Below are 109,072 nucleotides of genomic sequence, written 5' to 3'. Positions count from 1 at the left end.
TTTAGTTACCTTTCAGATGAAGATTTGACACAATGGATAATATAACAAGCTTTTAAAATACAACGCAGTGGTTTCCAACCTTTTCATCTTACAAAAAGCAGTGTGTAGTCGGCTCACATTTCAGATGTCTATGAGTTGTTAACAGCTCCACCAAATAGTGATTTTTCCCTCTAAACTGCTCACGTGGTTTCATTTCAATAAATCAGTTCAAATGATTAAATATTTCAGCAAAAATCAAAGATTAGAGGAAAAGTAAAAAAAAACTGAAAACACATTTGTGTATCATAACTTTGTTTTTTCTTCTTTCCTCTGCCATTAATCATCTCACCAGCCCTCACATTTATCTGCTGACCCTTTGGAGGGGCTCCACCCCTAGGTTGGGAACCACTGGACTTAACTCACTAACTGTATATAAAGTAGTGTAAACTAGCTCCACCTTCAGCAGCTACAACAGTAACATGCTGCTCTAACACTGATGCTTCACTATTAATAATCTAATGATGTCATATATAATAATATATCAGTCAGAGGGACCAAAACACTACTTTTACTGTAATACTGCATACTACATCACTCATAATACTGCAGTACTTTTACTGTAATACTGCATACTACATCACTCATAATACTTATGTACTTTTACTGTAATACTTTAACTGCATCAAGCTCATAATACTTATGTACTTCTACTGTAATACTTAGAGTAAAGGATCTTAATATTTCTTCCATCACAGCTGGAGGCTTCCAGATGAAAGAAAAGTATGTTTATGTTGGTTTTTCCATGAATGCATCACCCATCTTTATTTCTATATCCTAGATATTTTACACACTATCTACTGGATGTACCCATCTACCTTTTCTTCTCTATTTTATTAGTCATATACATATACAAAACATCTCTCACATTTCTTTCACAGTTTCAAGATGAAAAGTTTTATTTAACAATATGACACAAAAATCTTGAATCATTTCAGATATAAAACAATACGGACACACTGCAATGATTATTTCCCCTATTTCTGACATCATGGTTTAAAATAAAAAAAAAGGTCAAGGCGTCTGTATGAAATTTGTTTGCATTTCAGATTTTCATCACAACATACATTTGATTGAATGATCATATCTACACAAAAAAACTTCTCAAACAAGAAAACACATTTTAGTCAGTGTACAACAATATAAACGGAGCAAATGATCTGATGTAAAATTAATTCATAAATGAATATTATGTCCTTTGAAATGACACAATACTATACAATTCATTTTCACACGTATTCATTATCAAGTCAGTCTGAACCATATGGAGACTATTTAATTATGTTTAATCTATGTATTCTTTTTAAAAGTACATAAATGTCATTTACCATAGAATTCTATAACACAATATTTACATGTTTCTGAAAAATAAAAATGTAGATTCGTATTATAAAAAGAAATGTGGAAAAAAAAGCATAGACAATTTAAATAAGTCTCAGTACAGATTAAAAAAAAACAAAACAAAAAAAAAACAGGGCATGCATTGACATCCTTCAGATTCCCATAAGAATTAAATTAAAAAATATATTTAAATAAAAGTAGTGATAAGATGCCTAAAATAAAAACATTAGTACAGATGTAAGAACAACATTTTCTTTTTCTTTTTGAATGTAGTATTTTATTTTGTATCTCAGGCTTGTGTTAGAAAACGGTCAGTCACCGGTTTTTGTAAACGTTACATCTCGTTAAGACAGGAGAAAATGTTTTGACAATTTCAAAGATGGGTTTGAATTTTCTCAGTATTTGTCATTTCTAACCTGTAACAAAAAGCGGTGTTGTGTCCATCAGGCAGAACAAAACTAGTGGCACTTCTCAGTGATTCTTGATTTCAAGTGACCTATTTTTTTGCCACATTTCTTTCCAAAATTATCAAAATACTCCGACAAAACCAGTCCAGGAGTTTTCTTGTGTGGTTGGAAAGCTGCTCAGCGTGCGTGGCGAACACAGGTTCTTCTCCTAAAAGTCTTGCTCTTATAAATACTGAGGTAAAGAGGAGAATACTGAGTTGTTGGGACAAAGGTCCTGGCTTTTCTGAGTGGTTTTCCTCAGCTCAAGGCCTCAGGTTGGCTTCTGCCTGTAGTCTGTGATGGCCTTCCATAGTTTACACAGGATTCCACCTCTGAGCAGGACAGAAACAGAAGAAGACTGTTAGAGTGTAATAAACAATATAAACAATGCCTGTATGTAACCTTTTAGGCCTTTGACTCTGTTGAACATACACATACAACATCATAATAGTATAAAAATACAAGAAAATTACAAAAAGCATGACATGCCTCCTTTAAAAAACATTGTCCGTCTTTTGGATTTGACAATAACTGATAGTATTTGTCAATTGATGGGTGAAGCCAGATTTTTACAACATACAATCAACATATTACCTCAGCCTATTGGTCCACATTATATTCTGGCATTGGTACAGATACTGGCAGGAAACCTGCTCTCTCTGCACTTGACATAATTATTCAAACTTTTAAGGTAGTTGACTTTCATGGTCTTTGATTTTTCGCAACCTCCACCAGGCACTAAAAAGAAAAAATCAAAGACCCTATTTTGAATTTAAAATGGTAACCTGGATCTTGGTGTAATCTTTTAGAAGCATAAAAAATGTAACTCATGCTGGCAGATATAAAATCAATGACAATCCTGATTCATGTCATTTCATGCCATCCACCTGAATGTTCCTATTAACACTAACTACAGGATTTTTATAGGAAATGAATCAATCAGATATTAAGTCTTGCTACCACAAGGGGTCACTGTACTGCAAAGCTACCAAACACAACTTTAAAGTAAGAACAGGAAAATATATCAGTGCAAATGACCATTATGCAACAGCTTCACTTCCATGTTTCAGTATTCAATGTGTTTTTCACATCAGAGTGTCAGCAAGTATTTTATATATAATACAGAAATGAAAGTGTTACGTTGTCATGTGTCATGTTAAAAAGACAGACAAAACGTGGTGTACTACCTCAGGTTTAAACTCTTTAGATCGTCTCTTGTTACATCATGGAGGATGTCGTTCAGTGTATACTCCTCTCTGAGTATCTAAAAAAACAGAAGAAATGAAATAAGTAGTTAGAGCAAATAATATTTCATTTATAAAATGAAATGAAATCCTTCTTATTATTCACTAAGTATGTGGAAGACAACAGTCTCAGACACAAGCTCTAATACCTCGAACATATGCTCTGTATAAGTGGTTCTCATTGTGTTTAATTATGGATAATTAGCAATTAAACACAAGCTCCTGCACCAGAAGGGAACAGCAGAGACCCACCCTTTCTATGGAGTCCTGGTCAGCACCGTGAAGACTCAGCCAGCTGCTCAGCTCCGGGTCTTCGTGTACCTCTGGAGGTTGACTCGTCTGTCCCTCCAGGCTGCTCGATGACACGGGGGTGTCTGCTGTAAAAGATAGTGAACAGACTCCTTCATTAAACAGGAACACCAGTGTGCTGCATCACCAAAGCAACCAACATTAGAAAACCATGTTAGTGTTCATAAATCACTGGTCAGAAAATAATACCCAAAACATGTCATGGTTATTCATATGTATGATAATGATTGGTCTTAATTTGAGTCTTTAAGTTTAAATAAATAATAAAAACTGTGTTTACACAGCCACAAAAAAAAAGAATACATGTCAAAAAGGTTGAATTTGCAGCTGCCTCCCTTAAGTAAGGTTATATTCATAAATGTACATTCAAACATGTATTAATATACGTAACCTATCTATGAATGTCATAATTTTGTCCAAATAATACTTATTTCATAGTTATATCATGCAAATTAAGGTAGTGTCCATAAACTTTGCAACAGAGCTGGACCAGTACATCCATTGGTACCGGTGTATATTGGAAAACATGCAATAAGAATTTCAAAAGTGCAGCAACAAAATATTATAGGCTATTTACGGCATTATAAAAATGCATGTGTAAATATTTAAGGATATATATATTTATATATATTTATTAATGTGTATAATTCACAATAATTTAATTTCCAGTGATGATTACTGTTATATTACTTTAAATATCCTGCTGCATGCATAGTTTAATCATAATTCTAATCTAAATGTGGAAGATTCTTGCCAATAGTGCTTATTTAAAATCAGGTTTTTATTATTCTATTAAATCCACTAATCCATTCTCTCGGGTTACAACACTAAGGGCCACAGCTGGTGACGCCAATACCAACCTTTAAACTGGCAAAACAAAAGTTTATCATTTAAAAAAAGCCACTATCAACAAATCAGTGAGTCAGGATGCATATGATGGTGTTTGCATGTAATCTCAGATCAGATGAGTGATATAGTTTTAGAATGAATGTTGTTTTCATGCACTCTTTACAAAACGTGCTTCATGTCACAGTTTAATTTGAATAAATGACTCAGTGAGCCAGACGCAATCTTTTCTCTGCACTGATAACGATGTGTAACATGCAATTTGATGTATTTATTACATAACCGCCCCCTGGATGGAAAGTGGAGTGTACTCATTGAGCCACAGCTGGATGGAAAACACAGACACACCGTAGTATTATTGTACTGAGTATCAGTTGTGGTTGTAGTAGCAATAGCAGCAGTAGTAGCGGCAGTAAATGAGGTAAATTAGACGAATGTACGGACCTGCGGGCTCAGATCGCAGCCTCAGTAGTCTGATCTCCTGGGCTCTCTCCTCCAGCACTTGTTGGAGGATGGCCTGGTACTCTTTCTCCTTCTCCAGCAGCTGTTCCAGCAGCCTGGAGTCAAACAAGTAGGAGGATTTATTTATAACTGAATCATGAATAGTGACTAATAATACATAAAAGCTCTTTTCCGGATTAGCGCTTGATGTGATCACAGTGGATGTTCATGTTCTACCTAGTGGTCTCCAGCTTCATCCTGCCCAGCTCCATGCTTATAGAGCGCTGTGCATTGTGGGACTCGTGTGACATGGTGGAGCTGAGGGTGCTGACTCCCGACGTGGCCACCGTGTCGTCTTGAGCGGCGACGGGAGGCGCCCCGCTCTGGTGGGTGGAGTTTCTCTCTGGCTCCCCATCATCGTCGACGTCCTCCTGGTCGGCCGCGTCACTTTCTGAGGCCAGGCTGAAGTGAGGCCTCAGCTCTGAGAACAGACACAAGTCATCAACTCAGTGACATCCAAAATAAACATTTTTTATTAAATTGCCTTAAATTTGGGTTTTTAATAACTGGGACCTAGAAACGTGCAGGGAAGGATGTTCAATAATAAACATGTCTCCTCATATTTACACCAATACAAATGTATTTGCTATCAGCTAATTAACAAAACACTGACACTGACAACAATATAGATAATGTATTGACTGTTTATTCATTTACAGAACAAAGTATGAAAACTTTCACTAATTCCACTTTTTCAAATGAATGTGAAGGTTTGCTGCTTTTCTCTGTTTTATATGATTGTAAATGAAATTTTAGTTTGCACTTTTAGTCGGAAAAGAAATTTGAAGACATTTTGGCTTCTGGGAACTGATGTGCTTTTTTAAAAACTAATACAGACATTTAATTTTATAGACTTAATCATCAAATTAATTAAAAGTGCAGTGTCCAAGTGTGAAGGAAACCCCATGGCGGCCCCAAAAAAAGCGAAAGGCCCTCCTTTAGAGCCAATGTTTGGTTTGTCCATTCTGGGCTACTCTAGAAACATTGTGGCCTCAGTGGAATAGGACCTGCTCTTTATGTAGATATAAAAACAGGTCATTCTAAGTTCATTAAAACACAATGATTCTTATTTTCAGGTGATTATACACTAATTAAAACATACTTATTTATTCATTTTTGCCAAGTTTGTTCTGCTAGATACTGCTAAATTCTATACACTGCACCTTTAATTAGTGCTGGTCTTCCATATTGTTTAAACTTCAGGCAATATGAGTTACTTCAGATATCATAAAATTATAAGGAAGTACATTTTGCATATGAAAGCTTCTTTACTGATAAAGATGCGAAAAATACTATTATGAGCAGAAAGCTTTGCTGTTAGTCTTTATTGACAGGCTTTTATTAACTTTAATTAAGATACAAGCGAGCTGCCTTAAATGAAATGAGCAAGCAAAAGGTTTTGGCTGAAATCTCAGTCATTTGGTGGTGAATGAGATGAACAGTGGTGGTTTCATTTCAAATATATTCATCAAGTGATCAAACTCCTTGAATATTCATTGAATCTTCTGTGAAAACAAATTGACACTCAGCTGCACATCAGTTGAGCTGTGGAGCTTCATCTAGTTCTCCCTTTCCACCCTACAGTAATTCTCATATCCTCAACATAGTTATTCTTAATATGAATATGAAATGATGTATAATTTCAGCATCTTGGTTAACATTACCCAGCTTCCAAAAAAACCTGTGATGACCCAGTCTTCCAGGTCTGACTCTGACTCCCTGCACCTGTATTTATCAGTCAGTCAGTGATGCCCTGAGGGACCTATGATAACGTATTTAGGAGATGCCCTGCTGGAGAAACTGATGATATTACCTGGCACCAGGATTGTGATAGCGGTCTGCACAGCTTTGCGGATGATGTTGTCCAGGGCGAACATCCAGTGAGGCTTGATGTTGTGGTTTCGCAGCACTTTGTTTACCTGGAGATATAAAGATTTTTGATTGTCAGAAGCATGCATTTACTGTATTGTTCATGCTGAATACATGTCAAACTTTTAGCATATTTTTTCATCTATGTTTGGTTTACAAAACTTTTTATTCTTAAAACTTGAGTTACACTGTTTATACTCCCCTTCTACTCTGAATTATATTATATTTTATTGTTATTTTTTCATCACAGCTGCAATTAGAGAGAGATTTCCCTTTGGATGAAAATCATTTTAAGATTTTAAGATATTTCAGTCTCAATTATCGTGTATGTGTTTTTCCCTCCTCATCTGTAATGTTGCCCTGACGACCAACAGGAGGCATCAGAGCTTCATCTCCCTGCACGGTTACGCAACTCCCTTTACAAATATGAAAACAACCACTTGCTCTGGTGCTATTACATCTACATAACTGCATTTCTGAGGGGCATTTCCCCCCCCCCCCCAATAGAATGAAGTGCAATTACTCCTGACAGATACTCCTTTTTATCACCCAGCTTAAAGGCTAGTGTTTCACAGTTATCTGTCTGATCTTTGTACTGGAGGGGTAGCAGGTCTGCAGGTTGTGTAAAATGACAACAATTATGGTGAAGTGTTCAGAGGCTCCGGGTTTATTCAGAGGCTACGAGCACCTCTGCCTGCAAATAGGGGGATAATAGAAAGTAAATCACATGTTGCAGGCGCAGTAGAGTAGAAAAGGAGCAGCCTGTGAGGACAATTGCAGCAACAGATAAACCTCGATGTAACAGTTTGGATTGTTTGTGGTCTTGGGTTGTCATATTTCTAATAGTTTGATCAATAATTCATAACCTTAATGCCATTGATTGTGAGTTAAATGTATCTGTAGATTTGTCATAATACATTATTTTAGTGTATTTGTTTGTGTTTGATACTTACAGCATCTTGGAAGCCGAACAGAAGGACCTGCAGCTGACTGATGGCGGTGCTGTCGAAGTCCAGCTCCAGCTTGAGTTGGGACAGCGTGTTGGAGATGATCTTCCTGTCAGCCATGCGAACAAAGTCGGCCAAACTGACCACCAGAGTGGAGATATGCTGACGCTTCAGCTTCATTTCCTCCGAACCCTGGAAGGTGGAGGATGAGGGGGAAGAGGAGAAGCTGAGGTCGGTATGGCGGTTTCACATTTGAAAGTGCAGAAGTGTATATTACGTTTATTTGTGTGATTGCATCCATCCATCATTACCAACCTGTGTGAGGGCCTCCATCAGGTTGGTCACCACCTTGTCCCGGTCCTCGGTCAGGATGTGGTGCAGGGTGGCTCGCCTCTCGCTGTCCTTCCGCAGCATGAAGAAGCCTGAATCCTTCTCATCGGGAGACGGAGGAGCGCTGTGGTCCTCGAAGTTTTCCACTGGAATGCTGAAAATGAGATCAAATCAAAGATGTAGTTCAAGTTCAGTCAGCTGACACTAAGCTTTTTCATTATTCAAATGCATACACATTTGACAACAAATTTCCGTAAGAAGAAAATAAATACAAAGGTAAAAATATATGGCAGTGTTTCATTTTCAGTGCTTGCACCAGCTGTAAAAATGTTTTATCTTTGCTTTGGCATCACTGATTTGTGAAGTGCAACGTGCTTTAAAACTTTCAGCCTGTAGAGGGCAGTGCAATGACTTTCCACCTTATCCAGTTCAGTGCTGCTTCCATTGTTTGCATGCCTATTCTACATACATAAACAGAAATAAATATAGTTACAGTCTGTGTGTGTGTGTGTGTGTGTGTGTGTGTGTGTATACTATAACTAATTTGATTGAAATTTGACCAAAATATAAAGTTAAATCTTAAATCTTCTCCTCAAAATCAAGGTACATCAACATACCAGAACTTGTTTATGACAGCATAATGCAAAAATTACATTAATTTCATTGCTCTGTCAAAAAACGTAATTAAAATGTTTAACTTGAGCAATTCTAAAATATTACATAAAATGACATGTATCCAGTGTTTCCTCTGAAATGTTGCCTCTCAATCAGCATTGATACCATTGTCGAGCATCGTCTAGAGACATTATTTGCATTAGAATCAATTCAGCTACCACGGCTTAGCCTTTATCAATACTACAACCATTAGCTAACCAACATGACTGTATCATCTCAATCCAAGGTGAAGCAGAATGACTTATTTAATAAAACAACTGCTATGATGCCATCCACAGCAACAACAAATAAAAGTGTCTAACCTGAGGAAGAGGGACCTGGGCCCCTTGACATCCCTCTCGCTGTAGCACTTGACGCTGGGCTTGAAGATGAAGGGGTTGGTGTTGAGGTCGTTGTCAGGGGAGACGGAGCCGTACTCACTGCTGCTGCTTGTGTCCTCCACCACCACCGGCACCGGCAGGGAGATACTGCGGAGGTACTCTGACAGACACGATGAACAGAAGAGAAAGCAAAACTTTTTTAAAAAAAAAGAAAAGAAAAAGGAGCTTTTAGTATAATTCAGACATGAATAAACTTCCTTATTCCTTTACATTCCTTCCTTTTCTCTGAAAATAATGAGGATCTGCTTTTTTCATTATTACAATAAAGCTTACAAGAGTGTCTAGAAATAACAGAGGTTGAAAGGAGTGAAAGTGCTGAATGGAAAATGTGTTTCCTTTTCATAACAGACAAAAAGGAAACCTCAAACATTGATTTCACATCCTCAAACTGATGCTGGAGAAAATAAGGAGAGCACTATCTGATCTATCTGGCAGCAAATTACAGCCACTGTGTATAAATTATGAAACAGGGCTTATAAAGACATCCAAACGGTTGGATGGAAGTCATGTTGTGCCAATGTCTATTTTGAGTTCTTGGAAAGGGCAGAGTCGTGGGAGACAGGTGGCCGTTGGTAGAAAGAGAAAAAAAACATAACAAAACCCTGTAGCCTAGATACTCTTCAGCAAAGCAGGCAGATGTTTCATGGAACTGACATCAAGTTCATGAAAAAAGTCCCCCTAGTGGTAAATATGTTGTAAAAGAAAGCAAAGTAACTCACCTGACCCTGGAGACAGAGCTGGAGGGGGGCGGAAAAACATAAAATATGTGTTAGCAGTTAACAGAACATGATTTCTATGTAAGACAGATAGAATAACATTTCCAAGTAGGCAGTGAGACACAAGCCAAGCTTTCCCCCTTAATCTTTTGCCCTGGTGCCAGCACTTGAGATAACATCGCTACAGTTGGTCAGAAACACTCAGCACACAAAAACTGAAACTACTCTGAAATCAGAGACAGTGGATATTAAAGGTGTGATCGTAGAAGGAGAAGAAAGCAGCTATGACACAGCTGTAATACGTAGAGATATTTTTAGGATTTAAGTGATATTATCAGCTATCTAACTCACTTTTGTTCACCTCAGTTTCATTGTGACACATTGATGAAGGCGGCGTGCTTTCTGTCTTCTGTTCCCTCGAGGAAGAGTTTGACATTTGGGGAAATATGCTGAGCATTTGTTTTCTTGCAGAGAGTTAGATGAGAAGACTGATACCGCTCTCGGTCATGTGAGTGGTATCGATCTTCTCGTCTAACTCATAAATGAAAGAAGTTTCCCAGAATGTCAAACTGTTCTTTTAACTTATATTTCCTGATGTTTGTTCCTGATTGTTACACTGTTTCTAGATCAGTTTAAATTGGATTTAGTTCCGTCGTATATCGAAGCCAAGTAAGCCTACAGCAACCACTTCATGCAAGCCAATGATGAAAAAAATCTCCTCAACTATTAACACCAACCTGCTGAACCACACTGGGCTGAACTCACCTGGGAAGGTACTCTTACTCTTCCTCTTGCGGCTGGTGACGGTGAGGAACTCGTCTGTGAGCAGGTCGAAGGCCGTGGCTCGGTGGTCCGGGTCTGGCTCGAAGCAGCGCAGGATGAAAGCCTTGGCTTCTGGCGACATGGAGTCAGGGATCTCTGGGTGGATTTTAAACATGCCCACCTGCAGAAATAAAGACAAAGATTTGGTTCAGACAGGAGCAGAAGAAAAAGGTTAATGGGGCTTCAGCAATCTGATTTAGTCATATCAAGTTGATATCTTGAACTATTTTACAGCCTTTTCACGAGCAAGGAAAACACTACCAATCAGATAGGTTTGACAGATTTATTGAACAAGATTAACGAATGAATGAATGAATGAATGATGTGTTCTTAATGCGGTGTGGGGAGGCCGGATGAGGGATCCGCCGCAGCACCCGGGCAGCGACGAACCCCCAAAAACCTCCATCTATTTGAGACGTGCTTGTGCGGATCTTAGGTCATTGAGGTCTGAGCGGATGTAGCGGTGATATGTTAACAAGGCCCAACGACCCATGATTTGAATAAAGTGTTCGGGTACGCCATTGCGGGAAGCTGAAGTAGCAGCGCCGATCCTAAAGGAGTGCCCGGAGTAGTGAGTAGGAGATAAACCGGATAATGAGAGTAATTGACGTAAGTGATGGTGAAACCAGGACCGAGTGGTGATTTGACCGGATTCGGAGAGGAAGAGGGGTTGAGATAGTGGCGTGCCATAGGATTTTCGGTAGAGGAGATAGTTGGTGAGGATAACGAATGGATCTAAGGGAGACTGGTTTTTAAAGTAGAAAACTGGTGTAGGATGGCCGAATTGATTGGTTTTGGTTTTCTTCAGGTGGAATACTATGGTGTCGTCCGAGAATAGTGATAAGTCTGAGATACAAGCATGGCGGCAAGGGTCGAAGTGCGTCGATGACGCGGTGAATTCTGAGCATCTAAGGAAGCCGAAAAAAGCTAGTATGAACATAGCATCGAGGGTCAGGGCGATGTGAGGAGAGTGGTATCCGGAGAGAATTGTGTGGATGCAAGTATACAGTAAGTCAGCGGTCAGAGGAAGCCGACTAGGAGGTTTGGCTGGTTCTTGGCGGAGGAGACCAGAGAGAAGTGACTTTACTTGAGGATGGTTTAAGGCGGGGCTGGGATGACCTGTGATTAGTTTGGTTAAGAAACCAATGCCGCTGAGGTAGGATTTGATAGTTGGCGTTCTTACATTTGTCACTGAATGCGCGTAAGTGATGTAACAGATGACGGCGGTGAGATCGAATGAGGGGAAAGTTATATTATGTCGGTCTTGGAAGTGATGGAAATTGTTCCATGCTGTCCAGTAGGAGGAGAGAGTAGAGGGTGATAAGCTATTAATGATGTAATTTTGGGATTTGATGATCAGGGGTACTAATGATGGATTCACAGATTGAAAGTCAATGCTGAATAAGGAGGAACTGGAGTCGGCAGCGGTTCGGCGTGCGGAGCCAAGTTTCTGAACTTCTGGAACATGAAACGAGAGAGAGAGTCAGCAATGGTATTATTGTGACCAGGGACATGAGCGGCGCGGAGAATATATTGGTTGGTGACGGAGTGCCAGGTGAGGCGGCGCATGAATGGCATAATGGAAGGGGAGTTGGAGCGACCTTTTTTGATGATGTCAACTACTGCAAGATTATCAGTGTGTATGAGAATGGAGTGACTAGACCATTCCTGCCCCCATAGGACCGTTGCGGCTACTATGGGGTAGATTTCGAGTTCTGGGGGCCATTCTGGTGCGAACCATCTCCCGTTGTAGAAACCCCCAAAACCGGCAGAGGGAGTGGCATCAGTGTAGAGCTGGATGCCGAGGGAGTTGGTCAAGTGGTCATCGTAAAAGAAGGAGATACCATTCCAGTTAGAGAGGAGGTGGAGCCATAAACGAAGCTCGGCAAGACATGATTGGTTCAGGGAGAAAAAAGACAGAAGCGATGGGACTGAAGATGCAATGGACAGCAGGTGAGAAATGAATGACCGCCCTTTGGGGATGATGCGCAGGGCGAAGTTAAAGTGGCCGAGAAGGGAGAGGAGTTGACGTTTGGAGCAATATGGGGCCAAGAGGAAATTGGAGATGAGGAGACAGATGCGGTTGAGCTTTTCAATAGGGAGAGACGCCTAGAACAAGTTAGTATCGAGGGTGATTCCCAAGAACTCGAGTGAAGAGGATATTGGTGGGAACAGGTGATGGACGAGAGACGAGTGAGGCGGGGGGACACGCAGCAGGATTGGCTCTGAGTAAGGTGAATCTGGCTGCCGAGTGGTGAGAAGGATGTGTGGATGGTAGCGCAGAATGGGCTGGCAACCCGGTGCCGGTGACGGTGGTTGATGGGAGTTGCTGCCGGTGGATCAGGTCCGCGTGGGAGGCCGGCATCCCGGTGCCATCAGCTCCTGCAGAGGCAGCTTGCAACTGTTGGAATGAAAAGAGAGCAGGGGGTGCAGGCATCCCGGTGCTGTACGCCCCGTGAGACAGTAAATATTGAGGGTGAATAGAGGGATCATCTAAGGTAATAGGCATCCCGGTGCCACACGATGCTGCTGCACTGGCATGCTGAGGTTGAACTGGATAGGGTGCAGGGTGTACTGGCAGCCCGATGCCAGCAGCCGCTGCAGAAGCAAGGAGGTAGGCTGGGTGTGAAGAGACTACGGGGATTCCTGGCATCCCGGTGTCAGGTTCCCTCTCCCCGGCTGATTGTGTTGGAGCACTCTTTCTTCTCCGGCATGCCGTCTGAGTAGTGGAAGATTGGACCTGCGAATAAATTACCTCTCTAGGCGGGGATCCGATGTCACGTCGAGCGGCGGCGAGCGTGGTGACGTCACCCGGAAGTACGCCGGTGTTGGAGCAGCTGCGGGAGCAGCAAGCGGCCATGAGGCTATCAAAAAGTTTGGCTTTATTGTCGGTGCGGTGGAAGTGGATTCCCCTCTCCCTAAGTACCTTGTGGGGGGTCGCCACGGTCCAGTCCGAGATCTTGGAAGGAAGCTGGCTGGTAGGGGACCTTGGTGGAGCATGGTGGCGGGTCGAGCGGCTGCGGGTAGAAACGCCGGCGTCGGATCGAAGTTGGCGGGCTGGAATTATCCTCGCAGGGGAAGGAGTTGGATAACTGCGGGTACCTCGTGATGAAACCCTCGACATGCCGCGTCCTCTTTTGGCTGGTGGAGGAGGTGTACCGGGAGAGGTGGAGGAATCGTCAGATGAGCTGTAGTCCCGTAAATTGAGGAGAGAAGACCCTGAAGTACTGGGGACATGGCGGCTTCTTCGGACAGTTGAAGACCTTGGCTTTGGGTGTGTGGTGACCCGTCGAAGATGTCATCGTCGGAGGGAGAAAGGGAGATGAAATCCATGGCTGGTACAGGTGAGTCGCTGGTTGAGTAATTTGTTGCTGGTTGAAACTTGAATACGAGAGCGAAAATAAAACTTGAATACTAGAGCGAAAGCAAACTCGAATACGAGAGCGAAGAGGGAGCAGAGGGTTAGGTCTGTTTATATCGGAGCAGCAAGGGGTGTAATTGGTGTGTTTTCCCGCTCCTGAAACTGCGCTTATCAAGCTATATGATTTAGCATCAAATTACCTGTTTGTGTTTCCCTGTTGAGCTGTGGTGGAAGTATAGTAACACAAAGAAGACTCTGGCACTAAAAAGACTGTAACGTTGAAACAGAAGACTTTATTTGACTCATTTGGACAGCTGAAGCTTCATATTAACTTCAGGTATACTTTAGAATACATTTTTCCCCATCACCCACATTGTAAGTCCATTATAAAGGGATCTTCTAATGATCAGAATGTACAAGAGGAATGATTATAGCAAGAAAAACAATGTTCATTTAAGCTTTTGCCTGCTGTTTTAAGACCGACCTGAAAAATCGTAAACCTTTCTCTTTCCCTGCCCTTTAAGTGTACAGTGAGTGTTTACACAGTGAAGTTTGGCTGTGTGACACACGTGTATCGGGCCTGGCTGTAGCTTCGGGCGGCAGTTGAGAGCAATAACGATCAAAGTTCAACCTCGAGACTTTCATGACAATAAGAACTCTAGAAATTCCTGCCGTTGCTGTTGAGGAATGTTGATTTAAGATTAGCAGAGCGATGCCCCTCCCTGGAGACATTCCTTAGGGATGAGTGAAGAGTATCTAAAGACTGTTATACTATTCTGGAGAACATAGCATGAGATGGCCTTTAAAGATGAAAACCATATAATTACCTGCATGAGAGATCATCCCAGTTTCTGTTTGTCTGTGTGTGTTGTTTACTTGAAAGTTCAGCACATACAGTAAACCTCCCTGTTTAAAAGCCCCTTCATTAAATTACATTGTATGGAAAAAATTCCATGATTCAGCACTTTGACAGGAGTGTTATAATGCTTTCCAGACAACCCTTAAAGATCTTTTGTGTGCTTAATGGGCTACACATGGCTAAGAGCAATATTTCATAGGTGTGCAGCACTTTATGCTCCCATCCAAAACCAATACACACAGTCAAGTGAGATTTCAAACAAAGACGTATGCACATAGAAAGTGGAAGATAAAAGCGTGAGGGGTTCCACTCAATGAACTCCACACGCTTGTTTGTGTTCAAACAAATGTACGTGCACAGACAATATTTGGAGTGTCTACTGAGGATGATCACGTTACAGCTCGCAGTGTTTCTTTATGTTAAGGGCATAAATATGTGTCTTACCTCTACTGCAAATACCTGATATGTATGTTTTGATATACTTTTTTTTCACTTCCTTTGTGCTATCAAATATACTAAAATGAACTAAGGCGGTGACTAATTCAAAGGTTTTCTGTTTATATAAAGGGGAAGTGATAAGGACAGAGGCCAGACTCCCTAATTATTTCATTTGATGGAGATTTCTAATGAATTTAAAAAAGGAAAGTAAAAACTTACATAGACAGCATCAGACATTAAATGAACTTAAGATGCTTAATTTGAAAGGTTTAGGCAGGTAAAAGAAGTTCAAAATATAGTAAAATTGCTACTATTGTTAACATCTATTAGCATATTTTTCATTGTCAGTCCAACAATGGGTCAGTTTGAGGGCTGATAAAAGCTAAACCTCCGAATAATCATGTCTGATGCTATCATCATGGAGATCTGATGGAGAAGCAACTGTGCACAAATAATATCTATAATCAAGAAAAAAAGAGATCTGAAATACATTGAGCTGATGTTGGTGTAGGTCATGATAACAAGATAAGAGTGTCATGAGTCAGTGTTTCTGTCTTGTCTTACGTGTTGCCATTAGTAAGTTGATTAGAGTCTTATTTCACCTGCACTTACTGTCTTTTGATATGTGTTCAACTGTCTTTGGTCACATGAGATGTGGTTGAACGCTCTGGAAAAAGCTAGAGTTGAGATTTTTGTTCCAAAAAATTTGCAAGCCCTCCAACTACTCAGCAAGGTAATTTAGTAATTGGATGTTAATAGAAATATATATATTAATTCTAATATTAGTATTTTATTAGTTATATACAGTTGGATCAGACCATTATTAGGGGTCTACAGTGGGGGAAAAAATGACATAATGTATTATATCAGTTAAAAATAAAAGAATAAGTATAAAACAGGAAGACATTTGGCATAACTTCCAGTTTATCATATGTGTATCCTGTTTAAGAGAGCATTTAATAGCATATATAGTAGTTGGACTTGGAAAGCCCTACGGTTTATCTGATGTATGACTGTCAGTAAGTACTTCCTGACTGTATGTCAACAGCTGATAAAGCTTGCTTGGTAACTAACTGTACAAATGTTTCTTAGAAATCTAAAAAGGAGAAGCATTTAGTTTGCCCTCAACCTCTTGGCAGAACAAGTTACAACTTAATTCAGTTTCAGTGCACTTGATTATTGCTTCTCTGCAAAACAAGATCAACAAAATCTTCTGGCCTTTAGAGCACATGCACACACACACACACACACACACACACACACACACACACACACACACACACACACACACACACACACACACACACACACACACACACACACACACACACACATTACCCAGTGGGATGATGGGATCTCTCACCTTGAACATGGCAGCCTGTGGTTCTCCCAGTTCATAGAAAGGTGGTTTCCCAGTCGCCATCTCTATGATGGTGCAGCCCAGAGACCAGATGTCAGCTGGCTTGCCGTAGCCCCGTGGACCTTTGTCTATAATCTCAGGAGCCATGTACTGTAGTGTGCCTGAAAAAAAACCCATAACACAACAATAGAGTAAAATGCATGTAGATACTGTATGTAGGCAGAGAGCTAGATAGTCAGATAACAGCTAGTGTAGAAGTCACTTCAGTGTCAAGATCACAAAGTTAACAAACAGGTGAAATATTCTAACTGGTTATAATTTATAGTACATGCAGAAGGTGGCAAATCTTCACTTTCAGGGAGTCTAAATATTTGCTTCAGATACTGGCAGAGTTATCAGATATACTACAATCTGGATATGTCACTTTATTGTTTTTGTTATTGTTTTATGGTTTTAGATCAGATTATAGGTTTTCATTTTTATATGATTTTGATATAATTTCATCCTAATCTTGATGACACTTGTTGAAAAACAGATTTATCCTCTACTGATCAAATAAGATGGCTAATTAAATAAGTTTTATGAATGAATGAATTCATAAATGAGTAACTTATTGACTGTGACTGTCTGAAAATGGGCAGGGAAAGCAAACTCCAACTTATCTTTATTACATGCCGTCTACATGTGTCACACTTTCCCTCAGCTTCGGGCAATTAAAGGCCGACTGTTGCTTTAACTAATCCATGTATAATCCTATAGATGAAATACGCATTATAGATCATCTCTCTTATTTGGGACAAGGCTTTGCAGCTGTGTCAATAAAAAAAATAATAACTTAACTGCACTTTAATATGTTTTTAAAGTCACAAATAATGTTGATATATATATTCTTGATTAATTGATTAGTCATATGGTTTATAAAATGCCAGAAAATGGTAAAACATGTCCTGAAATGTCTTATTTTGTCCTGAACCACAGTCCACAACCCAAAAAAATATTCAGATTACTATCATAGAAGACTAAGGAAACCTGTAAATATTCACATTTGAGAAGCTGGAATAAATTGTTTTCTTTAAAGAATTACTCAAGATGATGAATCAATTAACAAAAAAATAGCTGATTAATTGACTTGTTGCAGCTCTACAGTTTGTAAAGGTAAAAGTGGCAGCAACAGCATGAGAAAGAACCTCATCTAAATACCCAAACTAGCTTGCTTTAAGCCTAATTATAGGTTACCTCTGTCCTGAGGTGATGACACACTTTTTTGCAAACAACCAATGAGGTTACAAAAGCTTTGACGGGGCTTATGGACTTAGTAACATTTTCAGATCGTCACTTCACTGAAAGAACTCTTTTGTTCTAATAATAGCCTGCTGCGTATTTGCTGCTTTTAGAAGCTTGTGAATTGAGCTAAATACGGGCGGCCACACATTTATAGCAGACCTGGGCTATAAAAAGGAGCAGCCCGGTTTCCTGAAAGGGCCTCCGCCATTGAGGGTAAGTCCCTGTCTGCTCCAATTGGCTGCCAGATCGTCTAATTCAAGAGGTCAAACTGAGCTGTGGTTGAGGACATCACACGGGCACGAATCCGCCTGATGTGACCACAGACCTCTGCCAGACCCGGTGTCTCTGAATAGCAACAGTCAGCTGTTCTCAGTGATATAGAGCTGAGACTTGAATGACCGCTCTGAAATGGTGACCTCACTTGCTTAGCTTCTTGTTCTTTCATTTTAAAAATAAAAAGCATGTTTTGTGGGTTTTCAGGATCTTAACACACATCTCAGACATTATTTGAGGGGGGGGTTTGCGCAAACACTGAGGTGGGACTCAATCGGCCGAGCGCGTACCTGTGAAAGTCTCGGTGCAGGGGTTGATCCCGGCCAACCTCTTAGACGTGCCGAAATCTGATATCTTCAGGACGCCGCTGTAGGTGTTGATGAGAACGTTGTCGCCCTGTGGATTGAAAAGGTATCCGTGAGAACAAGCTACACTCATTCCCCACGCTAAAATTCCAAGGCCATGATGGCGCTGAGATAATGTGATGTGCTTATGACAAACAGCAGGTTACGACACACGGCGTGGGAGGAAGGCGCCCTCCACGCCAAAACAGGGTTTTTAACATTTCTGAGCCGCTAATGATGCTTATATGACGGCGTTGTTAAATCAGGTGGAAGGTGGAGAGGTTTGCTGTGGACACACGACTAAGACGCTGATGACCGTAATGATGCTCTGTGATGGGAGTCTTATCACTGTCGCAGCTGAGATAACAGCAAAAGCCTTTTATTCAAGAAAAAAGGGGATGTTAGGATTATCGTTGTAGCCAAACAGCTGTAAAGAAAACGCTGAAATGTTGGGAGCAGCTGGGACGAACCAAAACAAATTTACTGTGCACGCAGAGTCACAAGGAAGCAGATTCAAGTCAAACGTTCAATCATTTCAGCTCTTGTTTCCAAAGAATCTGAAAAATGTTGCAGACTCGTGATTCTGTGCATGACTTTGTTTGTCGTTTTTATGCATGCGACCTCATCGGTATCTTTGAGAGCATGTTTCTCGTTCATTGTTGCACTTCCTTGTATATTATTTAATCTTCTGCACATATTTCCTGTTGCTTGTACGCATCAGGTTCACATTTTTTCAAGTTTGGCTAAAAACAAGAGTCAGGAGCTCAAATGACCACTGGAGCATGTTTTTCTCGCTGTAATCATTCCTCCTTTTCATACTGACCTTTAGAAAATCCCTTCATAATGCACTTATAATGTAAGAGATGGAGGACAACATCCACAGCTCTCCTCCTGTGCAAAAGTGTATTTAAAAGTTAATTTGAAGCTATGGTGGAGCTACAGGGAAACACAAAGAGGGATTTGATGCTAAAAAGATGGTAAATGTGTCAGATATCCACTCTTTATGACTAACTCAGACTACTGAAGCCTCAAATAAGCTCACATAAGCCTAAAATGACTGTGTGGACACACTGTGGATTTTGGCCTCCATCACTTCCATTGAAAGAACATTTGAAGGAGATCTTTTAATAGTCAGTATGAACAGGAGGAATGATTACCGCGAGGTAAACCTCTGTCACTGTTCATATTGGCAAATGTGCTATAAATACAACTCCCTCATAAACCTCTAATAGCTGTCATAGTGGAAGTGCAATCTTTTCCTCTTTAGATTCACCGTCAGTTGTCAGTCACACAGTGGGGTCACTTATGGTCATCTTTTTCTCCTGGATTTCCTCTTAATGTAGCTTGAGTTTCTGTAAGCAGTGCACTCTTACTTCTCTTTTCCCCTCATAGTAGCTCTCACTGTTCATGTGCACTACTCATTTCCTCCAATGTTAAATATATTATCTCCTGAGGAACACAGATTTTTTTCCTTAGCCGAATCAAGGATTATTAAAAGAAGCCTCTAACGTTTTGAAAATGAGCCTCTAAAAAGCTAATGATGGCAAGAAGATGAAAAAGAGAATATGAACTGTGCAGTAATGTTTAGTGACCTTGATGTCTCGGTGTGCTATCTGATTGTCGTGCAGGTATTTGAGTCCCTCTAGGATCTGCCGTGTGTAGAAGCCGATGGTGGGCTCGTTGTTTTTCAGGGGTCCCCACTTGGACCTCAGCAGTGCAGACAGACTCCCTGGACATAACGGGACAAAGTACAACAATCAATACACTCAGTCTGACCTGAGATTAGCAGCACAGTTCTGAGAGCAATTCAGAGTCAGTACGCACTCTTCTTCTACCTCACTGCTGCTGTATGAATTCATGTATGTCTGGAGTGGTTTTATGGCCTGTGTGGGAACTATAAACAGCCAAAACTGTTCAGCTGGCATAAAACTTTTGTAGGCTAACTTTTTATTATTCTTGTAAAAGCTGTGTGAGACATCAGCATCTACAGTATGTTACAGTATCCAGAATTCAGATGTGTTCATTTTACTACACAAAATCTTCACTAAAACTGAGCTATAGCATGCTTTTAAATTGATATATATAGAAAAACACCCCAAAAAGAACTCATAAAAAGTACTTGATGGGCTCAAGTGATAAAATATATCTCACCTCCAGGCACCTGCTCCATGAAGATCTTGATGAAGCCGTTCTCGCTGATGGAGCCAAGGTACTGGACGATGTTCTTGTGCTTCAGGTGTTTGTGGAGGGCGATCTCCTCGTGTAGGGGCTGAGAATACCTGCAATAGATAAAAACACAATGCATGAAAAACGCTGTTATAGTCTGTAGCAGATGGGAAGAGGTGACAATGGGTTAGGGTTAGGTTTGGGGTTGGGGTTAGGGTTAGGGTCACATAACAGCGACGGATATGAATCACTGAAGAACTTTATCATCTTTACACGGTTCTCCCTCTTTGTGAGTTTTTGGAGGATTGGATTTAAAGTTTCCTGTTAAGTTTGTTAAAATGATTCATTTGTAAAAGATAAAAGATCACAATTGTATTTGAACATGTGCAAAACTAATTGTAGATTTAGATTCTTGATTTAACATTTGGAGGAAACACTTGCAGAGAAATACACTAATAAATAAGCATGGATTTAGTAGTCTAGCAACTATAAAATCACATAGAATATTAAATTAAAACTGCACTAACATTCAAACAAAAATCTACATTATGGCTACAACTAATGATTATTTTTTATCAGTTCATCTACCCATTATATTCTTGATATATCGCCTTATTGTTTGGTTTACACGTCAGCAAAAGACAAGTCCCCAAGTCCAAGGTAACGTTGTAATAGTCTTATTTTGTGTGACCGACTGTCCAAAACCTAAAAATATTCAGTTGATTAGTCACAAGACATCAGTAGAAAATTAAACTAAATAAATAAATTATCTTAAACTACAATAACCTAAGAAATGACTGAAGGAACTGTAACTGAGCCGTTTTTATGGCGACATGGATGTAAACAGGCCATACCAGACTGTGTGACAAATACCTGAAGAGCAAAACCCTAAAAACAAAAGACAAAAACCACCAAAACAATGAAACTGAATCTTGATATCTGACCAGAACAACAGGAACCTTTGTACAGTGAAAGCGTGCCTGCCAGCGATTCAGCTCCCTGAATGAATCACTCTCTCTCTCTCTCTCTCTCTCTCTCTCTCTCTCTCTCTATCTATCTCTCTCTCTCTCTCTGTCTGTCTTGAGATTTCAATCCACTTCTGAATTATTTCCCCAAATTCTCAGAGCTCTCTGTGGCCCGAGCACTCTGCTGACTTGCTGATGTGATTAGTGGAACAAAGTACGCCAGTGGAATCATCTCGTCTGTGAGAGTCTTTGCAGTTTGAGATGAGTAAGTGGAACTATTGCAGAGACTGGTGGGAATAAGAGACGGGGGGGGGGGGGGGGGGGGGGGAGAGAGAGAGAGAGAGAGAGAGAGAGTCTGCCTTCACGGCTTTCCGCTAAGCAGTCACTCGAGTGGATACCAGCCCACTGAAAGCCCAGAAAGCACCGGGGACACTGCTGATCTGTGTGTTTCACGCTCTCAGTCGGACAGCAAAGCCGCATTTTTCTTAATGATGATCAACAACAGCGCTGAACAGGAAGAGGCATTAACAAGCTAAGACACCAGCTAACATTCAGGATGTAATCTAATCATAACAGTGTCATATCTGTCCTGAGAGTGGTTGATCTACTTCTGAGCATGAATTAGAGAATGTGTGTTATGCCAAATTACATTAGGAAATATTTCCCGTGCGAATACGACATTTGGGTATGATGGTGGCAGAATAGGAATAGACAGTGAGTCACATAGCATTAGGATTCATTCACAGACAGTTTCGTGAAATCTGATCGGTCGTGTTCAAGAAAGTTTTTCAGGGATCAGCAGCCAAATTCCAATACTGCAGGTCGAAGCACCGAACCCTCACGGACGTCATCAATCTAACGTCACCACTGATGTCATTGTAAGTGTTTCAGGGTGTAAGAGGAGTAAGACAACACTTAATGTTACCTAGACAGCTGATATTTAAAGGATATGGCTGCTGATTTTCCACATTTGTCTTATTGTCAACAAATCTCATGTGAAGAGCCACACCAACAATAAACTTACAAAGTCAATAAACTTAATTTCTTCAAGAACTTCTGTACAAACTCAAGAGGTTGTGATATGTAGCACAACAAGCTAACGAAAGCTCTCTGACCAAACTACTGTGACCAAACTCATTGTGTCACAGTAGTTTGTTTAGAAATGGCTTCAAAGGACTAATAACAGAAAGTACATTTCCAGTCTCTGAAGAGTAGTTCTGTGTAAGGCTAATGCCACTGAGCATGTACGGGAACTCGGTTTTGGTCAAAGAGCTTTCGTTAGCTTGTTGTGCTACATATCACAACCTTGACTTTGTACAGAAGTTCTTTGAGAAATGAACAATAGACTGAAAACATGACTTTCTAAACAAACTACCGTGCCTACACTCATTGTGGTGAAGGAACATGTCCCCCAGTGGAACAGTGTGGCTCACTGATGTGTTTTTATATTGTTTCTGGGCAACAATGGAGGTCTACGGCACAGAGGAGTAAGATATACCAGAGTTCATTGTTGGTTTGTTGCTGCACTAGATTTGTTGACAATAAGAAAAATATAGAAAATCCCCAGCTAATCCTTTAATACTGTTTAAATAAACTGTTTGCTTCCTGTTTATACGTTTATAACAGTTTTCTTGAAAAAAAAATCTACATATTCGGCTCTAAGACAAACAAGTACACTGTACATAGTGCTGGTTAACAACATATATGTTTATGATTAAAAGATGCCATTTTTTGTCTTCAATGTTCCCTTTTTTCATTTTCCATTGCCATTCAACACCACAACAATATGTCTTGTGGGTTTTTGTTTCTTTAGGAAAGTCTGCAGAAAGTGTGCATGAAGGGCAGAAAAAAAAGCTGAATTCAGTGTTTAGACTGGGACAAGAGCCAGTATTATAATCTGTGAGTGCATAGTGGTGGTTTGGAACAGGCCCACTGTGTTGATTGAGGGGAAATTCTAACTTGCAGATGGTGCAAAACAAAGGTTTGCAAGGTCATTAAATCTATTAAAATCTATCAGAATATCCACACCAGATTTTACGGTTGTCACAACAGTGGTAACAGCAGTGTGAAACCTCCACAGAGAAAACCTGTGTCCTCATCTCACCTGCTGTCTCTCTCAGGTATCTCTTTGATGGCCAGGCGGACCTGGTTGCTGAGGTCTCGGCCCGCGTACACCACCCCGAATGTGCCTTTTCCCAGAACCACCCTCTCTCCGTGCTCGTCGTACTCATAGTCGTACTGTGGAGACAAAAACAGTAAAATACAGGGATGCTTATAAAAGGTATGATTGTGAATGATCCAGTGTTCGTCGGGATATTTCAGCCTCTGCTGCTTCGATTTTTGGAGTTTTTTAACAGTCTATTTGATCATGAAGTTATCTGAGTTGTTGCATTCTGATTGAGCTAAAATATTGTTTTGGTCTTATTATATTACTGAAATTTAGCTGCAGTAAATATACATTTCTCAACCTGAATAAATCTGCACATTTTCAATTAGGTATAGTGTCTACATAAAAGGAAGCGTGACATTTTTGTTTCTTCGCTTACACCTTCAAACATTTCAGAATAACCTTAAAGATTATAGCAATGTACTTATCTTGCATATTTGTGTAAGACAAACCTAACAAATCAGAACTTTTTTTCCTGCCAGACAATCATTAATCTCATTCCTCTTGTTAATTAACTTCAGTGGATGGTCCATTGTTTGTTGCCAGATTACTTTAAACCCGTCACATCGATTCCTCTTGGAAGGAGAGACCTAATTAATTAACTTTTCTGTCTGAAACAAGTGATTAGTGTTTACAGGAAACAGTCTGAGGTCTTAGGACAGATTATGTTGTAAAGAGGATATTTGAGGACTGGAGACAAACTGACCGTGTTAATTCAAAGCATGCGTTTGGACAAAACAGGCTTATTAAAGCAGCTCTGAGGGAGAACCTGTTAGACATTTGATCCGTGCCACGCTGCTGAGTCAGAGAGGGTGCGGCAGGATTACGGGCAATTAGCTTTTCTTTTCCTGTGGCTCTGCTGGAGAGACAGGTGAATGCAGCAGCAGGTGTCTGTACTGTACTGTGAAAGCATTACAAAGCACACAACAAGAAAATCCAGGTCCTATCTCAGCGGGTTGCTGTCTATTTCTGTGTGTTTGCAGTTATTGTAATGCAAATTGTGATGAACTGGATTAGAAAAAAAAGATGGGAAAACGGATCAAAGACGAGTTTATATGAGACATTCTGCAAAAATGTGAATAAAATGCTACGCCATATTACATATAGCATTATGAACCATATTGCATTTCTCCTTTAGTCGTTTAATGGAAGCATGAAAAATAGTTAGCTGACAGTTGTCTGTTAAGAGATGGGCTTTTTTTCTTTCTGTCAGCACTTCAACTCCTTTTGATTGAAACCTCTAAATCGCATCATATTTCCTGTGACATTTCAAACACAGGATGTAACAATACAAAGTGCAGAGACAAATAAATAGTAAATAGTTTCTTTGCACGCACGCCTTGCAGAGGAGTTAGGAAAAGTTATGTATTGAGCCAACTCTTAGCTAGAGGGAAATCCAGTTGAGAAGGTGTTGATAGATGCAGATAATGTCAATATTTCCATGTTAAATGATTTAAAAACAATCACCTGTACATTAAGGGAATCTGGTATTACTTATACATGTATATGTGGCTTTTACCACATCTTAAAAGGCTTTATTAAATAAAATATATGGACATAAAAGAAGTGGAAGATGTCTAGGTTGTTGTTGTGGTTATTGTTGGTTAAAATGGTTGAAGTTCTGACTAAACTTTAACATAGAATTTTAGAACTCTTGAATATGTAAATATAACTAAAGTTTACAAGTCTAAAAAAGCTTTCTGGCTCAATCAGGGTGTAAGAATCCAGTCTCCAGCCCAGCCGACTCACCTCTAAGGCTTCAGTGTCACAGTCTCCCTCCTCTGGACCTTTCCAGGCCTCCTCTGTTATGCTGCTGACCAGATCACAGAATCTAGAGAGAAGAGAAGCTCGGTCAGTCCAAAATACACGGCTCATACAGTGAATCCACACAGCTGCGTCAGAGCGCTCAGAAGAGACATTTGGAATCAAACAATCAGCTTTGAGTGTGTTTGACTGTGTGTTCAGATCCATACTGGGTGAACAACACCAGACTCATGAGCTTAATATAATTCCACAACTTTATGATAGGGCTGTAAGTCCTACCCTGTTCAGACAACATGGGAGGAAACACCCTAAAATTACAGCACTGAAATCTCATAGTTTTATCTTGATTTAAAATGCAGGTTGCTGGAAGAGAAGCAATACAACCAAAAAAGTGCCACAGTTGTTGAAACTGTCAAATATTTACAGGCTGCTCTGTATTTCTTTCAACTACAAGTAGGCGTTCTACCCTCTATTTAGTTTCCTGCCTCTCCTTCACAAACATGTGTTCACTTTGAATTCATGTAGCTGGGTATAGGTAGGTAAATGGTCTTTTCATAATATGTGAATGTCCTCATAAATCAAATCATATTTAATGTAAAAATCTGTCTTTTAATGTACAAATAAACAAAATAAATAAGTTTAAACTTGACACTGACAATATTTAAAAAAGCACCACGCCTATTGTTTTGCATGTTAAGGTAATTTACAGCTAAAAAATACATTACTACTTTATGTTTCACATCACAGCTAACTATTTTGTGAAACTACATTTAACAATTTTGGATGCACTTTGTCTATTGTGCAAAGGTTCCTTTTATTATTTTTTCATTTCCAATGTATTAGCACAGTTCTGAAACTTGAGTGGTGTTATAATCACATAAAAATCACCAAAACATCTAAAACTGTACAGCCTGCAGTTATAAATGGTCAGCAAATATGTCAATTATTGATGGGTTGCAGTTAAGGGGCTAAAACTTCCAAACACAATGCTATGATATTTTAATGGTAATGATATAGAGCCCTTAGGATTACAGTATAAATACCTGCGTGTGTGTAAAATCTCTCTCTAAAATACTCATGGCTCGAGTATTAGCCAGAGTGAATCACTTAGAGCCATTTAAAGCAGAGAATTTGACCATGTAGCACCTCAACTATGAACTGCTCTGCTCTCACACTTACAGTCTGCTGATTCTGTGGATTCTTTTAAAAAGAGCCATTCCTGGTTAGAGAGGCGTTTGGGTCAGCAGTATGCACCGAGCCCGAGTCAGCATTTTACATTGTGCTTTTTCATTGTGTATTGTGTGTTTTAGTTTTGCACTTTTTAAATAGTCTACTATGATTTCTTTCTTTTGTGTATGCTTTATGCCTTGTAAAGCACTACTGTCTTGACATGCACTATACAAATACAATTGACTTAGTACATATTGTGACTGGGTGTCGGTATTTGGCTGGTGATCTTAGCCAGAAGGGGTTACAGTATGTTCACATGCACAACTCCCACACATAAACAAACATATAATGACCTTTACCGCTCTCTCCGCATACAAGCTGTGAATTAGCACATCGCCCCATCATGCTGTCACACACGGCACGCCTGCAGGTGCTCCACAATACACATGTGCCAATCACGCATATGCACGAGCCATATCGGACTGGTTCTCTTCCTCTTCCTCTTTTTTTTGTCTTTTTCTTCCTCCCTTCTTTTATTCTCACCACTCCCTCCCATCCCACCGTTACTCCTTTCTCTCTGTGTGATAAGGCGAGCAGCATCATGACAACAGCAGGCATGACTCACTGACTCTCACACTCCAGATAATAAGTGCTTGGGAGCCTCCGGTGTGAGACTCTCACAAGTCTGAACACTCAGTGCTTCTTTGAGCAGCCAGAGAGGAACACGGTGGTGTCGAAATTAAGCAAGGTGTGTTTGTGGTGACGGAGAGGTGCGAAATTTCCCACCTGAGTACTGAGCTAACACGAGCGCCCGCAGTAGGGAGGGGTGCAACTACAGACAGACAACAGTTTAAAGTCTTTGCGGGTTGAATTAAAGGCTTTGTGGTCACAATAATGATCAAACTGTTCCAAGGACAGGTTTCAAGGAATAAAACTGGGGCTGCAACTAACGATCATTTTTTATTATAGATAAACTGTTGATTGTTCTCTCAACTGATCATTAATCGTTAGTCATTTGGTCTAGAAAATGTCAGAAAGCAGTCAACAACCTAAATATCTTGGAACCTGTCATAGAGGACTGAAGAAACCAGGAAATATTTACATTTCTTAAAAAATGACAAATATTCAAATTTGAAAATAGTTTGTGATTAATTGACAAAAAATTTAAATCAATTGTAATCTAAAGCAATTTTATTTCATAAGCCTTTACTTATCTTTCATCAGTTGTAAGTCATTACTAAAAAAAATAAATCATGTTTTGAAGTTAGCTTCTTTCTAATTGGTAATAAAGCAGTTACACATGTTTGGTAATCTATTAATAAATGGTTAAAAACTTTTAAATACATTTTGATTTTCACAACCTGTCACCAAAAAGATCTTATTAATGGCTTACAACTGATCTATAATGCTTTAGTAGATGATTGTTAACCATTAATAAAGTGGTATTGTATTTAACTCAGTAACACAACTGGAGGTCTTAATTTACTTTCCCATTTATGTGACCGAGTAAAAACAACAATTTCCTTAAATCTAATAAAACTTTAGAACAAGAGCTAATTTGTAGGTAATGTTTGTAAAAGTCCTGTACATAACCATTTTTGCTAGTAATGTAATGTAATGTAATGTGTTTGATAACACAATTAGCAAAGTAGCTGTTTTAGCCTTGCTAGCCACTTTTTTGGGTTTTACTTAAATATCTCAACGTATATTGGATGTACTACCATGAATTTTGGTACACACATTATTGGTTCAGGGTGAATCTACATCACATTGGTGATCCTCTGAATTTTCATCTAGCCATCTTTAATACTTTTATTTATGACAACCTGCAATAATGTCATAGTTGATAAAATTGTGAAATGGTGACAATTTGACTCTGATTTTAAGTTCATTTTAGATGACTGGCTCATAAAACCCAATAACATTAATTTCAGAGTAATGGAGGAAAAAGTCATTAAGTAATTGTTGTGACATTAAGAGAAGATTTATGGTGAGTATTAGTCAACTAACTGTAAAAAAAGCACTCAACAAGCTTAATGATGTCAAACCAACAGTGAGAGATGGAGAACAGACCTTTTACAGTGCATCTCTGTACAGAAGTAGATCTGGAAGTCCTCTGCATTGTGAAGGACGTACAGGAATGCACTTCGCTCGTCAAACTTGGAGATGCTGAGGAGAGACGGGCCACGGTTAGACGCACGACAGCAATCCCATGAGAGCAAATGTGACGCACAGAATGAATGAAGCCTTTCACTGGACTCATAAGATCAACCATCACATCTCTGGTTTGAAATGAAAGACTGCTTGTCACTACATGTGCCTCACCACTCCATCAAAACATAATCCCCAGCAGATCTGCCAAATGCAATATATACATTGTGTAGTACGAGCTGCAGTAGCAATGTTCAGAATAACAGAAAACGTGGAATTTGAAAAAGATGTGAAGCTTCAATTCAACCATTGAATGCGAACTTTCATGTGCCGGGATGCTCGTCCAGTTCTTGACCGGTGTGCCAAGGCCGGAGCCTCGGCCGAACCAGACAAGCGAGCAACCCGTATGTGTGGTCGTATTGTTGCTCGCAGCGCTGCTATTGTGTCCCGCTGTCTGTCTGCAGGCTGAGTGGGCACACAGAATGAGTCGTTCCCTAGCAACATGTGAGCGCAGCCCTCCACTTCTCCGAGCTGACACTGAATTCCTCTGAGGGCCGTGGAAGAGGAGGCTCAGAGCAAGACATCATAGAAGCTGTCTGTGGTATTAATGGAGCACTCTGGCACAGTTAGGAGCTAAGAGATTTGGAATGGTAGTAACATGCACGTCGAAAATCTGCCTGTGCTGCGATGTTACTTACATCTGTGCATTGTAGCCTATGCATTGAATAAAAGGCTTTTTGCAGTGGGTTTGTGCACGCCTGGATACACCTGCACACACAATGCAATACATCCTTTACATTTACAGTTAGCAGTACATCCACGTATCTCTTTTTGTTTTCCATGTGTTACATATTGTATTTATTATTTCTGGCATATTTTTATATCTTGTAGAACAAATTCTGAAATCTGAAAATCACATTCTTGCCCACTGTTTTTTGCTTATCACTTATTAACTTATTTGGATTTTTTTTTTCTTTTAAATTCAAATATACTTTTAGATAAAATGCTCATTAAATTGCACACTTGCATGCAATTCATTCACTTGCCAAGCACTTCATTAGGAACACCTGTGCAATCTAATGCAATCCAATACAACAGCTCTGCTATAAATTATACTTTTATGAAGCTTTTTGTTGACATTGTCAGTAAGGTGATAATTCTTTATGTTTATTATAGAGGGCATAGTGGATGGTGATGTTGAACTAAAGTGCATAATATTTTGTCCAACCATTAACCCACATACATGAAGGGGGGCCAAAATATTAGGGAATGCAAATGCATCCCGAAAGAGGCTGAAAAGTTGAGCATCATCTGTTCAAATAAATTCAGAGTTATGTGTGTTCTGCTTTTCCACTTGTTATGAATACTAATACTAAATCAATGAAAATGACATCATTTTATGTAATCTTATAATCTTAATCATTGATACTAGTCTTATAGACTGGTGGAAAACTTGCAAACATGACTTTTTTTTACTGTTTTTTTTTTTAATACTATTGTTTTTTTATTGCTTTTGTTCTTTCTTCTTTTTAATTGATACTCGTTCTATTTTTACTATCCACTTTGCTGTTGCAATAATGTAAATTTCCCCATCATGGGACTAATAAGGAATATCTAATTTCATCTTCTTTCTGTCTTGATGGCAGAAATGATTGAGCACATTTGTTAAGTTAACTGTAACTTTTACAGTTTTTTTGTTTGTTTGTCCCCCAGTCCACCGACTCCGCTATTAAATTTAAACCAATCACCCTCTGGAGGTGTGAGGTCACTGTCACATCACTCAGCTGTAATATGAGGGCGTCAAGTAAAAGACAGCTGCCACTGACCTGACACCTCGTACAGACGTGGCACTGAAGTTCCACTCATGGATCCCCTTGTTCTGCAGGACAGATCACAACAAATAACATCATTACAGCTTGTGGGAGATGATACATCAATGTGTCCCCTGTGGGATAAAACATGTTGACTGATAGCAGCATTAAAACATTGGTAACATTATCCAAACTATGCTTATTGATTTTACAGTAATAAAAAGTCATTAGTGGTTTTTAATTTTATTAGCTACAGGAAATGAAAGAACTAGGAGCTGATATAGCAGGTTCACTTGTATCAGTCTCTGGCCAGCAAACCACAGCTCTTTATATCCTGTGTAGGTAAGCAATAATGTACAAAAGCATGAGCAAATAATCAATAATGCAGAGGCACAGAATTCATGAAAGGATCTAACTAAAGATCACATCAACAATTTTACAACTTCTTCTTTTAGCGATCGCAGTGAGCATGTTGGGTCTAACCATTTACCGAACATAAAGCATCAGTATTGTTGCTATGGTAACATGCAGCCATTAAAAGCTGAGTGCTGATTCAGAACCGTATGTAACCTCTAAAAACTATATTTGAGGTGCATCAGTACATGATTTTAAAAGATACCTGCCAGACAATCGAAAAAAAAGCATTTTTTTGTCGCTGTGGTGAAATTATTCACTGCCATTAATGGTCTCCCAACATCCACCAAATCTATGCTTTTCATTCATTAATATCAGATTTTATTAATATTTTGCAAATATCTTACACTCAAAGAGTTGTATGCTAAAATGCTATCATAGAGGCAGCATTCACTTTATGCACAGTTCATAAAAGTGTGAGATTGAAGCATTAATCCAATCATTTTCTGTACTTGGAACACATACAGGTTTTTAATGTGTATATTGTATATTATATTGTATATTATGTTCTCTAACTGCATCAGACACCCACCTTGTCATCAGAGGCGACGTGCCAGATAGACACTGTGTTGTCATCCACGTCTTTGTTTATGGACAAATATGAAGGCTGGTACACTTTAGTGGGCTCCAATATCAGCACCTTGGGAAGGAGATGTGTTATAATTTGCTTCAACTTCGGTTTAGCCAGTTTTTAGTTTGCTGAGCATGCATGATGTTTTTCCTGCAATGCCCACATTTTGTGTTGAGCCTGTTAACTTAGGTTAACTTACAGGGAATCGCACTGAGGAGACGTCCTTTTTCGTTGCCTCCACCAGAAAGTCCATCCAGAAGTCCACAAGCTCCTGTTTGGGTGCTGGCTGCTCCATGCCGGGCTTCTTGAAGTGCTGGTAGATCAGGATGGTCTCCACCAGAGAGCGCAGATACCTGAAGTCAAACAAATAGACAAAGATATAAAAAAACAACCATTTACCCATTGCGAAGAACCCAAATCTTTATTTCACTAAATGGCTGAGTGACAAGGCAGATAATGACCTGTGCAGTTGTGTATCATATTGTTTTAAACATGTGAGCATAGATCATGAAAGATGAGAAAAAACAAGTAATACCCTAAGATGGTGTTTCCATGCCGGGTTAACATTTGTCTTTGTGGCATTAATGGAAACTTAAAAAGTTTTGACAGGACTAACACAAATAAAGAACAGCATGGTCTCATGCATTGCAAATACGAACTGCAGATAGTTTACTGTACGCCTCCACATGCTGCACATCTGAAGCAGGCTCATAAAATCTTGTGGAATGAATATAAACTCTGCAACTATGTCTTGCAGGCAATTAAGACTTTGTCCTTCCACCATGAAATGATTATGTGAGAATGGCACGGATTAGAAGATCTTTTTTTTTTACGTTTAAACTGGTTTAAACTGGTCCGACAACCTTTGCCATCACAAATATATAAGTGAAAGTTTTGGTTTTGTTAGGAATGGTTTGGGGCAAAAATATGGTAGAAATTTTGCAACATTCAGCAAGTTTCTAGTTGTGTCCTGTTGAGGAAAAGCATTTTTCTTTCACTTTCCATTGTAACCCATTTTTAAACACCGGTAAATCCATTCAATCTGTGTAAAGAGAGAGGTGCTGTTCAAATGAGCAAAAAGGAGCTGCTTGTGATATTTTCTGTTCTCCAAGCGAAATACACCAAATGCTTGCACAATGGCCACAGATGGCCACTGTGGTTTCAAGGGAAAGCAGAGCACACTTCAGAGCTCGTTGACGCAGGCGCAGTTGGAGATGGATGTGGTCTAAATGTGGGTTGTTGTTTTTTTTTTTCGGCATGATAATCCGAGAACAGTTTATCCGTGTTCTCACCAGATGGGGGCTTTGAGTTTGAAGAGTTTCTCCGAGGCCTGGATGACCCTGGTGTTGTCGCAGGCCAAGATGCTCGCGCCCAGGAAGAAGCCCACATCCCAGTAGCTCTGCAGCTTGTCCAGGCTGCCTTTTTTACCCAGCAGGCTGCTCAGCTTCACCCCTGGAACAAACAACGAGACCGACGGTGAGGTATTTCACACAACAGGAGGACGATTTTTTGTCTTGTCATGATTCTCTTTGGGTTATTGCCAGAAGGATTTTATGCAGACGACATTGCGTTCTTTGAGTCTACGCCGATATACCACAACACATAAACCGTAATTTAGTTACAGCTATATTCTTTAAGACATGCAAGGTAATGGTGATAATGTTCTTGGCCGCTGCTGCTACACATTCTCCTGCAGGCACCACCAGCCCTTTTTGAGAGGCAGGTGGGAGTCGTGGGGATAAGCGTGGTGGTGAGAAAGGTCTAGAGGGACCGAAGGTGGGGCTAATTTAGGGAACTGCAAGTAGATTCCGAGAACTGCCTGCTCTGTTTCCCACATTCCTAAGCTCCTCTGAGCCTCGGATTTCAGGGCAAAAGCAGACGATTGGGAACAAAAAGCTTAACTGCATGCTTGGTTATGAAAAAGGAGGAAATAAACAGATTTATTCTTTATTAAACCTCCATTTTTTTGGTCACTTTTGGGGCAGCACATCAAATTGTAAACACTGACGTAATATCACTATGAAATTGATATAGTGAACATTTGCCTATTTACACATCCTGCACACATGCAGCAACAATAGCATTCATTTGTAGCTACGTTTCCTGTAACCTGATATAAAGTAAGACCAATATTGACTCTGCTTTTAGCTCTGTTTTTAGTCCCCACCAACACAAACATCTGTCTCTTTAGCTAAATGCGCCACTGTGTTCACTAGCTAGCAGTTACCCTTGTCTGTCTGCTGTGTGGTGCTGTTTGGAAGCTGCCAGCTTTAATGATAAAAGGTGAGGGCGATCCGAAATGGTGTACGAGTGACTCTTCTGGAATTACACATCACTCTTTTATTGTTGATGGGTTTCAAGTCATTAAATACAAGCTTCCTTTCTGTAATGTGGTCCAATTTGTGACCTAGATGGATATGACTGATCATGAAGGACGGAGCTGAGTCACTGGTTAGTCACCAGGTGCCACAGACTCAAATGAAAAGCAGCATATTCAGGTCAAAGTAACAGGCCTGTCACGATAGCTACTTTTGTTGGACGATATATTGTCTCAGAAATAATTGCGATAAACGATATTATTGTTATTTGGAGATAATTTCATATCACTGATATAATGATAATATAATAGCATAATAATGTAGGGGGATGGGGGTGGGACAGTGCATAGTGAGGAATGGAGACAACTACTTGCTTAGCCAATGTGACATGAATAGCCTCTTAGCTGCTAATGGTGTGGCAATATTGAGGTTAAAAATGATCAGGGTCACGCCCATATATCATACGATAAGTCGACATATAGACATGGTGATGTTGATAATGACTTTATTGTACGATAAGTCGATAATGTAGTTATTGTGACAGTCTAGCATCCACCAACTCACCAACTTTGCGAAGCTCGAAAGACGTGTCAAACTGGTGTCCGGCTGCCAGGAGAAGAACGGCGTAGTTGATACCGGAGTGTAGTGTTGGCTCTGACTCAAACCCCTTTTTAAACCTGAGAGGAGAATAAAAAAAGACTAATAAACACTTTTCATGCAAGAAATGCGTCACTGTTACTCCAAATCCCCCAGCATCTTCGAGAAAACCGATGGATTCATGGGTCTCCCCTGGCTTCCTGAGATACGACGAGTTAGGGAAAAAAAACAATTACAGCCATATTGAGTTGGGGCCACGGAACGGCAAACTGCAACCGTGAGCACCCTCACAAAACAAGAAATGTTATTTATTTAATGAGTAATCTGTTCTGCTGAGGGAAGGAGTGTGAATATTATTAGGAACCTCCTGCCAAGTTTAGACATGGAACTGAAAATAACAGCCAGATGGAGCTTGATTATTGAAGGAGCATATTCAATCAACATGGGTGAGATCTTAAAAAGCAATTTCCACAGGACGGCGATTAACAGCCTCGTGTTATTATTATTATTGCTCTGTCATTTGGTCGACTTCCGCCAGCTACTGGTAGACTTTACATGCTCACATGACAGTCATACGGAGATGGAGAAGAGTTAAAACTTCCTCAGTCTGCCTTCAGAATTGCCTCAATTGCTTAATTTTTCAAGACCTGGACTCCACGAGGTGCTAGGAGCCCCACACATGCTTCTCACTCCATGCTGACTCATTAGCATCACGGAGCTCCTGCAGGTTTCTCAGCAGCTCTCTCAAAGTTTAGATCTGGACTGAACTCAAGCTTGCTGTCTAGTAAGTCATTCTGTTGGAAACATGCTGAGACAATGATTGATGTAATTATCCTGTGAGCAGTTTCCTAAAACAGAAAAAAGGCCAGACTGCAATAAATGCAGAATCAGAGATATCTTTTAAATCACTTGTCGAAACACTGTATACTGTATACGGATGCGACCCGATGTCCAATTGGTGTAATCAGTGTTTTTTAAAAGAAAAATCAGATTATATATAGCAAAAATAAATGTGACGCTATGTTCTGTAGCACATTTTACGTAACTTGTCAAAACATATTTAGAAGAAATGGCTGTTTTTAGGATTAATCTTCTCAATACTGACAAAACACATTTAAATTTAAATGTAGAAATACTCCAAAGTAATAATTTTTTTAAGTGCACTTAAATACGCTGTTGGTGTATTTAATGTTTATCATTACACCCTTTTGACATTTTCAGGAGCATTAAGTCTTACTTTTGGTAAAAAAGAAACGGTGCAAATGTCATTTCAAATGACATAAAACCAACATAAATACAAAAATGACACATTAAGAAGCCCGATGCTGCTTTTAAAACATATTTTTTTATATTGCTCATCTTGCCAACCCATATTTGTCACAGACCCATGTGTAACTGTGACTCCCTCCTCTTTTTTTTCTGTTGTACTGTCATCCCTGTATCTTCCTCTCTCTTTGTACTATTATGTTTTTCTTTTGAATTGTTATGTTGAAAGACCAATAAACAGATTTACAAAGAATAATTACAACAGAGCGGTTTAGATTAAAGTATGGAACAGAAATATTGTCTAATCAGCCTGTTCTTCCCTTTACAATCTTCCTAAAAGTGCATTGAAGGTAGCATTAAGGAGTGGTTCATTACCAAGAAAAACGTTTCCCAACCCTATGTGCCGATTTTGCATAAATTTGGAAAGGCACCACTTAAGGAGTAAAAAGATTGAGCTTCTTGGAAAAGGGCGAAGTGAGACGTTGCAATGTAATCAAAAGCTTTGACTGGCAGTAAAGGGTCTGAAATGATTACCGTACCACTTCTTTCTTCATTTCACCACCTGCAGCTTGTATTGCTCACACAAAGAACAAAAATGAGCCATGAATTCATCCTGTTAAGACTTCCATTAGCATTTTCCATCAGAAGCTTTTACCGTGACTATGTTATTTTAATCATTGCATTTGTTAAAACCTCTGCTTTCAGGTGTGAGCCGAGATGACTGATGTACCGAGCTGTCATTTACAGACTTGACAGGATGAAGTTTTAATGGTTTATTCAAGGCGCCATTTATGGTAATCTTTTAATTCTCCAGTGAGTCACTTTAAAGCCATCTATCATGCATCTTGCCCTTCAAACTATGTAATCTAACAATATTTATATATTAGATCATATGACTCAGCGTCTGGAGAGGCCCAGGCTCTCTTACCATTGTGTGCCGCTGTCTCTGCTCTGCGTGTCGGTGAAGTGAGACTCCAGGAACATGTCCTTATAGATCCGTCCCACCAGGCAGTAGATGTCCGAGGCCACCTGCTCATTGCCCTCCACCAGGGGCAGCATGATGTCCAGGGCCTTCTGTCTGTCGCCCGGCAGGTTCCTCCTAAACTCACACACACATGCACAAAAACACACACAGACAAAGCAAAGCACAGTCAGTCAGGAAGGAGTTCAACTCTAATGCTAATCATTTTAAACTTGAGTGAGAATTCTCCCTCTATAGATTTCTTTTCATCTACTATTCACAGGAGGAACTGTCTCGGGTATTTGTGACTATGACAAGCTTAATATTAAAGGGGCACTCCACCAATTTTACATGTCAAAGTCTATTTAATCTACAACTTGGTCTGTTGTAGATACATAACTTAATGGATGATAATCTTCAGTGGCTCTGGAAAGAGCTGAAAATATGCTGTGGAGTTGCATTATGAGAAGTATTAAAATGACTGTATTATGTAATGCGGTATTATTATGCAATTACGCATTTACAACATCAGAGATTCTTTTTTTCTTTTTAAAAAAAAAAAGATTTATTTTGCCTTTATTAGACAGTATGTGGCACAGAGGCTGATAGGAAACAGACAGAGAGAGAGAGAAATGACCTGCAGCAAAACCAGGGACGCTGCCTTTATGTGGCTTTAACCACTCAGCCACCAAGGCGCTCCAGAGATTCTTTTTGAATGAGCGTACAACTCTCAATAACAACAGCTCCTAAAGAGAGTGTTGCATTCTAGGTTCTTTGTAGCTTTAATGTTGCTATGCTAGCGAGCGGGGGGCTGCGAGTGAAAACAAGTTCAAATTGTCTTCTAACATCTTAACAGTAGAAGTGGATTGTGGAGTGTTATTTTCATGAGTGTTACATTTCAATTCATTATCTGACCACATGTGTAATATGGTCACAATCTCCTCTTTACTTCCTGAGTTATGCTGTTGAATAATGGCCAGAAAATAGTTTTTGCTGAACAATATTATAGAATAGAATAGAACTTTATTGTCCACCATGGTGGAACATTGTCTTTGGCTCACCAATAATAGGCATACAATAGACAGATTACCCCTAACTCCATAAAATCATACTTAAAATACATAAAATACACAAATACATAAAATATGTAAGGTACAAAAATATGTAACAATGGAGTTGACTTTTGACCTTTTGGATGTAAAAGGTCTACACTTCACAGTGTCATCCTATTATATATTTGTGTGAAACTGTCATAATTAGTTTATGAATTCTTATAGTTATAAGAGTTATAACCAAACACGTGTTTTGTGAGGTCACAGTGACCTTTGACCTTTGTCCACCAAATTCTAACCAGCTCATCCTTGAGTCCAAGTACAAGTTTGTGCCAAAATTTGATGAAACTCTCTCCTGAGATATTGAGTTCATGAGAAAGTGACGGACAGACAGACAACCTGAAAACATTAATCCTCTGGCCTTGCCTGTCGCTGGGACAGAGACATAATACATTTCTCAAGTAATCAGTGTTGTTTTTACGCCTGAAGCAAATACGTTCAAATGCTGCCAGTAAAAAAAAAAAAATCAAAAATACAACACATATAAAATAATTACTTACATATGTGTTAGTGTTGGGAACAGAGTGGTTCGAGCAGGGGTGTGCGTGAGTGTGGAGTATGTGTTCGAGCATTAAACTATGTGTGTTGGATTGTTTGCGTTGCTAGGTAACAGCTGCACAGCCATTGTTAAGGGACAGTGATACCTGGCACAGAGGAGGCTATTAAGACTCCATCTTCAATTTCTGAGGTTACCGAGTTCATTAGAAGAATTGTTACATTTATTTAGCGCCGTGAGCCTCCAACTACACTACAGTAGATCATTCAGGTAGTGAAGGAACAATCCTAACTAACACGGGAGGACATGAATGAGGCTCTGTAATGAATAATCCATTTAACAAACAACAAATGGCGAAGAAGGGCTGTAACTTCAGCTGTTAATTGGTTGAGTTACATAAATGTCTGTCGATGAAAGCTTTCAGATTTCCTTTTTCTGTTTGCTCAGTGTCCTGAAGTGATGCGCTTCAGGCTTCTGCTTTTTATTCAGAAAAATGAACGGCTAGACCTGCAGCTATGTGCATCGGGCTTTGTGCAACTTGGAAGCGACCAGAAAGCCGAGAGGACGGTTGGCTTAACACTTATTTGTTTGTGTGCTTGGGCAGCCTCAGACGCCCTCCTGCAGTGCAAAAACTCTTGGTGGTGGAGGGATTTTAGCACTCATGTGCAGAAAATCTCATGGTTTGGCTCTGCACATGAGATTTGTAGACAGTGAGAGAAATAGAGAAAAATGGAGCCATATCCTTTAAAACGTACCAAATTAGTTATATACTGAGAAAAGAAATACATATCTACAATATCATGATGTATGACTGAATTTATTATCTGGATTTATATAATATTAGGTGCATCATTTAATGTGATTATGTAATAATGTGATCAGGAAGGACATAAAAGCTATGAGTGTGATATGTTGAAAGTAACTGAAAAACATCCTTACACAAGCACACAAATATGTGGTGTTAAAAATCAACAAAGAGCTCTAAAAAATCTACCCCCAACATAAACTCCACAGTGGGAATATTTGTTCTTTGGAGTATGAAACGTCGATCAGGCTTCGTTCCTCTTGTTCCTGAACGTGTCATGACACAGACCTCAGAGAGAAATGACTGCTGTAAACCTCCAAAGTTAATTCCCACGCAGGCACAATGTGTGCCAGTCATGAAAAAATAATAATCCCGATAAACACAACGTCGTCTCCGAGGAGAGAAGGTTAAATAAAAGATACAAGCTGACAGATATCACCATGGAGACCGTCCAGAGGGGAAGAGCGCTCCGGGAGACGAGACCCCCGCTCTCTCCTTGCGTGTCTCTCTTTTTTTCTCTTTGAGAGTGTTGATGGGCGTTTGGGTGGAGGAGACTGTTCCATCGCTCCTGTCAGACTACCTGCTGTGAGTCTGGCGCAACAGGCTCCCCCCCTCCCCTTTGAGCAGCACTCACATGCCTGATGCTGCCCCTGCTGCAAACATGAGGCTTAAAACCAATTAGTCGACACACACTTCAGCCTGGAAGATTGACAACAATCGCCTCCCATGACCACGGTGTTTGTTGACAAGTCTACCAGACCCGCCTACCTAATTTGCATATTGAGAGCTGATCATAATGTGGGCACAATTGAGATAATGAGTAAATATAGTAGGTTTAATGCAAAGACCTGTAGATTAGATGTCATTATCCAGATAATGATAAAGATAAAGATACGTTAATACCAGGTGTAAATGAAGCTGTAGTCTAATGTAGTGTATCAAACACCTGACTAATTCATAAACCCACTACACCCAGAAATATTCATGTGGATATCTACCACAGAATAAACTGGAAAGTAGGACAAAATCTCAGAAATAAAAACCACTTTGAGTAATCTTACAGTATATAACATCCAATCCAATCAGAAAATTGCTTTAATTTGGGTTAAAATAATGTAATATGTAATAAAAACCAGCAACAAACCCATTGTGTTAAAATCAGTGGGACACAAAACGGAAGATCTACTGTGTCCAAATTATCTTTCGCCTCATGCACCATGAGAGAAAAAAAGATAACACAGTTACACCGCAGATGACAATGTGTCCGTCACGTAACCATCACATGTAACAGCTCTAGTAATTACAGTGACTCATCCAGCTGCAGTTGAAATGGTCAGGAGTGAGGGGCATAAAGAAACCTCCTGCAGGTGTCTGTCTGTAATCACGAGGTGCTGCTCCAAACCTGAGGAGGATTGAGTCTGAGCATAAACGATGGAGAGAGTGTCTTCAGTCATTAACACTTTCCAGCACGAAAAATGTCTCACAAAAATGTCACAGCGCGCCGCCTCCAGCTCACAAAACACAATATCACATACTGGTAATGGGCCAGTCGGTGACAGTGAACACACGGGCATCTTGGCACCCGGCAGCAACATTCTACAATCGCTGCCAAATTAAAGAACAGCACGCTTTTTATTGCTGTTTGAGGCTGTCGCACCACCAAAACCACAGGAAGTTTACAAGCAAAGCAGCTGGGGAGAAACAGGCAGTCAAAACCTCCTGTGTTTTACATCTGTGTTTTTCCTGAGCAGACACGAAAGCTGCTAATATTATCGCTGCTGTTATTTAGGAGGGTAGAGATTGAACACACTGCTGCTTGCAACTATAAATTCTGTGTTTTTTACTTCATAATTTAATTGCAGTTAAAGAACATTTTCCCACCCTTGTTATTAACAAAATCCTTTAAAAAAAAAAATCTCTGCAGCACCTTATATAAGGCTGATATGAGGAGTAAATGATGCTTACAAAAATGAAATATCAAAAATGTTTTCCTATATATGATTTCCTAACATTAGGAATAAATTATAAATTATATATATATATAGTATAGCTAGAGTTATATCATTATAACAAATATAGTAAGTACACTCCATTTTCAGTCCATTTTCAGACCAAAAACAACAACCCAACAAACTTTTAGCTACTGTATCATAAAACTACAATACCCAATAACACAAACCCCAGACCAGGATCTAATCTCGTATAATAATACAATTTTATGTATACAAAGTGTCCTCATGACAGAAAATAATGGGGATAAGATGGAGAAAGTGTATTTTTGCTGGACTTTCTCCATCTTATTCCAATTCAATTCAAGAATGGATTGCTCTCTGTTTGTATCATGCACATGCACGAGGACAAGAGTTCACGTTGTTCCACTAATTGATAACTGGTGGCAGTAATGCACCAACCGATGTAGTAATACACCAACAATGTAAGTTAGAATAAGATCGCTACCATGCAAACATTGACGTAAAAAAGGCACAATAAAAAAAAAAGCATTGCAGATGTTTTAAGAGGCAGGAAATGCTGTTTATTTGACCTCAAAGATGCACACAATGTGTTGAGCAGATAAACGCTTTCTGTTTCGTTTAATAGAAAACTCCACAGGGAACGTTTGACGCTGATGAAAAAATGATAATGATAAAAGTGATAATGTCTCTTCTAAGGGGCAAGAAGGTTTAATCTGAACTGCCTGTCAAGCTTCAGAAACCTACACCTTTGTGACAGAGGGTGGGTTGAACAGAGAACTGGTTTTGAACCTCTCTCTGTAGCTGTTTTTTTCATTCTTGATTCAACTATTTCTGTCACTTTTCATGTGAACAACTGAGTGCAACAGTATGAAATCTTAAAACGTGTGCTGTTATCCACGTACTGAAACGTGCAAACGTAGGCTTTGTAATCAGTTTATCTCACAGTTTCAGGATGAGTTATTATTTGATAGAACAGCATCAAGCGGATGTATTGCTTCTATGGTTACTTGCAGTTTAATATAACTTGTGAAGTGATTTTGAACACTGGTTTGACCTACTGGCTGGAGCTTTATTTGAGATGTTATTGATATTTGAGATATAAAATAATTCTAATAATACAGTATGTGCACGTTGTATCAGCTTTGTGTATGATGTGTTACTGTTTCATGCGTGCTGGTCTGGCTCTCCATCTTACCGATTCAGTGCAAAGGCGTAGTGGAACTTCACATGCGGATGAGCCACGGGGTCAAAGGTCGGAAGCTTCTCCAGAGTCTCCACCAGCTTCACGACGGACTCGTAATCCTAGATGACAAGATCACACACGTGAGCTGCTGCTGCACTCATGATCACTGCTAAGCATTGTGGGACTATTATCTCCTCAACGTCCTCCAAAGACAAACTCCAACTCATCAAAGTAGTCCGAGTTTCCCACGTCCTTGTATTCATTCTGATTCAACTGTTTGCTTAACACCAAAAGCACTTCAATAATTGAAGTGTCCCCTTCATCACGTTTTTGTTGCTCCTGCACTATACCTAAAGCATGCTGAATAATTCAGCCTGTCCTCAATGCTTGTTGTCCTCATGAATGATTCACAACCCTAACCCTATGGTGAGTGGGAGGATCTGGACGGTGAGTGACATCACAATGCAGAAACTGGAGCACGTAAAGAGAGGGAGAGGCACATTTAAGACGAGTGGACCAAAAGCTTCGCCTAGAGCTCTCTACGGGCGGTCTGCGATGGCCCCTGTCTGAGTAAACAGCACTTTCAAAGGGACGACAGATTTATGATGAGGCAGTGACCTCTCTCTAAGTTGTACAGTAGCTTCCTCTGCAAAGGTCAGGGACATCAGTGCACACACACACACACACAGATCATATGCGCTAAGATGTCTGTTTGAACTTGAGGGAATCAGTGGTTTGTTGAATGTCTGATTGCACCCTCACAATTTATCCTAGAAACTTTTTAGGATGGCAAGCTGAACGTTCTTGCAGTCTCTTTGTAAAGACTTATGATCTTAAGGTGTAAAACTGGGCTCATTATACAGTTTGAAGCTTGAGTTGAGAATCATTTATTTAATTGTGCAGACGGAAAACAGCTGAGCTATTCTTTTCAAATACATAGATTTTTGATTTTTTTTTTTTAGGTTATATCATGGATATTTCTGTGAGAATGAAATTCTACTTGAAATTGAGCTGAAACTAACTAAATTAATTTATTAGTTGATGGAGAGAAAATGAATCTGGAAATATTTTTATCAGTAATTCAGTAATTAATTACATTCAAAACATTCACTGTTTCCAGCTTCTCTAATGTTTCTCATTTTCTCAGGTTTAGATTATTATTAATTGAAAATCCTCTGGAAAAATTGTGATGGGCACTTTTTCGGCTTAATCTAGAAAATAATCACACATTAGTCAATGATGAACATAATTGTTAGTTGTGGCTCCACTGCTTCATTCCAAAGTTTCTTTATTCACTACATGTGCAGATATGTTTTCTTCTCTTTGTCAGGGTTTGTACCTGCCACCTTTTGATCTTAAATTCTCCATATCTCCATCCAACCTTATCTATTTGCAAATAACCAGGAGGAAGCATCAGATTAAGAGGACGTGCTGTCTCTGTGGCGGCAGGAACACTACGAGACTGGTTTAAAGTACGAAGTGAAATTTCTTTATGACACAGAACAAGAACATAACTGGATCTAAACTCTTGTTTCTGGTGTAAGTCATTAGAAACCACTTCCAGCATGTGTAGCACTGTTCATTAAAACAACAGGAATCATCAATGTTATCACGGCCATCTTAACCAGCGGCAAACAATTGTCCCCACAATGGTTTAATTATGCAAAGGCGGCGAAGTTAATTTGGCGATAGATACCTGGATATCCCTGTACGTCAGCAGCAGGTTGATGACGATGTCGACCGAAAGGCACTCCACGTTGTCCAGCCGATGTTGGATTCGGCTCAGCTCGGCGGCCAGCTCCATGCCGGTGTACAACTCCCGAGCTTTACGGATCTCATTCAGGATCGTCTCACGAAAATACTGACTGTGAGAGGAGAAAAACACGAGAAAAAACATAAATTTGCATCATCTTAATGATAAAGTAATATATCATCTACCTCAATTGCCCTTATTTAAAGTCATTTAAATACTGTATAATCTTTCTATTAGAAAAAAACTAATCAACACCAACTGCATTGTTTTGGTAGTTTAGCTTCTCCTTGAGGGGAAATTCTAACATGACTGGAGTTTTAATTCATTTCCTTACTTCACTTCTGACTAATTTTTGTCTTTTTCATTTGAATCATTTGATAAATGTTTCAATATTGCAGTGAAGTATTGATGGAGGTAAATAGGACCAATTTACTCAAGCTTGGCTTGTTGGTTATAGAGGAAACAGTGAAATCAAGACCATTAATGAACTGAAAACAGATTTCTTTAGAAAAAAAACAACTGTGAATATTCTCGGCTCTTTGGCATTCTTAAAAAACACAAAATGTTGTTTCTCTCTTTCCCATTGTTATAATATTGCCTTTTTTAACTTCTTTTCTAATTGAGTAAGGTATGCATCGGAGAGTGCCCTGTCTATGTGTATAATATGTCCCCTTTAGTGTTCATATCAACCTGGATTTGGCAATATTGACACCGACTAATGTATTATTCTTATTTATAAAGCTGGTGTCAGCCCATTAGCAGACACATATCAGTGTAAAGAAATAGTTATTTGAGAATGAACACTGTTAGTTGATAGCACGAGTATTAGAAAGCCAGGTCAGACTGTCTAGGAAAGTGGTGATGTCAATGCTGTCAAGGCAGAATACTTGGCAGGTTATTATATATAGCTATTATAAATAGCAGTCATGCCCCTTCACACAATGTACAGTATGCGTTCCTGTACAAAGGAAGGCTGAGCTGACACCTCTCTGCTGTGTTCACTGGTTTTAACTTCATGGAGACAAACGCTTCAACAAACTGCACGTTTTTTTTTCCTTCTCTGCCTGTAAAAAACCTGAGTCACTAACTGGCTGTTGCTTCACCCGCTGGCAGCAGAGCCTAAAATATTACTGAGGCGGTGTAGATGATTGTTTTGTTGTCGTTTAAAAAATAAAATAAAAAAGTAGACCCACGCTAGTCAAAGTTCAGGCATGCACTATATAAAAAATAATTAAAGCATGTAAAAAAACAGGAAGCGTGGGGTAAAAAAAAAAGGCCTGTTCTGATGAAAATAAGCCACAATGCGGCCCAAATTTTGCTTCACAGAAAGAAGACCTAATTTATTTTTTATGAATTTATCTCTGACACAGTTTGCATTTAAACAACTTGTGTTTCTTTCAGTAGTTACCTGAAAATTTAAGGTGATGAAGATTTTAGGGTAATTACCTTCCTTATCCTCATGACTATTAATCTCAAATGCAGAATGTATTATTATAATTTTTCTTATATGGTATTATACTGGAAGTTCCTCTTTCATTGTATAGATTCCTGTGGTTCCTACACAGATGACAGTAAACATGAACTTGAACCTCACTGGTCTCAATGGTGAACAGATCCAATTGAGACTTTTATAATCTCTGAGGTGACATTAAAACATCCAACAGAGAAGAAGAACTATACTTACTGGGAGTTGGCCTGTGACACTTTGAGCACCTGAATGAAGCGGTCCAGCAGGGGCATGCAGATGGGCCCCAGGAGCATCTCGAAGCTGGGCTGCATCAGCTCGGTCAGGCCCTTCATCAGGCTGCTCTCGCAGGAGTACACCTTGTTGTGTGGTGTCACCATGTACGGGATGAAGGTGTAGTTGGCTGAGCATGTCTGTTGGCAGAAGAGACACAGTCAAAAATAACTATCATGAACTATATTCATGAAGTTATTTAGAAGCAGCTCTATCAAAGTTGTAGTTTGTCTTAAAGGATGTGTGTATTCAAAGCCTGATATATCTTACTTCTCTGTGCTGTTGAACTTTGTTTTTGTACAAAAACTATTAAAAACACACCAGTGAGTCACACTGTTGCATTGAGTGACATGTGACTTTGCCACAAAGATTTTGGTTTGTTTAGAAACGGCTCCAAAGACTAATAACAGCAATCATGTTTTTAGGAGAGCTTAGCGAGAGAGTTTACTTATCATAAAACAAGCAATGAAACACAGACCAGCATTCCTGCACATGCACAGATGCCGCTGCTTTGCAAAGAACTTCTCTCCGGAGACTGAAGACGTGACTGCTGTTATTTGTTTTCGAAGCCATTTCTAGCCAAACTAACATCACTGTAATCTTTGCGATGAAGGAACATCCAGTGCAACAGTGTGGCTCACTAATGTGTTTTCAATAGTTTATGGATAACAATGAAGGTCTATGGCGCAGAGGGATAAGACATATCAGGCTTTTGATACACATACACAATACTTGAAATGTGCAATTCATTGTTGGTTTGACACTGCACATGAGATTTGTTACCAGCTACATCCTTTAATAACCAAATACTCTTTCATATGGTACATACAAACCTCTTGTTAAGCCCACCTTCTGTTAAAATAATCTAAATGATGCAACTTCAATTCTTTACAGCTCACTTCATAGACACTGTACAGTAAAACATTACATTGTAAACTGAAGGAGGAAGCAGACTGCCTGGAGGAAGTCTGAGCTGTTTCCCCTGTTTGAGACAGTTTCAGGTAATATACATGAGGCATCGGCTCTGATCTGTGTCTACACAGACAATAGAGTTTGCAGCTTTGTGTTCACTCAACTGGTCTAAACAAGCAACAGCTGGGAGGAAATATGTGCATCAGTGGTGATAGACTCCATTAGGAGCTGCTTTCTTACATCCGCAACAACACTTACAGCGATGCACTTACACATTCCACTTATTCACGCAGCCTGGTGCTCATGAAAAAGCAGCTCCAGCAGAAACAGAAGCCTTGCCGCTCACCTGGTGCAGAGTTATTTGCTGCAGCTGTGGCATTCAGGAGTAATTTGTTTTTACGTGCGTTTCTGTTTCAACAGCAGTCGTGGCACTAAAACATTGCTTTTCTTTATTTACTTAGCTCTAATTCTTCACATCTGTGTTTTGTCTGGAGGTAGATTTCTATGCTCTGTATCTGTATTTGTTTTAACTTCACATTATTCTCCAGCAGCGGTCGTGATGCTCCTGCTGTGGTGGCCTGCCACTGCTGAATAAACTAAAGAGGAAACACGTGCGTGTGGTGTTTACAGACAGTAGAGAAGGAGAGAGAGAGAGAGAAAGAAAGGCAGGAAATCCACTATTGATATCCTCAAGAAACAGTTTGAGTCCTTCAAAGGAGAGCTATTCCCAGAATGTCAGACGTGCAGTGAAACCAACATGAGAGCATCTGAAGGCGGTTGGGCTGCTACCCAGCTGCATCCTGACAGCTTTAATATTCTGTCATGGTTTCAGCTTTTCAGCAGAGTCTTATGAGGAAAACACACTGCTGCTCTCAATAACCAACAGAAAAAGGAAGTGAAAGGAAGGTGCGGCATTGAAGCAATGAAAGGCATCCGCAGATAACTACTTCCTCCTGTGCAACAGTGGCTCATGACATCACCGGCTGCTGCAGTGGCGGTGTGTGCCTTTCAAAAATAAACCCATGACCCCTGTTACTGTTAGGTGTAACCAGACAGGTTGCAAAATCCTGATGCTATATTTAGCTCCTCTGTGTGTGTGTGTGATTCATACTGTCATGGGGATCACATGACAGACCTGTTGTCACAGGTGGCTGCAGGTCATCTGAAGCAAACCTCCGCTACTTGCTCACAGGTGATGCATTTTGGAGCTGCAAGCGAAATGCATGTGAAGCACCGGCTCACCGGGAATCTGTTGAATTGGGGCTGAGAATGAGTCAGTTATTCAGCCGGTGAGTCATCTGCTCTGTTAGCCTAGCTCAAGGTCCATCTGCCCATTTGCAGTTACAGCATGATTTGTATTAGCGCTGTATGCCTACTCGCTCACCTTCGCACAGACTACACATGCACACGCACGCACACACACACACACACGCACACACTCACACACTCACACACACACAGAGCTGACCACAAGTCAATGTTAGCATTTAATTTATACAACTGTTCCAGCAGTCATTAACCCATAGAGGAAGCAGTCGTGACTAATAAACACCCATGATCTCTTCCACACAGACCTAAAGCTCACAGATTTTGTGCTTGTGGGCTGTGATACAGAGGCAGTGGGTAGCTACACTGAGTGAATTTACACCAACACAGAGGAGAGAGGTAATGTGGATGCAATTACAGTAATTGGATATACCTCAACAGAGGCTAATTACCTGGATTTCCACTATCATGTTGGGTTGTTAAATGCACTTAAAAGACAATTAGCATCACATGCAGTAGAATAGAATCAAGTAAATGTGCACTTGCAGTGTTGTTTTTTTAAGCTGATGACAAATTAAATACATTTGCAGTAGCACAGAGGGTAGTTAAAGAGCAACTGGGTATTCATTAAGCTCCTTCCTTCAACAGTTTAAGCACAGTTTAGCAATCATAAGAAAGCACTGCAGGCTGGTCAAGCTTTGGATTTCTCCACATGTTAAAGTGGTGTTACTGTAGACAGAGCAGTTCTCAGTATCTAAAAAGAAGTGATGGCTTTTCTCTTTCTAGCTTTCCACCTATATTAACCTTACATGCAGTGCTATTTCAGTAGTCTTATAAGTTTATTGTAAGCTACGACGTGGATCTAATAAACTTGAGCAGTCACATTGTGAGCTGGTTATCCAAAATTGCTGACACTGTCAGAATTTTGCCCCAGGCTGTCTTTGTTCGCAAAACTGTGAAAACTGCCATATTTGAACCTCTCTCACAGTGCGATGTAGGATATTATACCAAGGATATTGCTATGTTTCTTTCAGGCTGGTCATTTTTAGTCTGGGACAACCTAGCAGCTCTGGCCTGCTCTTTATTAAAATTTGGGGGCATTTACACTTTAGCAGCCACTTGAAACTAACATTATCACAAATGGCGTAATGTTTGCCCAACCCAGTTAATCCTCATCCTAAAACCTTTTCTCTTAACATTAAAAATAAAACATAACTTGAACATACAAACAACTGTGTAAGCTAACAGTCACATCTGAGCATATTTCCTTATACTGTTGATCTTTTAGTATCATACCATTAAGGGCCTATACGTTTTCAACCAACTCACAGAGCTAACATTAGCTTAATTAGCTAGCTACGGCTAATAAAATCTGCTAATGAGATTTCATTCAGCTAAAAAAAAATGACAGTCACCAGCTAGAAATGGCAATGGCTGGAACTCAAGGACTGTTTTATTTAAAAATTACTAAACATTTAGAGTGTGAGACCTGCCACTATTATCACTGTAAAATACATGTGTGCCATGTAAAACAGAAATGAGTCATGACCAAAAATATTGCTACGTTGCTTACACATGGTCATTAAGAGTATTTAGAGTATTTGAGCTAACATTAGCTTAATTAGCTAGTTAAAGCTAAAAGAACTGACAGTTGCCAGCTAGAAATGAGAATTATGTGTTTGTCTATGTGAAATAAAGGACTGTTTGTTTCAAAATGAGTAATTACTAAATTACATTTTGAGTGTTAAATCTTCCACTGCTATCACTATAAACTGTGGAAGACAACCTTAGTGAATGTGAAAAGTAATAAAAAAAAAAAATTATATAATATTTTTTTATTAATCTTGGTGCATACAGGGAAAAACAGCAACATTGGCATCAAAGAGGATTGAAAATGAGAAAAAATGATCAAAAACTCTGCCAACATTGCCCTTCAAGTGCACTTCCACAGTGTTAGGAGCACATTGCATGCGGCATTGCAGAGGGCAGTTAAGTGCACTAATACAGGCAAGAAAGACAGAGAACAAAGACAGTAAGTGCACATAAGGGAGATCAGTAAGCTGGCACTCTCATACTGTGAGTGATAATCAGCTCACCTCACACAGTAAGAGTCAGTGTACGTTTCATGCAGCACGGGGCCGCCTCCTTCTACTCTGAAAAGCCACTTAGGAGACTTAAGCCTGGAAAATCTGCTCCTGAACCTGGACTCCTGAACGACAATCAGCCTGCTTCTGTGTTAATCACACTTTACTCTACTGTTGAATTAGTGTATTTTTCAATTAGCCGATCAACAGAAATTTAATTAACAACCATTTTGATAAGCTATGAATTTGCTAAAGGTCAATTATGAAGCAAAAATGCCAAATATTTCCTGCTCCCAGCTTCTAAAATGTGAGGATGTGCTGCTTTATGACATTGTAAATTGAGTTTTTTTGAGTTTTGGACTCATGGTCGAACAAAACCAGTAATCTGAAGACATTACCTTGGTCTCACAGAATATATATGTACACAGTGATCAGTGACACATAATGACAACATTATTGACTGGTTGTGCAACACTCCCAAAAGAATAGGAATTTAAATGTGTAGATTACAATCATGGTAGACCATAATGGAAATGTGCTGTGGCTTTGCTATAAATATGTGTGTATGAATACCCAATGTGTTTCAGAGCTCCGGTAAATGTATATTTCCAATTACATAAGGATGTGTCAGTAAAGAACATGATTTCCTTAGCTTTAAGGCAGGACGTTATTTGAATGCTGCAGTTTTTGCAAGTCAAATTCTTCCAAAACGCTTTATGCTTCATGCAGATCATGCTCATGCACTCTCTGTAACCCATGAAGCAGCTGTCATCTGAGAAAAAAAAACATCTTGATAACCACTATTCAAATGGTGTAGCAAATGCTTTCATGTTACATTTCTGTGAAACCAAACATTTATCGCTACGACTAAACAAAAGCTAGCTGCAGACAAGAAAACTGTTATAGAACCGAAAAGAGAAACATAAGGTGTTAGACATCGTGCACCCTGCAAGTTGTTAAAAAGCATATTTTTTGCACCGCATTATACGTGTGATGTGTGAGCAATGGGTGAGTAATGTGAGAAAAGGCAAAGGCGAGAGGGGAGAAAAAAGAGACTGCTTTGTGTACTTACAGTGTTCTTCTGGCAAATTATCTCCTGAAAGAAGAGAACAGAAAAATACATTTAAAGATTGGAGAGGAACATTTTCTCCTAGAGGCAATTTTAGTTCGGACACTGTGTTACTGAATTAAACAACACCATACATAAAACTGCTTGTAAGGACTGCTGATCCAACATCTTATTAATATTTCTGATAAAAACATGAGACACTGTAGCATACATTATGTAGTAACAGTTAGTGACCGTAATGCACTATTAAGTGTAGATATGCACCAATTAAAGAAGAGAAGAAGCTGATGTAAGCAGCAACTACATTTAGCAGATGTTTTATGGGGAAGAAGATGCATTTAACATTTTTGTTAGGGCCTGTGCAGTGTACCTTTAACTGTGCGTGGGTATATTAGTGTTATTACAAGTCAAAAGCACAGCTGTATGGCTGACTCTCCTTTCCTGTGTAATCAAAGTAACTTAAGGTTTCATGTCTCAGACAAAGAGCTTATGAGCTTGTTTTCTTTTTGTAACTTTCTGAAAAAGACATTTCAACAGTCATAAACACATCAGGCAGAGACTGTCTAGCTGTGAGGTATGAAAGGCGTGGTCTAAAAGCCTCTCTAAAAATGCCTTTTTTTCATGCTTAACATTTCAGCTGTTTCTGTTAATTTTAATATCTACAATCAATGCCTTCAATGTGAAACTGTCCAAATGTGTGTGCTGTTTTCCCATTTGTACTACAGTCGTAATGCCCTGCCTTCAAGTATTACCATTCAGGACAGGCCAAAAACAATGTAAAAAGTAAAAACACACTTTTTAAATTAAAGTGTAAATTAAAGTCAAATGAACATTGAAACATTGATTGTATTTGGTTGCTGACATTTTTTCTCCTGCTATTATTGGTCAGTAAGAGATCCCTTCCTAACATGTTTCCATTTTAAATGATGGAACCCACCGACCTTCTCTGCAAAAATGTGTTTGAATTTTTATCTTGTTATATGTGAATATGAATAAGTAGATATCTTTTTTCTATTAAATTCCCTGTGTTTCTTTAGATGGCGTGTTCTCGTTCAGCCTCATATTATCTTCACATAAACATTTTTGCACAGAACGGTTGATTTTGGCCTTCATCACTTCCATTAAAAATGCATTATGAAGTGAACTTTTAATGGCCAGTATAAACAGGAAGGATGTTACAGCGAGCTTAAGTTGTTTCAATGTTCATATGAGACTTGACTGTTGTTTTAAGACACTTGAAAAGTGTAAACCTGTGCTTTAGATGGGGTCATAGTGTTAAAGTCAATATTCTGCAACTGGAAACAGGTTCTTTTTGTCAAATGTTGACATGTGTTCTAACAATCTAGTAAAATTAGCCGCCTCAATTTCCCGTTTTGTAACTCTGATACCACCCAGACACCAATGTGATTCTCCTGTCATTTCACTCATCACACTCTAATGAGATCAAAGAAGAGCAGTCATGTTACCTAACTTTGTGTATATTGAATGGCACAAAGCGTTACTAATATTTGCCGCTCCCTGAGGAATAACAAAGCGATAATGGATGCTAGCAGAACATCAATTCCACATTAGTTTCAGTTTGTCGTGTCAGGACTGTGATGACTTTTAGGATGTGTTGCAATGTGAATCAATAGGAGTGATTTCCCAGTGTTGAGTCTGAGCTTAATTTAAAAAAGAACTACAAAACATTTGACACAAGTAAGTGAAGAAGAAAATCTTACACTTTTATCCTTTAAATCAGTTGCAAATAAACTGCTTTGCTTGTATAGTGAGACTATCTTATCAGAAATAAAAGAAAGGCCACTGTGAAAAGAAGCATGACTGGCTTGAGTACACTAAGAACACAATGGCTACTTTAAGGTCTTTTTTTTTTTTTTTTTTTTTTTTTAAAAGAGCACCGGTATTTAAAGAAAAGCCCTGACGTTTAAAACGGCAGCCTTTGAAACAATTTAGCAGCTTGATAGAGATCAGAGGAAACCACCAGAGAGAAGCGGCCTTTTCAGGCAAGGGGAGGTGCAGCTGGGCGGACGGGTGTGCACCACAACGGACCACAGGAAGGGCAAAAAAAAAGCCAAAAACCCTGGCACAGTATGTTTGGGTTAGAGCAGGACCTTAAGCCTTTTTCACGCTATTAAAAAAAGAATTAGTTTTATAATTTTTATGGCCTGTTTATCTTGACTTTTGTGTTAATCTGCACAGTGGACAAACAAACCTCTCCTGACAGGCTGGACTACATGCCGACTAAACAGTGGATCACTGTCGCCTCTCTCTACGAAAACTACCAAAAATAAAGGCTCCAGTGTTCCTCTGCAACAAGTCGCCTACAGCAGGAGTTTTTTAATGTGTTCAGCTCAGGCCTCAGATTGTGTGAACTACGCCTTGTCTGGTACACAGCTACAAGACTCACACTGTTGTAAAATGCTGACCCGGGCAAAAGCTGTCTCTAACAGATTTTTTTCATATGGATACAGTTTTGTTACTCTCTGCTGTAAACTGCAAGGACACACTAGTGATTCAACTTACAGTGGTAGCACTTCATGGTTTTACATAACATTATGTAAATGAATGCATCATCCCACTCTTAACATTCTCTGGACTCATATAATGGAGCACAGAGATTCATTACAAGCTACAAGGTCTTCACTCGTCACTCCGCACTGTGTACTCGAGCTGGTTGGCCCTCTTTGATTTCTCAGAGACTCCTCTGTTGGCATTGTTTTATACATAAAACCATTCTAGGGCTATCACCAGCATATCCATGTGTGGACATGAAAAGGAATTTTGAAACAATGATGCTTTCTTTTACTGACTGTACCCACAGTCTGGTTTATGTTGCTCAGTCACAGTTACAGTCAAAGTTTCTCAAGTCAGATTTAAAGCTTTGCTGCATCATCATCTTTCTTCCAATGTCAGGGTTAGGGTCACTAGTACTCTGTATAGTGTGGTATAGTAAATGGTAAATTTGTATTTATATAGCGCCTTTCTCAAAATACTTTTACACTGTCGACATTCACCCATTCACACACACTGAAAGCAGAGGCTGCTGTGCAAAGTGCCAACCTGCTCATTGGGAGATCTAATCTAATACTCCTTCACACACACCCACACAGTGATGGCACAGCCTTTGGGAACAGTTTAGGGTTCGGTATCTTGCCAAAGGGCAATTCGACAATTGGCGAGGAGGAGCCAAGAATCGAACCACTGGTCTTTTGATCAGTGGATAACCTGCTCTACCTCCTGAGCCACAGCCTCCCGGATGGGACTAGTATGTTTTAAGGTTGTCTTCTATTGTACTTTTACTCATGGTTTTATTATCTTATTTTGACTAATGAAAGGTTGTGATAGATCTGTCTGTATTACTTGTTTTTTTATGTTGTCTGTCTGATACTTTATGTTGCAGCCTGTCTTGGCCAGGACTGGGATGTGGTAACCTAAAAAACATTGGTACTGGTACAATACTTGTCTCTTTTGCCCGAAAAAACGACTTAATCAATTAATCATTAAAATAGTTGTCAATTACAAATCAGTTAATTGATGATTCATTTTAGCTCTAGATTTAACTCTTCATGTTTTGGCACAGATAAGAACTAGCTGCTAACAGGCATTAAAGTCAAGAATCCTTCTTTGTACTCTTAAAGCTGAATTTCTGTCAAGGACATAAAGGATACAAATTCTTTATGGCAATCACAATGTGCAGCTTCTTACTTCAAATCTGCTACCTGTTCTTTTGTGGCTTTACAATATCACTGCTCAGTACATGTACATCTAGACTGATGTACACACTGACGAAATCACACGCCACTAGTCAAGTGTCGTCAGTTCTTAGGAGTGCTGTTGTGAGCATAAAGCACACGAGGACTAGTTGCTCCTCAGGTCTCTCCTGAAAGGAACAAGACTTGATTGTGTCTTGCCCTTTTTTTCCCTTTAAATATACGCTTGGAGTTGGGCTGTATTCCTTATTCATCACCTATATTAACCCTGCCCTGTGACAGCAAACATTTTTGTTGGCTCTTACTCTTATGAAGCAGGTGAGGTTTCCAAGTAGAGTAATGCAAAAATGACCCCGCCCAAGCATCAGTGGATTTTTAGAAACTGTCTGAAAATACAGACAAGTTGTATGACTGTGTTGCCTTTTAATAGCCTTGTTTGCATTATAGTCTTGTTCAGATGTAATATTGATGTCGTCTCCTGCCAGCAGACAAATGAGACAAGCTTATCTTTTATTCATCAGCCAACCTGTGCCGTCTCCGTGTCTACACTGAGTTGTACCTTGTGTGCATAAAGTAAGAGCACTGAACAACCTTTTATTCCCTGCTCAGGATTATGAGGGTTTATAGTAAGATCAGACTTTGAGTAAATTTCAACAAATCAGATATAGTTCCTCTTTCTCAGACAGAGATTAAGACTAGTCTTGGACTAAAGACAAGATTCTGTGAAAATACCCATTGAGAAACAAGTCTTGTCTTGGACCAGACTTAATCCCTGCAATCAACCCATGATGTCATATTATTCACACAGCACAAGCATGTCAGTCTTGGGTTGAATGTTTAATGACATGGGAGATGTCAGTGCATTCAGGATTGGGACGATATCACTGATAGAAATGCGTCATAGATATGAAAGTAACAAGTGCTTGTTAAGCAGAGGTTGGTCTACCTGAGGATTAAGGTGTACTTTCCCTTTCCGCCTTACACGTCAGGAAAGCGAAATCTAACTTGCTCTCAATCAGGGAGCCAGCATCCTGATGCGCAGATACTAGCTACTCATCCCGAGAACAAAACCCTCCTGATATTTCGCATCACTGCTCAGAGCCGCAGAGCTTTAAATCCCTCATATCCTGTCCTCTGCCTACTTGGCTGTAATGAAAATGTAAGGCTATTTTCCAAAGCTCGTGTTGAAGCAAAGGGTTGATGATGAACCTCCTCTGAGGCCAGCAACAAGTACATGCTTCCTGGTTGAATTTGCATGTGCTGATTATGATTGCGAAGAGCTACATGGCCTCTTGACGTGGACAAAAGCTCTCCACTGCTACAGCCGGTCAGCCTCTGATAGGCTTGTCTCTGCAGGGTTGTGTTGGCATGCAGGCTCACAGCCTCTGAATTAAGCTGTCAGTTTGATGTTCATTGTGCCTTTAAATTGTGAGCATTCACACGGTTGCTCAGAGTGATATGCTTTATTGGATGACATGTGGCAGTAGGAGCTTTGATTGCATCTGTGTGGTGATATGCTGCTTCAATACTAATTATAATCTATTTGTCACTCATTTAGCAAATTATAATGCAAAGGTTTGATGTGAATATAGCCAGATAGGAAGAAAAAGCTCCATTAATTGATTCTATCTGCCACTTAGGGGTTACTGTCATTATATTAAGTTGTCATGGCTAACATGGTAGCCTATTTACACATCCAACAGACAGGGAGCAACATTAGCATTCATTTGGAGTTTCTGGCCACCTGACATCAAATATTCATTTTTTTAGCTCTGGTTTTGGTCTCCTCCAGCTCCTGACAGAAATATCTGGTATTTTAGCTGCTAAATGCTCTACTGTGCTCACTAGCTAGTTGCTTGTATCTGTGTCTGTCAGTTGTTCAGTGATGGGTAGGTAGCATACAGTGGGTTTATTAGAGATTTTTTACTATAAACAGCTGGCTGAAAACTGTTAAAGCAGAAAGACTGAACCAAAAAGTAAAGTGGCAGGCTGTAAACAAGAGGTAAAGGGAAGAAAAATGAACTAAAACACGCTAAAACGCTTTACAGATCTTACGGGGGATGCACAGTTGGGTGATAATCATCTGTTGGTTTGTCACTACAAGCAACTCTTTCTCATAACACATAGTTATTTGATCCATTGTTAACAAAAATATTATTTAGTGCAGCTTTACTGAAGTATTTTGTGGTAAGTACAGTCACGTCTCATGTCCAGATGGAAGCTGAAATACCAAATTTGAAGATTTTATCTAAAATAAATATTTTATCTAGTAGAGACAATTTCCTTTCAAAAGTGTAGACCTAATAATTCCATATTCAAGACACAGTATATGAATATGCTAGACTAAGTTTTTATTCTATCAAAAACCTTACCAAGTCAAAACCTTAGGATCAAAGTCTCAAGACAGGTCTTTAGGATCGCAAGTCCTCATTTCTGTCACTTAAATCTGAGCCGAGTCCATGTTTCTAGTCATAAGTCTATAGTTCAGTGCAGGATTTTACTTAAGACTTAAAGATTTTACCTAGAAGGTTTATATATTGGCCTATCCATATATCATTATATATTGGTATGGGTGTATACGTTGTCCGAAATGCACCAATATTGTTTTTATTCTTTTAATATAGGAAACATTTTGTGTATATTTGATTTATTTTTCTTAATTCAAGTATATAAATACCTTATATTTACTTATTGGCATCGCATTGGCCCCAAAAATCCAGTATTGGTCAGGCTATAGTCATATGGGTTGCTTTCAAGTGCTTACATTGCTCCATTGACTTGAGACGACTGAGATGAATGTTTGAAATGACCCATTAGATGGAGGAGCTCTGGACGCAACTCGACTCTGAGACTATCTGCTCTTGAGCTCCATGAATTGTGTTTGTTGACAGAGAGAGGTGAATAGTTGGAAACAGATGAAAACGCAGGGTGCCGCGTTATCTCTGTGAGCTCCTCTGTCATTACTGGAACGCCGCCACTGGGCTGATTTGTTTTTGTTGTTATCAGTGGCTTGTGACAGCCTCGGGGACAGCATGTACAGCACAGACTCATCTGTAACAATGTCATGCTCCTTCTCCAATTTGATTTGTGTGTTAAAACGCCACATACCATTCAAAGTGCATCTACGCAATTGGAAAAATTAGGGAATTTTAGGTCAATATATGGTATTGGTCTGCTATGGATCAACAAAATACCTACAAATGAGCTCTTTGGTAGCACAGCTGTCTGTTATGCTAGTGAGCCTGGACTCTTGGTTCAAGGCTGGGAACTCTCCACCCCTTCATCGGAAGCTTTAGTCCCTGCTGGCTTGACTGACTCTTGGCAATATTTACTCATCTTGACCTATTGATCCAGCTCATATGTTTGAGTCCAGCTGGCGTCAGTGAGGTATTGAGTGTATTTGTATTCGATGACAGTTGAAAAGGCGAGTCAAACCACCTTCTTGTCTGCTTTTCAAGGGTGCACTTCTGAATTAGCTCTACTTGTCTCTCTGACACGAAAATCTATAGCAGACTACAGACTCATTATACCGTGACTACAATATAAGCTGCTGTGAAAGTCACCTGTAACTACATATTGTTTGTAATATTGATACTCTCCTGATGTGCTTTGATATCAGGCTGTTAACCCCCGACCTCCAGCTGTGCCTCGGTCTCCCAGAAAAATAAAGACAGGTCGATTTTTGGCTCTAATAGGGTTTGCCCCAGGAGGCTGTTATGCAGATGTTAAAGCACTGTAATCCTGATGAATCTCATCTTGTGATACAGCTGCTGTGTGAAACAGCCATTTTTTTTCTTGAAGGTTATGGTTTATTTAATACAAGTGTAGCATTTATTTTATGATGTCAGGGTTAGGGGAGGTGGTTGTTTCAAGTGAGGCGACCCACTTCTGCTATAATCACTCCTTATGCCTGACTTAGCACAAGTAGTGATTATCACCATGAGCATGGCTTAACACCTCCACTAAGAGTGCACTACATCTACATTTGTGCATGTTTAGAAATTGACTCTATCATTAAGTGCAGCTGTTCATTATTAAATTAGATAATTAATCTGTTGGCTGATGGAAAGAAAATTAATCAGAGACATTTTTTTAAAGCAAAAATGTCAAAATTTGCTGATTCCAGCTTTTCAAATGTGAAGATTTTATGGTTCTCTTTGACTTATGTGATAGTGAATTGACTGTCTTTGTGTTTTGGATTGTTAGTTGGACAAAACAAGACATCTTGAGCTGTGGGAAATGACAAAGTGCATTTTAATTGAACAATTATTTGGCTGATTAATCTAATGAAAAGAACTGTTAATTGCAGTCCTGTATAAAAAGAGAAAACTGCCTTTTCTTTCAATAAAAAGCCTTCAGAAAAGCATGGATGCACCTGTTCATTGGCTCATGCATTAACTTTCTTCACAAACATTATTGAAATCTGTTGAGATTTTTATTTTAGTATTCCAGTGAAACAGGACTAAAATCAAAACCTGAGCGGTCAGAGGTCACCTTTAGAAACTCAAAATCCCTCAAATGAAATAAAAGTGCAGAAACAGCACTAAGGACTTTAAAAAGAGGTTCATCAGCAAACAAAAAACACAATTGTCTTTTCACATCGCATTTCTGTTTTCACCCCCTGAAGACCTATTTTGTCATCCACAACTAAATGAGGCCGTCATTCATGTCCTCAACACATTTCCTAAATGCATCTCCTTCCACCAAATCATTGATGCATTTACACCATGTGCCGCTCCCACCAAATTACATTAGCGTCAATCCTGCGTCCTAAATATAGCCATTAATCACCACCCTGTTGAACCACAGTGGTTGTTTGTTTCATGTGTTGAGCAAAGTGATGAGGACGGGATTGTCATGCTTTTCTGTGTGGTGGCGGCTTACCTGCAGGGACTGGAGGGAGTCAGAGTTAGTGTCGCAGTACAGGATGATGTTGTTGGCCATGCTGAAGCTCTCTCTGACTCCGAGGTGGTAGAAGAGCGAGGGCTGACGAAAGGCGTCCGTCATCTCCACCACGGCTATATCTGATGGTGAGAGGTGGGTATAGGTGTTATTTTAGGTTTCAGGGTTCCATTTATCACATAGTACAGCACTTGTGTGTTATAACTGTATGCATACACCCTGTATCATACATTTAGTAATACATGCACATTATCTGGACAGACGTTTTAGGACACCAGAACATTACACCCATGGCTCAAACCATCGGTATCAGTCTCCTACTACAGTAACAACCACAGTCCTGTAAACACTTTTCACATGACTTTGAAACCTGGCTGCAGGGAGTCGCTCCCATTGAGCCGTAAGAGCATTAGTGAGGTCAACCTCTGATGGTGGGTGATAAGGCCTGCATGGCTCACTGTCAGGGTTTCAGTTCATCCCAAAGGAGTTAGGTGAGTTTGAGGTCAGGGCTAAAGTCAAGTTCTCCTACACAACACGTAAACAACAAACTAGCTCCAATTCATTTAATCATGGACCTTGCTTTGTGGGCCAAGGCATTGACACATTGAGTTACATTTAATTTCTAATTTATTAATAATTTAATATCTAATTTTATAGATATTTACTCATTCAACTGACAGTTTCTTTTAATGTGTGTGGATGTAAGCGAATGGACGGATGAGTAAAGTGAATAGGGTACCGTTTTTTCTTTTTTTTTTAAAGAGACAGCAAATTGTGTTATATGTTAACAAGCAATGACAATAAAAGCATTCAGCTATTCTATTGTTCTCTAAAAACCTTTTAAACCACAAACACCCTAAAGCTTTTACCTGAAACTGAGAACAACAACGACACCAGCAAATGTGTTGCCTGCTTAGGTGTCAGTACTGCTGCATTGCAATCTGCTTTACACTCTGTTCAGTATTCACAAAATATTGCAGCAACGCTCAAATAATACATTACACTTACACACTGCTTATATGGACAACTGATGGATCAATTATGGTAAATGGACTGTACTTATATACCAATCAAATGTGGTAAATCTTTAAAGCATTCATCAATTAATAACTATTTCTTGTGTTTTACTGTATATCATTGAGAACTTAACACTATTTACATGTTTTAACTGTTCAACTGATAAACTTTGAATATGTTATTTTGGGTATTGGGAACCAGTGAGGGGCATTATATCTTGATAATTAATATAATCTGTCTAATTGAATATACAGGATATCAAATATATAACATCTTATGTAAAACCTGCATTATAACAGAAGTGAATGCCACTTATCTTTAATATCTGGTTTTCATTGGTTGCATCTTCTGAATGGTGAGGGTTTGCTGCTGGTTTTATATGATAGTAAAGTGAATATCATTTAGTTTTGGACTGTTGGCCTTGACTATGGGAAACTATTTTGTCTTTTTTTCACTGCATATTCTGAGGAAAAAAACAGATGAATTGACAAAATATTCAAAAGATTTGCAGATAATGAAAATAATAGTTAGTTGCAGGCTTATCTCTATCTCCTGATAGAACAAATATTACATGCTGGTGTCGATCTGGTTCGTATTATGTTCTCACATCATAATAAAAACGCATTGGAAACTGATCAAAAGAGGAAATGCTCCACACTTCAAACAAAGGTTTCTCGACATGCTCTGTACGATTGCGCCCCAAATTAAATGTCACACTTCACCGGTAATGACAAGGTACATCAAAAAATGTGCTTTGTATTCTGCCAGGAGCATCAGGATAGGCTTCGTGTCAGATTAAGAACAATAATCTTGAATTTCCTGACACAAACCACACAGACATGGGAAAAGTCACACTGGCATTTTTGCCTGATTCAACAGCAAAGAATCTGAATGCTTTTTGGAGAGCGTTCAGATGTCGTGATTGCTTACCAATGCAACAGCATAGCTGACTCCATGCCAGTGTAACAGTAGACCTGCCAACATAGTGTTGACAGAAGGCTGCATAAAAAGCGAGTGGTGGAGTAATTTAAGACCCCCTTTTAAAACAGGCCCTGCCTTCAGATCAGATGTGTTCATCACCTCAGCTGCTGTTGTACTCACTGAAATAACCTCAGACAGCAGGCTGAGATAAGACCAATCAGCAAAAACAAGGGTACCACATGCATAATGATGCCCTGATAATCCTATTTACACCTCCTACAGCTGAACTTGCTACTGCTGACCAAAATTGATTCCCTCGCCTACTGCTCAAGAGCAGAGGAGGCAAAATAATTCAATACTCTCTCACACTGTTTTGGCTTTCAGCAGCGCCCGGCTTGCCGCTGCAGGTTCCTCACGCCCAGCGGTGCCTCTGAGGGGGGAGAAGGAGGAATTAGGGAGGGGAGAGAGAGGGAGATAGAGAGGTAAGGGTGAAGAGCAGCTTTGAGAGCGGAGAAGCTGCGTGAATTCAATGGGGATTGTTCTGTTGTCTACTGGCTCCTCTTTATAGATCCTTCTCAGCTCTCCCCTGTGTGCTTCCACCAGTTCCACGTGTGCATTTTGGAGGAGGAGGGGGAGGGGGAGGAGGAGGAGGGGAGGTCTGCTCAATATTATAATCGCAGAAGAATCTAAATGGCACTAGAGACTGTTCCAAGTGTGTATGGATTATTTCAGAGTCTTTGACGCCTTTGCTTGTAGCCAGAGAGAATATATTTGGACACAAAAGGAATCTATTTTAATGAGTGTGGGCTGTTGAGAAATGTAAACAGTCATTCCCAAAAGCCTGAAGCTATAAACATTGAGACAGTGCGTGCCATTTACACTGTTCATCCTTAAACATTGATGGAATGTATGCAGATGTACACAAATGTACTGTTTTCCATTGTGAATGTTTGCTTTCAAATGACATTTATTTTCATTATTGATTCATCTGTAGATTTGAGGATGCAGGATAATCCCTGATTTTGGCAACGTAAACCTGTAATGAAATTTTCTAAACTCACGGTTCACCTACTAGTTTTTTTTCTGGAGCTGTATCTCATAGGTTAAGTTGGATGATGACACCTGAGCAAGCTGTGGGTTAACACTGAAAGCTCCAGGAAAAGCTTAGACAGTAAAACAGTAAGTGAGCCTTGGGTTTAGAAAATTCTACTATAGAAATTAATTTTTTAGTCTGTAGAATGGAAGAAAATAGCAAAAATGTCCCTCACAAGCTCAAAAATGTGTTTTTAGGGTGAAACTCAAACATTGTTGGATGTTTGAGTTTCACTGATGTGTGGGCAGAGTTTGACACAAAAGGACTGTTTTTAAAGTCGTGCCGAAGGAAGAAGTTTTTTTCTGTTCTCATATTAAGTCTCAGTTTAAGGGGCGACCTATGAGCAGCCAATGAGAACTAGTTTAGAAGCTAACTATGGTCCAGTATTCAGCTGACACAAGTGGGATGTACACACATACTGAGAATGGACTTTTCAATAAAGTAGGAAGCATCTTGTGCCCAACTTCAACTTTTGAAATGAACAATATATTTGCATATTTATAGATTCTGGAATGTTTTAATGGGGAAGAAGAAGAGTGAGGAGCAAGTCAAACTGATGAGACAGGTGGTGTGCTGTTTTTTAAAATACCTTTACCAATGTTTTCACTTCTGAAGACATTAACTAGAAAAAGATGCTGCATACTTAAAAAAACCATATCATTAGGATTGTAAAACTCAATTTCTATCCACATATGTACAACTACTGTATACAGGTTGCATACTTACTACCATAGGAGTACCTGTCATATCTTATTTGGCAGTGCTGATAGCTACTTCTTTGTTTGTTCTTACCCTATGTTATTTCCCAACACACCACTATTATACCATTCTCACAGGGCTGCAGCTTATTTCATATAATCTGTTTCAGCAGGACAAGAGAAGGATAAATGTTTGCATATGTAGGCATGTGACCCTACTCTTGCCAAATAACACTTCATATTTGTGAAAATGACGTTAGCACAGCAATGCTAAAAGCACTGAAATTACACTAGCGACAGCAGTGTTTACACAGGTCACTAAGAGGCCAGCTGTGTAGGACTGCAGCTTTATTGTGGAGGCCCCCCTGTTTGACTATGAGTATGTATGAACAGGTACTTTAGGTAAATAAGCACTCTTTACAATCAATTACATAACAGCTACTCATAAGATGTTGTAACCATGGAGATTTGGGGCTCTATTTTAACTGTGCAAGTGCAACTACAAGTACAAGTTGACAGGTCTTCATGCACACCTGCAGTATTGGTTCATACATGTGCAGCAGTGCAATGTGCAAAAGTGCTGAGTGAAGGTTAATACAGATCAGCAGGTGTGGTGATTATTAAATACTCTGTCAGCCAATCACATCACTGCTCTCACAGCTCTGAAACAGCTGTGGCAATCACAGTTAAACGTGATAATGACAGCTCAACAAACAGAACGTTTTTCTTTAGGAAATGATTCAGAGCGTCACGACTTGAACACACACACCTTCATCTGCAGTTAAAGATAGATGGACTAGTTTTTTTTAATCAGTTAGCTGCTATTAGGAATGGGAATTGATACGATTTTATTGATATCAATGCCATTATCGATTCTGCTTATCGTTTCCCCAAGCAATTTCTGATCAATTCTGTGTGTGGAAAAAAAGTTGGCCTACATAGGTTTTTTTAGTGACAATGCAATGTTTATTGTCTCCACTGTTTATCAATGATCTTACATGCTGATGAGTATTTGAAACATAACAAAATGAGGGGGTAGGGGGGATTTGGAGCTGGTTCTAAACTGGGACCGGTTCTCGATTCCTATCCCTAGTTGCTATAACGACAGGAATACAAAATAAAGAAAATAAAGAAATAAAAGAAATGGTGAAACTCTGTGACCATATACAAGGTGAGATAAATCAGAACTATTACTGAAATAGCGCTAGTTTGATATAATCAAGAAATGGCTTTACCAAGTCAATGTTACACATTTTTTTGCTAAAAAGAAAGTTGGAAAAGAGGCTGATGAATTGCTAACCTTTATAAAAAGGCAGAATATGGAGTTATAATAGACAAGTCAGATGTGAGCAGAAGTATGAGTGGTTATGCTTTAACAGCCGGGTTACATCAGGTGATTTTATGAACTGAAGGTGAAGCTTTTCATACAGTACAAAGCATATGTGCACAGTAGATACTGACATTCATTTGTAGATCGGTGCTGACTGATTTACTGACTTTCATGCTTTCACCACATTAAATGAGTTTAATTGAAATTAATTATTCATAATTTGAGCAGCATAATGCAGCCAGTATTTCATCTGATTCTGTTAATAAAATCACGAAAGCATCAGCAAATTCACACCGAAATACAACGACTACCTTTGTGCTGCTTCATTGGAACGAACCTCCCACCTGTCTGTGCCTGTCCTCCCACCTGTGCACTTTTGTGCTGCTCACCAAAATACAACACAGACACGCAAGGTGAGTTTCAGGGTCAGAAAAATACCAAACTGTCAGAGTGCTCTGTGGGAAAACTGCTGTAACTCATGTAAGTGAAACCATCAGTGTGCAGCCACTGAGGTTTTTCCCCTTATCGCTGATGGAGAAAGAAGGAATGAGTCTCACGTTAGTGGAGCAGAGTGCAGCGAGAGGATTTCCCCTGGAGCTTAGCCCACAACGAGGACGCAATGAGACAGTCTGCAAGCTTCATTGAAAAATGTTCCCACTCTCAAAAAAAAAGTATTTTTCCTCCCCATAAAAGGAACCTTAGAGAGAATAATGTCCACATTTCCAGGAACAGCAGAGGCTGGTTGTTGTGTTGTGGCAGATGCATGATGATTATCTCTAGTGATGTTTCACTGCTGTCGGGTTGAAGTGACACATGATAAAAGACTGTTTGCTATGTCCCAAATCCATACTAATATCCATACTACTACTAAATACAGTACATACTACATTCTACTGTTTCTGCAAACAAATTAAGTTACTGCTAATACTACTAAACAAAAATGATGAAAACCTTCTGCGACAGATGTCACCTGTGACCTCAGCTCATTTCCAGATGAGGAACAATAGTGTGCACTCACTCACCTGATGTGCCAGATGGTTTATTACACAGAACCGTCTGAAAAGTCGTCTTTGGAAACTATTTGGAAAGGGAAAGGCACTTTCAGACCACAAACACGCTGAATAAATGTCTGCCCTCATTTAAACTTTGGCAAAGCTATTTTTCTTCTTTCTTTCTCTTTTAATATTTTTTCATTGTTTGCATCCATTACTAGCTTGTTTCCCACCTTCCCCCAGCATATTGCTAAATTATAAGCCGTTACGGCCACAGCGGAACAGTGAGAGAACGTTGGCAGGAGTGTGTGGAGCCCAAATTATGCTTTTCCATATCATGCAGTTGCAACAGTCTGCAAGTGTGAGTGAGACATACTGCAGACAAACGTTAATTATTATCTTGATTAATAGATTAGTTGTTTGGTCTATAAAATACCAACAAACTGTTAAAAATGTTGATCACTGTTGCAAAAAAACCTTGCATTTTGGACTAGAAGTTCACACCCCAAAGATATCTAGCTCACTTAAGCAGAAGATATTCACATTTAAGAAGCTGGGACCAGAACATTTGGGAATTTTCTTTAAAAATGACTCAAAATGAATATATCCTCTTTGTATCTTGTCACTTGCATCCTCATGAGTGACCTGATAGAGCATGAGATACACACAAAATATGGACTTGCTAATGAAAACCTTTCTTCATAGTTCCACTACTGGTGGCGACCTATAAGTCTGACTTGGAAACAAATGACAAAAATAAGAAGTTGAGACTTGACTTGCTTTGGACTTCACTTACTTTACACTGAAGTCCCAGAGGAACTGACAAAAACACTCAAATCTCACATTTTGACCTGGTAAAATACAGGAAGCATGGAAAGCCTTGCATATGATTTGCAATTTGTTTATGACTTAACTTTGATTTGGCCTCATGATATTGATATTGTGCAACAGTTACAGGTAAAAACAAGGTGCTGCATGTTTGTCATTACTGAGGTATGAGAGTTTTACTGCTGCTGTTGTGTCACTTTAATTGGCGTCTTCACTATGCTAACCTCTTCTGTACCGCACTTTCAATAAAACAAAGTAAAAATTGAATATGGAAGGGTGGTGGTTTGAGGGAGGGGTGCTTTAAACAAGATGCACATGTGTTTCTGACATGTGAAAGCAGAGTGGGAATTGTCTCTTGAAGTCAAACATGTATAATAAATTCCAAATCAGGTTCTGCTACATGTGAGGTCAAAAAAGCCGCACAAAGTATAAACAGCCAGTCGGGGCGTTTTTCCAAAAAGTACAACCCTGGGAAAAAGAAGAAAAGCGCCATACATGTCTCATCTGAGCATGTCTGTCTACAAATACATCTCTTCTCCCAGTGGACATGATGGGAAATAGTAGACAATAGTTATTCAGTAGTTTAGATGCCCTGCCCAGTAGAGATTAATGCTTTCTTTATTTTTAGACACGAGTGCGCTTGAGAGAAAACGACCCCGAGCCCTGAAAACACCACGATGCAGGAAACCAGACCAAAAATGCCAGTCGCACCGCTCTCCTGGCAGACTGGTCCTTTTTACTTCTGCTCCACTTTGTTGCCTTTTCACACACACACACAGATACACACACACACACACACACACACACACACACACACACAGATATTTCACAAACTGCAGTGCCCCGGCCCCGAGGGGGAAAAAGAGCTGAGAACAGAATGTCAATTCATCCGCGGCTGACAAACACTCTGGGAGAAACTCGTGCTGCTGTGCTGGCTGCCCCGACTTGCCTACTTGATTTACTTCCTGCTTACTTAAAGCAGAATGCACTGAAACAAGAGGGATTTGCAGTTATGCCATGTAAACAATGTTTCAACCTTATCTCGATTACTTCACGTGATTGGATTGAGGAACAGTCTGGTTTTTTCTGCAACAAAAACCCCCAAAACGCTGCACTGAAATAAAGCAGCTCCAGGCAGGAATTAGCCTACCTGTAACAGCACAGATAAGATGAACAGAAACACCCCAGCATGTTTGATTACATCTTTATAGGATATCTCGGTGTGCTTTTTTTTAACCAATTCCTCAAAACTGTAATGAAGATGTCACTGCTACTGTTTTAAAAGGATTACATGACCTTCAGTTAAATATACTTGAGAGCATCTACACATCTATTACACTGTATATGCATAAATAACTTGTGCATGAGGTGAATTACCAAATTATGTTAATCATTTGATAGAAGCGATAACATGAATTGCTGTAATTTCCCCAAAATAACCAGCAGCAGAGTTGACATAATCTGTTACAAAGTTAGGTTAAAGTTCACACGCTCTATAACATGAAGCTTTTATAGCAACATTAAGAAATATCTCTGAAGCTTCCACCCCAAAAAGATTATTCACTTTCCCACATCCACCCATGCTACAACTTTCATCAAATGTGCAGTTTTGCATCCACTTTACCGTGTGACCTTTGCGGTGTGTGTGCAGAACCAAAGCATAGAAACAAACAAGGGTAAAGCTGCCTGAGACAAATGACTAACATACTGTAGTTCTGTTAACCAGATGCATACTGTGGTTATAATCATATTAACAACTACTGTAGAGTGCATGTAAACACTCAGGACATGTTACCACAGCTAAAACCCTACAATCATATTCATGAATTGCAAATAACTACTGTTATGTTTTCTTGCTGTTTTTTTTTTTTTTTGCACATTACAGCTCCGGATTGAACAGTCATCCAACTGATCTTTGTGGTAGGTAGAGCCACTGACTCACCACTCACTGGCACCTAATCATGATACTATCATTGGCTTGAGTCAGCTCTCTCACCCTCCACTGGTTTCTAAAGACGCAGGCTGCCGGCTCCTGCTGCCTTTCACCTGAAATGAACCTCTGATAAGGGTTTGAAAGAGCGCTTTGATTCGCCGCTTCTGCTCCAACTCCCTGTCAATTTTCTAAGAAACACTTAACCGACTTAACCTGGGAGTGTATACTATGCCCTCTAATAATAACTGCCTATTTAGTGTTGCATGTTTGATGGGATTACTGCTATTAATCCGATAAGTAAAGATGTCAAAACTAAAAACTTGTGATAGAAAGTGAGCTTGAGAGTTTTCAGTTGTGATGTGGATTTCCCAACAATAATGAATGAAGAACAGACAGTTTGCTTCCGATTTTGTCTCCGCACTTTACTTCCTGTTGAGAAATATCTGCAGATATCAGCGGTAAAAGCATGCATTTGTGAATCTGACTTGCAGACTACCTCCTCCACTGAGGTGAGGGCGGTTTTTCCCCTAGACGCCGGTGAGAAGCCTGTGAGATAATTCCTTTTGACCTTCTGCTCTCTAACCTCAGACGAGCAGCCACACATACAGAGTAAACAGAAGGGAGGATAAACAACTTAGCAGAGGGCCAGCTGACGGGATTTCAGAGATGCGGCCTCCCAGTCGGGAAGCTGAGTGTCCTATCTCATGCTGGTGAATCCTGAGACACTCCCAAAGAGAGGCTGTCAGCTGACTAGACAGTGTTGATACTGGACATAGTGGGACCTCACCCACTGTGAAAGGATTACATCTGTGTTCTGTTTGGGTCGACTGTTTAGACTGCATGATTTCACTTAAACAAGATTTGAAACTAAGGGCCAAACTGTTTTAGAACATTACTATTTAAATCTAACATTTACTGGTACAAATACCTCTTTTAGTGAACTCACAAAATGCTAATTTTGATGCTGTTTTCATACTGACAGCTTGTACAGTAAAGGTCACACCAGCAATATCTGTTCATTTCAGTGGTTTCACCTCAATCTGTGGAGTCACTTGAGGGTGCGAATTCAATCTCTGCGAATTGTTCAGTCAAGTTCAACTTTGACCAATAAGTCTTTCTGACAGCGTGGACCTCTGGAAGAAACAGTCAGCTAGAGTCTAACCAATGTTGCTAAATGAGTGACTTTCTCTCTAGATTTGTCAGTTTTCAAAACCCCTTTAGCTGCTTTTGCAACTTGTTGAGCATACCCCCCCCCCTCCTAGAAAGGAGTTACCAATACTTCTCAGTGAATGTTACAGAGTTTACAGTTACGTCATGATGTAACAGATATGCTAATTAGCACACCATGTAATTTAGCAACAACTAGCTACTTGTTGAGCAGGCTTTAGCTACTTTCAACTGATAATAGTTGGCAACACAGAGTCCAACATGAAACAAGCTATATAGCTTAAAAGCTGTGTTTCTCCGTCTTCTGTTGATATATAAACTGGTGCACAAAGAGGAAAGGTTACAAGACAGAAGTCAATGGTACAAATACTGCACATTTTTCTCCACTGTGACCAAGCTAGCAACAGCTAATGCAGCAGTTTACTGACAGTTAGCTAGCTACAACATAGAAACTTTTCTCCCCTTCTTCAATAATAATCTCTCTAATGAAAATAATCTAAATACAAAATGAATACATTTTGAATAGATTTGAAGATACAATAAAACAATCTTTAAGAAAAATATTTAAGTGCTGCACCTAAAGACTATTTTCATCATTGATTAATCTCTCATCATTAATGATTCATTTCTTGATGAAACAATTAGTTGTTTTGACCAAAGATACACGCAAATATAGACACACTGGATTTTTCTTTCTTAAAAATGCGTCAATAATAATTTTGTTTAATAATTGGTAAATAATTGATTAATCAACTAATTGTTGCAGCTCTAAATTATTCAATTGCCACAATACAAAAAATTGTATGATTTCCAGCATCTCAAATGTAAAGTTGTCCTTTTGATATCAGTGTTAACTGAACATTTTTTGTATTTTGGACTTTGGTCAGACTGAGCTATAGAGACCTTCAAGGGGCATTTTTCACCATTTTATGACACTTTATAGGCTTAACAATTGAATAACTAATAATGATTTCAATCAACTGCTCAGAGCTTTCTTAGCAGTAGTACATATAAGAAAGCACTGATAATTTGAAGGCCACAGCAGACGCTCACAGATATGAGCTATCTGTGAAAAAATGTGTTGATACAGCACTTCTTTATGTAGTGGCTACCATTCTTTCAAAATCTTTCAGATTCACGTCAGAGCTCAAGAATGCTCTCCTCTCAGCTTTTCCAATATTACAGGGAATAGTCAAAAACACAAGTGGACTGCCGAAAAACAATTTGTGGTGTGTATCTGTGTTGCTGGCACAGCAGTAAGTGGTGGAGTTGAGCTCTCAGCACTAAACAAGAGGTAAGCAAACACTCAGGCTGCAGGAAAGCTGCTTTCAAAGTGCTCTGATTGTTCAGAAAAAAAACCCATTCTGCTCCCTTTAAATGACATAGTAAAACAGCACAACGATCAACTGGAGTGATAAAGCTCTGCACACCACAGCTATGACCTTACACCAAAACCCGCCAACACAACAAAAGTCTGTATGATACCTGTAAACACTAAAATCAGCTGCTACAAAGTGATTTTTAAAAGGTTAGCAGCCCCTGTAGAAGCCATAAAAAATTACACGTACTGAGTGAAACTAATTTATTCATATATCTTAGCAACTATCTCTTCACCGATTTCTTTTTCATATTTCAGCAGAAAAAGTCATTTGTTGGTTGAATGTGTTGTAGCATCAGAATGCCAATTTTGTTATCACTGCCTTATGGAGTCTGACATTAACTTCTTCTTGGCTGCTCAGGAAGACGGTTATTGTGAACTCACTGATCTCTGACGTCTTCCCACTGTTGTTTTTACTCAACACAGAAGCTGCATAAGTGTTGGCTAGGGGCCATTGACTTGGTAATTATCATGTCAATCAAACTAACATGTCATTTGAAACCACCCACTCTGAGCCAAATAGTTGCCACTAGCACGAGAGGCTAAATGACATTTTTATAAAACCTGTGTGGACATCTATGAGGACATGATTACTTTCATTATCAGTTAATGGTTATTGTTGACAAAATATCAGAAAATAGTTGGAAAATGCCAAAGATATTCAGTTTACCCTTTAAGACATAAAAAGCTTCAAATCTTAACATTTGAGAAGCTGCAACTTGCACATTTTTTGGCATTTTTCCTTTAAAAAAGAAAACGCATTAATTCAAAAGTTAATCTACAAATTGTTGCAACTTCAGAAGAAAAGCTTCCAGTGCAAGTTGTTCCTTTGTTTAAATGTATTTGAATTAGTGGATTTACACCAGCCTTTCATCCACATTTGCACCAAATTTCTTTGGATTTTTAAAAAATATACATTGCATGGATTTTGGGTATGTCACCATTTGATAAAATCCCCATTTTTTCTGTCTCAGGATAAGAGTAACAACACATGTTTAGAAGCGGACGATGACTCAAAGATGTGGAACAAAACTTCTGAGGAAAAATACGATTGGTCAACTTGTTGGCAGCAGTTTACATTTCTGACCAACGTTTCCTGTGTATCATGTCCTGAGGGCTCCACAGTTGGCGTCTGCCATTTCCCAGCCTGGCGTTCTCTTTGTCCACCAGTATCATGTGGGCGAGGACAGTCAGGGGGACCGTTACGAACAGTTTCTTCGTTGTATTTCAATCTCACAAAACCATCTTTCCAAAATAACAGGGACCCACACGCTGCCGCCGTCTGAGCTCTGAGCTCATTGTTTAAAGCTTTTTGTTGTCTGGCCTTCATCTCTGGTACACAGTTGTGCAGGAAGAGGATGGGGCAGTGTGTGTTTGAACAGATACAGCATGTTTCTAGGAAAAAAATGCCTTTGACCTCCCATGTGAATTATGAGAAAATTCCACAGTAGCTCAGAGGAAGACCAGTAATTGAAAAAAAAAAAAAAAAGACAAGAGAACTTGATGTGTTTGTACAGCTAATAATGTAATGTTGTGATAAACAACAAGCCTGCCGTGAGGTGAGCAGACTCTGCAGCTGTCTGGTTTCACCATTATCATGACCGCCTCTGATGGTTTGCTCTGCTGCATTTAAATGGGCTTTCATTATCGATTAATATACCAGCCATTTGGTCAATAAAATATCAGAAAGTGGTGAAAAGTGTCGATCTTTGTTTCCCAAAGCCTAAAGCAGTGCTAAAACAGAACAATAATTGAATTCTGGCCTTGCATTATTTGCATGACTTTAACCACAGAGTCACTTTGTGTTTAATCGCCCCAAGCAGCCAAAATACATTACTTTACATTAGCTGTGAGCTAGCTAGCTGTGTCTGTAGGAGTGTTTCTGCACGTTTGTGTTCAGTTCAGCCTCTGTATGAACTCACAACTCACCAGAGACTCAGGTTCTTTCTGTTCTTTCACTCCACTCTCTCTCCTTCTCCCCAACTCCTCTCTCTATAATCTTTAAATACATTCATAAAGCTGCGATATGAGCAAGTTTTTCACTCAAGTTGAAACAAAACAGAATAATTAGCACCTGCCTGCATCTTTGCATTGACCTTGTGTGTAATTGCATTGTGTTTTTGTGTTTATTGATCATATTAATGTTTTGGTCCCTCTGGATCTTCATCAAGAGTATTTTAAACATCACCACTCATCATCATTATCTCCTCCCATAGAATGAATATCACAGAATATAGCCTAAAGCTTAGTGTTTACAGTGAATCTGTGCTATGGCATCGTCAAGATATCACAATGCTATGGTGACATTAGAGCCAGCGGTAAATAATCAAAGAGCTGCACACATCAGTTCATCAGATCATGTAGCTGATATCTCCTGACAGCATCTGGGCTAATTTCCAAACAGGCGTTATTTGGATAAACTGACTACACATTGGTAATCTAACTGGTTACATTCTCACCTGAAAAAATATTAAGACTTAATAAAATGACATTAACGTTCCTATGGCGAAACCTACAGCAGCTTTCAAGGTCAAAATCTACGCCATTGTTGGCCATTTGCTTGGGATGTTAAATTTCTTCCTCTAGGATGGTGAAGTCATCACCTGCACAGTTCTACTTCTGATTGGCGAGCACTGGTTGCCTTAGTTGGTTGGGTTGGTTAGATTTAGGCATGAGGAGTGAGATGGGTTAGGGCTACAGTAAGAATATCAGGGTAAGCCAGAGGCAAAGTTAGGCCGGTCATGACTTCACCATTGTCCACCTGGTTAGCATGCTAAGCTACCTAGATACCATGCTAACTTCAGCACATATTGCTGGAACATAATACACAGACGCCCCTGATTTAACGTCAAAACCGTTATTTCTTCAGATTTGTTGGTAATTACAGTTATTTAAAAAAAATGTTTTTAACAAAAATCCCATCCAAATCTTACATAGTGCACCTTTAAATCTGTTGCTCATTTGGACTATAATGATTTTTTGCTGTAGTATTATTTCTGAAATATCTGCTGAACAAATCCTGATACCAATAATCTCAGAGAAATGCAAACATCAGCTGCTTTTGGCTCCTCAGCACACTGGCCAGCTCAGTGTATTACAGCTGCTTTTTATTTGACCACAATCCCTGAAAAGTCTGCTTTCCAGAGAGGTTTTTCTTCAGTGTTTATAACAAAACTGAACATTTCCATCAGGATTATGAGCCAACTACTACACATACAGTATGAAAACGAGGAGGAAAGTGCTTTCAGTCAGTCAGAGGGTTCAACTTTGTTCCTCCGTTTGCAGATTCCAGTGGAAAGTCCAGCCTCATGGCTCAAACCATGACTCTCCCGCACAATACTGGAGGCGCACAATGGAAGGGGGAAAGTATGCGTGTGGGAGGGGGGGGGGTGAAGTATAACAATCACCCCCACTTTTGTGGAGCAAATGATACAACCCCAGTGATGCCTATGGCTCGGTGAGTTCCAGCTTTTATAAACACAACTACAGTGTGGAAATAACAAGGCTGAAGTCTCAAGCCCTGACATGCAAAGCTGAGTGTTGTGTTCAGGGAGCCCGGAGCAACCTGTCCTGCAGGCAAATAGTTTCCAGGAATGAGGTGATGCAGCAAAGGCGTGAACTTTGACCCCTGCAGCTAATGTGGGACAGAGGAGCATTTCAGTGCTATTTGATCATGAAGTAATCTCACTTCAGGGGTGATTGCCTTGCATCAAACACTATTGATCTTATAGTTTAATCATTCCAATGGAGAGCAAAGATTAAGTTAAACCCTATGCAATGCATTTAAGGATTGATTTATAACAGGTTGCATTTAGGATCAAGACTTCCAACAGGTTGCCATGTAAACATTCTTTAAAGGCTTCTTTCACTTGACTCACCTGCGTTATAGAAGCTGTCCAGAACCATGGTCTCCCCAAAGTCCAGTTTCCCAAAGTTCACCGCCTCCAGCTTGCTGCCCACCGCATCACAGGCGTCCTTCAGGCACTGCAGGGCCATGCTCTCCACGTTATTCTGCAGGCTCACCTCGCAGGTCACCACATAGGCTACTGTCACCGGCCTGTTTTTGCATGACTTCCCCGTGGACAGCAAGCCACCCCCGTCCATTGAGCAACTCACGGCGGTCGGGCTGAGACCCCCACCTGCGAGCACCGAGTCCTGCCAGAAAGTCCCGGCTGCAGGAATACCAGAGGTGCCTCCACCTCCACCTCCACCTCCACAACCCCCGCTGGTGCTGGTGCTTTCACCGCCCAGGCTCTCTCTGGCGGGGCAAGCACCGATGCAAGGCACCAGTAAAGAGATCCCATCCTGATCTTGACTCATCTTGTTTCAAGTGTCAGTCACTGTCTTTTAAAGTGTATGTTGTGATGAGCGGCGTCTCCACCAGAGCTCCATGGAGAGCCAGCGTTACGCGCGGCGGTTACCCATGGAGCCTCAGCACAGGCACGACGTGCAACCTCGCTCGGCTTCAACACAGGTAAACAGCGCATAACAGACAGAGGTGCAGCTCCACATCATGCTGCATGCTCGCTGTCGATTTGCAAAGCTTAGGATAAACCCCCCGATAACACCGATGGAAACCGCACGCTGTGGCCGAAGTCACGACACTATTCCGAGTGCAAAAAATCCACACACACGCAGGAGGAAAAGCTACCAAATGTGCACATTCCTTCTCAGCTCTCAGCAACACATCCACATACTTCCCAAAGTTGTGCAAGAGCGCCGGTGTCAGAGCAGCAACGCCCGCAAGTAATCGGGGAGTGTCAGCGAGTCGAAGTTAAAGCGCAGTTAAAGGCTCGTTTCATGCGCCACAGTCTGACATCTGTCAAAAGAGAAAGTACAGGGATCACACAGCGAGACTGTTTTCATGTGCAAGTCTGAGACCCTGCCCAGTTTCCACTGTTATCTCCCACTCCAGACTCACGCACTGGGCGTAGAGACAACAAAAGGCAGGCTGGTGAAGCTGGGCGGAGACACGATGACCGTATGTGGAGCTCTTATAAAAGGAGCAGTTCACTAAAAATAAACCCAAAAACTAATTCAACCACATTTCACGCCACTAACCACAACACCTCCAATTTGCTCTGCTATCCATTAATGCAAATTAGAGAGTGTTGGGCGACAAATTGAAGAAAATGAAAGTAGGAAAACTTTAAAAGCCTCATTTGTAAACATTAATTTTCATAATGGTTGCAGAGTTTGTGTTGGGGCAGTGAGCTGGAAGCATGTCATAATGTTGTAAACTAATTGCATTGCTCGGCCCATTAATCTTACGTGATCCAAATGGACTGAGCAAGCAAATTGGGAGTGAGATAATTGTTATTTGGCTGCAACATGCTTCTAGACAGGAAAAGTTTAGTTGTATAATTCTCTGTGACAAATGTTGCAGCTTACTTATGATTAAATAAACACATAAAATAAGCTGCAGCCTTTTTTATTTTAATGAATTATTAACTTGTACTCAAACAGCCTCTTTATTTCCCGTCATGATGAGGCCCCCTTCTGGTCAGATCTTCATATTACAGCTGCATGAGGGGGAAAAAAAACAAGAACATATGGATGCATAGAAGGGAGGAAACCAATTAAAATTATTTATTGGCGCCTTTATTTTAAACATACAGCACATAATGTGAAGTTGTATTTGATGCACACGCCTTTATCAGGCAGTTTCATAACACATTCACAGGGAGGTGCCATTTCTAATTTGTGTGCTAAATTCAGGTGAGACCAGTTTTACTAGGGGACTGTTATATTTTTCCAAAGTTTCATTACTGGAAGTGGTCCAACGTTATGAGGCAATAGCTGTAATTTGAAGAGATCTGCACTGTATCTGCAGCTGCGTGAGGGCAAAGAAAATCATTTTTAATTGGATCCTGTATGTTTTCAGTCCTGTTACACAAACCACATGGGAACCTGAAATAGAATATGATTCTTTCAGATGTCTGGGAAAAAAATTCAGCGTGATCACAAATATTGCTTTGAACATAAATTTCCACTTTAGTCCAGTGAGGACTGACTAAGAGCTACAGTTTTGTTTGATACCACAGGCACTTTCTCTCATATACATGCAGGATTTGTGGAATGGTCCTGATGTGGAGCTAAAACTAACTACAAATGTAAGACAATTATTATTACGAAGTATATGGATGATGAAGGCTTGAGCTGTTTGAGGTATATTTTATTGACACTGGGTGTATATTTGGATTGTACATAGAATTGAGATAGTTGCTTATAAATTGTATTTATGGATTTATGAGTAGTTGAGAAAGGATCAGGAATAAGTAAATGTGCACATCTTCAGATTGTGTTTCGAACATGTAATATTTAATTCACGTTGTTTATGAGAATTTGATTATTGAGTTTAGTGTATATTGTTCATTTCATTTTTTTTGTTTTTTTATTTTTTACATTTTTACAATAAAAAATAACTTATTGACTAATGGTCTTCCATCATGCATGTTGTAAATACCTGTATGATACTCTAAACACTTTTTGATTATAAAAAAAATCAACATAAAGATTAAAATAATTTTAAGATCACCTGTCTCCACTGGCTGTGATGCCACTCTGCTGCACTGGCCAGTGTGGTTACAGATTTCAGGCATCAGTTACAATTGTAATTGTGCCTTTTGCTTAAAATGTTGCTTTGGCTTCCTGGTTCAGGAGCCAGTAGGCTGGATTGGAGAGTACATCAGGAAAGTACCTGCACCTGGGCAGTTTAGGCCTCGGTTTATTTAGGTGGATTCTTTGTTAACCTCTCTCTCTTCTCTTCCTCTCAGGCCTCCACCAGCCAGATAGGTTAGATTTTGTTTTGTTTCCACACATCACATACTTCACTCATCCATATGTTGCATTCATTACTGACTCTGAGCTTTTTTGTGGCAGTTAATGACTTTAAATATCAATGAAAGTTCCAAGATGTTTTTTTTTTGTTTTGTTTTTTTACATTTTGAGAGACAGAAGAGGTTTGTGTGAACCTTATGTTCCACCAGTGAAGGAACTGAGAGCAGAATTAAAATGTCTTTCCTTGTTTGAAAATCACATTTAAATACAGTTAATTATATCACCCAATCACAAATGACACACAGAACCACAACGTCTAAAAACATCAGAAAAAAAGCAGTATACATCTGGAAACTAGTTTGGGAGTTCAAAATGTATCCAGTTTAAAGGTTGAATGTAACCTTTAGCTTAAATGAAGCGTTCACAATTTTTAAGTGTGTTTTAAAACAACAGTCATATGAATAGAGTGTCCATATGAATATTGAAAGGGGTTTTCCTTGCTGTAATCATTCCTCCTGTTCATACTGACTATTAAAAGATCCCCCTCAAATGTGCTTTCAGTAAAAGTGATGGAGGACTAAATTCACAGTGTGTCCACACAGTCATTTAAAAGTAGATGTGAAGCTTATATTCAGCTTCAGCAGTATGAGTTAGTCATATCAAGTGATATCTGACACATTTACAGTCTTTTTAGCATCAAATTCCTTCTTTGTGTTTCCCTGTTGAGCTACGGTGGATGTATAGTAACAAAAAGAGGGACTTTGGCACTTAAAAACTGTAACATTGAAACATAGAAGACTTGATTTAACTAATTTGGACGGCTGAAGCTTCATATTAGCTTCAGATCAACTTTTAAATACATTTTTGCACTGAAGGACTGTGGATTTTAGCCCCTATCACTTACATTGTAAGAGCATTATGAAGGGATCCTCTAATGGTCAGTATGAACAGGAGGAATGATTACAGCAAGAAAAACATGTTTCATTGTCCATCTGGGCACCTGACTGTTGTTTAAGACTCAAACATTGGGAACCCCCTCCTTAAACATATGTTGATGATTTTGAAATGTAAAAATTGGTTTAACACGGTTGAAAAATGATTCCTCTCTCCTCCCCCAAAAGTTGTTAATTATTAAATAGTTATTAAAGCCCAAAACTCCTAAGTAGCATGCTATATATAGAAGCTGTATATTTTAAATGGACATTTTTCTTAATACTGTTTCCACTGGGTGTCACTGACATTAAATTTGATATTGTAAGTCACATTTTTCTCTTTGTTGCTTTAGTAGAATATTACAGTTAGTGGAATATTAACTGAGTTTGACAATTATTTAGGGTGAAAGAGGGACAATGTCTCAGCTATAGTGTCAAATTACCTCATTTTAATAATGAATGATTAACAATGTAAACTAGTGACATTCTCAACAGCTCAGTTTCCATACCCTTGAGCAAGGCACTCACCTGTCTGCTGCTGTACTGGAGCTGCTCACCAGACACACACACACACACACACACACACACACACACATTTGATTCAGAACAATTTTAATTTCAACTGAAAACATCAATTCTCTGACTGAAGTTTAAGAAAAAAAATCTTCATACTCTGATAAACACACATACAGCAGAGTGCCTTTTCACTTCTCTACCACCAGATGTCCCACTTTGACCACACATTCATCAATACATTTTTCATTCAGCATCTTTCAGAGCAAATGCTGCCAAACCAAACACATCCACAGGGCTGTGTTATTCCACTGTCTTTAAACACATCTGGCTCTTCTTCATCATGTAGCTGTGGGCCAAGTACAGCTCACACCCAACTGTTTATGCATCACACTCACATCAAGAGGTGTGAACGCTGAGGTTAGATTACTGTAAGTGAAACAAAAATGTATTGAATACAATAAACGCTTGACTCACTCATTTCTTTCTTTATTCTTGCTTTTTTCAAAATCTCTGTTTTCTCTCATTCATTCACATGCACATACAGACCTCTGACACACACTGATGAAAGAAGAAAGGCAACGCTTGCTGACAGATTGAGATTTTAACCTTTATTGTATTAATAAAAAAACTAGACAGCAGAACAATAGGAAAACAAAAAAAGTAGGATAATAAAAAGAAAACACCATCTATAACCACTAACAGTCGTCTCGCCTCTTCCAGCTCGACACATCTGGCAGGCAGAGTTGCTGAGCTGCTGATCCTCTGCATCCTGCGGACGAGCCTCACAAAGTTTCTGCACACTGGCAGACAGGCAGAGGTTCTCCTGATGCTGTGACACGGAGATCCTCATATTTATGGTATAACAGAATGACACGAATACCAACAAGTCTGGGTTTTATGATTTTCACAGTTTTGTCACGTCATTTGTTTTATTTAAATAAGCCAATATCACAAATCTGCCTCTGGGGGCTTCACAATATACAGCACACAACTGACTCTATCCTTAAAGACCCTTAAATCATAATTGGTCATAATTACTTCAGGTGAAGAATGCAGAGCCTTTATTAAGTACATGTATCAATACAATAATGTAAAGATATTAATTTACAAGTAAAAGTCCAGCATTCAAAATAGTATAGTGCTAAAAGTATAAAAAGTAATCATGTAAATCTTTATGCTAAATGTTCCCTATCAGCATTATGTTAGTATAGTATTGTTGTACGAGCTTATTTGAATTATTTTAGATTCCGTTTTATAGTTTATTATATATATAAAATTAATATTCTAATATGGTTTGTATGTAGCCTAAAATAGAAATCTATACAGTGACTTAAGAAAAGAAAATAATAACTAAAAATTTAAACTAATAGCTAACATCATTCTTTTGCTGCTCTCAAGTTTTGACATATGTAGTTTTGTCAGTTTTTATACCCTGGTTTTGATTAAATAATATATTTTTTAATATTATTTTTGGAATATTTTGGAGTGATAATTATAGCCGTCAGATACATGTATTAGAGTAAAAGGTGCAATATTTGCCTCTGAGATATAGTGAGGTAATGTCCATGCTCTGTTGTCATGGAGATAGCTCAGGTGTCATAGTCGGGCCTCAGAACTGAACTTTGGTCACTTGCTTTCATTTCTCTCTCCCTCTTCTTTTTCTGTTTCTCTATAACACAGTATTGATTGACTCAATAAGCAACAATTAAAACTTAAGGGAAAACTTTCTTATGTCATTGTTTATCACTCATAACTACTAATCTTCATACAGACTGTGTTTTGGTGTGATTTGGTCAGATTGGACGGACAGATCTCCATGGCAACAAAAGCAAACAACCCGGCCACTGTCATCGCATTCTGATTCTTGGTGTTGCTATATTCTGATTGGTGCTTGAAAATATGTGACATCACCTGTTACACTATTTTCGATCTAGAGACACCTTTAGACTGAACAACTTGAGCAATTTTAAGATATAAGGATGAATTAAAGTAAAAAATGATGACTCAAACTGTCATTTTAATTACAGTTTTAATATAAGAATGGACATTTTGAGTTCATTAATCTTGTTCTTACTTTTAAATAATTTGAGGTAACCGAGGCTGTAAAAAATGCATTTAAAGCCAAATTAATTGATTTTTCTGGAAGAAGAACAAGCTAAACATGGTTGCCTGTTAGTTATTATGAATAACGTGTTAGAAACCAGTTTCCTATTTATACTGTATATCCAGTAGACATAGATCAACATTGGCATTCATTTGAAGTCATGTGGAGTAATATGTACTCTCCTTTTATTTCCATTTTGGTCTCCACCAACTCCTGAGAGAAATATTACGCTCTTTAGCTGCTAAATGCTAAATTTTCACAAGCCGGTCACTAACTTTATCTGATGTTTCATGTGGGACAAGTAGTGCACAGTGGGATTATTGATGAGAGTGTGGAGAGTCAACCACAGTAGTTAAGTTGCGGGCTGTAAAAGCAACATAATCTAAAAAATACTAAAATGCTTCGTAGAGCTGATCCCATTCACATTCACATCATCATTTGACAATTCATTCATAAAAAACATTGATTAACAGCTTTAAAAAGCAGCCTCTGAACTCTGAACTCACTGCAGTGATGTAGACGTGTATTGCAGGGTGTGTCAGTACGCTGTGACATCACTGTGTGCGATCAGAGGTGCAACACACTTGAAAAGTTGAAGCACAGAGAGCAGTGAAACTCACTTTTAAGCCTTGTATTAAGTCACTCTTTAATCATGAGCTGATTACGCATTGTTCCAACTGGATGTGCACATAATGACTTTTCTTATAAATACCAAGCTGCTGTGCCAAATTGCATCGCTCAGCTTATGTTTTTTCATCTTTCTTCCATCTGTATGTATAAAACATCTGGTAAAGCGTAAATGCATACACTATACAACTTATAGTAGAATTAGATAGAAACAACCTACACAGTGGAGTCATGGGTCAAGTTACGAGCGTAGTTAACCATCAATAGTCAGTCCGTGCTGCACCCTGCAAATAAAGCTTTCGATTCTGCTCTGCCACAGACCATGAAATAGTCACTCAGCTCTGAAATGGAGAGAATCACTCACACAGGAGAAACAGCGAGAAGTTCAGTTAGTTCTGCCGTGCAGGTAGGAGATAGATACTTGGAGGCACAGACTTATTGCAGCCCTCCATAGATATCTGCCAAAGTCTACACAAACATTAGAGGGAAACGGGGAAACAAAATTACAGAAATCTGCTAAGTTTGACAAATGGCAGAGCCCGCTTTGCCAGTAGCTATTAGCCTGTAATGATTAATAAGTGAGAAAATAATTGCACTTCATTGAGATTGATGACGCCCCATTTAACCTCCACACTCATCCTGGCTGCGCCACAGAGCACCGAGATGAGCCTCGGACACACTGCTGCTCTGCCGGCCTCATTGGTATCACACACACACACATGGGCTAGATACACACACACACACATACACACACACAGGCTCTGTAATGATCCTACGGGGCATTTTTTAAAAGCCTCGCAGCGCTCTGATCATAAGTTCATTGTTAGTAAGTAAAAAACAATGATCTCAGCGCTAGGAGGCCTCTGGGAATCTCTCACTCCACCAATATAGAAGCATTTAAGTCAAACACCATGGGGAATTAATGACAGTGAAGTCACCATTAACTCCCATGCTAACGAGTTTCTGAGCTCGGGCCCTCTTATTAGACACATCTCACGTGTGTGTTTGCTTGTAGAGGAGGGGGGGGGGGGGGGGGATCTTGTTGATATCACGCACATTAACGAACACACACACTGTAAATGTGTGATTTTCATGGGTAAAAAATGCAAACAAAAACGGCGTCGATCAGGCGAGGCGCTGGGAGTGCCGTGGCGCCTTATCCTCTCAGTCTGCAAAAGAGACGTGGCCAAGGTTATTAAAGAAGGATGTAGCCGAGCAAGATGGCCGCTGTTGTGACCAGAGGCGGTGTGGAGAGATAAATGGTTGACCCAGCCTGGTGTCAGGTTAGGATTGATGCCACTATCAGCCCCACTGCTTTCCCAATGATTTTCTCAAATCTCTGATAGAGTGTGTTATCTAGTTACTGGCATGAGGGCAACGGCCTGCAGGCACGGAGAAGGTCAATCTATGAGGACAATCTTTGTTGGACTAAATGAGAAAAAAGACCTCACAAAAAAAGAATAAAAAGCAGCTGCTAGGTCTCTGGGATAAGATAAGCCAAATTACTTCTCTTTAGTAGGACAGGCCTCGGGCGAAACATCAAAAAAATAAAAAATAAATAAATTAAGCGAGGCAGCTGTTTGTGCTCCCTTAACTTCAGTGTTGTAGATTTCACCTGGAACCTCGGCTTCCTTGAACTAATGTTGATTCAGTGGCGGCGGCTCCTTGAGGAACGAGCTAGGGCCGAGTGTATGTTTGTCTGCTGTTTAATCTGCATTAATAAATCTCCTTAACAGGCAAAAATAAATAAATACATTTTAAAAAAGCAGGAATTTCCAGAATGTATAATACCAGTCAGCAACTCAAACCGCCGCCTTCATAATCTCAATCTATCAACCTTTCGCTCTTTTCAAAACTAGGGGAAAAGAGTTTGACTAATAGGTTCTAATTTACCGGCCGAGGTCCTGATCAATAATTCCGTGTCAATAATGATGGAGAGGTCTGTGTGTGAGGGGAAATGATTCCTCTCATTGTCTGAGAAAAATGAAGGTGCGGACATCACCTCGGGCTGCGGGCAGATGTCCACAGGTGCTCGGTTAGTATGATGGTCGAGTCGATGAGCGGGAAGACAAATAACACACAGATAGATACAAACACAGAGAACTACAGTGTGATTCCCTGTGTGGTGCATAGGACCAAAACTTTAAAAAGAGGCACACACACACACATATATATACACACACACGCTCCTAATGGATGTATTTTTCACCGTAGGTTCGCTGATGTTTCAGTCGACAGGCCTTTCTCATGACAATCTCATTTCTAAAGCAGTTCTGACAGAATTATTGACTAAACTGCTATAAATGGGGGGAAATATCTGTTTGTTTATGATCCAGAAAATTGCCAAAATGGTTTCAAGGAAATAAATAGTCCCATTTTGGATCCTCTCTGATATAGTGTTGAACTATAATACAGCTTATCTGCATGTATATGGCAGAGGAAAGATGAATACCTGGGTCAAATGAGTTAGTGCGTTATGCAAAAAAGTGAATTTTATCATCATGTTATAATAATAGAAAAAATAATCAGAAAAACAAGTGCTCATTTCCTCATGTTTACAGTACTCAAACATGGAAAATCTTAATGTTTTCAAGCTCAGTGTCATTATGAATTTGGAGTCATGTATGTTAAGCATTTTGTGGGATATTAACCCTTTCAAGCATAGTGGTCACTACAGTGGACGCTATTCAGAAGCTGTTTTCTTATGCATGGATTTTGATGGCATAGTTGCACTTCAGTCACCACAGTGGAAACTAGTGCGTCATCCCATACACTACCAATTCATCTGCAGTAACTTTTTTGGTTGATTAATGTTATTGTAATGTAATGTAATGTAATGTGATGAATTTAGTTTTTCATGCCTAAGGAGACATTTTTAAAAATTTTGGGGAAAATATCCTGACTGAAGTTATCATAATTCATAAATCAAAGGGTTAATGCACCAATATGTATTCATGTACACCAGTACATATTGTGTAAGGTGACATGCAGGCACTTCAATTCAGCGTGATGCAGACATGACACCACATAAATGAAGTAAACGTGTCCAAACATCTACTGCAAATGACTGTAATCACTCAATATTACATTATTTAATTACATGCATGATCCATAATCACTGCAATATTGTAAAAAAGAAAAAGAAAAAAAAGAAAGAAACTATAGATACTCCAAGTCACTATATGACTTGGAGTATCTACAGTATGTAGCTTTTTTTGCTGTTACAGTAAGTTTCAACAAGGTGATGCAAAGTTTACCACCAGCAGCTGTTCCACCGGCTCTGTAATGCAATGCAAACTCTCACTGAAGCTTTCTTTCATCATATGTTCCTGAGGTTTACTATCCATATTGTAAGTGACACACTTACTGTATCAACCTCAGCACTTGCTACAGGGAAAAAAAAAGTTAAACCATGATTAATGTATTTGCATTCAAAAAGCCTTGTTTCCACTTTGCCTGACTCTATGCCTTTGTAGCTGTTCATTGCTTATCTATGATATCCAACCATGCTCTTTTCTGTCTAAAAGTTACAGTATCAATCTCCATGGCTGGAACCAGAGCGTCAATTGTGTGATGTCATTTTGTAATTAAATGACAGGATTACATTACATTACATTTTTACCATCCCTTGCTTGACAAATGGTGTAAACAACACAACAAAAATGAAGCCAGGTGATACTGTAGGGTTAGATTTTTTGGGGATTTTTAGTCATTCTCATCACCACAGATATCAGTGTGATTTCTCACCACTGAAACAGAACCCTGAACTTCTGATTTCATGATTTTATTATAATCTCAGACTTGATTCCATTGCACTGGAAGGCAAATATCAGAGCGTGGACTAAATCTGGCTCTCCGACACAAATATTTGCCCCCCTAACAAAAGCTATTCCTTTTAAATATTACCTTCAATCTTTTTCATGACTCATAAAAGCTACTGAAGATAAAAATGTAAATCCCAATGACCTCGTAATAAATGTTTGAGATGAGAAACAGTTACATAACATTATTTGTTAGCTCTAACCAGAACAGATTTGCGTCAATAACAGCACTTTGCTTCAATCAAATGAACCAGTGGATGAACATTCATATCAATTACATCTCTAGTCTCATTTATATTCATATGTGTGTCATTTTTTTGTTAACTCTGTTTACCCTCACTAACTAATGGGATGTATTATCTGCCCTCAGATACAACTCTAAAATTGTTTTATAAATCAATTTGAATTCTTGAGTGAATTAAAAGAAATAAAAAAAACAAATCATATTAAAATGATAGCAGGCTTTGTTTTCAATGTGTGTGCACATTGTCACATCGCTTTCATTGGTTTTGTCATAATTTGTTTCTACCTTAGCTCAGTGAGTGTCTCTATCTTTTGTGTTGTTTTTAAAAAACTCTCTAAAAAAAAGTCATGTTCAACCATGAAACCAATTACAGGAGTGACACCTGCAAGTTAATTGTGTACATCATCTAATCTGAATCTTGCCATTAACATTTAAGTCATGTAGTTTCAGTTACTGTGTGAAGATGAGAGAGCAAGACTTGTGGCTCAGAATTACAGTCTGTAGTTACAAGCTTGATATCGAAATCTTCTCTTCCCGAGCTGCGGTGAGCCACAGTTTAACGCCTTGATCTGTCAGTCAAAGATAAATGTTACTGACTCCGAACAACATGAGTGCGGGGAGTGTCTGAGCGCAGTCTAAATATTTTGACACCAGCTTTCAGTCGAGCGCCAGTCACAGCAGACCCAGAGCTCAGACTGTGGGCAACACACAGAGAGACGAGCTGCAAACAGATGGTTTTCCAATTCAGTCATAGGACCAATCTAACAAGCCACATCTATGTAAACTGCTATGTTGCATACAGTGCTGTCAATTAAGAGAAGAAACAAGAATGTTGTCTGTTTTTTTTTCACTATTTCTGAGTCTCATATCTTTGCTGCTAAAATGCTGGTGCTGGTTTACAGTAGGTTGCTACATTACAGTCAATGAAGCCTCATTGCTGCATGAACTGCACACCTTGCACTTTGTTATAATACCTTCATTTCGATTTTGAAAGTCTAGAAGTGGTCGTGTTTCTTCGGACTGCTTTTACAAGGCCTCCTGGCAGATGCTTGCTCTTTCTGTGGCAGTTTGTAGTGATGAGAGGGTTTACACATTGTCTTCTTGTCACTATGATCTGCAGGTGACCGCCGACTTGGCCTACCATCACTGCGAGGCAGGAAATCTCACTCTTCACCTTTATGGTCCTTTTGTGTTGGAATGAAGTTGCCGCACTTTGGTCAGCAGAATCCTTCACTTAAGAAATCACTTGGGAAGATCTACCTCTTTGGAGAGTATTTATTCACTTATATGCTTTTTGTCCATCTTTTGATCCATCTTACGCTCTCTCTCTCTCTCTCTCTCTCTCTCTCTCTCTCTCTCTCTCTCTCTCTCTCTCTCTCTCTCTCTATCTATCTCTCTCTCTCTCTCTCTCTCTCTCTCTCTCTCTCTCTCCAAGAAAACTGTTGATTTCTGCTATATTTTACATCAAGCACTTGCAAGCCTTGTGGCACTTGTGTCATTGTGGATGTTGGAACTGAGCGTTAGTTATTTCTCAATGGTCCTTGATCTCTTGTTGCTTTAATTGTACCTCATTTGTATTTTGTAAAAAGCACCTGCCAATTGAATCAATGTAAATGTAAATTATAGCGTGGAGTCTGACAAGTACAAACCTTAAAACGTTTGAAAAACAGCCAGTGTTTCAGTCATTCAATGATCTTGCGCACAGGAAGAAATCCACCGAAGATGAAGCCCGATGAGACACCAGTTCCTCTCCATTAATAGTGAGCCTTCACTTGCGAGTAAATCAGAATCCAATAAAGTCACAAAACATGTGTTCTGAGTTACAATAGCACCAGGACACCACTTCTCAGCTGGAAAACCTCTCATTCTGTCATTGTTACTTAGGCCTAGTTGTACAGGGGTATTTTTGGAAATGTGTTTTTTCCTCTTTTTGTTCAGTGCAGTGTTTACAATTGCAAAAACACACCTGAAGTGCTGAGCATGCCAAAATAACAGGTGGTGATATAACCTTAACCCTAAAGCCATGCTGGCCAATCAGAATCCTGAAAACGTATAGACACATATATAGCAGTGACCTCTGTAGCACATAATGATGCCTCTGTTCCTCAATATAATGGAAGAGTAACTGTAGTTATATGTGCAAACATATTAAAAGTCTTGTTAGCAAGGTAAGAACCAGCACTTTGGCATTTTGGTCATGTCTGCCATTGGATGAAATGGAACTTCATGTAAATAAAGGGCCTAAAAGAAATGAAAATAAAAGAGATGAAAGGCCAAATCATAAAGAAGAAGCTACGTTTTTAAATATACCCATGAATGTGTGGACAAGGCCTTACTCTGATAAAAATGTCAGCTTCACCTCCGAGAATCACTGAAAGCCATTCATTAGTAATCTGAATTTACTAATCAACAGGTAAGTAGGTTGAGAGAGAGTAGGTATACTAAAAAAAACCTCTCAAAGTAAGTTTTGTACAGTATAACACGTTCAGACAATCTGATACTGACCTCTGACCCCTCTAACCCATCACCTATCCTTCCTCCCAGCCGTCCACTCCGCTGAATTTGAAAAGGAGTGTTTTCTGACCAGACCTAAACAGTTTGAACATTGCGCTCTAAGTGGATTGGGTTCCTGTCAGAGCTGAGCGCTTGGACATTGATAAATTTCCTCCTGTGTGGGATCGATAACTCTCACCTTTCAGCCCAGGGCTCCTTCAGAGTGGGACGTCATAATTACTCTGTCAAACTAAATGCCTGTCTGTGTTAAGACTGACGACGGTGTGTGTGTGTGAGAGAGAGAGTTGGCGATTCAGTCCATGTGTGTTCAAAGCAGTTCATGGTTTTTTTTGTGAATGTGGGATTGTGTGTTTCGGGCTGTATGCATGGAGATTTATGGATTATGTTTGTACATGATGGCTTGTGTGTGTGTTCGTGTGTGTGTGTGTGTGTGTGTGTGTGTGTGTGTGTATGTGTATGTGGGCCCAGGTGATGTTTTGTTGGCTGAGCTGAACTTGTGACTGGCAGTGATTGACAGCTGGGCAGCCCGCCTCCTCCTTTCTCCTCCCACGGCGCTTTTTGATGCCTGTCATACTGGCCAATCAGCAGAGTGATCTGACAGCTGTCCTGACACTCACGCACACATACCTACACACACACACACACACATAAACACACGCACACACACATACACACACACACACACACACACAAACACACACGCAAATACACACATTCACAGTTGCATACAGATTGTGCACAAACAGGCCTCATTTAACCCTAACAAAATTCCTAATCCCAAATCAGCAAGTGTGAAGAAAAATATTTAAATCTAATATATAAGATTTTCATAATTTTTTACAACAAATTAAAATATATTTTTTATAAATCTAACACATGAACACATTTCCAGCTCAGGACCAGACCCAAGCGTAGTGTTTACTCTCCAGATTAGCAGCAACGATTAGCTCCAAAAACAACACGGTGGGGATGACACGGGCCCCCCTCGTGTCGATCACGTTAACCGAATTAACATACACGTGGTTCCTTTCAGCTGGTTCCTCACATCCGTTATCTGTCCAGATGTAATGATGATTTATTTATTCAGTTTCAGGGAAAGCAGCGAATTGCCTCCATCTGCTCCATCAGACATGGCTGCTTCACTGCATATGCAGACTTCCTTCAGGTTAGTGCGGGTTCATGCGGGCATTTCGGTGCACATGGGCTTGTGTGTGTATGTGTGTGTGCTTGTGTGTGTGTGTGTGTTTTCATGTCTTTATGTAGGTGGAAGTCTTTCTCTATAAGGAAATAAGTGTCTGCCTTTGAATTAAAGTTTCTGCATGTATACCTGTGTGTGTATACATGTTTGTGTAAGTGTTCTGTACATATTTATTAGATTGTTATGCGTGTGTGTGTGTGTGTGTGTGTGTGTGTGTGTGTGTGTGTGTGTGTCACAGAAACCATGTGGCGCTGCTGTCTGTAAAAGAGGCAGCCTGTGGAATTAAAAGTGAATGAAGCGAAGATGAGCGAGGCTGCCTGCTCCTCATAACGCCGCCACAATAATAATAATAATAATAATAATCAGGGCAATAATAACCTCAGCGCTCATTTAGACATCAATACTAATCACTCTCATTTGGAGGACAATAATAATAATCAGGCTCATTTAGAGTGCCGTTTCTCCACAGAGGCTTTCACTGCCTTTGGGGTTGGTTGGTGCTTAACCTAATGATAATAGTCATGATTCATGGCTCAACTCTCCCTCCCTGCATGTTGCTGCGCTCCGCGTGAACATAGGAGGTGTGTGTGTGTGTGTGTGTGGTGCTGTGAGGGGGGTGAGAGAGAAAGACAGTGTGAGGGAGGGTATATGTTGTGATAGACACAAGCTTATACTTCTTTTATACTTTTAAAAAGCACATTGAATGTTCCCATCTCCTCCTCCATGTGAGAACTTGGCATTCACTCAATAACCTCTAAATGGAATGAGATATTCCATTCCATTTTTGTAGTTTTGCCCATTATTATGATCACATATCAGTCGGATGATCATTAAGCACTTCTAAAAAAAGCAGTTTAGATCATCTGGCTGAACTGTTGGTTTGTTTACAACCTGTTTTGCCTTTTTAACGCTTTAAAAATGAAATTAATGTCACACATCATTTAAGTCAATTCACCCTGATGAAGGATTTCAACAATTTGGGGAGTAGCAAGCATTATCTTACAATAACAAATAGAAATAATGGCCAAAACAATGAAATTAAAACCCAAGATAGTTGAAATAAACCAGAAGTTTCCCATATCATTAGTAAGGTAACATTTCAGACTACTGCCTGCAATGTACAGTGTAGTTGTTCCCACGGTGTACCAGTAGAGTGTGTACCGACACATATATGTAAGTACAAGGGGAAAAGATGTGAAGTTAGGGGATTGGGGGTCACAAACTTAAAAATGTAAACTCTAGGTACTTGTTAACTATTGAGCAACAATCTGGTGTTTGGGAGTTTAAAGAGAACTACCAACAGAATCAATTATTTTTAAATTCCCATGTTGTTACCCACTTATTCGCCAACTTCACATCTTGTACCTACATGTGTGAGTCAGTAGGCACTTTGCACTGTTACAAAAAAGTACCCTGTAAATTGGGAATAATATATATACATTAAGGGCTGTAATCTTTATGAAAATCCACATTAATCTTAAACAAAAGTAATTGTAAAAGACAATGAAGATGATGCAAAGATGTCAGTGTGCATGCAAGTTGAAGATGTTTCAATTTGAGCTAAAAAATTCACGCTTAATCTGATGCTATGTAAGTCCAGTGCATGAGTGCGTTGGGAACAGAAAGAAAGGAGAGGGGTCTGGAGCTAAATCACAAAAAGTCATGAAGTTCCTAGTGAGTTCTGAGATTAGCTCGCTAGCCAGCTACGGCTCATGTCTCTACAGTCGGTGTTTGGGGTGGAAAAAACACTCCCAGCAGTCAAATTAGCTTTGCATTCTGTCCGAACACATCTTAACTGCAGCCAGAATCTGCACATTGCTGCAAGAGGTTTGAATTTTGAGCTCACCACCATTTCTGTTGCTACAATTATGGAGGGATTGGCACTTTTATGTTAATGTGATCATCTTTGCTGGCGTCTCTGTTTCTGGTCTACCGGATGATGAGGATCAAATAGCCAAGGGTGCAGGTTAATACTACAGGATTTTAGGTCTTGCAGTGATACTCTTTCAACCCTTTACAGCACTATATGGTCATCTTCGAAAGATGAAAATATTCTCCTCTCTCTCCCTCTCTGATGTATTGCGTGCCGGCACATGGGACAGTCAGCCGCTAATGTAATTCCTCGCGAGTGGTGCTCATCTCATCTGGGGCTCTCCAGCTTTGAACTCTTGGCTCGGGCGGCTTTTTCAGAATGAGACAGAAAATGGGGACAGAGGGAGAGAATTGTCCGGCACTGATTCGCTGTAAAAAAAACTCGGACAGAAGATCATTTCAGCGCCTCTCGGGAAGATCAAAAGCTCGGCTGACAGGGAGCGGGCGCGAGGGGAGATGCTATCGCCGGGCTCTCATTTCATTCACAGACGAGTGTGAAATGACTTCATCTGTTGTGTGGACTCACACTAGACACCATTATACACTACTGTACCCTGACCCTCCTTTCCTCTCACTCTTCCCTGCACGCCAGCTGCTACAGGCCACAAAACCACTGCAGCTTTGTCCTAATAATACATCTGTAAGGTACTGCTTTGTGCGTCTATTCGCCACGCTGTCGGCTTCTACCTACATTGACATTAAGAATTTTAAAGAGCCAGATTGTTTAGCGCTAATTGCATTGTGATAATCTCTCGAATAACACCAGTCGAGCTCGGGTCTGGTGTTAATTGGCTGTTTATTGGAGCTGGGGAGTTCCACCCTTGGAAAAAGTCTAAAGGGGGAATGTGTGTACGCTAATAAAAAAGATCAGACCTCAAGTCCAGGCCTACAGTAAGCGAGTTCCAGGCCCGCCGGTGCACATCGTTACCACTCTGCCCGCTGCACTTAAAACAGGCAGAAAAAGAAGCGGCAATTTGCTCAAACTTCTGAGCCTTAAACACGTGAATAATTTAGCGCTGAATATTATAAATCCGCTTGATTATTTCAGGAACAACAACAAACGGGTTTTTAACACCGCAGCGCTCCGATGTTGCCGCTAATGGAGATCGCAACACACTTTTGCAGGCGCACACTCAAAGAAAAGACAGAGCGAGGGGGGAGGGAAAGAAGAAGAGAGGGAAGCATAATGAGATAATAAGAGTCGACTTAACACAAGGATTTTCCTCCCCTTTCTTCTTTTTCCTTCATCCCTCCTCTTCATTTCCTCCTTCATTAAAAGAAGAGTCCGGCACAGAACCGGGCTGTAATGTTGTGTGTCAGCCATGAGAGCTTTCTTCCTCTATCTCCGTCTCTTCTCTTTTGCTTTTTTTTATCCCCTCCCTTCTCCTGTCTTCCTCCTCCTCTCTCCCTTGAACACCCTGTTTAGCTGTTTAAGCCGATGACACTGAGAATATTGCATGTTGAAAGGCCGTTTCACCACACACACACACACACACACACACACACACACACACACACACACACACACACACACTGACTCACACACACTCTTGCCCAGAGCGAAAGCCCCCAGGCAGTCTCTTTCCCGCTAGCCAGGGGCGATCATTCTGCCTCTATGATACTTTAACTGTGGGATGTCAGAAAACATTAGGCCTTTAAAAACACAGCTACGATGTAGTGCAGACACACACTGACAACACACACACAGTCTTAACTGTAGTCCCATCCAGTTTCCTCCAAGGCCAGAATACTTATGTAATCCTCCTGTGAAGAAAAACTTATTTTTGAATGTTATTTTTTGTAATAAATGGCTATTATTCATTTATACTTTATCATTATTTTCTCTTCCTTTCTAATCACATTTTCTTAAGTGGAAATTGGGAATTTTAATATATTAAAAGTATCAATATTTGATGGTGCTTTCTGACTGGAGGTCATAGCTGACCTGCCTTTTATTACCCTTTGAGTCACAAATACACCTTCAATGTAAGACAAGCCTGGAAATCACACAAGAAAGTTTTACACATAGTCATCTCTATCAAGGAACACACCTTTTTTCTACCTGTACATAAGCATAACACTGTTTTTTTTTTTTTGCTTAGCTGTATTTAAAGCAGCCACAAGAGCTCAGCTGTAGACAACTATAAAATAGACCCTAATGAGGAAAAGACATAAGAGCCTCAAATGGCTTTTAAACAATCGGAATGCAACTCTCAAAAGCAGTTATCCGGAAGTCTAAATGAAGATGAACATTAAAATTCATGACCACAGTAATCCCAGACAACTCTTTCACATTGCTGAAGCAGCTGGTACCCTGCAGGTTGACCTGGATGCGCGTTGTTTTTTTTCCATTTATAGTGGGACATGACCCGACAAGCTCCACTGAGAAGTCATGCAGTTTAAATAAAGCTCAGGAAGTTATTTTAAGTTGTTGTTCCTGTTAAATATAAATCAAGATCTGTGTTTCTGTACTTTAATTGTTAAATTAAAAACAGGCTCAGTCATTTCCTAAAACAGCTGGATAGTGGGATGTTTTACAAACTCAAATACACTTTAATAGTGCTTTTTGATTTGCACCAGTCAGTATTTCTGGCAGCCACAGTGCCCATGTTCATTGTTCCTTCACCATGATGATCTTCATAATAAACCTAGAGTGCACTCTAGTTTTATTTGAGTCAATCTCAAGCCACAACAGAGGCTAAGTGAAGTGAGGAATAAGATATATTAGGCTTTGGATACACAGGCAAGACATGTTAGTTGAATTCATTGTTGGTTTTGTTCTTTTCATGTTAGCAATAAAAAAACTATAGAATGTAACCAGCCTTGTCCTTTTAAAGCTGAGCACTTGTAGCTACACTTTCTACAATGACAGTGACAATGAACATAATATAATGTTATGCTAACTTGTAATGGAGCTACCCTTTACCACAACTAACATTTTCAAACCTTGAGTTTGAAAGTTGATCTAAAGAGTAGATTTTCCCCTTTGTTCAGTTTCTAAAAATCTAATTAAACCAAAATGCTTCACTACAAGTCACGTCAATCCCCTCATTGGTCAGATGTGTCTGGGGCGGGAGCAAAAACATAAACATAGGAAGAAGGTCCTGAAGAAGGTCCTTTGGCCAAATACGACATTTTTTGTTGCTCAAGTTCAGTTTGGACCTCAATTGATTGAACAAGTAAATTATAACATTTGTATTCCAGTATGCATGGCACACCTGGTTACGGGAGCTGTTTTGGTCAATGACGGAGAGTACACCTAGTTAGTTAGGTTGGATTGAGGTGAGATCATGTTCCCACCACAAACGACCTGCTTCAGAGTTTCTTTGGGACTGGACAAAGACCACTTCCTCTAAAGGGTCTTGGCGATATGATTGACCAACCTGCCCAAACAAATTGAACCGAAGTACAGGTCTCAAAACACCCTAAGACAACGTCCAAAATGCTGGATTCTTTGCAGTCTTTAGAATGATGTGTATGGCAGTGGTGATCTAAGATGCATACCAGTGTGCAGCAATGTTCCTGGTTTGAATCCAGCCAGGAAACTCATCCCCCTCCCTTTTCACATTTCCTGTCTGCCTCTCTACTGATCAGATAAAAGCAAAAATGCCATTAAAAAAAGATTCAAGTCATTTTATTTTATTTTATTTTATTTGTTACTGTCTTTTCATAGATGTCAATTGAGTCCATATCCATGGGTGTTAGATGATCAGTTAAGATGTGTGTCTGTTATTATTTGGTATTATGAGTGACTCCAACATGTCCCATCTCTCTCCCCCCTCAGTCCTAGAGCCTCTGAGAACCGCAAAGCGTAGACTGAATGCTTCAGAGTTTTAATAATAAAACATCTGACATCAGGATTTAGAGGGCTCTGCAGTGGAATACTTCCTGTATCCTTGCAATAACTCCTGTATTTTCCTTCAAATTCAGACGGAGATCTGTTTGTGAGCCGAGACACAATCAGAGAGAGAGAGTTTGTGGAACTCTTCGCAGATATTAGCATTTAATGAAATGCACATTTTTTTCATTTACTTTTGAAACTGTTCTAAATCTGGGGAAATACTGGGATGACCCATGTTTTGATATGCTCTTTATTAGTTTGTTTTCTTTTCATTCATTCTCTTTTCTCCTCTTAAGTTTTCAATCTGTCCACTTTGAGCCGTGCGTGCCAAGCTGCCGTGAGGACAGTCTGTGTTTGTAGTGTGTGAAGTTGTGGTCAATGGTAAGAGCCTGAATACTACCAAAACTCTACGTATGCTTATATCATATTCTAGCTTTGCCTCCTAAGATTTGGATATGTAATTTAAATCTTTAAGCCCAGAAATTACATTTAATCTTCTTTCTTTTCAGTCACAAATAATGTCAACATAATTTAAATGTATTCTTAATAGTTTTGTATCATTAGAATGAACAAAAAAGGTTATGTCAGAGGCTTGTGTACTGCATTAGCTGACAGACACAATGCAAACTGCCGTGTAGTGGTTCCGAACTGATAATTTCAAGTGTGTTAACATGCTGTAATTGAGCAGCTAATTAGCTACATCGCTTGCTAAATGATGTTAGAGGTGCACTTTGACCCGGTAAATGTTTGTTTGGTGGCTTGTTCAACAAGTTAGGACAAGGTGCAGGACAATGGTTGATCATATTTCTAAGTTAGATAAAAAAGGAGACTTTAGCAGGAAAGCTAATGTGGGTTGTTGTTCAGAGTCTGTGGCTCCTGTGTTGTGTAGCAGGATGTGGTCAGGCTCAGTGTGACCATCTGCGATTTACAGAGCAGATATTTAAGCTGTAGTAGACATAAAAGTTGTTTACTACTATTTAAGTTGGACTTTTACCAAAGTTACAGTTTACAGTCCAGTCATTGTTTTACCAAAATTAAACATACAGCTTCCATTTACTACTATTTCTCTCCTCAAATATTTAGATTTTGTTGATGTTTCAATTTATGAGGGTGGTTTTCTTTTTTGTATATGTTCATAACCACATATGTCTATATACGGAGACTGAAGGTGATGAACACATAAAATGTCTCCTATTTGTTGAATCTGTGACTTCATTCCTTGATTCCCTTGCTTCTCTTAAATCAGTTCTTCACAATACACCTAATACAACAAATAGCGACAAACCACCTTTAAAATAATTAAAAGCCCCTCTAATGATCACAAGTCGTGTCTCTGTCTCATGACTTCAAAAAAAAAAAAAGAGAACATTTTATGTATCTGCAGCTGGCAGCGAAGCTAAAAGTTTCCTCCAACATTTTCTATTCTAACTTTGTTGAAAACCACATATTAACACACACATAGACACACCAAGGAAGGTCCAGCGTGTCCGTGTGTGTGTATGTTTGGCCGCGGGCCCACATGGTGTTAATTGGATAATGAGGTACAATGACAAATCCCTGTTGCGACAATAAGGTGCTGCTGTCCAGGTTTAATATCACAGGTCCTGGTGTAATGCTGTTTGGAAACACACACACATGCACACACACACACACACACACACACACACACACACACACACACACACACACACACACACACACACACACACACACACACACACACACAGGTGTCTGTCGCTCCACTTTGGAATCTAATCTGGCAGCGAGCAGCTTCCTCCTAGCAGCCAATCAGAGGCAGCCATTGGTGCCCCAACAACCAATCAATTATCTCTAATTCTCTCAAGGCTCTCCTCCCCTCCCCTCATTTCCTCTCCCCTCTTTCCTCTTCCTTTCCTTTTCTTCTTCTTTTCTATCAACTCCTTATTCCTCTTCAATTTTCCTTTCTTTGTATTCTCTTTTCCTCTGGTTTCTCTTTTCTCCTCCCCCTTTCTTTCCATTTCATCTCTCTCCTTGTTTTACTCTTCTTCATCACTCTCTTTCTCCTCTGCTTTCCTATTAATTTTCTATCCTTTCCTGATCTCTTGTCTTCTTTCCCCTGTGAGGAAAAAAGCTTTCTCATTTCTGTCTTCATCACTTTTCCTCTCCTCCCCTTGTTCCTCTTTTCTTGTACATTCTACCTGTTTTCCATCTTGCATCACATCACCTTTCCCTCCTTTCTTCCCCTCATTCCATGTCCCCCCTCCTTGTTTCCTTCCAGTTACTTCTTCACTCCTCCTCTTCCCTTTTCCTTTCACTTATTCCTCTTCTTCTTGTTTCCTTCTAATTACTTTCCCTCTTCTTGTTTCTTTTATCCTCTTCTCCTTTTCTTTCCTTTCCTTGGTTCCGTTCTTTTATTCTCTTTACCTCTTCTCTTTTCCTAGTTTCGCTAATGTCGTTTCTCCACATCCCGCTTTCCTTGTCTTCTTTTCTGTCCTCACCTCATTCCTCTTGAATAGTTTCCTTTCATTTTCCTCTTTTCACTGCTCCATTTTTCCTCAACCCATTCTTCTCATTTCCTTTGATTAAATCTCCTTCTCCTCTCCTCCACTCTTTTACTTTGCTCATCTTCCCTCCTTTCATTTGGTTTTCCTCTATTTTGGTCATTCCTCTTGGCTTTCCTTTGTTTCCCCTTCATTCCTTCTCTGTTATTCTTCTATTTTATTCTTGACTAACTTCCTCTTCCTTTCATCCTTGCACCTTCCCATTCTTCTCTTTTCCCCTCCTTTCTTCTACATGTTTATCCTCTCATCCCCTCTTGTACTTTGCTTTCTTCATACATCTTCTCTCCTTATTCCTCATCACTTCCCCCTTTCCTTTATATTTCCTCTTCCGTCCTCTTGTTTCTTTTCTCCTTTCCTCTTTTCTCCTCTCCTCTCCTCTCCTGTCGAGCCATAACTGGGAGGATGATGGGCCATAATTCACCAGGATCCGGGCCGCCCCAGACGTGCTCACATTAATTGGATGTCCATATTAAATGGAAAATGAGAGCGGCGCTGAGGGAAAAAGTGAATGACTGACTCTCTTGGCTGCTATTGACCTATGAGGAAGAGACGCTGCCCTTTTCCCCAGCGCTCTCCCTCGCCCAGTTTTCTCTGCACCCGTCAGCGTGATGGATCTCAAAGCATTCATTTTCTGACCCCTCACCTGGAAGCAGATTAAGCGCTCTGATTCAATAGGACCGTTAATGGGGGCGCCAAAAGTTTATGAGGATTTCTGGAAAAGGCCAGGGAAATTAGATTGTAAGCTAACAGATTTATTGCTCTGTTTCAACACATTGTAAAAAGATTATAGGACCTTGAGGCAGGTTGGAGGGACCGAGGGGCCACGGCGTGTCTCTCGTTGTGAAGGAGAGGTATAGGAGAGAGAGACAGACTCCTGCTCTCACATATCCCAGCTATTCTACCCTGACAGGGCAAAGACAAGCATGTCAGTCAGCAGAGGGAAAGCTCACGCCCGACTGTAACCTGAAGGACAGATGTTTAGACAGCATGCTGAGCGCTCCTCAGTTGGAATTCTGCTACAGGTGATGTGATGTGGAGTGATGTTGTTGCTGTAACACTGCTCTGATCCGCTGCCTCTTTTTCTGTTACACCATGTCACCTCTTGTTTTTGTCATGATGTAACTGATTTGTGTAAGCAGATGATGTAGTAGCTCTTTAAGGGGATGTATCATGCACATTTCCAGGTTTGTATATATATACTGGCTCTTTATGCAGCTCCTCAGTTCAGCCTCTATATGAAAAAGGCCGTTTTAGCGCTTCTCTCTGTTCTGATTGGTCAATGTGAACAACCCATGCAACAAACTTATCAATAGATAAGTCAGTTTTAAGGCATGCACAAACAGAGATAACTTTGCAAACAAAGGTTCAGAGCAGGCTGAAGCCTTAGCTTTTAAAATGCATGGAGCACATATGTTCGTACATTGACATCCAACATCATAACACTGTAAAATAACCAAAAATCAGAGAAAGCATGTCCCCTTGGCCAAAGACCCAAACTATCTGATCATCAAAAGGCAGGCGTGGCCAACAATAAAATGCATAAATGCACACATACACAAAATTGAAGATTGAAGAAAGAAGATGCAATGACAGCATATCATTCACATAGTTATTTTATCTTACCTTGCATTTTGACTGAATGAGACTTCTGTTACCTGTTCCATACTATGTGACACAGTGCAAGATTTGCTTTTTTTGAATTCATCTTAAATTTTTGGTACAAGGTTGTTTCTCTCCTGCTTGCTAAACTCAGTAGCTTTTGGAATCTCCTGGTCATTGAAATGCAACAACATAATTTGGCTCATCAGGCAAAAAGGTTTGCTTTGGTCTTCATTAACATCGGTGAAAAGTCCTTCTACTCTAGTAAAAATGTTCTGTGGACATCTGACATGATGGTGAAATAATCTGTGTAAGATGCAGCAAAACACCATGGTGACAAACTTAATTTCTTCACATTAATGACATGCAGTTTTATGTGACTGATCATCTGTGAGGTGTGTAATTTTTTAAAGCAAAGACAGTGGATGGCGTGCACATTTAATTAAGTTGGATACAGATTCTGCACATAAAACAGTGTAAAAAGGAAAAGGACAAGTTGAGAGCATGTGTGTGTGAAGACAAGAACAACATACAGTATGCAAGCTGCATGTTGGCCTGCCCATCCTAAGGAAAGGAAAGCATATGCATAGTTGCCCACACCTGCAATGTTCTCTTAAATCAGGGCTTTACATAGTTTAAACTTGAAACACTTCAAGAGATAGTTAAATATTAATATTCGTCTTTGTTGTTGCTCAGATGCTCTCTTTGTGTAATTCCATTTTACAGTATTACATCAATATTAGAATTTATTAGAAGTTTTTTATTCTTTTTTTCTTCTTCTACATTGGATTCCTGAGCTATGTTTTTGAGTGAGCAGGCTCAGGCAAAGAGTTTTCATCCCCTGGGTGGACATTTATTACATTGCCATATGCAATAACAGCAGTAACCAACACCTCTCACAACAAAGCCTCCTTTTTTTCATTTAACAGCAGTTGACAACCAAAGCAGAGGGTTGTAACTGCAAGGAAACTGTTGAGTATATACTGCTTGGTTGTAGGATGTACAATGTAGAAATAGAAAGACTGAAGGACGGGGGGGTAGATATGGGAAGAGGGTGGAGTATTAAAACTCTGTTAGAGATAGGGGACAAACAAATACCAGTTCAAACAACAGGTTAAATATCCATAAATTAACTTCTTTGTAAAGTCATAAGACATAAAGTCATGGTTACACATTCTGGTACAGTAGGTGGCACCATGCACCTTTTACAGTGGTTTGTAGTCAGCCAGTAGAAGCAAGGAAGAAGAAGTTAGTGTGGATGATCACCATCCAGCACCCATTCTACCAGTAACTATTCGAGTGGACTGAACCACCAGTGGGTGAGCTCACTTTATGCAGATACATTATGGTGACGAGATAGCACAACATGTAGGTTATGTTGAACGTGTGAAAGAGGCGTAGATAATGAAATGGTCAAAGTGACGAGAGAGAACGTCAGGTAGGTTGCGTTGAACGTATGAAAGGGGCTTTGATAATGAAATGGTCGAAGTGATGAGATAGAATGACAGGTAGGTTACGTTGAGCGTGTGAAAGGGGTGTTGATAATGAAATGGTCGAAGGTGACAAGATAGAACGACAGGTAAGTTACGTTAAACGTGTGAATGGGGGTGGTCTCAGCGGGCCATTTGGCAGAGAACGATCATCCACCATGGAACCCTCAAAATTGGCTTGCATGGTTCTGTCTGCTGAAGTTGCGGGAGTGGCGCTTGGGGGCAATGACATCCCGGTGTCACTGCCCAGGAGAAATGAGCTGCAGGGATCAGTGTAGTCGAATATGGGTGATCCTGGTACCTCAATGAGGAGACAGCGGGGTGCTGGTATTCTATTGACGGATGTCCCGGCTGAAGCAGAGTGCTGGCAGTCCTCATTCCCGGGAGCCTTGACTAGAACAGGCTGATGTGGCAACTAGAGCCGGATGTCCCTGATAAAAGCTGCCTGCTGTCGCACTACGCGAGGAGCCAAGTTTGGATTGAGTAAATGGCGGGGTCGCTGACATCAAACATCCTGGCCGAATTGAAGTGGTGGAGTGAAGAAACGACAGGGGTCGTTGGCATCCTGGTGCCGATGTTCTGGTCTAAGCGAAGTGCTGTGATTGGAGTGAGGGGACGGCAGGGGTTGCGGGCATCCCGGTGCCCGATGTTCCTGTTGGAACGAAGTGCTGTGATTGGAGTGAGGAGACGGCATGGGTTGCCTGATGTCCATGACTAAGCGAAGCGCTGCTGTTAGATTTAAGGAAACAGCATGGGTCGCTGGCATCCTGGACCCGATGTCCATGAATAAGCAAAACGCTGTGGTCGGAGTGAGGAGACGCAGGGGTCGATGGCATCGTGGTGCTCACTGTCCCTGTCTAAGTAAAACTCTGCGGTCGGAGTGATGAAATGGCATAGGTTGCTGGTATCAGTGTCTGATGTCCATGACAAAGCGAAACGCTGCGGTTGGAGTGAGGAAACGGCAGAGGTTGCTGGCATCGTGGTGCCCGATGTCCCTGACTAAGCGAAATGCTGCGGCTGGAGTAAGGAAATCGCATGGGTCGCAGGCATCCCGGTGCCCGATGTCCCTGACTAAGCGAAATGCTGCGGCTGGAGTAAGGAAATCGCATGGGTCGCAGGCATCCCGGTGCCTGATGTCTCTGTCTAAGCGAAGCGCTGCAGTTGTAGTGAGGAAACGGCATGGGTTGCTGGTATCACAGTGTCTGATGTCCCGAGTTCTGAGTTCTGCTGCTGGGTGACGAGAGGACAGCCAGTTTCACACGAATCTTCAGTCAAGTCGGACGGGTTGATCTGCAGTTCGTGATCCGTGATGAGTTGGCTCTTGGAGTAGTAATCGTCATGGATCAAGATTCATAATTGATCTTATTTGCAGTTTGAGTTGTCCAGTCAACACCTCAAACATCTCTTTTACTATGGTGGTCTATGGGAAAAAGGCATTTTGGACTGCGGGGGGGATTTTTCACTGCAATACCACAAGTGGCCACTGTGAAAAACTGGCTACAAGGCTGAATGGTGGAGCAGTATCAAGCTTTTATAAAACATTCCTGATTCACCACTCTGCTAACTTGCACCAAGAGCTTTCAAATGTGGTATCAATGTGTGTTCATGTAGAAATGCGCATTGCCACATGTTTTTCTTGTTGTATTCATGCCTCCTGTTGATACTGACCGCTAGAAGAAGTAAGTGATAAGTCCACAGCCATGCAAAACTGAATATAAAGTTATTTTCTTTTTAGTGCCAAATTCCCTCCTTTTTTGTTACGATACTTCCACTGCAGCTGGACAGGAAATACAAAAAGATACAAGGAGGGAATTTTTACTAATAAGAATTGGACTGCTGAAGCTCCATATTATGTTCTGATTATTTCCCTCAGAAGTTGGCGGAGCCCAAAAATGAGCTAAAAGGACGGTGAATATTGGAATTGCATCCATCCGGTGAAGAGAAACACTATTAATACATTTTTAACATTGGTTGCCTCCTTGAAATAAATTGAAAAAGTCAACGTTCAATCAAAAAAATGCCCATTTATGTTTCATGCTTCGAATTGGACCGACACATCATGCTCCAAGCATTAAAACACAAATACAACACCATCAGAGTGTAACTGAAGTGTCAGCTAAAAGTCTGCTGGTTGCTTACACATCCTAACTCCTCATCCAACGTTCAACGCTTTAAAAAAAAAAAGGCCTCTGTTGGAAAGGAAACCCGCCGAGGGGTGTTGAAGGGGGGAAAAAAGCGTTTTCATGATGCCGGTAATGATGAGCTGAGACGCTAACACAAACAGATACCCCGTGTGTTGGGTAATCGACTCAGGAGTAATGTAAAATTCTGTCATGCGTGTTAGTTTGGCTGTTGGTGGGGGACCTACATGCATGGCTCAAAGTTAAGATTTACTCACCAGGGCTGAACTGTCTCAGTGGGCTGGAGCTGCAGAGTTTGGGTTTAACCCTCTGATGTCTGCTGTGGAGTTGCACACCAGTGCCTCGGGAACTCTTTCTGTAGTAAATTAATTTACATTTGGAGGATTTTCTAAAGATGCTGCCTTCCTGTGGAGCCAGGAAGATCAAAGTGTCTCATTCTGTGTGTTTGATGATGTTTGATGTTTGCTTTGAGTATGAATGTTGCTGACTTTTTTGCTGTCTTTTTCTCTGCACAGCGGGAGGTGCTCTTTCCTGCCTTTCGCTTTCTGCCCTTCCTCGCCCAAAAAAATTCGGTAAGTTGCGTTTTACTTTTTTCCGGCTCAGATTCAGATTCCCTTTGCTGACATATTCTTAATCACCTTGTACCTACCCAGCGAGCGCTTGATGGAGGATGATGCAGGAGGAGGCCAAGTTCAATTCTAGCCCAAAGCAGAGAAATAAAAAAGAAAAATCTTTGCAATGCACCTTAATGGATCAGTAAAAATCCAGCTTCAGATACTTCTGAACTAACATCAGATATATTTAGTGTCTGATTTCACATAATGATGCTGATTAGAGTGAATTGTTATTTTGATATTGAAATCATTATTCAGCATGATTTTTTTTAGCTGACGTAGCTTTCCTGTCATGTCAGCTGTAGTCATGGCGATTTAAGGCCTTTTTTTCTAATCCCAACAACTTGTATACCTACATCTGTCTCATGCATATGTGTTATATTTTTGTGGTAATTTTTATGTTGCTATATTTCCTGCTCTGGCACAAGAACTTGACTTAATCCTGTTTATAAAACTCTGATTAGCTTAGCTGTTTTTCCAACTTTCATAACAGCTGTCATTGAGGTGCATTACACTCGCCTCTATCTGATTAGCATGTGGGAAAACTAAGACTGATAGCAATGAGATTCATAATCTGAATGATAGAGATGCTTATATGTGCTCATAAGTGTACAAGCAAACAACAAGTGTATAATAAAAGTGTATTTGCATGTGGATTTAATCACAATACTTGAAATGATACATGTTAATGGGGCTTAAAGTAATGGTTTGTTGTTGCACTTGAGCAGTTGTAGCTTTTTCCTTTATTGGCTATTGTGTTGTATTATCATACTGAAGCTGCTTTCAGTTACACCAAAAAACCTCTCACAGAGTTCCCTGATTGGTTGGATTACTATTCTGTAATGAGCTATTATATTTGATACCTTCAGAATTCCACATAGATGCAATAAATGCACTGCAAGTTACTGGTAATATACCTTTTTGAATGAATGAATGAACAGTTTAGTTCAGTTATACATTATAAGAAACAAATCTTAAGAATTGGTGTTGGTAAAACATCACCATACTGTACATATTTACACCAATCCATTTTACACAATAAAATACACACCTTTTAATAACAGATACTGTATTTATTCATTTTCAAAATAGCTATTATCCTGATATCGTTAAAGCTACTGAGAGACTTTGTGAAGCAGATGAATTTTATTACAAAAGTGCAGTTTTTGGCCTGTGACTGAAAATGGTTATCAAGGCAGGGTGCCAGAAAATTGCACTTTTTGGGGAAAAGCTTAAATTAAAGGGACAAATGTTATCTTCATGATTTTACAGGTGCCTTACATCTCAGATTAGATAGATAGATAGATATATAGATAGATAGATAGATAGATAGATAGATAGATAGATAGATAGATAGATAGATAGATAGATAGATAGATAGATAGATAGATAGTTAGATAGATCGATAGATAGATAGATAGATAGATAGATAGATAGATAGATAGATAGATAGATAGATAGATAGATAGATACTTTATTGTCATATATATATATTACAGTTAAATAAATCTATGGATGTATAAAGAGTAATTTGGTCATTTTTGCTCTCATGGGGACAAGAAAATTATCCCAAAAGGGTGAATTAAAGGACAATTACAACATTTTCAACATTATGTCATCATCAGGTAATATGAAACATGTGACCTCATAGTGACATCACCTGATTCCACCCAGATGTGGATCCCAGATTGAGCCAATCAGTTACGGCTTTGCCTATACACACCTGATATCATGTTAGGATGTGCATACACAACTTTAAAGCTCTCTGATGATGACTGACAGCAGAAATTACCGCTGACTCGTACATTACCTTGATGTTATTTGATAGCAGAGCTAAGCTGCTGAAATGTAGAATAACTACAAATGGGGAAATGAAATAACTCATGCAATTCCAGACAGGCGGTTATGGCCTGGCAGCGGTGATGATGTTGACACTGTCATGTGATGGGAAAGCGGTTTGCGGGGAGCATTATCCTGCGTCTGTGTCTTGTGCAGCAGGCTGAGGGGGCAGAGCGCCCTGATGAAAATGAATCCGTGTGATTGCTGTGAAACCTTTTATTGCCTGTTCATTCAAATTCCATTATTGCAGAAGATGCGTGCGTTTGTGTATCTGTTTGCATGTGTATGCGTATGTGCATTTGTGTGTGTGTGTGTGTTGATAGTATGCAAACAATTACCAGAATCCCCCCCTGACTCTTCCTACATATGAGTCCCCCAGGCTACAACGAGCCTCTGGGCACTTTGTGAGGCCCCTACACTCACTCTTTTATATATATATGTGTGTGTGTGTGTGTGTGTGTGTGTGTGTGTGTGTGTTTGTGGTTGTGTGTGTTTAGAAGCAGCCATTGTTGTTAATCTGATTTGGTTAAATGTTCCCGGGGCATATACAAAGCAGAACCGCCTCACCTTTAACCTCCTCCTCCTCATCATAATTTTCCCCTCTCTCACAGATAATAATCCCCAACCATTTCACTTATTTGAAGAGGCTAATCAGTTTAAATACTTTGATATACAGATAATATTTTTGGGCCAGTGTGTGTGCATGTCAACGTAAGCTTGGTGTGCCAATACTCTCTGTTCTCATCCTGCAGTTGTATCACATGGACTGTAGCTCAGTTTCATCACTGCTAAAGATAATAGTCCATCATACTCTTTATATTGTCTCATTTTGAACATATACTTAAATAGACATACATATTAATAATTTAATCTTAAAACGGAATATTTCAACTATCGAAAATGCATATCTAACACATTCATTTTCAGCTATTGCTAGATGACAAAACAATTGCACCACAAGCTCCATTTAGTAGCTGTTCTGGAGCTTTCCAATATACTGGTCTTCCTCAGTAGATGGAGTTTGCAGTTGTCACAGATATGTAGAGGCTCAAATAAAAAAAAAAATATATATATATCACTTTAAGGACTTCTCATTATGTTGGCTTAAAAGTGGGCAAACTCTATCTGCTGAGGAAGATCATGGGATATGATTGAAAGCTCCAGGACAGCTACTAAATGGAACTTGTGGTGAGATTGTTTTCTCAACTTTTCAGAAGTTCAAAAATAAGTTTTTACTCTGTTTCTATACTGTAGTAGTAGTTTAAAGAAAGTGTACATACAATTATGAGTTTAATATAATATATATAAATATATTTTGGTCTGTTAAAAACCCAACACTGTAATTATTGATTTTAAGAAAGCAGTTTCTCTATAGTAGAAGTTTTATTTAAGTCTTTTAATTTGACAACTCTGTCCTCTCAAAATGATTTGTATGTACTTCTAAATAGTTTGTTAAATGCTATAATATACAATATGTGATTTTTATTGTGTAAAGCTTACGGTTCATACTATAATACTTATACTAATACATTGTTTTTACATACATTTCTGACATCCAGTAATGGATGTCAGCAAATTCAACTGGATACAGCAAATTATAAAGCGGTTTAAAGTTTATTGAATCATTATTTGCTATCTCGTGCACTTTTAATATGATTGCAGCACATTTTTGCCACAGATGCACAAACAAAAATGATACAACAGTAGGACAATCTCTCAAATTCTCAATTAAGTTTACGTGCTCCTTAAATAATCACACAATAATACACAGAAGCAAAAAAACTGTCTTTTATTCTAATTAAAGTGATGTGGATTGTGAAGTGTGTACCATCACCGTCCAGATTCCCAGGCTGTCCCACATTTGCTTTATTCGAACTGTCAAATGGATTCATGACGTTTTTAGCCTTTCACTTTCAAATCTGTCATGTGAGCCTCTGACGTGACTGACAGTGTTGAGCAGCTGCTGCAGACACATGTTTAACATCCACTTTGAGGCTTGTAGACATTTGACGTCGGCTCTGTAGACATTTCTCTGAGCCGAGACGTCGGCCTTGTTGGTTTAGCCTCATTATCCCACCTCCGACGTATTTCCACTCAGGACGAGTGTTTGTGTGTTTACTCCTCGCTGCTTTTTTTTTCTCTCTCCGCCATCTGAACTGTGATATTCAGCTGACCTCAAAGCTAACAATCGCCCATTTCGTCTTTTTCCCCCCTTTTTCTCTCCCTCCTGCACCCATCTCACCCCGTGCCTCCCCCCTCCCTTCTACCTGGGGCAAAGTCTTATGTAAAACACATTTATTTTTAATGGATTTTTTAATGAATTTTTTAGCTGCCTATTAATAATGCCATTAGTGGTGGCAGAGCGGCGTCAGACAGCAGCCCGGCCTGCTAATCCTGCCCCCCAGCCCTGGCAAACGCAACTAATCCAGGCCCCTGCTTTGGCTCCAAGTAGGCCTCACACACACACACACACACACACACACACACACACACACACATACACAACCACACACACACACCCACACACACAGTATACTAAGTAAGTGCAAACACGTACTGTATGTAAAACACACTGCCACACACACATGAGAATGTTGGTTATTAATCCTCACAGTGTGTGTGTGTGTGTGTGTGTGTTCAAACAGTCACTCGTCTTCACCGTTATTTCTTCCTCGCTGTCTTTTCACACGCCCCCCCCACCAACACTACCACCACCTCCTCCTCTTCTTCACTCGCTCACAGTCCTCTTTTAATCCATCTGTCGTTCCTTCTCTCCTCCCTCCTCGCATTCATGTCCTCTCGTCTATCCTTTGCCTCCCACCTTATTTCTCCCTCTTTCAAGCGTTCCCCTCCCCTTCCATCTTGACCTCCTCCCTCTTTTTTTTTTTTTTTTCCCTGTTCGTCTTCGCCTCCCTCCTCAACCTCCTTTCTTCTTTTTCTCCCCTGGGCACCCAGCAGGCTTGGCCTTGGTGCTCGACTCCTCACGGAGGCTCCTTACCTGGGGCCCTTAGTGTGCGCACACACACACACACACACACATAAACACACACCCACACATACACACACACACATCTGTGGGATGCTACAAAAAGTCAGCGTAGAGCAGCGAAATAGTGAGCCGCTTAAAGCCTTAATAGAATTTGAGCCTGGCTCAGAGAGCGCAGGAGAAAAGGTGTTAATTACTGCTGGTTTTAATGCTAATTAAATGTTTCAATTAATGGCATGTTTGTTGCCAAAATGTGTGTCAGTAATTGACGAATGGCAATAAGGTGTGTGAAGGCATTAAAGAAAGAGACAAAGAGAGAAAGAGAGAGCGCTCTACCTCCTAGATGTGCCAG

General features: G+C 39.8%; 1 protein-coding gene across 2 annotated transcripts; it reads right to left on the bottom strand.

Annotated features, from left to right (window-relative positions):
* Positions 1–851: 851 nt before the first annotated feature.
* On the bottom strand, positions 852–75,933 carry map3k5 (mitogen-activated protein kinase kinase kinase 5). 2 transcript variants are annotated; one of them, XM_062437226.1, is made up of 30 exons: positions 74,941–75,933; positions 59,688–59,827; positions 51,097–51,120; positions 45,709–45,902; positions 43,968–44,136; positions 42,284–42,390; positions 36,670–36,840; positions 34,443–34,555; positions 32,853–33,012; positions 31,760–31,913; positions 31,522–31,629; positions 30,591–30,643; positions 28,687–28,782; positions 25,429–25,510; positions 23,617–23,750; positions 20,533–20,660; positions 19,974–20,110; positions 18,328–18,433; positions 16,484–16,641; positions 10,406–10,583; positions 9,644–9,661; positions 8,847–9,024; positions 7,855–8,023; positions 7,546–7,731; positions 6,537–6,642; positions 4,901–5,144; positions 4,667–4,779; positions 3,320–3,444; positions 3,011–3,087; positions 852–2,155 (listed from the first exon to the last, which is right to left on the bottom strand). In XM_062437226.1, the coding sequence occupies exons 1-30, from the start codon at positions 75,380–75,382 to the stop codon at positions 2,095–2,097; spliced, it is 4,131 nt and encodes a 1,376-aa protein (XP_062293210.1). In that variant the 5' UTR covers positions 75,383–75,933; the 3' UTR covers positions 852–2,094. The 2 variants fall into 2 exon arrangements, with proteins under 2 accessions (XP_062293210.1, XP_062293211.1); XM_062437227.1 differs by having other exon boundaries at positions 3,320–3,441.
* Positions 75,934–109,072: the final 33,139 nt, after the last annotated feature.

This window comes from Scomber scombrus, chromosome 17, assembly GCF_963691925.1.
Source record: "Scomber scombrus chromosome 17, fScoSco1.1, whole genome shotgun sequence".
Taxonomy (NCBI): Eukaryota; Metazoa; Chordata; class Actinopteri; order Scombriformes; family Scombridae; genus Scomber; species Scomber scombrus.
Note: the sequence above shows the minus strand (reverse complement) of the source record. Positions and strands in the feature narration are given on the sequence as shown.

Bases quoted from the DNA above. Each gene is read 5' to 3' on its own strand.
- map3k5 (XM_062437226.1), bottom strand. From the start codon at position 75,382: ATGAGTCAAGATCAGGATGGGATCTCTTTACTGGTGCCTTGCATCGGT. The intron at 34,556-36,669 runs GTAAGAGAGCCT...TTCTCCTCTCAG, and splicing joins AGAGACAGCGGCACACAATG to GTTTAAAAAGGGGTTTGAGT. The intron at 4,780-4,900 runs GTAGAACATGAA...GTTTGACTCCAG, and splicing joins ATGAAGCTGGAGACCACTAG to GCTGCTGGAACAGCTGCTGG.